General features: G+C 34.8%; 5 protein-coding genes, 1 long non-coding RNA gene and 2 other non-coding genes across 10 annotated transcripts; 5 read left to right on the top strand and 3 right to left on the bottom strand.

Moving 5' to 3' along the window:
- The first annotated feature begins 29,909 nt into the window (after positions 1–29,909).
- On the top strand, positions 29,910–31,482 carry LOC120084531 (zinc finger protein 3-like). Its single transcript, XM_039040321.2, has one exon. The coding sequence runs from the start codon at positions 30,083–30,085 to the stop codon at positions 30,827–30,829; it is 747 nt and encodes a 248-aa protein (XP_038896249.1). The 5' UTR covers positions 29,910–30,082; the 3' UTR covers positions 30,830–31,482.
- An 859-nt stretch (positions 31,483–32,341) lies between these two features.
- Positions 32,342–34,698, bottom strand: LOC120085199 (Mitochondrial glycoprotein family protein). 2 transcript variants are annotated; one of them, XM_039041090.2, is made up of 4 exons: positions 34,282–34,673; positions 33,913–34,080; positions 32,863–33,191; positions 32,342–32,676 (listed from the first exon to the last, which is right to left on the bottom strand). In XM_039041090.2, the coding sequence occupies exons 1-4, from the start codon at positions 34,558–34,560 to the stop codon at positions 32,514–32,516; spliced, it is 939 nt and encodes a 312-aa protein (XP_038897018.1). In that variant the 5' UTR covers positions 34,561–34,673; the 3' UTR covers positions 32,342–32,513. The 2 variants fall into 2 exon arrangements, with proteins under 2 accessions (XP_038897018.1, XP_038897019.1); XM_039041091.2 differs by lacking the exon at positions 33,913–34,080 and having other exon boundaries at positions 34,282–34,698.
- Positions 34,699–40,728: 6,030 nt separating this feature from the next.
- Positions 40,729–42,984, top strand: LOC120086495 (deSI-like protein At4g17486). Its single transcript, XM_039043176.2, has 3 exons — positions 40,729–41,157; positions 41,737–42,024; positions 42,421–42,984. The coding sequence occupies exons 1-3, from the start codon at positions 41,019–41,021 to the stop codon at positions 42,678–42,680; spliced, it is 687 nt and encodes a 228-aa protein (XP_038899104.1). The 5' UTR covers positions 40,729–41,018; the 3' UTR covers positions 42,681–42,984.
- Positions 42,985–59,181: 16,197 nt separating this feature from the next.
- Positions 59,182–59,288, top strand: LOC120087378 (small nucleolar RNA R71). The gene has a single exon (XR_005484515.1). It is a non-coding gene; the product is annotated as a small nucleolar RNA R71 (small nucleolar RNA).
- A 37,449-nt stretch (positions 59,289–96,737) lies between these two features.
- Positions 96,738–96,844, bottom strand: LOC120087387 (small nucleolar RNA R71). Its single transcript, XR_005484523.1, has one exon. It is a non-coding gene; the product is annotated as a small nucleolar RNA R71 (small nucleolar RNA).
- Positions 96,845–107,852: 11,008 nt separating this feature from the next.
- LOC120086527 (uncharacterized) lies at positions 107,853–109,952 on the top strand. The gene is made up of 2 exons (XR_005484238.2): positions 107,853–107,961; positions 109,670–109,952. It is a non-coding gene; the product is annotated as an uncharacterized LOC120086527 (long non-coding RNA).
- Positions 109,953–131,467: 21,515 nt separating this feature from the next.
- LOC120087088 (ethylene-responsive transcription factor ERF003-like) lies at positions 131,468–132,502 on the top strand. Its single transcript, XM_039043962.2, has 2 exons — positions 131,468–131,652; positions 131,787–132,502. Exons 1-2 carry the CDS (start codon positions 131,570–131,572, stop codon positions 132,253–132,255), a joined length of 552 nt encoding a protein of 183 aa, XP_038899890.1. The 5' UTR covers positions 131,468–131,569; the 3' UTR covers positions 132,256–132,502.
- Positions 132,503–140,356: 7,854 nt separating this feature from the next.
- Positions 140,357–143,704, bottom strand: LOC120085274 (putative receptor-like protein kinase At1g80640). 2 transcript variants are annotated; one of them, XR_005483858.2, is made up of 11 exons: positions 143,244–143,704; positions 142,600–142,770; positions 142,243–142,493; positions 142,021–142,153; positions 141,839–141,902; positions 141,651–141,747; positions 141,458–141,557; positions 141,223–141,341; positions 141,044–141,133; positions 140,737–140,964; positions 140,357–140,607 (listed from the first exon to the last, which is right to left on the bottom strand). XR_005483858.2 is itself a non-coding variant. In XM_039041184.2 (10 exons), the coding sequence occupies exons 1-10, from the start codon at positions 143,440–143,442 to the stop codon at positions 140,803–140,805; spliced, it is 1,386 nt and encodes a 461-aa protein (XP_038897112.1). In that variant the 5' UTR covers positions 143,443–143,704; the 3' UTR covers positions 140,556–140,802. The 2 variants fall into 2 exon arrangements, 1 of the variants encoding a protein (XP_038897112.1); XM_039041184.2 differs by having other exon boundaries at positions 140,556–140,964.
- Positions 143,705–144,179: the final 475 nt, after the last annotated feature.

Here is a 144,179-nt window from a genome sequence, read left to right as displayed (position 1 = left end):
TTAAACAAAGGGGCTCATCCTCTCATTGGCCCAAGAGGGACTCAGTTTGATGATCGGATCACAAACCAACTGTTCATTAGAGGATCAGTGGGACTTAAGGAACAAGAGGTAATCTCGGGGGTAAAACAACCATTTGACCCAACCGTTATTACGAACAACCCGTGAAAGGTTAACTTACTAATCATGGTTATATCAAGTGGACATAATATATCTATAGTGAGGGGAATGCAACTCTAGGCTTTAGTGGAGTGGCTCAGTAATTAATGAATAGAGGTTAATTCGGTGTAAAGAGTTTAGCCAATTAAATATCGGACCGTTGGAGTTCATGATCTTTAGGTCCACGAAGTCCCCCTAGTAGCTCATAAATGGATTAGCCTTAGAGTATCGTGATAAGTTAATTTGAAATATTCATATTAAAATTAAGGGAATTAATAATTATATGTGATATAATTACACGTTTAATTTTGGAATTAAACAAATTTGGAGAATCAGTTAATATTTAAATATGATTTAAATATTAAATTCATGAATAAGGATTCATGATGGTGGAATTATTGTTAAATTAATTTAATATTTGATATTGAATTAATTAGAATTAATTAAATTATTTAATTAATTATTTATTATTAATTTTATTAGAAAATTAATTGATGAATTAATTTTGTAAAATTAATAAAGATTTAATTTTTTAAAACAAAAATTGATTTTGGAAATCAATTAGAAAATCAAAATTGAAAGAGATGGAAAATGAAAAATCCCAAAAGTGGGATTTTTTCACTTACAACCAAGTAGCTCACATACATTCCACCATAAACTTGAGTCAATCTTCCAAGCATGAGGTGTAATTCATGCAACAATTTCCTTTGCATGGAAGTCATGCAATAAATAAAAAAAGATTGAAGTGAGAATTGAGAATGCAACTAAAAGGTTTTTGTTGAAAAACTTGAGGTTGAAAAAGGTTTTCAACCATGGTGATGCAGTAACCTCATCTCCAAATTCCTTAATCCAAGTTTATTTTGAGTCTCACAACTCAATCTAAGGCACCAAGAGGATAATAGGGAAGGTCTTGAGGTGGTTCACAAGCTGATTTGGAGAAGATTTGCATTTGGATTCGAGTTTTAAGAGGTTCTTGAAAGGTATGTCATGAAACTCTCTTATTAGTTTATGATCATGCTTAATTTAAAGCCAAAATTAATGAATTAGAATGCTTAATGATCCGTTTTACTTTTGCTACGTGTTTTCTAACTCTAACAGGGGTTACCAACTTAATTATTTTAAGTGATTCTTAGCTAAATAGTCTATCAAGTGGCTGAGACGAACCAAGCCAAAGAGCATAAAATGGTTGTTTATTTGGCAGTGGTCATAAAAGTGTTAAGCTCATTTGAGAAGTTCGAGATAAAACAAATACCACGATCTCAGAATGCCAACAATGACTCTTTAGCTAGGTTGGTGATGGCTTATGATGCTGAGCTTAATAGAATGATACCGATAGAGGTTCTAAAGGCACCCAACATATTGAGAGACGAAGCCATGGAGATAGAGGATCAAATCCAGGTCGAGGATCACAATTGGATAACCTCTTTAGTCAAGTATCTTGAAGAAGAGTTATTGTCAAATGATAATGTTGAGGCTCGACGGCTAAGATGCAAGGTCACCCATTATGTGATAAATAATGGTAAAATTTATTAGAGAGGTTATTCTCTCTCTCTTTTAAGGTGTGTTGATCCAAACGAGAAAAATTATGTGGGAAATTCACGAGGAAGTATGTGGCAATCACTCTGGAGCTCGATCACTGGCGAAGAGAATAATTCAATAGACCCACCATTGCTTAAGAGGTACATAGATTCACCATATCTTGTGATTGATTTCAGAGGTGCGCAATTGTACCTAAGTAGCCTCTTGAGCTTATCACGAACTGATGGAACATAAAGAACGCATGCACAGTGGAAGCAAGAATCGATAACGTTCTAATCGCAATAAATACAAGAATAAACATGCAAAAGGGATAGAAAATACAACATTTGAAAACTCCACCACAAACTTCCTCTCCTGAGCTTGATCGACACCACCAACGAAAAATTCTCGCTATTCTCCGGTTGAAGAACACGGTGGTGGGACCGTTATGTTTGTCAAAATAAGGGAATTTCACTATAGAAAGAAGGAAAGTAAAGGAGAGTTGAGGTGGAAGAGTTTAGGTTAAAAGTTGTGGAAGTATTAGTCTTGCAAATTTAAAAAACAAAGTCATTTATAGAGAAAACACATGCAAAATCCTCTTTTGCATATCTTCCACCTCAAACTCCACTAGCATGTAATCTTTAGGTGTCAAGCTTGGGAAGTGCCACTTCAAAGTCCACTTACTTAGTGGGAAAATCCAACAATTGAATTGTTTCACTAACTAATTTTTTATTAAAAAATGAAATAAAATTTTTCAAATTTAGAACAATTAATAAAATAAACAAATTTAATATCACATATTATGTCTTTGACACCTAGCTTTGATTAATCACATTAATCAAGTTTAAAAAACATTTTCATGCTAATGTTCAAGAATACTCTAAAAAATAATTAATTAATAATTTAATAATTTAATTATAAATTATATCTCATATAAAATACAATTTTCCCTTAAGTTCGAATTTAAACATTTCAAATTCTCACTTCACCTAGTTCTTCAATTTTGTCCGTAGTGAGCTAGCAAGGAGACCCAATGGACCTACAGATCATGGGCTCCAACGATTTGAGACTAACTGGTCAAACTCTTTAACCTAGTTAATCAACATTTGTTAACTAACAGGACTGTCCACTATAGCCTGTAGTTGCACTCCCTTCACTGTAGATATATTATGTGTCCATTTGATATAATCATGATAAGTAAGTCAACCCTTCACATGTTGTTTGTAATAACGCCTGGGTCAAAACCTGTTTTATCCTCGAGATTATATCTTGCTTTTTAAGTCCCACTAATCCTCTAATGAACAATTGATTTGTGATTCAATCACTAAACCGAGTCCCTCTCGGGCCAAATGAGAGGATGAAGCCCCTTATTCAAGACCCAGAGTCAACACTTAAAGGAACAACCTCTCTACTATCCCTAAAAGTGAGTAGGAGTAAATTCTGTCTTGCACCCTATGTCCCCAGCTATTTACCCGATCTTATCCCTAAAATAGGAGGCTTATTAAGCCGGTGCTGTTGAGCCAACCCTCACCCATGAAAATCTAAGGATAATCCCGAAAAAACAAGAGTTAATAGTTAGCTCAAGATTAAGGTCAAGTTACCTAGGTCATTACTTTGAAATAACTAGTCTTAAACAGTAAACAATGTTATAAAGTAAGAGTGACTTAATTTTTTGTATGATCTTATGCAAACTCATTGTATAGGACACCCTCGCTCCTCATGACAATACATGAACGAATCAAGATCACTTCGTTTGTAGCATTTTACAACTCCTTGTAACAACTATAGAGTGGGTCGCATCCGATAGTGTTACCAAAATAAGGTACGCAGCCTTATTCGTATATTATAGACCATTTTAGCTATTTACTAAACTTGATCCATTCTTATGTCTCCACATAAAGTTCATGTATTCATATAATAGCCATGAATCTTTAATTTATTGGATTTAGACTTTACAAGTGCAATTCATATATTCAATAGTTGTTTTATTGAATAAACATCAACATTGATAATAGAATATGTTTAACATTAAAAAAGCAAGTTTTAGGACATACAGTCCAACACAAACATTATGAGCCCTTGGCCATTTGCGCAATGGAAAATTGACTTAATTGGACCACTTTCTCCGGGCAAGGGGTAGACAAAATTCATTGTTGTTGTCGTTGATTATTTCACTAAATGGGTAGAGGTTAAAGATCTAACGACAATTATCTAACAAAAAATAACAAATTATTTTGGAAGAATATCGTATGTTGATTCGGTAGACCACATGTCCTGATTACTGACAATGGTCATCAGTTTGATAATGAAACATTTCATCAATTTTGTGTTGACCTTAGTATCAAACATTACTTTTCATCTTCAACCCATCCATAAGCTAGTGGATAGGTAGCATTGTCAACAAAATCATCAGCAAAATCTCAAAGCTAAGCTGGAAGGATTAAAAGGGTTATGGCTTGAAGAGCTGCCACATGTGTTGTGGGTCTATCGGATAACATCACGGACTTCTATTGGTGAGACTCCTTTTTCCCCTCCGTTCGGGAAGTAAAGATTGGAATTCTATTGTATGACATCACAAATCTATAGTGCCAGTAAAGAAGGAATTCCATCCCCAGAGTCAAACAGTTTGATCTAACTAAAAATGATGAGGCACTCCAGTTAATCTAGATCTTTTAGAAGAACATCGTGAGACTGCACATCTTCGGGTGGCAGAGTATAAAAATCGGGTGGCTCAATATTATAACTCCCTTGTGCGTAAATGAAGCTTTAGAGTAGTATAGTGGTGAGTATTCCCACCTGTCACGTAAACGACCCGGGTTTGATCCCCGACAACGGTGCCAAAAATTTGATGTATTTTTAATTATATGATTGAATAAGTGTTATGTGAAGTCTTGTTAACACATTGTTTTACCTAGTTACACCAAAGTATAAGCCTAGGGATTGCATTCTATATATGCGTTGGCAAATATTGTTTTGATCTTGACGCGAGTTGTTTACTAAATATGCGATGATTTTTTTTTTTTTTTACCTATTCTAGTGCTAAAAGTGATGCGAGTGATGAATGCAATGGAAATCACAACCTTGAGTAAAACCATCTATGCAAGCAGTGTGATATTCGAATGAATAATGGTAGGGTTGAGAAAAATATTCATTAACATTCCTAAGTAAATGCATTAATCATGCGTTTAAGCAAATTACTCAAAAATACAACCTACACTTCTCAATGTATTTAGCCACAATATCCTGTCTCTAAGATGTGTTCGATGAGTGTTTGGTGCAAAAATTGTTTCTTTATTTCTAAAGATTCTCTCTTCTTATTTTATGAGGTCTAAATCTTTAGCATTTTCTAACCTAGATTTAATCTGCTTAGAATAATCTTTCAAATTATTCAAGTAATTCATAAAGCATGCATAAAACAAGTTGAACACATGATTAAACCTTACTTAGTTCATGTTACTTGCAATGCTTCTCAACCCATAAAGAAATTAGTTGCTCGTGATAAAAGTTGAAGAGATGGATAAAGGGTAAACTGAATATGCTTTCATATTGGGAAAAGATGTCTTTTAACGTTTACACAATACAAATACAACCGGGAAAGAAAAGAGATAAAGATAGAGAATCAAGTCAAGGTATATAATTCCTTGCTCCCTTTGGCTCTACAGACGACTAATTTACAACAATTGTGTTGAAGAGTTCCCTCTCTGCTTTCAGAAGGAAATACTAAAATTTCGCTAAAGATTTTACAAGGGCTTAAGGAGGAAGTGCTTTTTGAAGTAAGAATTTAGACAGAGTTTTCTCCAATTTCCTGGCTATCTCTTGCATGGAAGTCTCGTAGGGTATTTATAGGCTTCAAGGAGCAACTTTTCTTCTTTAACTAATGATTATGCTAATAAGGTGCATTAAATTCCATGCCCTGATGCGCCATTTGCTCCGCATCAGAAGTTCATTGGCTCTGCCGTGAAGCTTTCTTGTCAACTACCAACTTGGTCTTCAATTTGACTTCCATCGCCCATACTTTATATCATTCCCCATCGCATGAGGCTACAATTTTTTCAACTATGCAATTCCCATATCAGCGTTGAGAAATCCTTGCAATCACATAAGTAAATTTCCTGCACCCAAAAAGCATGATTTTTATAAATTTTGTAAATAGAGAGGCTTTGTGCGTGTGCGATCGCATGTTATAATTATTTTAATGAATTCCTTATCAAGTTTTCGCATTTTCAAAGCCATTTCCTAATTGATTTAGGAAAAAAAAAAGGTAAAATAACTTGTATTTTTACAAGTCATTAGTGACTTAGTTCTTAGGTGAGTCATGCCTAACACTAAGGATCCTGGCAATGGAACCTTGGGATCAAATTAGGAAGGCCTTTATCAAATGACCAAGGTTATCCGACTTGGAACCTATAGCTTAACTGACCTGAGAGGGAAAAACTTGCCTCACTCGTGGAATGCTGAACATCTGAAATTTTATTTTCAGTAGGCTTCTCTTTATATTTTCATAATGAGTATCTTTGTATTTTTCAGTTTTGCCTCAAGATTGTTTCATAATCTTTTTTAATTCAAACAATAAGAATTGTCTTTTTCAAGTTTACAATGAGCATTTTCAGTCTTCTAATTTACTCAAGTAAGGAGATTCTCTCATGAATAAAATTACTCGTGCATGAGTGGGGGCCAAAAAGTACTAATATTGTCAAAGCAAAGGTTGAAACTACAAGCTTTGATAGGTTGAGCTGCGAGCTCAAGCAGCTCAACCTACAAGCAAAGGCAAAAAGCGAAGGCAAGCTACAAGTTTGAGTAAATAAAAGCTAAAGAGGCAAGTTTCAATAGGTCGAGTTGCAAGCTCGAGCTGTGAGTAAAAGCTAGATACAAAGCTCCATAAACCAATGCTGCAATTGCATGTTTCATTTGACCAAGCTATAAGCTCGAACACTGCAAGCAAGTTTACATGCTCAATTAGTAATGATTTTTTTAAATAATAAGTAAATACACGACGATAACTAACAAAAATTACAAGTTGATGATTTTTTTTTAAAAAAGGATAAAACTATTCATCTATGTTCCTGATGTCGCCTAGTTTTGCTAGGGTCCTTGAGTTAGGAAAATCAGAAACACCTTAGAGGAATGTGTCAGTGAAGTTTAAAACATCATGCTGAGGGGCAATTGGCAAAGGCTGGCTCGTAAAAACACATACACTATCGAGGTTTCCTTTTTCATCGTCTCGCCAAATATTAACTTCAGATTGGACGAAGCTATAGTCGACGTCTGGGTACTTTGCTTTAAAAATACCCACAACCAGCTTGACTCCATATTAAAGGCAATCGTCCTTCATCAGACAGTAGGCTTCTGTTTTTTTTAAGCTTTCAACCAAGTATTTAGCATCTGATAGTTTGGTCCGAGCTTCTTGCAATTCTGTCTCAGCAGTAGATAGTTTTTCCGTCAACTCATGGATCAAAGTGTCATACTTAGATTGAAATGTCACTAAAGATTTATGAGATTTAACAAGTCTGGTGGACACCTCAGCATATAGAGCTAAAACTCGATCCAACTCCCCTCGAGGAATGAAATTTTGTATGAGAAGGTCCATTTCCTCACTCAATTTCACATGACTTTTCTTGTGATATTCCACCTCATCACTCAAATTCCAGCATAACATCTCATAAGATGTCTGAAAATAAGAAACAAGAAAATGAGAATATATACATATCTAGCTGGAAAACGCAAGGACATTTTTTGGTGAAGTCCTTTACCATGCATAGGTTCTGTTGGGCCTATGCGATACCTAATCTTGGGAAGGCACTCTTTCATTCACTCCGACCATTAGGCCATAGCTCGAGTCAAATACGTAGCCTCATCGCAATCTGACTCATATGGACTATTGAAATCGAAAGGATATGAGGATGATGAATTGGACCCTTCAACAGTTTAGGGGTCAAAATTATCACAGTTTAATCAGAAAAGCTGTGATGAGGAGAGGTACAAATACATAGGCGTCGAGAAGGTGGTTCGTCAGATGAACATTGAATGGGGATGGATCTAATTGGTGCACCCATATAAGTTATGGGAATGAAGTTTGTGGAGAAAATTTGTGGAATGGGTGCACTAGTTCTCAATCTAACCTCCATTATAACTTTATGTTATAGCTTCTTTGAAAAAAAACCAGTCAAATCTGATAGGTCTACCTGAGAGGTCGAGATAGAAGGTATCAAGTGATTCTTGTTAAACCAAGCTCGGACTGTAGTGGATCAAATTGTCAATTGATAAAACTATCTCAAAAGGTGGCGGTTGCACTGGTAAAAGTAGGCTTGCGTTCAACTGAACAAAGTAGAGAAAAAATTGTCATAATAAGTTGTAGAAGCTGGTTCTGATAAGATGAATGCATGAGAAATTTACTAAAAGTCCTGAGCTCGACCGAAACCAAGAAAGAGGGACCGCCATGGTCTAATGAAAGCCAATTTCCATTGACAAAAAACCATTGCTTTTCCACCCTTTTGTAGCAGTTGGACATGGAACAATGGAATTACCTTTACAAATACTAATATAATAAGAATTGGATGACGATTTTTTTTTTTAGAATATGGAGGGACATAAATTCCTCCATCATGATGGGATTTGGGTTCTTTAACTAAAGCCAAAGGATATAACAACCTAATAACACATAGTAAGAGTTGTAAAATAGTTGAAAGGGCGCGTTGTAAAATAGTTGAAAGGGCGCTACATTTGCATAAGTTAAAAACTGTTGAATACAGGGATGGAGCAGGAGCCTAACCCTGTAAGTGAACATTGTGGGATGAAAGGCTACTTCACCTAAAGAAGGGTCAGATGGCTCCTCATCTAAAGAAGGGATTCTCATATGCACATAATCAAGAATCCCAAATTTATTCTTAAGAGAACTTAAAATATTCATGGTTAATGGACCCGATGAAGGAGCATGGGGAACCAAATCATTATTTCGGAACCCACACCCCCTCCGAATACAATTTTGAGGCCTTTAGTTGGGAACAAAACCAACATCATTGGAGTCGGTTGACACATCGACCCTAAAATCTAAGGCTTAAATGTTCTTCATTAATAAAGATAAACCAAATAAGAAATTACCTAAAGGAATAATGAAAGAAAGATGAAAAAAAGGTGGAGTGTGGTAAACTTTGATGGCCAAGTGAATCCTTTTTATAAGGAAATTCGGCACGAAAAAATGAAAAATATACTAAGGTCGAGCTTGAAGCAATGGATGCATTAAGAGTTTAAGAAAGAGCTCTTGATCTAGACTCCTTTTAAAGACTATACACAACACAACTCAAGAAAGGAGAACCTACAAATGATGAAATTAAACCTAGTTAATTAAATTAAAGCCAAGATTAAGGCAGAGATAATCGAGCGCTCATATGAGCAATGTATTTCATTTAGGCTCAAGTTAAAGAAAACGACATTAGCTAGCTCGGCTCATCTAAAGCTAAGAGAGGAGGTCGAGCTAAAAGCAGATCGAGTTAAGAGAACAGCTTGAGATAAGAGGTTGAGCCAAGAGACTTTTAGCCATTTAGGATCAATATTATGGTGTATGCCTTTTAGCCACGTAAAATAATATATATATAATAAAAATAAATAAATAAAAGGGAGGGGTCCGCAAATTTTTTACCCTCCCAAAAAGCATATAAAGCGACCTATATGGGTCGACATGGGAGCCCGCAAATGTCGACCTTAATGCATGAAGAGTTTACCTCATATGAGGTCAGCAAGTACTTAGTTAAGAGGGGTCGTGGGGGGGGGGGGGTGCTTAAGCCCAATTAGATTGCAAGTTGCATACATGTGGTTTTGGAGAAGGCTTTATTTATTTATTTTTTATTTTTTAAAGTAATGAGAGGGTTTTTGGTATGGTTAGAGACAGATGAGCCATACTTTTGTATTAGAAAACCCATGTAAGATAATTGATTTGGAGACTAACAAGATATCCATTTTCATTTCATGTAACTAAACTATTAACTAAGCAACTATTGTATTAAAGAAATATAATTATATTTTAGATAGCTGTTAGTTACCCAGACATGGGAGGTTTACCCAAGAGCCGAGCATATTGAAAGTTAAAAAATATAACAGATCTAGCAATGATGGGTTGGACAGGCAAAGATTGAAGTAAAGTCTAGTAGTGGCTTGGAAGTTGAAAGGTTGTGCCAACTTCCGTTACCAAAGGGTCACAACCTATATAATCTTTGAGTTGTGATCAAAGAAAGGTATGCAAAAATGACTTAGACTTATTGTCTACCAATTGAGCCATTTTCAAACATGATTCTAACTTGAGCACGTAGTGGTTTTGGCTCAACACCGCACCAATGTTTAGCTTTGTTCATTTTGCAGGATATTGGGTCACTCTCCCTCAAGAAATACAAATTTACAATTAATGCAGTTTTCAATATCAACATTATAAACCATTTAAGTTATTATTTAAACATGATCCACCTGTATGTCAACCACATACATATTTAAATTATATAAAATAACCTCAAATCTTAGTTTATTGGATTGAGTTAAATGAAATCTAAATATCAAATAAAATAACACCTAATTTTATTAAATAATTCATATACAAACATTATAAACTACAAGAACCACGAGATTTAGAGCACCAACCCCAACATAATCAAACTAATAAAAAAAATTTCCTCATGTGAGCCCAATTAAATAAATTAACAAACTTTTTGCTAACAAGTAATTTAAACAAAAAATTCATGTAAATAAATTCAGTCCAAAATAATCAAGAAATCAATAATACTACGTTAAAGCACCCAATTTGATTCTAACAACAAGATTGATGATGAATGTAGAAATTTAAGAACTACCAATCAAAATAAGTAAATACAAACAATTAATTTCAAGAAAAATTGCAATTAATTTCATGCAATTAAGTATAATAACAAATTAATTAAAAAAATTAAATAGGAGAATGTTGGGTTTAATGTCCTAAAACTCGTGGTTTATAAACAATAAACTTATTCTGATAAATTCAATAAAGTTGTTATTGAAGTTTGATTCAATAAAGTTGTATTGAATATATGAAGTGCTTATTTCGCTTTAGAAATAAATCCAATAAACTAAAAGATCCATGACTATTACATGAGTACTTGAACTTTATGTGGAGACATTAAATTGGATTAGGTTCGAGTAAATAGTCTAAATGATCTATAGTATATGAATAAAGTTAGAAGCCTTATTCTGATAACACTATCGGATACGATCCACTATGTAGTTGTTACAGGAAGTTGTAAAGTGCTATAGACGAAGTGATCCTGATTCGTACATGTAATGACATGAGGAGTGGGACATCCTGTCTAATGAGTTTGCACAAGATCGGACCAAGAAATAAGTCAGTCTTACTTTATAACACCGTTTACTATTTAAGACTGACTATTTCACAACGATGACCTATGTAACTTAGCCTTAATCCTAAGCTAACTATGAACTTCTGTTTATTTGGGATTATCCTTAGATTTGCATAGATGAGGGTTAGTTCAACAGCGTCGGCTCAATAAGCATCCCATTTCAGGGGTAAGACTAGGTAGATAGCTGAGGACATGGGATTCAAGATGGAATTCATTCCTACCCACTTTCAGGGATAGTAGAAAGGTTGTTCTCTTAAGTATTGACTCCAGGTCTTGAAAAAGGGGACCCACCTTCTCATTGGCCCGAGAGGGACTCGGTTTGATGATCGGATCACAAACCAATTGTTCATGACAGGATCAATGGGACTTAAGGAACAAGAGGTAATCTCGGGAGTAAAACAACCATTTGACTCAATCGTTATTAGGAACAACCTGTGAAGAGTTAACTTACTAATTATGGTAATATCGAGTAGACAAAATATATCTATAGTGAGGGGAATGCAACTCTGGGCTTTAGTGGAGTGACACGGTAGTTAACGAATAGGGGTTAATTCGGTGTTAAGAGTTTAACTAGTTAATCTCGGATCGTTTAAGCCTGTGATCTGTAGGTCCATTAGGTCCCCTTACTAGCTCATAAATAGATAAGCTTTAGAATAGCGTGATAAGTTGATTTGAAACGTTCAAATTCGAATTAAGAAAATTAGTAATTATATGTGATATAATTACATGTTTAATTTGGGAATTAAACGAAATTAGAGAATCGATTAATATTTAAATATGATTTAAATATTAATTTTATAGAATTGGTGATAAATTAATTTAATATTTGATACTAAATTAATTAGAATTAATTAAATTAATTAATTTATTATTATTATTAATTTTATTAGAAAAATTAATTATTGATTAGTTTTTGTAAAATTAATAAAATCTCGATTTTAATTAAAGAATTAAAATTGAAAGTAAAAAAATATTTTGAAAATCAAAATCAAAATCAAAAGGAAATTTGAAAAGTGAAAAATCCCAAAAGTGGGATTTTTCCACTTTCAAAAAACTGGTAGCTTATTCACTTTCCACTTGAAATTCTTAATCAAAATCAAAGCTTGAGTTGTAATTCATGCATAGTTCTTGTTTGCATGATAGTCATGCAATATATAGATTAGTTTCCAAATGGAAATGTGCATGCAATTTGACTGAATTTGCTGAGAAATTTTGGAGGTTGAAGAAGGTCTTCAATCTTGGTAAACCAGTGACCTCCTCTCCATTTTCCCTTAATTCAAGCGTGTTTTTGAGTCCCACAACTCAATCTAAGGCTCCAAGAGAATAGTAGGGAAGACCTTGTGGTGGTTCACAACCAAAGGAAAAGGAGATTGCAGCTGAAGATCAAGATTCAAGAGGTTCTTCAAACGTATATGTTGAAACCCTCTTAATACTCCGTGAACATGCTTATTTTGATGTCAAAATTAATGAATTAGAATGCTTAATGATCCTGTTTTCTTCTGTTACATGTTTCTACATTCCAACAATTGGTATCAGAGCATCATTTCAGCATTCAATTCGAGTTAATTTTGGTTTGGTGGGTGTTTTTCATAAGTTGTTAGAAAATGGTGAGCAGATATGGTTTTTCTGAGTTTTGGCATTGAATTCTCTTCAATTATGTCTTAATTCTTGTAATTGGCTCTTGATTGATGGACCTTAATATGTGATTAAATGTGTATAATTCAATTAGAGTCATTAGAGTTGCAATTAGGTTGTATTTGAAGAAAGAAGTGAAGAAGGTCGAGCAGAAAAAACTGGATTTTCAGCCACTGCCCAATAATTGATGCACGATGCCATACTCAATGGTACTCAATGGCATTATTTGATGGTATTTTTGTGTAACTCGATGCACCATGGCATACTCGATGCACGATTCCATACTCGTGGTATTCGATGACATTTACTCGATGATATTTTGGTAAATACTCTATGCACGATACCATACTTGATGACTCGATGTCATACTCGATGACTCAATGGCATTTGCTCGATAGCATACTTGGTGCTTGATGGCATACTCGATGCTCGATGGCATACTCGATGGTTTTTGCCCGATCCAACCATATTTTTAGCATTGGAGGCCCGGTTCGAGAGGTTTGGGTCCAGTTTAGGGCAGTTCGAGCGGTTCAGAAATGTATCGGAGCCAGTTTTGGTTATTATTGTAATAATCTAGGCTTTTGTTTGCATGAGAATGCCAAAACTAAACCATATCAGTTTGTATTTAATTATTTGTGCATGTGATATATGTTATAATTAAATAAATCTTGTTTGTGCATATAGTATGCCATGTAGATTTAAAATCCCACCATAGGAAGCATGTTACATGCATTGAATGTATGTTATAAGGTGGTATAATATATAGTATGCATGTTTAGGGTTTCAGATGTTTTAATATAAGTGTTATATTAAATCATGTGTCTGGTGTATGTTATGGATGTATACCATGTCTAAAGATTTATAAATTGTTATAAAATTGGGTTAGACATTAAAATCCATAACAAAGATAAGATGCATACTTACGTAGGTTAATCACTTGTTTTAATAGTTAAAATAGGTCATTATGTTATAAAACTTAGGTTATAAACTCAACGGGTATATAATCCTTTCTAAGGCTGGAGGTATTTAAGTTGACGGTCGACGGAACACCTCCTACCTGGGGATTATGACCAGATAATTGAGCGTTCTTTCGACACCCTCCAATGCTTCAGGTTTGTTAAATGTGTCCCCAGTTTTATGAGCAATATGTGAGCAGTGTGAGGTTTTAAAATTGGTTTATCACCAAGACATTGTAGGTTAAATCCAAATATAAACGTTATACTTGGATAAACACTTAGACTTAGGTTGTTTAATTAGTGGAACATTCCTAAGTAAAGATATACCCGAACAAATGTTAAGACACTTTAGTGGGAGTTTAGTAGCATATATGATATGTTATTAGAACATTTCAGTGGGAATTTAATAAACGCTTCAATGGGAGATTAATAACATATGTGATATGTTATTTTTAGCTCTCACGTCCCTAAGAGTTCACAATTAAGATTCATGTTTCGCTTCGTGTCATCCTGGGAGTGACCTCCATTCGGAAAGTGTTTACATAAATCGAGATTATGGTGAATAGAGGAAGTTGTTCACAGTAAAATCAAAAGTGATGTTTTGATTTTGATTCTCACGTCTTAAAAGGTTCACACCGTGAGATTCATGCGATATTTTGTGTCACCCTGGGAGTGACCTCCATTCAGAAAGTGCTTGCATGAGTCAATATCAAGGCGAATGAGGGGAAGTTGTTCAATGTAAAATCAAATATATGATATATTGATTTCAACTTTCACGTCCCTAGAAAGTCACACCGTGAGATTCATACGATACTTTGTGTCACCCTGGGAGTGACTTCCATTTGGAAAGTGTTTGTATGGGTCAAGATCAAGGTGAATGGGGGAAGTGGTTTATAGTAAGTGGGTGAAGGATATGTGTCAACACATCCTGCAGTCTCTTCCGTTTATTTGAACCATGAGATTCCTATGTTGCACCTGCTGGTTAGCTTTAGGTAGCCCTTGCCAGTCGTTTAATGACGGTTATCCCCTCGGAGGGTTGTAACATAGGATTCAGAACAACTCAAGCTCCAGAAATGGATAAGATTTCTTAGGGTGTTTTCCAACCTTGACTTTCCAATTCAGTAGCATCGTTGGCACTGGCCTCTGAGGTTTGAAGATGGAGGGTTACACTTTTGAAATTACTAAAGTGTTAGTAAGTCCTGACCTATCGAAATATGAGTTATTCTGGAGATAGTATTTAGTCAAGAATGTCTTGCTTTAGTGAAAAAGTATTTGACTGCCCCTCGATAGCACTTATTCTGACTCACTATAGTATCGTTGCAAAAGTAATGAAATTTGGGTACATTATTACTTTGCTAAAACATGATTGGGTTTAAAAGAAATTCACTAATAAAGAAATTTGTTTATATATTCAGAATGACGAGTTCATTAGTTCAATTGTTGGCTTTTGACAAATTAACCGAGGATAATTATGCTACTTGGAAATCAATCTTGAATACAATACTGGTGATAAACGATTTTAGGTTCGTTTTGACAGAGGAGTTGCTTCCCATCTCAAGCTCAAATGCAAACCGAACTGTTCAGGATGCATACGATAGATGGACAAAGGTAAATGAGAAAGCCCGTGTTTATATTTTTGCCAGCATATTTGATGTCTTAGTGATGACATGTAGAAATGTGTGTCATCCTAGGCCTTTTAGTGATTCAGTTCCTCCGCCCATCCATGGCACCACCGGTAGCCTTGACACACATCCGCTGGGAGCAAATCTTTGCTTCCAACCGGTCATTTCTTTTTTCTTTCTTTCTTATATTGTATTGTATGACATCTTGTGATTAAGGAATTAATACAATTTATTTTCAATGAATTTCTCTGTCTCCTTCAACTCCATCTCCATCTTCTTTACTTAGCATCTTTACTTTCATTGCAACACTTAGTGGGATTGCTTGGGTATCGCATACTTAGTCATGTGGATTAGGGATATGAAGCATGTAGCAACCCACCGAGAGGTGTGCGTTGCGTAAGTGTGTGAGTAATCTTATTTTCTTAGTGTGAAGTTGCTTCAACACCTGTCTATAGGCTAACGCATTGCTTGTCTATGAGTAAAGTCAGCAACAATCAACTGCCCGAGAGGGTAAGGGGTTGGAGGCATTAAGCAAAGTATGCATTGTTCACTAGGGATAGTAACAATCTTAGGCCAGCCAAGTTCATGCGATTGTCTTATATTATGTATGCTTTATTCGTCCATTAGGGATACTCGGGAGGGTAGTCTAAGGATCTTTATCGAGGCTTGGGAAGGTCAGGTCAGAATCTAGGCTCGGAAGAGTCAGATTAGAACACATAATACAAGAGACAGGAATAAACATTGTTTGCTATTAACCCATCGCATGCATCCTAGAGATAGGATACGATTGTATGCAGTCACCGCAGCGTTGTGTGCATTTTGCATCATCGCATAGGAAAAGAGTAGAGACTTAGGAATAAGTTCTATGGAAACTTTTGCATTCAACACATGCGTCTTAGACTTAGGAGCACCGCATTTGCATTGGAAAATGATTTTTCGTGCATGAGTGTAGCATGATCACATTGGCTTGCGTTGACTAAGGTTGCCCTTGCAGTCACTCTTAAGGGTTGCAACGAAATCATCTCCGCATTTTATCTATTTTCCCACACATTTATTTTATGTTAAGGTTTGTCATATCTCTACCTTTCATGCATATTCTCATTGCGTTGTCTGTTAGATAGGAGTATGAGTAGGGTTAACTTAGCAACCTCCTTTCCATTCTTTTATTTAAACCACTGCATGCACATTACTGCATACATATAGCTACAAGTCCCTGTGTTAGACCTCAGATTACCCGAGAAACTTGCGTTCGCATTATACTTGGCGTGAGCCCAAGAAAACATGTGGCAGAACGCATGGTCAGCGCATACATTCATTAACGCATTATCAGTCCAATGCATGACCATCGACGCAAGACTATCAATGTATATCTTAGGAACATGCATCACATACCGCGTCCACGGGATTTTGGTTGTCGAGTAAACTTGATTTCTAAAATTCCCCTCATCACTTGGCTCACTTGGCTAAGAAACATAAAAGCATAAGTACTACCAAGGAGATTATGGAATCTCTGCATGGGATGTTTGGACAACCGTCCTTCTCCCTGAGGCATGATGCTATCAAATACGTTTGCAACTATCGTATGAAAGAAGAGACCTATGTTATAGAACACGTCCTGGACATGATGGTCCATTTCAACGTAGAAGAGGTAAATTGAGCTGTCGTGGATGAGAAGAGCCAAGTCGGTCTTATTCTTAAGTCTCTTCCAAAGAGTTTCTTGCAGTTCTGTACGAACGCATTAATGAACAAGATAAAATATAACTTGACCACACTTCTCAATGAGCTACATGCTTATTAGTCCACAATGAGAGTTAAAGGACTGAAACTAGAGGTAAATCTTACTACTGCTGGGAAAAGAGGATCGCCCTCTAAAAAGTCTGATATTGCTTCTTTTTCAAAGAATAAGAGTATTCCGGTGAAGAAAAACAAGGGGAAAGGGAAAAAGAAACCTACTGGCCGTAAAGGCAAGACAAAAGCTGCAAATAAAGGAAAGTGTTTCCACTGCAGTGAAGAAAGACACTGGAAGAGGAACTGCCCACAATATCTCGTAGAGAAAAAAGCGGAGAAAGCAAAACAAGGAAACTAGTTCCTAAAGGTTGCTTGCAATGAGATAGTACTCCAGATTGTGAATATGGAAAAATATCTCAAAATGACCAGTAGGAGATGTTAGAGTTGCTGACAGAAGATAAACCTTTTACTTTTGTTATTGTAATAAAAGTTGTTTTATCTTTTGTAAAGAACATATAAATATTTTGTTATAAATGAAATGTTCATTAGCAAAAATTGCATTTTATATTTGTTCTACTATAAAGCAACTTCTGTTAAAATCAACCAAAGTTCAAGGCCATTTCAAATATCTAAATATTTAAAACGACTGAAAAATAATAAGGCAAAAGATATATTCTGGTACTTATCTTTGATAATTAAGATTATTGTCACATCATGTCTTAATGAGATTAAGAAGGTTAAAATGGTCATCTAAATGAGTTAGAAGACAAATCTTTGAACTCTATGTGTGTTTTATCTTGAAAACAAGATGATCAAAAGAACCAAAGAACCCTTAAAAGCTTATACATTCAGATCTTTGTAGTCTGACGAATGTTAAAGCATAAGCAAGGGATGAATATTTCAGTAGTTATTCTAAAATACGGTTATATTTACCTAAATTGTAAGTTTAGAACACTTGAAAGGTTCAAGGTGTATAAAACTTGTTAGGTCAAATAAGCAAAACACTTCGATTAGATTGAAGTAAAGAGTACAGAGAAACAAAGATTTCCAGGGCTATTTTGATAGAACATGAAATCTAGTGACAATTCTTTACATCTAGTTGCATTAATTGTTTTGAATGCCATTCCATTTTAAGGTGTTTTGGAAACTCCATATGAAATATGGAGTGCTCATAAAAGCTATTTATGATATGTAAAAGACGTTTACATGGTTCAGAAATCTGAAATAGATCGGCACATGTGTTAGTGTCGAGACCTTAAGTATTGGAATACCTTTCAAATAGCATGCCTATCTGTAGGCAACCCAAAAGTAGTATACTTTTCATGTAAAAGAAAATCAAGTGTTTGTGTTGACAAATGCTAAATTTTTCTAGAAAAGTATACGAGATCACCGTGTATTATTTAGTTTCCATAAAAAACCAAGTGTATATCAATAAAGAGTTATTGATTAAAAGCTGACGTTGTAACAAAAGTTGTTTAGACAGGTCAAATGCATCTTACTCAAAGAGTTCAGATACCTCGATGTAGTGGGAGGAATGTATGACAGCCTAGCCATAGTTTAAGTTTAGTGGAAACTTAAGTCATCAAGTCTTGATGACGACATTGAGAAACAAAGAGTTGTGCTAATAAGATGCATTCCCTATGTTTAGAATAGAAGTCCATTGTGTTCTAATGTGTTTACAGCGATCCATTGGACTAAAGTATTTGGAGACCACCTAGTAAGACTAGGATTACGAGTTGTATAACCTAGGGCAAGTGGGAGACAAAACCCATGGGTATGTGATACCTAAGGATGGCATGTGATACCTAAAGGCAAACCATGGGTATGTGATACCCTAGTTTATTGTATTTCTCTGTAAAACTCAAAAACTCAACATTATATATTCATATGTATGTTACCACTAGAGTTTTAGTCCAAGTAGGAGTTTGTTAGGTTTTATGTCCTAAAACTCGTGGTTTCTAAATAATAAACTTATTATGATAAATTCAATAAAGTTGTTATTGAAGTTTGATTCAATAAAGTTGTATTGAATATATGAATTGCTTATTTCGTTTTAGAAATAAATCCAATAAACTAAAAGATCCATGACTATTACATGAGTACTTGAACTTTATGTATAGACATAAGAGTGGATCAGGTTAGGGTAAATAGACTAAATGATCTATAGTATACGAATAAGGTTGGTACCTTATTCTGGTAACACTATCGGATGCGGTCCATAGTTGTTACAAAGAGTTGTAAAGTGTTATAGACGAAGTGATCCTGATTCGTACATGTAGTGACATGAGGAGTGAGGGCGTCCTATGCAATGAGTTTTCGAAAGATCGGATCAAGAAATAAGTCACTCTAACTTTATAACACTGTTTACTGTTTAAGATTGACTATTTCACAACAATAACCTAGGTAACTTAACCTTAATCCTAAGCTAACTATGAACTCTTGTTTATTTGGGATTATCCTTAGATTGGCATAGGTGAGGGTTAGCTCAACAGCGCCGACTCAATAAACTTCCCATTTCAGGGGTTAGACTAGGTAGATAGCTGGGGACATAGGTTGTGATGATGGGAAATTAGAAGTCAAATTATTCAACAACTAAAATCCCTTTGATGCAATATGTGATGCATGTTCTTAAGGTATGCGTTGATAGTCATGTGTCGACGGTCATGCGTTGGAATGATTATGCGTTAACGAATGTATGCGATGACCATGCATCCTGTCACAAGTTTTTTTGCGTTCATGCCAAGTAAACGCCGCAAATTTCTCGGGTGATCCGAGGTCGAATACGGGGATTTGTAGCAAAATGAATGCGGTAATGTGCATGCGGCGGTTTAAGTAAAAGAATGTTGGAGGGGTTACTAAGTTAATCCTACTCTTACTCCTATCTAACAGATAACGCAATGAGAATATGCATGAGAGGTAAAGACACGACAACTCTTGACATGAAGCAAATGAATGGGGAAAGATAGATAAAATGCGGAGATATTTTCATTGCAACCCTTAAGAGTGACCGAAAGGGTAACCTTAATCAACGTAAGCCATGCGATCATGCTACACACACTAAAATCCTAAATCTAGGACGTATGCGGTGTGCATGCATAAATGTCAAGATGACTGCATACTGGCACCATATCCTACTTCCTGGACGCAGCCATTATCCTCTTCGTAGGGTTCATATACTATGTAATAACAAACAGAGCTTATTCCTAAGTCTCCATTCTTGCTTATGCAAACCTAATCTAGCCTTCATAAGCATCGATTCTAACCTAGCTCTCTCGAGTCTTAGGTTCTTCCTTTAGACTCTCTCTCGAGCAGCTCTAAAGATGTGATGGGCGCATACATAAGACAAGGTAACCGCATGAACTTTGCTGACATAAGATTTTTCCTATCTCTAGTGAACAATGACTTACATTACTTAATGCGACCAACCACTTACCCTCTCGGGCAGTTAGTTGTTGCTGACTTTACTCAAAGACAAGCATTGTGTTAGCTTATAGACAGGCGTTGCCGCAGCTTCACACTAAGAAAATAAGGTTACTCTCACACTCACACAACGCACACCTCTTGGTGGGTTGCTACATGCTTCATATCCTTAATCCACATGACTAAGTATGTGATACCCAAGCAATCTCATTAAGTGTTGCAATGAAAGTAAAGATGCTAAGTAAAGGGAATGGAGATGGAATCGAAGGAAACATAGAAATGTATTGAACACAAAATGTATTAATTCCTTAATAAAAAATGTATACAATACAATATAAGAAAAGAAAGAAAAATGAAATGACCAACTGGAAGCAAAGACTTGCTTCTAGTGGATGTGTGTCAAGGCTGCTGGTGGTGCCATGGATGCATGGTGGAGCTGACTCTCTCAAGATCTAGCTTCAATCGAAGGCTTCGATCTCACTCAGAATGGATGAAGGAGGTGAAGAACTCTCAAGCGTCTTCTCACGCATTTTGTCTGGATCGCAAGGAAAACCCTGGGTTGCAGGGGTAATCCCTGGACGAGTTGGAATTCTGCTCATCGACTTCTATTTATAGAGCTTGGATCAACGACAATATTAATGGACTATTCTTATTGTGTAACCGTAATCATTCGATGTCTGTATTCACTTAATACCGCAACTCTACACGATGACCGCAATCGCTTGATGAGCGCAACTCCCATGCGATGGACGTATACAGCTGATTACCGCAACATCCATGCGTTGATCGACGCGTTCTCCTTTGCGATGGAGAGTTTCTTCGCATGCGATCGTCTATACGGTGTCCGGTTTTCGCGTTATCATCCACTTCCTGTATTAGCTACAAAAATAGAAGAATGCATAATAACGTATAATAACGGGTTAGCCGAGATTCATCATGCTGATCGACGCAAGCTCACTTTCTTGTGAATTCCTGGCATGATTGTCACATATTCTGCTTAACAACCTTCATAATTCTAAGTAAAAGGCCTAAGATGACATGCATTTCTACATGTCATTACACCCCCAAACTTAAAATCATGCTTGTCCTCAAGCATGCGTTATACTCAAGAAATTCTAACTTACCTTTATGCTTTCCTTTGTGATGATCAGCTTCTCAGAATATAATTTACACGCACCTCTGACCATCACTACAATGCTCTCCTCCACTTTGGCTACTTCTTCAAAAGGATCTTTTCTAAGTTTAAATCCGGCAAGTCTTTGCTAAAAAACTTTTTATTCATTCACCGCAACTTTGCGTTTAGCTTTTGAGAATGCGTTCGTTCAAAATACTTCAAAATTTTGCGATGACTTATTCAAATGCGGCGTTGAACCTGGTTATGCCCTTTGTTTTGGCTTACCCTCACGTGTGTCATGCGGGCATCCAACTTCAGTTGCATTCCATATTCAACTCAACTCTTGTCTCATTTGATTTGGCTTGCACCGGATAGAGAAGTTGTGCTGATCCTGGCGACTTGCCTTCGTTTGGTTTGCCCCTACGTGTGTCATGCGAACATCCAACTTCGAGCAAGTGCCTTTCACAACTTAACTCTTATCAACATGGGTTTCCCCATTGCATTAACAGTGGAGTTATTATTCTCAAAAACTTGTTTCATCATTTTTTTTTTCAAATGATCGCAATGCAATGAACGCAATTCTCCGAGACCACTGCCACCCCCAAACTTAGAGTTTGGCAACGTTCTCACCACAAAGTTAAAAAATAAATTACAAGAATATGGTAATAAATGTTTGAAAAAAAGGTTTGCACAAAATAAAACTTAAGACTTTCAAAATTTGAAGAAGCTAATAAAAGTAAAGAACGCCTTGTTGATTAGTTAGAAGATGCGTTGAATTATACGTACCATCATAGAAACATCGCAAAATAATGCAATCGAGAAAGAAAGAATTTCAAAAGGATAAGGCATACAAGATAACAGGAAAAGACCTTAGGCGGAACAATGTATGCGATCGTGCGTTGGAATTTATGCGATTGAAGCCATGCGTTGAAGGATGAAAGGAATTCTTCCATTGTTCTGCGAACTGAGGAGACTTATTGTTGCACCTACACGAGCAAACGTACCACACCCAAGGAAGTAGCCATATATCCAAAATAACAATGAAAATAAAAATAACCTATACTAAGAAAGCAAGGTAAAGATAGAGTAGAAGACGTCCCTGGAAATACAGGAGTGTTGTCACTGCAAGGAGTCTTCCATGTAGAAGATTGCTTTCAACTGCTTGGGTCAAGGATCATGCCCTGACCTTTGGAACTTCCAGCAATTGTTGGGCTCATGTTGGCCATCATGTGCTTAGAATTGTCTTAAGATCTTGCGACCGATTGCCCTTCTATCTTGGGGTCAATACCGGCTTTCAGCACATCGCCTACACTTCAATATTGTTTGCAACCTGGTCACACAAGCTACAATACTCTCAAGATAAAAAGATTGCTTGCAGAGACACAAAACTTAACAAACATTTAGCTGCCAAGTCTCGACAACGGCGCCAAAAACTTGATGACGGAAAATTAGAAGTCAAATTATTCAACAACTAAAATCCTTTGGACACAATATGCGATGCATGTTCTTAATGTATGCGTTGATAACCATGCATCGATGGTCATGTATTGGAATGATTATGCATTAACGAATGTATGCGATGACCATGAGTCTTGTCACAAGTTTTCTTGCATTCACGCCAAGTATAACGCGAACGCAAGTTTCTTGGGTGATCTGAGGTCGAACACGGGGACTTGAAGTAAAATGAATGCGGTAATGTACATGCGGCGGTTTAAATAAAAGAATGTTGGAGGGGTTGCTAAGTTAGTCCCACTCCTACTCTTATCTAATAGACAATGCAATGAGAATATGCATGAGAGGTAGAGATACGAAAACTCTTGACATGAAACAAATGAATGGGGAAAGATAGATAAAATGCGGAGATGTTTTCATTGCAACCCTTAAGAGTGACCGCAAGGGCAACCTTAGTCAACGCAAGCCATGCGATCATGCTACACACACTAAAAGCTTAAATCTAGGACGTATGCGGTGTGTATGCATAAATGTCGAGATGACCGTATACCGCCACCATTTCCTACTTTCTGGACGCAGCCATTGTCCTCTCCGTAGGGTGCATACGCTATGTAATAATAAACAGAGTTTATTCCTAAGTCTCCATTCTTGCTTATGCAAACCTAATCTAGCCCTCTCGAGCATCGATTCTAATCTAACTCTCTCGAGTTTTAGGTTCTTTCTTTAGACTCTCTCTCGAGCAGCTCTAATGATGTGATGGGCGCATACATAAGACAAGGTAACCGCATGAACTTTGCTGACATAAGATTATTCCTATCTTTAGTGAACAATGAATTACATTGCTTAATGCGACCAACCACTTATCCTCTCGGGCAGTTAGTTATTGTTGACTTTACTCATAGACAAGTATTTCGTTAGCCTATAGACAGACGTTGCCGTAGCTTCACACTAAGCAAATAAGGTTACTCTCACACTCACGCAATGCACACCTCTCGGTGGGTTGCTACATGCTTCAGATCCCTAATCCACATGACTAAGTATGCGATACCCAAGAAATCTCACTAAGTGTTGCAATGAAAGTAAAGATGCTAAGTAAAGAGGATGGAGATGGAATCGAAAGAAACATAGAAATGTATTGAACACAAAATGTATTAATTCCTTGAACACAAAATGTATTAATTCCTTAATCACAAAATGTATTAATTCCTTAATCACAAAATGTATGCAATACAATATAAGAAAAGAAAGGAAAATGAAATGACCAGCTAGAAGCAAAGACTTACTTCCAGCGAATGTGCGTCAAGGTTGCCGGTGGTGCCATGGATGGGTGATGAAGCTGACTCTCTCGAGATCTGGCTTCGGTCGAAGGCTTCGATCGTCACTTGGAATGGATGAAGGAGGTAAAGAACTCTCAATCATCTTCTCACGCATTTTGTCATGATCACAAGGAAAACCCTGGGTTGCAGGGGTAATCCCCGGATGAGTTGGAATTTTGCTCATCGACTTCTATTTATAGAGCTTGGATCACCGACAACATTAATAGATTGTTATGATTCTGACATTCGGCGTGTTAGTCCTTTTCTGAACCTCTGCCGCTAACGGCGTGGTAGGTGAAATGTCAACATCAACGTTTGATTTTCTCAAGGTAGATGCGTTGATGCATTCATTCCACCAACCTTGTGTTGATCCCTTTATCATGCATTATCGTGTAGCCGCAATCATTCGGTGTCCACATTCACTTAATACCGCAACTCTACACGATGATCGCAATCGCTTGACGAGCGCAACTCCCATGCGATGGATGCATACGACTGATTACCGCAACATCCATGCATTGATTGGCGCGTTCGCCTTGCGATGGAGAGTTTCTCTACATGCGGTCGTCTATACGGTGGTCCGGTTTCTGCGTTTGTGTCCACTTCCTGTATTAGTTGCAAAAGTAGAACATTGAACGCATAATAATGCATAATAACGGGTTAGCTGAGATTCATCATGCTGATCGACGCAAGCTCACTTTCTCATGAATTCCTGGCATGATTGCCGCATATTCTGCTTAACAACCTTCATAATTCTAAGTAAAAGGCCTAAGATGACATGCATTTCTGCATGTCATCAGGGTGTAAGATGGAATCTGCTTCTACCCGCTTTTAGGGATAGTAGAGAGGTTGTTCCCTTAAGTGCTGAGTCTGGATCTTGAACAAGGAGCCCTACCCTCTCATTGGTCCGAGAATGACTCGGTTTGATGATCAGATCACAAACCAATTATTCATTAGAGATCAATGGTACTTAAGGAACAAGAGGTAATCTTGGGGGTAAAACAACCATTTGACCCAGCCATTATTACGAACAACCTGTAAAGAGTTAACTTACTAATTATGTTTATATCGAATGGACACAATATATCTACAGTGAGGGGTGTGCAACTCTGGGCTTTAGTGGAGTGACCCGATAGTTAACAAATGGGGGTTAATTCGATGTTAAGAGTTTAACCAATTAATCTCGATCGTTGGAGCCCATAATTTGTAGGTCCATTATGTCCCCTTACTAGCTCATAAACGGATGAACTGTAGAATAACATGATAAGTTGATTTGAAACGTTCAAATTTGAATTATATGTGATATAATTACACGTTTAATTTGGGAATTAAACGAAATTGGAGAATCGATTAATATTTGAATATGATTTAAATATTAATTTCATAGAATTGGTGATAAATTAATTTAATATTTTATATTAAATTAATTAGAATTAATTAAATTATTTAATTAATTTATTATTAATTTTATTAGAAAATTTAATTATTGAATTAATTTTTGTAAAATTAATAAAGTCTCAATTTTAATTAAAGAATTAAAAGTAAAAGTAAAATTGATTTTGAAAATCAAAATCAAAATCAAAAGGAAATTTGAAAAGTGAAAAATCTCAAAAGTGGGATTTTTCCACTTTCAAAAAGCTGGTAGCTTATTCACTTTCCACTTGAAATTCTCAATTAAAATCAAAGCTTGAGTTGTAATTCATGCATAGTTCTTATTTGCATGATAGTCATACAATATATAGATCAATTTCCAAGTGGAAATGTGCATGCAATTTGACTGAATTTGCTGAGAAATTCTAAAGGTTGAAGAGGTCTTCAACCTTGGTAAACTAGTGACCTCCTCTCCATTTTTCCCTAATTCAAGCTTGTTTTGAGTCTCACAACTCAATCTAAGGCTCCAAGAGAATAGTAGGAAAGACTCTTGTGGTGGTTCACGAACAAAGAAAAAGGAGATTGCAGCTGAAGATCAAGATTCAAGAGATTCTTCAAGGATATGTGTTGAAAACCTCTTAATTCTCTGTGAACATGTTTATTTTGATGTCAAAATTAATGAATTAGAATTCTTAATGATCTTGTTTTCTCCTGCTGCATGTTTCTATATTCCAACAGAGAGGGATAAAGAAAATGACACCGATAATTTTATAGTCGTTTGGCATAACCTGACCTACATTTAATTTCTAAGCTCCTCTTGGGTACTTCACAAAAACTGAACTCTTTTCACAGCTTAGAGTCGAACCATATAACATTCTTTTTTCTGCCGCAAAAACAAACCTGATCTTTTCCATGGTTAAGGATCAAACCATTACAACGACTCTTTTTCAGGATCGAGAGCAACCCTTACACTGATATGAAAATGAAGAACAAGATGAAAGAACTCTATGAAAGAATAGATGAACAAATCTAAAGTTCAAAGACTTTGTAATTACAATTCTTACAAGTAAAAACCCTCTAATGGCTATGAAAAATACAAAAATTAAAGCTAAAAAATTGCCAAAAATTTGGAATAAGCTCTCAAGAAGTTGTAGAATTTTTAAGAATAATTAATCAATTTGAGATTAAGAGTCGAGCCAAAAAGCGAACATAAGTTTCTTGAATGGAAAATGAGTTTTAGAGAAGGCTATAGTTGAGAATGCAAAAGGTTGGGGTTAGATTACCTGTTGACAAGGCATTTATCTACTATTTCTGATGGATTTTGAGGGGGCCCGAACAACAGAAAGCTTGATTTTGTATTGTGGTCGTCGAAAAAGATGGATTTGTTTCGTCACTTTGATGGTCGGTTGGGTCGATTGATGAAAGAGATGTGGATCGTTGTTTATCTTTTGACTTGTAAAGGATTGAGATTAGATTTTGGGGTTTTGTTTTTATTTTTATTGTTTTAAATGCATCCCTTGTTTAATGTAATAATGATTCATTGTAGGTATAGATTTGATGGTTCATTTGGTTGTAGCCTTGATAGTTCATTTGGCTGGCTTATTAGTCATTCCATTGTAGCTCCGGTTCAAATCTCGTAATTAATTCATTGTAGATGTAGATTTGACATTCATTAGATTCATTTTTAGTGGTAGGTATTTATATACAATGTTTTTGTTATTTTTCTAATGTTTTTTGAAACCTATTTCCTCCAAATTCTATATGTTATGAGTTTGGGTTTAGCTAGGGGCAATTTTGACTATTTTTAATTATTATTTTTTAATATTTAATTTTGTTTTACTATTTTCACAATTTTGAAAACAATTTGCTATTTAAAAAAAAAAAAAAAAAACCTAAGTCCTAAATTATAAATCTTAAAACATTAAAGCTACGTTTACCCTAATGAAAAGGTAATAAATCAATAGTAATATAAAAAGTGGGCTCCATTTAATTATCTTTGGTATTGGTTTACTGGTGTTCTGCATCCGTATTAACACATGAGGCTCACTTCTAATAAGAAAACGTAAACTTGACGAGTGGAGCATGCTCAATCCAATTGTGTATGAAAATTACATCATCTCATTACAGTTACTGTTATAGTTACAGTTATTGTCACTGTTTCAGTGAAGAAATTATTAATTTTTTCACATTTACTGTTACCGATATCGCTTTACCTTTAGAGGTAACGTTAACATTAACAATAATAATAAATGTGAAAAAATTCATAATTCTAAGTAAACATTATCAAAAGCAATCCAATTACATTTGTAATTCAAGCAACCATCACTTCTTCATACCCGGAGTAGTACTTTATAAAGCCGTTGTTGTTGCTTATTGCTTTCTAGTCTACTGCAATCTTTCTTTCTTTATTCACACTCACAAATCTTCTTACGAAAACCTTTTCTCTAAACCCGTTTTCCATAAAACGGGGGTGGAGGTTGCAAGAGGCACTCGGTGTGCCATCGGCAGTCCGTATTCGAGTTGGCTGGCTTGTTCGTGAGCGGGAACAAGTGCCGCACAATCGCTAAGAGAAGCTTCCGAAAGAGCGATTGTGACAGTTGCTCTTACAATTGATCCGTCAATAGTATTCCATTACGATTATACCAATTTCCATTATGATTTGGTAAATATGGTCTAAATTTAATAGAAATAAATAAAATTCTAAACTCGAATATAATACGATTGTAGAAACTTACCTTAAAGGCTCAGAAAGATTGAGAATTGTTAGTGCCATTACAATCCCAAAAAAAAGGAAAAAATTATAAAAATAAATTAAATAAGGGACATTTTTACTGATAGAAAAAATGTCAAACTATTTACAGAAATAGCAAAAAACAATAATAGACGTTGATAGACTTCTATCAACATCTATAGAAATTGATAGAAGTCTATCATTGATAGAGACTGGATAAAAGTCTGTCAGTGTCTATCAGTGATAAAAATTTATAGAATTTTAAAATGATCAAATTTTGTTATTTTGTGTAAATAGTTTCACTTATTTTTCTATTTTTAAAATCATTCGTTGTAATATTATATAATTATAAATATTTTTATTAGCCAAAGTGAGATTTGCTCATCAATAATTGACATGTACTATCTTTTGTGAGGTTGGAGGTTTGATCCCATAGTACAAATTACAATTGCGAGAGTTCAAATTCTAACACTTAAAATTTATGGATATAAATTGATATGAATAGCTTTTTAAATAATTGTTTCCATGGTATATGTTTGTAATCTATATGTTTCTATTTTTCATAGTTACTTATTAGAGGGTACAATATTGGTTACATTATAGGTTTAGCTTCTAAATTTTCATGTGTTTTCTCAAGAATAAATTTATATTACATAATATAATTTTTTTTCATTTAGTCCCTATCCTTTAAGGAATTTCCAATGTATTCTTTTTTTTTTTTTTTCTTTTTTTCTTTCTCCTTCTAAAAGGCACATTCAGCACATATTCTTTAAAAGCATTAATTGAAATATGTGCTACTTAACACCTAAATATACTAAAAATCCTTACGTTAGGTAGTTCCTTAATAAAATATAACAATGTGTGCTAAATTAATAGAGTTAATATCTGGAACCTATCAAACACAAAATTAAAAATTTGTCCACTTATGAATTTTATTCTTTTAAGTATAGGATTTTTGTTTCTGCAATATGTGGGTCGTGCAATAAGAGGATTGACTGTTTAACTTCGAAGTTGATAGTACATGTATTATACCAGTTGAGCTATGCTTATTTTAGCAAGTATAAGAATTTAATAGATACAACTTTATAAGTTTAAAACTTATCAAAAGGCATGCTAACATGCTTCAATATCTTTTTGATATATATACTTAGTATAATAAACGTGGAATGGTATGTAGATTTGAAATTTCGACCTTAATTAAGAGGAATTCATGTCAATTTGAGTTATTCTTATGTTGACATAAAATTTAATTTATTTTAGGTGTTTGTAAGTTTGTAAAATTTGTCAACATAACTCGACGGTTAGTTCAATAGTAATTCCATAAGAAAAAATGTCACATTCGTCAAGATCATCTTTAAGTCATAATAATTAAAGGATCAAAATACATGGACCAAATAAATACCACCGTTCTAAATTTTTTTCATACCATCTCATACATTTTTGTTTCTTGGCGATCCCCACAGCTGCTAAAATTAAAGGAGCAGACACTATAGACTGAGATCTTAAAGGATGCTGTGATCATGAAATATTACTAAAATCCTTTTCAATAAGATTGTAAGTCATATCATGACATTATAATTACTACAGTTCATCACTGTAACTAAGCTCTTTTTCTCTATATATATAGTCAATTGCCAAATATTATCACCTAAGAAAGGTAAATTTACTCACAAAATTCTACAACCCTCCATGAGTCTTCCTGCAAAATCAGAGCTACAAACTACCAGCATCAACTCATTAGTAGATGAACTTCCATGGCTGCAAGATCCAAGTGACTCAAAAGACACAAGCCCTGAACTTGTTTCCCTCGATTTAAAGCTCTCGAATAAGGATTTGGGTGGGAGTTTGATGCCAGAAGAACTGAACCTTGTTGACTCTTTTGATGCTGATAATTTACCAAATGACAGATCTTACCAAGGTGTAGAAGAAGCAGCGGCTAAGCCTCGAGTTTTCTCGTGCAATTATTGCCCGAGGAAGTTCTTTAGTTCCCAGGCACTTGGAGGCCACCAAAATGCTCATAGTCGAGAGAGAAAAATAGCTAAAACAGGCAATAAATTGGTTACCAATTCAACTGGGAGCAAATACTCGAGTGTGCCTTCTCTGCCTCTGCAAGGCTTCAATGGATCAGTTGGAATTCAAGCACGTTCACTGATTCACAAACCTTTTTCACATTCACCTTTTTTTGGTTCCTTGCATCCTTTTCAGCTTGAGGTCTGGAGCAGGCAGTCTCTTTACACCCAAGTGGCAGCTGGCCAATGGCCCTCGCCAGAGAATTATCTGTCGGGGACCTCACCGGTACCGCCATCAAGTAGCGGAGCAGCATGTTGTGATGCTGGTCGGACGCTGTCGTTAAATAGTGACTCATTCTCGGATTCAAACTGTACTCATAATGAACTGCACGAGCTAGACTGTTTAGACTTGTCTTTAAGGCTGTAATTCTATGATGGACCAAAAGTTTTCCTCCCGCGGCTGCTTTCTTCCCCTTTTCTTCATTTTACTTAAATTACCACACATGTAAATTCCTGCTTTCCTCCTTTTAGAAAATAATATGTGGCCTGTAGCGTTCCCTCTTCCCTGTATTATTTGAGAAATCCATTTCAGCTATATAATAAGTATTAGTTAAACGATTATAGTCGAGAGTTGCCAAAAGTCTAAAGTGAACATTATGAATTTTAAGTACCAAACTAAAAGAAACCATGCTATACACATCATTGTCTCTCTACCAACTATTTACATATCGGAGGTTATAATGATGTGGATTAAACTTTATTAATGCTCTTTCGATTACAAAGCATCCAACACATTTCCAAAATTTTCAATGGTTGGATTACATTAGATCAAACCCAAATCAAATGCAATGTAACATATACTAATAAGAGGATACAAACAAAGAACATCTAATTTGATACTAACAATGGTGAAAGAGAGTTTAGCTCAATGATAATTGATATAACCTTTCTTCCTAAATGTTAAAGATTCGATCCCCCAATATCCCAGTAGTTGTACTCAAACACACAAAAAGGGGGAAAAAATTGGGGTCAAAGTCATAAAAGGTCCCCTTGCTTCTTGTCTTTCTTGAGATTTTAGTTTACATCTTTACAAAATGAGATTTAAGGTATATTTGAAAAGATTTTCAATGCGCTTTAAAGGTGATTTTAAGCAATCAGAAGGTCATTTCAAACGAACTCTTAGTATTATTTTTCTAGTGATTCGTAGACATGTAAACCAAGATAATAGGAATGGTCAATCAACTTGACTCTTGTTCCATGTTTGACATAGACAGTTACACACACTTGTGCCCATGAAAGAGACTGTTTAAATGAAAAAGGAAGACCCACCGGCAGGTGAAATAACAGATCATCTCTATTGAAATCAAACAAGTTTATGTGGCACAAGATCCCCAAGTGTCCTACCCACAATAATCAATCATTTTCCATATAAGATTGTTGACAAGTCATTTTCTTGATTTCATACCTTGGATACTTTTCAGTCGATCAATCCACTGGGAAAGTTCAGATCCAGTCGATAATAAAAACTTGGTATTTTATTGGTCAGCAAATACCGTATCTCGGAGAATATAATGGAACATAAACTGGAATCTCGTAGTAAAGCACAATCATTATCATTAAAATCCCATACTGCAAGGACTTCCAAAATAAAGCAGGGAAATGCCACAATGTCTTGAAAATGACTTGGGAAGGCATGGACTTTACCTCATCAGTTGGGTTGTCCATTCATTGAGTATTCATTGCTCTCCTTTTTTTCTAGTAAAACCATCAAATTTATGAGTAGGTGAAAGACTAAAATGGCGGTAGTTTCTGCATGAAGATATGATTTTAATTAGTAAAAGGATTTGAGTGCTTCTCCTAACTGGAGAGAGATGTCACATCATCATTTAAGCGCTATATCCCCAAGCTGCTAAGTTTGAATGACGAGGAAACCAATAAGTGCTAAGCAATTTAAGACACACCAACTTCATTCTCCTTAATTTTGTGTACAATACTACTTCGTATACTGGATAGTTCAATACATGAGGGTCAATTTTACATACTAAAAATAGATATTAATAACCCCAGCAGCAGAACTATTCTCGGTTGAAAATACTGCAGAAACAATTATTTCAATTAGTTTCAATGAATGCTTTTACGGTTTCCATCCATCTAATGAACTCGGTTTTATCCTTGTTCTTCATATATTTGTGCAAGAAAACAGCTAGCTGATCGTCCACCCCCCTAACTTCAAGATATTCGTAGAGTGAGTTTTGCAAGTCATCATCCAATTCCCTGTGTACAAACATAATGGTCTCAGAAAACAGGAAGAAGTTGAGATTTAATAATTGAGGCAAGAAGATAATAGTAAAATAAGAATGATATGTCACCGACATCATATGCAAGTAATTATTTGTTCATACTATTCATCATACTTAGAATCAGAAATATGGATATTATTGAGGGCCTTGGAAATCATACTTGAATTCAGGACCAGCATAGGGCTGAGCTGGCATCATTTCACCTCGACGTAAGAAAAGCCTGTCAATCTCTAGACTATCTGGCCAAGCTGAGCACATAATCTCCAAAACTTCACTGCCACCTCCTTTAGTTATGTTGACAATAGTGGTAATGTGAAGAATCACATCTTCCCCAGAACTATTGCCTCCTGAATTTGGAGCTGGAATAGATCGATCAAACATTGTCACTTCAATTTTTATATTCTCATTCTCCCCATACTCTCTTTCCAATCTGATCCACTGCTCGCCTGGCCTTCCATCAACAGTAAACGCCCCAAATTTTGTAACAGGCTGAAAATAAGAAGAGATCTCAAAATTAAAAGTACAAAACTAGGAGTTCGTATCGAGATATTATTAAATTTAACATAATCCATTAGCTTAAGCTTTTCAATTCGATATAAGTGGTATTACAAACTCCGGTAATGTCATTTATTTCTCCAATTAAAATCAATAAATATTTGTTGGACTGGTGCAATTTTTCAACTCACAATTGAGGAAAAGTGTCAAAGATATATGGGATTACATTGGTCCTAATTTTTCAATTTAAGCTTTTGGGGGTTTGATTGTGTTAAATCAACGAATGACTCAAAAGCTTAAATTGAAAATTTTAATTATATCAACACTCCCCCTCATTTGATTGTGTTAAACCAACAATTGATTCAAAAGCAAATTGAAAATTTTAATTATATCAATACTCCCCTCATTTGTAGGCTTGAACTAAGTAGAAGAGCCAACAAGTGAAATTCAATATTAATTGGGAAAAAAATAACATTATAAGATTTGAAAAAAAGACCTCATGTTAAATCACCGAATGACACAAAAGCTTTGGATGGGTTATGATAAATTTAATTGTGATTTAACCATTTGAAAGAAGCATCGAAATAACGACATTTGAATATTTAATCCCAAATGCCCATTATTCACTTGCACAGTTACTTATGAAAATAAGATTGATCTCACGACCACGAAACCAAATAAAAGTACAAGACCACAAGTTCTGCTCAATAATCACCTCCATTCCCAGAAATGTTAGTAGTTCAAGGCAAGCACGATGGTGCAGATTATTCAATCCAAATTCATCTTCTACAAAATAGCAATTCCCCTCGAACACCCCGGTAGAACAGCCCACTAAAACGCAACGATGCTCGATTTTGTAATCGTTCGTGAAAATTTTCGCATGCTTTAAGACGAAAGACGGAGGGCAGAACCCATCCATACGTGCAATTAGGAATCTCAAGAAACTCTTCCAAGCTAATAACAGGGCTACAATACAAACATTAAAGAACTACGAAAACCCAACAGACACTAGAATGAACTTTTTTTACAGCTTCTTACATTTCATATTTCTTTCCGCGGCAGATAGAAGAACAGAGAAACAAACCTGGTAGGGAGGAGAACGATCAAGTTCATATCGGATTTCGTTACGGAGAAGTCTGAGAATGTTGCCTTCGAAAGCGGATCTGCGCATGTCGGATATGTAAGGGCGGGTCTTGAAGAAAACGTAGGGGTTTTCAGGAGGGAATGTGATGGGATTTTGAAGGTTCGATTGCGAAATTAGTGCTTTGTGAGAATAAGAATAATAATAATAAGAAGAAGAAGAAGAGGAGGAAGAAGAAGAAAACTGAAGGCATTTTCTCCATGGTCGAATCAGTCGTGCCATTTGCTGCGATGAATTTGAATTGGGGAAGACGAAGAAGAAACAGTTTCTCTGGTTTAGGGTTTAAGCACCCGCTCGCGCCTTTTGTGCTTTTTTTTTTTTCCTCGAAACTATCCCAATAACATTGTAATATCTGCCCCACTTTTTTTTTTATTAAAAATATAATAGGAGTGTTCAAAAAATCCGACTCAAATCGTATGATTTAATTTGGGTTTGTGTTCAAATAAATAAAAATTTTGTAGATTGGATTGGTTTATAGGTTTATCTAATATAACTCACACCAATCTAAACTTTAAAATATGTTTTTTTTTTTTAACTTATAACACAATTATTTATATATATTGATTTTAATTTTATTTTTCAATATTTTATTCTTCAATAACTCTTAAAAATACTTTCTTTGAACTTTATAAAGAAAATTTTCCATTATATAAATTGAAACTGAATTATTAATCTTAATTCAATATATAAAAATAATTAAATTAGATTTTTACATATTTACGTTTTGCTTTTTTTAGAACACAATTTTAAATAAATGACCTGACTAGCCCGAACCAACCCAACTCAAATATTTCATGGATGGGTTGGGTTGGGTTCCTTCTTTAATAAGGGTTATTTTGGTTAAAGAAATTTGCAATCCGAACAATTGGGATGGATCTAAAATGTCTTTCAACCCAACCCACAAACATCCCTAAAATATAGTAATGGAGTTTTTTTTTTTTTTTTTTTTCCTTTTTAGTATAATAATAGGGGATTTGAACTATAGACCTTGTGATTCATAACAATTTCATATGTCGAGTTATGTTCACTTCGAATGATAATGGAAAGATCTAACATTCGACCTTAAATAATTAAAGCATGTCAATAATTGTTGGCCATATTTTTTTTAATCTTTTACTCATAAATTTTTTAATATTTAGTTTAATTACAAGTTTTGTCTTTGAATGTTCGATTTGTATCAAATAAGTCTATGAACTTTAAAACTCATGTAATAGATCTCTAAACAATTTTGTATTTAGTAGGTTAAATGTATAATAGATTCATATACTTTCAATTTTGTTTTTAACAATTCCTTAACATGTTTAATTTTTCAACATGTGAATGATTTTGGACCACATGACATAATCGATATAAATAGGAACAGAAGTGATATGACAAAGAAAATAACAAAATTCAGGTTAAAAGTAGCATCGTAGGACCAAAACGAGCTTAAGGGAGAGGGTTGTTTGGGCCTTGGCCCAAGTCAATATGCTTGCCCTCAAGACCGAGGTCAAGCCTAACAAAAATGCCTAAGGGGGATGTGTGATCCAAGGATATTGTGTCCTAGGACCAAAATGGGCCTAAGTGGAGGTGCTCGGCCTTGGCCCAGCCTAGCAGAATGGCTAATGAGGTATGCCTTCGTATGCCTCAACACGAGGAGATAATAGGTTAATGTAGCTCTTCAAACTCTATGGAAGATAACCTAAGTCATATATTCTTATAAATATATAATTATGATTCCAGATAGAGGAAGTCAATTCTCACTCTCAATTTCTAAAACTTCCACACTTTTTCACTCTTTGCCCTCTGGTTTAAGCATCAATATATTTGTGGCAAGCATCCATCAGTGTGTAAGTTTCTTTTATTTTGCATGTCATGTTTTTCTCTCCTCTAAAGAAATTCATCGTTGTTGTTATGTGAAGGTCAAACTCTTTTCCTCATCTATTTGGGCATTAACCGTATCTATTAGACATAAATTTTTAAGTCCCGTTTGGTAACCATTTTGTTTTTTGTTTTTATTTTTTAAAATTAGGCTTATGGATCCTACTTTCACCCCAAATTTCTTTATCTACTTTCCACCAATGGTTTAAAAAACCAAGCTAAATTTTGAGAACTAAAAAAGTTGCTTTTGTTTTTGGAATTTGTCTAAGAATTCAACTATTATACTTAAAATTGATGCAAATCATGATAAGAAATGTAAATTATATAGACTTAATTTAAAAAAAAAAAAAACAAAAAAATAAAATGGTTACTAAACGGGATCTTAGTTTTAGGCATGATTAGCTTGTGAATTTTTTTTTTAACTTATGAAGGACATTATGAATGCAAATTTAACTTTATGATATGCTATATACTTTTTAGAGTATCAAAAACATCAAAATAACATGGGAAAAAACTATATTGAATAGTTAGTTTTGAAACAGTATATATTTTGACGATTTTTTTTTTAAGTACAATAGCTATGAAAACTACCCTGAGAAATAAGTTTAGTCCACACATGATAAACCTTTTCAAGTATGTATCTAGAAAATTCGTAAACTTTAAAGAGTATCTAATAGGTCAATTAACTTTTAATTTTGTATACATGACAAGTTCTCAAGTTTTATAAATATCTAATATGTTCTTAAACTTTTAATTTGTATCTAATAATTTCTTAATGTAATTAAAAAAAGATAAAATAAAATAATATATTATATATAAAATCGAATTTGTGTCCAATAAGACTTTAAACTTATCTTAAACATTTAACCAACTAACTAAATGCAAGCAGTACTTTACAACTATTTCATTAGTAATTTTAATAAATTTTAAAACTTAAAATGTAGAGTTAAACGGTTAGAAATGTCTCAAGACTCATGGTCCATCCACTTGAGAGAATTCATTGTCCCACGTTAGACCAAGGAGTGGGAAGAGAATATAAATATGAGAGCTCTCCAAAGGACTTCTAAAAGTGGTTGGAGTGGTAGTTAAGGCTCTTCTCCCACACATGCTGCTGTCGTCAATTCAGCTGGATGAGCGGGTTCAGATAACGACGCTTGTGCAAAAAAAACGTTTGTTTCTTTTTCTTTTAATTTCTATAACCGTTATGAATTAAATTTAGATATGAAATTTTTTAGATGGTTAATGATTTCAGATTTGGAAATTTAATTCTCTTCCAAGTCTAACCATTTGATCTCATTTCCTTCCTCAAAAACCAAATATGGTTTTGCTTTCTCATCTATTGACGAAAACATATTGCTTCTTTCTCTTGCTCCCTCTTTACTTTTCTGATCATGAGTAAACATTCTCATCGATTTCAACCCTCCCTCCGACGAGTGTACGTCTAAAGGTTAGAGTGTTAATCTTGGGGAGCAACCGACATTAACGTTTTGTACCAAAGTCATGTCAAATTTGCTTTCTAGACAGTAATTACCACGACACAACAATACACTGATCTGTTCGACAATCCATTTCTTAAAAATAACTCATAGTTTTATATAACTTTAAGCTTGGATGTCAATATGAAGTTAGTTGAAATGGTAAGAGCATCATCACTATATTTTACTGGTCAAAAATTCATTTTTTCCCTGCATGTTTTGTAACAATATTAACAAGAAACTAATGTTTCAAGCTATATTTAATTTAGTGGGATAATTATTTATATATATAAAAAATTGTTATCGTCTATAAGTGGATTTATTATGCTAAAATTTATATAATACGAAATTTAAATAAATCGGGAGATTCAGATGAGTTAACCCTACATATAAAACATAAGTTCAATTTTATTGTTACATGTTGTACAAATGTAACTTTCGAGTTAAATAGATTTACGATGGTATAATATACATATCTTATTCTAATTAAAAATGTCTACAAAATCAATACAAATATTAATGTGCGTTGTCAATACTCTAAATAATCTACGCTCTAAATTTGAACTCAAAATAAATATGTATGTGTGTGATTATCAAAAGTATAATTGAAATAGTGTTGGCAAAAATCTCTGCAGGGTCAGATCTCCACGGGTACCCTCCTCAATTTGAGCGGAGAATCCTCGATTTGATGGGGAATGAGGTCAAACTGAGGACCCTAAATGGATCCCCGAATCAGGGATAGGGCGGGGATGGGGAGGGCATTCCCGTCTCGTCCCCGATCCCTATTCCGCCTTAAAGATCTTGCCCCGAATATATATTTTTTTTTAACTTTTAATGCATATATATAAGCAGTAGCTTTACAGGTTTTATTTTGTTTTATTTTATTTTATTTCATAATTTAATTAACTTTAATTTTTGATTAAATTTTAAAATAAAGAAATGTTAAAATACTTTTTTATTATTAATTTAAATAAATAAAACAATAATAATACAACTTGTTACCTAAAAGGTGTACTATTTCAAATAAATACATTTATTGATTTTGAATAAAAATAATTAAAAATAAAAAATAAAAGACAGAAATTTTTTTTCTGCGAAGATCTGATCCCAAACGGGATTTTTCAATTCCGACCTCGACTCCTCAAAATGAAAAATAGGATGGGGATGGAGATTAAAAGTCCTCACCAAAATGGAAATGGCTAGTGTATCACTGATCTTGTCCTACCCCATTGCGAACCTGATTTGAAAAATTAAAGAGTAGGAATGAAATTAAAAAAAAAAAAAAATAGAAAGCGGATATAGTTAGATTATTTATGAAACAAAAGAACATGATGAATAAAATGGAAATAGCATCGAAAGAGGACATGTACAATAAAATATTTTAAGCATCCACCTCAGCGATTACAAAATCCAACCAACTTACTCATATTACAAACTATAGTTCTTATCCCTTTTTTAAAAAATCATATCGAACGGCATAGATATTTATTATTAAAAAAAAGACAATAATGTCACACAATTTTTATTAGTCAATTTTTTCGACGCTATTATTTAAGAATGTGACGATTTAACGAAAGCATAGTTCAAGTGATATATAATACGTGTTAGTGACCAAAAGACACGTGATTTGAATCTTTTAATTTTCTTTGTACTCAAAGAAAATATGATATAATTATACATATAAAAAAATTAAATTAAAAATTTAAAAATACTAGGGACATATTTTTTTAATTAAACAATAAATGGAATAGGACGTATTCAAATATTTGATTTACTGATTAAAGACATATGTGTCTTAATTAATTCTTTTTTCATATAATAATTACAGGGATGGAAGATTGAAACTTTAATTTTAAAGAGGAAGATTATATTTAGGTTGAATTGAGAATTTAGTATATACAATTAAATTTTGTAACGATTTAGTATTTATGATTAAAAATTTCTTTAAAGTTGTAGACCGATAAATAGTGAAAAACTTAAACATATTTTTTAATTTGAGCGATTAAATATTTACATTTCAAAAATGGATATCTTATAGATTTTTTCAAGGATAAATACTAAAATATTACAAATATTATTTTGATAAATTATTACAAATATAAAACTTCAAAACTATGCGAACATACTAAAGTTAATTATTCAACGTTTGATGTATATAAGAGCTACAATATATACTATAACTTAGTCTAATTTAGAGTCTACGGTGCAACCAAAACGTAGTTCAACTAGTATAAAATATATAAAAAATTAGGAGTTAAATTAATTCTTGTTTCAAATAATTACATCAAATAAGTATTCTTTATCTATGTTTAAATCTCTTTTTTTTTCTTAAAAAAATATTTAAGGCCCTACATTTTAAGTTTTATTATCTTTCTTGTATTTTCAACATTTGTCCACTTTAGTCCCTAAAATTTTAGAACATATGTTTCTGATCTCTATACTCTTAAAAAATGTTTGTTGTTGTCCATTGGTTTCTATTTTATATTGTTTTAGTTTTTCCAACGACAAATCGTAACATTGCATATCTAAGCTCTAAATCACCCTTGTACATTAAAAAATACACCACTTTATTATGTACCATTTTGATCTAAATAGTTGTAATGAGACAAAGTACATAACTATCATATAATCATATCTCAATGTTAGATTGTAATTTTCCATATCTATATGGTTTACATTATACCCACACAAAAATTTTACCATTTTGACTCAAATAGTTATAACGGAGCAAATGACGTGATTGTTTGTTTAAACATATTTTCCTCATTAAATATGAAAAAATATATCGCTTCACATGTTACCTTCAATTCGAGTTGTAATGAAGGACAAGACAATAATAATGACAAATTGTAAGGACAAAATGGAGATGTAAATATACTCTTCATAATCGTCTATTTTATATAGATTATGCTGAAAAAATTTCTTTTTTTCCCTTTCTTTCTTTTTGACACATTTATTTTTTCTTTTTGGGATAATTAGAGATATAATTAGAGAAATGAGATTTATGCTAGTGATCAAATTATAGTATATATACTAAGCTAGCACGAGAAAATTAGGAGGGAGACAGCTAAAAAGCTCTCAGTGGCATTGATGTAATTTGAGCCCAAAACCAAGCCTGATGATATTCCCTCACCAAACTAGAATCATCCACGGTCCAGATCATATCTTCGGTGTTTAACAACGAGTCGCCGCCGGTGACGCCCGTTAGAATTGCAAACTAAGAAACAAGAGTTTCAATTCTTCCCCACAGATTTTGAATTTCAAATTTTCCATATCTCCAGGACTTCTCTCTGCATTTTTCGTACTCCATTTTTTGGGAGTTCTTGGCCATGAATTGAGATTGGAATGATGTTTTTGCTTAAGAAACCAATCGGAAAAACCACCAGAGGATCCGTGCCGGTTTACCTGAATGTGTATGATCTAACCGCGATCAATGGATACGCTTACTGGTTTGGCCTCGGCGTTTTCCATTCTGGAGTTCAAGGTCAGTAATGGCAGTAATTGCTTCCGTTTGATCTTCGTTTCCGGAGGCGTTTCGTGAGTTTTTCTGTTTTCTCTTGGCCGAAGCTCTAATGCTGCTTTAGCGTTTTTTTTCCTTCTTCGTGATCTTGCTAATTCGTTGATGCGATGCGATTTGCGACATTCTTTTGCTTGTTTTGATTTGTGTTTGGATAGGAAGAAGGTTTTAGTGACTGTTAATCGTGTGTACTGTGAATCGAGATGCATTCGGCTGTGAGAAAAATTGTTCTGATTAACAAAACGCTTCTTCATGAACTGTCTGCTCATATTACGGCCCGTTTTTGTATCGATTCAGCATCTTTTCTGTTAATTATACTACTGATTAAGCTATCGAACTTCGAGCATTTTCCGGCAGATGAGTAGATTATACATTTCTGATTTCGCCGCTATTTCCAGCTTTTCGTTTGAATGAACCAGCTCGTTTTCTTTTATAGTATGTTGATTTCGCAGTCGGTGCCGGTGGCGTTCTTATGCTCAATAGCAGATCCTTGAGTTGAATTTGCGGAACTCGATTTGACATTTTAGCTGTTGATTTCGATTGTAGTTCATGGTGTGGAATACGCATTCGGAGCTCACGAGTACTCAACAACAGGAATTTTTGAAGGAGTGCCGAAGCAATGCGATGGTTTTAGATTTAGGAAGACAGTTTTGGTAGGGAAAACAGATATGAAACCGACAGAGGTGAGAGCTTTAATGGAGGAACTTGCTCAAATCTACAAGGGAAATGCATACAATTTAATCACCAAAAATTGCAACCATTTTTGCAATGATGCTTGTATTAAGCTCACAGGGAATTCCATACCAAATTGGGTTAATCGCCTTGCTAGAATTGGTATGTAAGAAACTACCTCTTTCTTTTATCCATTTGTGGCTTGTTTAGTATATCAGATTCTTTTTCAGTTTCTGCATTTGTACTGATTTCAAGTTCATAAGAGACTAACATAATTTTCTGATGAATATGAACACAACCCAAATTGAGATTTGGAGTTCATTTTTTTCCTTGCTCGTGATAATATTGAAGTACTTTAGTAGCAAGATCATATTCATCATCAGCTTGCTTTGAAATTATTCGAGACCATCATAATTAGACCGACAGTGCAAAAGTACTCTGAATTTGTATCTAGTGACCATTGGCGTATACAAATTTTCGAATTGAAATTTTCCAGCTTGCTTGGTTTTGTGCCACCCCATTTTGAATCAATGGCTGTTCTCTTCTTTCCTTTTTCAGGCTTTCTTTGTAATTGTGTTCTACCAGTGACCTTAAATTCCACAAGAATCCGGCACCACAACAGAATTGAAGACAAGGTTATAACCATGGAAACGAAGAAGGAATTGACAAGTGAATCAACAAAAACTTCGAGTTCTAATTCCTCTTCATCTGCAACTTCTTCTCCTAGTTTGACGTTTCCCCGAGGAAGAAGTCGGACGAGACGAGCTCCTCCTCCATCTTCTCCATTGTTTTCTCATTCTTCGTCCTCGTCTTCATGAGGGATAGACATGATTGCAACCTCAGCTCGGATTTTTTTCTGTCATTTCCATTGGCATTGTTCAAAGAAGCTGAAAGAGTCACAGTTCTCATCTTGGAAGGTCAAATATTTCCAAGCCATGGATTTGTAAGCTTTCAATTCCCTTCTTTTGCCTCTTAATTGTTTTTTCTGTATTATTTCTACTTCTTTTCTTTTTGCATTCATCACATTTGAATGAATGCTTCCAAGGAACAATTCCAAGTTGTAAAAGTTAATACTATTGTGAAAGTTAAAATCACAATATATTCATATTGTCATAATTTAAATAATGTGTAGATTTTTGTTACTTGAAATTTAAGTAATCACAAATCTTCTTGTCAAAGTGAATGAGAAAATCATGGAGTATACCAACTTAAGATGATTGGACAAGTTACAATCAGCAGGAGACAAGCAACACATGTGAGTGGGAATTGAGTTTTCTTCTCACTTTTATTTATTTAGTTTAGGTCAAATATCAATTTACACCGTTAAACTTTAGTGATGGTATCATTTAAAACCTCACACTAAAAGTCGTTTTAATTTAAACCCTAAACTTTCAATCAATTTAGACATTCGATTAGTGATTTGGGGCTATTTTCACTAGACTCAATCTAAAATCAATTCAAAATTACCTAAATAAAAAAATTATTCTCCTAAAATTCTATCAAATTAGTCGGAAAAATTATCATATAATTTTCTCTAAACAAGTAGAAAAAAAAATAGAGGAAGAGCACTCAAATTTAATGAAAACCCTCCTTTACTAATGGAGTATCTAAATTAATTTATTGATACGAGTATTAATTTGAAATTTTAATTGATACAATGTTCAAAATTTGAGAGTATAAATCGAAATTTGTCATTTATTCTACTAATTTCCTCCTTTAGACCATATTTTTTAAGACATAATAGTAGATATAATATAAATAGTGATAAATTAGCATATAAAAAAAACAATATGTTGCATATATTCTCGGAATTTAAATATCTTGTTTCACATATTATTGGGAAAAAAACAATTAACCACATTTCGTACTTTTTGCTTTTGTGAAAACCCAAATTTAGTTAAGATGTCACTTCCGATAAAATAAATTGAATACCGAAAAAGGCTTGTCCCCGAATATTGTTTAAAGAAATTTTTACGGATAGAAAAATGTTAAATTATTTATAGAAATAATAAAAAAAGAAAAATATTGATAGATTTCTATCGACGTCTATCACATAGTAACAATGATAGACTTTTTTCAATATTTATTATCGAAAAATAAATTTTACTATTTTGTGTAAATAATTTTTCTTATTTTTCTATTTTTAAAAATTTCCTGATATTTAATATTTATAATCAAAATGCGCATAATGTTCCATTGGATTAAAATTTTGGTTTGATCATTAGAACTTTATCTACTTTCTATTAAATATTTAAAATTTGATCCATAAATATTTGAAAGTTTGAATATGGATCTATGAATCTTAAACTTTGATTTGTAATTTTTTTTTCTTTCAACTTTTTTTTTGGGCTAAAGGAACTTTTATCAAAACATTCACAAAAAAAGGCTACATCATATTTCCAATAAATTAGACATAGTATTTTGAAATGTGAATTAAAATATTATTTTGGTCTCATATATTTCAACTCTATTTTATTTTTTTTTCATTCTTTCTTGGCAAAAAAAAAAAAAGGAAAAGATGTTGTACTATAATTTAGAACTTTAGATGTTTAACTTTTTAGTGCCGAATCAAAAGGATGTGGTTGTCCTTGAGATGTTCAATTTGTCGAACGTTTAGTCTTCCATGGATGCTCCTTTTCAATCACTTTAGTCATATTTGAAGTTTTATTTGGAGCTACTCTTTTCAATCACTTTATTCATAATTTGGTAGAAAAGTGTAAGGATGAAACTTGACTAATCCCCAGTGTCTTGTATTCTTTCATGATATTATTTGTTCTAGTCTATGTGATTTTCCTATTCATTGATTTTTTACCATAGTTTGAAATTCTCCAATATCTTTTACCATAAAGAGAGTTTTCCTGGGTTTATCTTTCTTTGGTTTATGATTACGGATGTGATTCTCAATGTCTTTTACTACACGACTTTTTTCTTGGACTAGATTATATTTTCGATCAAATTCAACCTGTAGGTTTTGCTTGTCTAAGTTTTGGACTACAGTGGTAGAGCACTCTCATCCTTAATGACATCGCCAACTCTCATCCTTATACCACAATCCGGATGGGAGAAAACATACTTGACTTTTTAATGATAAATTTGTAATTTGAAAGAGTTATGATGTCAAAGTCAGAGTTCAAAATTTTAAAATGGGGAATAAGTAAGAAGTTTTAGTTTTAGACGAAGACACGTATCTCAAATTAAAATTAAGATCAAGTTCGAGTTTTAGATCCAAGTTATGATAATATATTTATAGAGAGTATGACATAAAGTTTACCGTTACCTCTTAAGATTGGGACGAGATGGATCTTTGCCTATCCTACATAAGTTTAGATTAGGAGGACAAATGATTAGTTGACATCTGGACTTATTTGATCCCAAATCCATTTGATCTTAGATTTATCTTTCTTAACTTTTTCTTGACCTTTGGCCTATTTTATCGGATACAAATTCACCCCATAAACGATATAACTATGTATAACGAATTTAGACATAGTTTAGTGAGTAAGATATGAAGGGATCCAATCCCAATGTGCAACGTAAGCACTTTGTGCCATTGAAATTCGATTTGGAAAAAACAGGAAAAACAGAGAAAAAAGAATAAACATATCAAACATCATGCTTTTTACAAATTTAAGGGGAAAAGTGACTATCTTTGAAGACAACCTCTTCAATCTTTTTCCATGGCAACTTTCTTACTATTCTTCAAGTGCTTGGACACTACCGTCAAATCTTTCTTGCTATCCTCCGACAAAGATTGGGTTTGTGAGAACCAATCTTTTGGAATACAAATGGAAGAAAAAAACTTTTCTAGAGAAACTCTCTTCTCAAATTTGTGTTGAGAGAATTGAGAGAATTCTTGAGATCTTGAGATTGTACTTCAGAGAATGATTTTCCATACTACAAAATAGAATATATTATTCTATTTAATGAAAAAGTGAGGAAAAGTTAATTAACTTCCCTTTAACTCACTTTTAACTCTCCTTAACCATGAGGAGTTAAAATTTAACGAAAGTTAAATTAAATCCTATTTAATTTAATTTAATAAATATTAACTAATCTAATTATTTAATTTTGTGTAAGTAAATATCATATATTTAATTAATATTACATTTGAATCATATCCAAATGTATTTCTCTTTCATAACCTATAGATTAAATATGAATTTCATTCATATTAAATTTTAACCTATAGTTTTAATATGAATCTCATTCATATTATTCAATATTTGAAATTATTCTAATATATTATTCTCTCATATTATATAGTTTAATTTTGAATCTCACTCAAAATTAACTTTATAATATAATGCATTTATATTAATGTATCATATATAATTAAAATTTAATTTCCTCATTATATAAATCTTATTCATATTAATTTAATATTTGAATTTTATTTAAACATTAATACTCTCATAATATATAGTTTAATTTTGAATCTAATTCAAAATAAACTTTATATTATTATGTATCTCCATACATTATATTAATTGTATTTTATACAATTAATACACATTCCTTTATTTAATTTGAACAATTCAATTTTATAGAAAAAAATAATTAATTCTTGTTTTACCCTTAGTGAGCTAGTAGGAGAACTTAATGGACCTATAAATTAGAAGCTCAAATGATTCGAGATTAATTAATTAGACTCTTTAATTAAATTTATCTACATTCATTAACTGTGGGTCACTCCATTAAAGGCCCATACCCGCACTCTTTGCACTATAAATATATTTTTGTGTTTATGGATATAACCAATCAACAACAAGTTAACCATTCACGAAATGTCTGTAATTACAGCTGGGTCAAATTACCACTTTACCCCTATAATGACATCTAACTTTTTAAGTACCATTGATCCCTCTAATGAACAATCAGTTTATAGTCTAACTATAAACTAAATCCCTCACTAGTTAGTGAAAGAGTGAGATATCATTGTTCAAGACCTGGAATCAGCCTTTAAGGGAGCAATTCATCTACTTACCCTAAAGAGGGGAAGAATTGAATTCAATCTTATGTAGCTATGTTCCCAGCTCCCTACTTGGATAAATCCCTAAAATGGTAGACTGATTGAGTCGGCGACTCGAGCCACTCTCACCCATACAAATCAAAAGACTGCCCTCATTGACAAGAGTTCATAATTCACTCAGGATTGTGATAACGAGCAGAAATGTACGTTATTACAGTGTTAAGTTATAAAACAATGTAGGATTGCGTGGATAAAAATATACAATATTGAGTCCAAAAGCATTAAGTTCACAATATGGCGATCGCATGCGTCCATCGCATTAAAACAGTTAACTTATATATTTTTGTGCAGAATATGCGTTGACGCAAGGCGGAAAATGCGATCTAAAGAAATCAACGGTCGAGCACATTAAGAGATTGCGTTAACGCAAGGCTATGCAATCATTTGCACTTGCGATTATCTACTCAAGAAGGTTGCCACATAGAGTCGGCGCATCATGGTGGGCGCATCTGGGTGAAAAGTATAATAAATCACGATGGGACAAAAAGCTGATGACGGTCGATTCTGAATTAAGTTGACAAGCCGTTAACAAACTACAGTAGCAAGTACACTCAACTTTTCGATGACAAATATTCGACGCATCAGACAGAGAATTAATGTCATCCCATCAGTACAATCATAAGAGAGAAGAAGCCTTTCACCCCGAAGCTCTATAAATACCAGAGGCCACTTTTAGTGAAGAAGTTCGCTCAGTTAGAGAATTTTCCTCTTAGATAGAAGTAGCCTTGTTCATACTTTTCTTTTACTTAGAAGGCGGAAGCGAGGGAAGTGAGATTGTACCGAGAGATCGTTCGGTGAACTTGGAAGAGTGCCAGAAGCGTGGAGATCAGAGAGAGGGCCAACTTCTGCAGAAGCAGGAACATTTTTTGAGCAGAATAGAATTAACACTGTAAAAGCCTTGGAAAACAAGGAATTGCTACTAGACTCTCTATCCTTACCTTCCATTGTCATTTTGTACTCTGAACTGATTTATAGAAATGGAATTTACATCTTTGTATCTATTCACTCTCTATACATTACGCATGAGTAGCTAAATCTGTCGAATGGGTTGAGAAGCACTTAGCTAGCATAACTGGGGATCTTTATTCTATGCGATTATCTTGTATTATGTATGCGTCATTCGCCCATTAGAGATACTCGGGAGGGTAGTCTAAGGATAGAATCTAGGCTTGGAAAAGTCAGGTTAGAATCTAGGCTCGGGAGAGTCAGATTAGAAACGCATAATCAAGAGAGAAGAGCTTAGGAATAAGCATTGTTTGCTATTAACGCATCACATGCATCCTAAAGATAGGTCATGATTGTATGTGGTCATCTTGTCCTAGTGTGCATCTTGCATCATCGCATAGGCAAGAAGTAGAGACTTAGGAATAAGCTCTATAGACATTATCGCATTCATCGCATGCATCCTAGAATTAGAAGCTATCGCATTTGCATTGAAAAATGATTTGCTGTCGCATTTGTGTAGCATGATTGCATAGTTTGAATGCATTCTCGGGAAATGCTAGCTAAAGACCATCTCAACCCGTTCCTCCGCATACTCAATGTATCTATCGCATAATCAATCTTTTCTCAAATCCGCCGCATTCTTTTCATACTTCAAACAATAAACCAACCAAACCATTAATTTATTTGTTACTGCAAGATGATCTTAAAAATTACTACCGCATATTGTTTTCCTTAGTCCCTAAGTTCGACCCTGGACTTACCAGGAAACTCAGTAGGATTTATACTTGGGTCTTGCTGAGAAAACTTGTTTGTACAACGCATTTTCCATCACCGTAATTCCTTTCATTGATTCACCGCATAAAATAACGCATCAAATTGAGGCCAAGTTACTATGGTCACTCTATAAAATGTTGATCTCTTTAGTCAATAGTGTTATAAAAAGAGATTAATTATTTCGTGGTCTGGTCTTATATAAACTCTTTGTACAGGATACCTCCACTCGTGATACGTTCATACCGTGCGATGAGATGAATAATGATTATAAGGTTATAATGCTTCATATTGTAGACTTTGAACTTTTCAACGTTAACAATACAACACAAATACACTTTAAGTTAAAGAAGGGATAGAGAATCAAGTCATGGTGCGTAATTTCTTGCTTCCTTCGACTCTAATGATCACTGCTTGACTATAGATATTGAACAATGGAGCTCCTCTTCTTCCACAAGAGACCAAGCTCTGACTAAGGTGTATTTATAGTCGAACGAGAAATATTTTTTTACAGAGTTTTCTTCTAAGAAATTTGGTGTTTCTGGTATATATTCTTGCATGGAGATTGCATGGTATTTATAGGCGTATGAGGATGACTTCTTTTCTCTCATTCATGATTGTGCTGAAAAGGTACATTAAATTTCATACCCTGACGCGTCGCCTGCAAACGCGTTAGAAGTTTATTGAATCTTCAACAAAGTTCTCTTATCAACCACCAACTCAATCTATGATTTGACTTCCACCGCCCATGTCCAATCATGCTTCATCGCCTAAAGTTACCGACTTAACTGGTTATGCGATCATGTGTTTGTCTCTGATAGTTCTTGTTTGACCGCATTAATGGGCGTTTTGCATTAAAATAATGTCATTAGCTCAAAATTTAGATAGATCAAACGTTGAAGATGTATGATCGCATACTTTGATTACTTATATGAATTCTTTAGCAAAAATTTCGTCATTTCAAAGTTTTTATTCTTTTAGATGAGAGAGATAAAAAAAACTTGTATTTCTATAAGTTATCAACTCGCATGTCTCCACATGAACATTTGGATTAATTTGTTTGTAACACTTACAACCCTTGAAGCTTCGCCGGAGAATTTTCAAAATTCAGAGGGTTTAGGGTTTTAGTAAAGCATAAAGAGCTTGGGTTGTTTGAGAAAAAGGGTTTAAATAGGTGAAGTAAGAATGGGAAAGGAAACTATGTGTCTTCTCGTAATTCAAGGTAATCATAACACTTCACGCAATAATAGTGATCTAATGGAATGCCAGGCGGTGCGTCTTTTCATCGACCTATGGTAGGATGACGTATCGTTCCCTCGCCTGCGAAGAGCCTTTTAGGGATGCATTGGGTTACAATTCCCACGTATCACCAAGCTCATTGCATCACTCATCGCCTTAGAAATCCTAATTTTCCTTTCCTAAATTTTGTTCAACTTTGGCTAGCAGTCATTGATCACAAAATAAGAAAGAAAAAAAACATAAACAAAGGAGCAATTAATTAAAAAGAACATGTAACAAAAACATAAAAGGATAAAAAAAAAAAAAAGAGGATATGATGCGCCCCTGAAAAAGATATTGCTTTATGGTGCAAGTGTTGGGGTTGATGCCCTAAATCTCGTAGAGTCCTGTAGTTTGTAAACACTTGTATGAACAAACATTTTAGTGATTAATAATATTTGATATTTTATTCACCCTGTCTATGAAATATATGATATTTTAGTTGCATTGACCACAAACCAATAAACTAACATCCATGGTTATCATTTTAACTTAAACATGTATGTGGAGACATGCAGGTGGATTGTGTTTAAGTGATAATCTAAATGGTTTGTAGTATATGGATAAGGCTGGATACCTTATCCTGGTGACACTATGAATATGGCCCGCTTTGTAGGTGTTACAAATGTTGTAAAGTGCTACAAATGATCTGATCCTGATCATTCATGTATTAGACATATGAGCGGGGATATTCTACACAAAGAAGTTTATATAAGACTAGACCACAAAATGTTTAGTCTCATTATATACGTCGTTCATAATTGAGACTTTCATTTCATTAGGATGACCGTAGGTAATATGACCTTAATCCTGAGTGAGTTGTGAACTCCTGCCTATAAGGGCAGTCTTTTGATTTTCATGGGTGAGAGTGGCCAGATCGCCGACTCAAAAAGCCTACCATTTTGGGGATTCGTCTAATTAGGGAGCTAGGAACTCAACTACACAAGATGGAATTCACTTTTTCCCCGAAGTAGGGATAAGTAGATAAATTGCTCCTTTAAGGATTGATTCTGGGTCTTGAACAATATGACGCCACACCCTCTCTTGGCCCGAGAGGGGTTTAGTTATAGTGGGACTATGATTTATTGTTCATTAGAGGGATCAGTGGTACTTAAGGAGTTAGATGCAACTACAGGGGCAAAATGATAATTTGGCCCAGCTGTACCGATGATGGAAAATTAGATGTCAATTACTCAACAACTAAAATTTCGTGGACGCAATATGTGATGCATGTTTTTAATGTATGCGTTGATTGTCATGCGTTGGAATGACTATGCGTTAACGAATGTATGCGATGACCATGCATTCTGTCACAAGTTTTCTTGCGCTCACGGTAAGTATAATGCGAACGCAAGTTTCTCGGATGATCCGAGGTCGAACTCAGGGACTTGTAGCTGGATGAATGGTAATGTGCATGCGGCGATTGAATAAAAGAATGGATGGGGAGGTTTCTAAGCTAACACTACTCCTACTCCTAGCTAACAGACAACGCAATGAGATTAAGAAAGAGAGGTAGATACACGACAACTCATGACATGAAACAAATGAATGGGAAAATAGATAAAATGTGGAGATGATTTCATTGTAACCCTTAAGAGTGACCGCAAAGGGAACCTTAGTCAACGCAAGCCATACGATCATGCTACACACACTAAAAGCCTAAATCTAGGACGTATGCAGTGGGTATGCATAAGTGTCGAGATGATCGCATACAACCACTATATCCTACTTCTTGGACATATATAATATCCTATCCATAGGGTGCATACGCTGTGTGAAAGTAAATGGAGCTTATCTCTAAGTTCCCCATTCTTGCTTATGCATTCCAATCCACTCTCTCGAGTCTTAGATTTGGGTTTTAGACTACTCTCTCAAGTATGCCTAAACGATGAATGATGCGCTCATAAGACAAGGTAACTACATGAACTTGGCTGACTTAAGATTATTCCTATCTCTAGTGAACAATAGCTTACATTGCTTAATGTGACCAACCACTTACCCTCTCAGGCAGTTAGTTGTTACTGACTTTACTCATAGACAAGTGTTGCGTCTGCCTATAAACAAGCATTGCTACAGCTTCACACTAAGCAAATAAGGTTTTCTCACACACTCACGCAACGCACACCTCTTGGTGGTTTGTTACATATTTCATATCTCTAATCCACATGACTAAGTATGCGATACTCTAGCAATCTCACTAAGTGATGCAATGAAAGTTAAAGATGCTAAGTAAAGAAGATGGAGATGGAGTTGAAGGAAACACAGAAATGCATTGAACACATCATGTATTAATTCCTTAATCACAAAATGTAATACAATACAATATAAGAAAAGAAGAGAAAATGAAATAACCGACTGGAAGCAATGACTTGCTTCCAGCGGATGTGCGTTAAGGCTGCCGATGGTGCCATGGATGGGCGGAGGAGCTGACTCTCTCGAGATCTAGCTCTGGTCGAAGGCTTCGGTCGTCACTCGGAATCGATGTAGGAGGTGAAGAACTCTCAAGCTTCTTCTCACGCATTTGTTTGGATCACAAGGATCCGCCTTAGGTGAACCTCAGGTGAAAACCTTAGATTCAACCTTGGGCGAAAACCCTGGATAAGTTGAAATTCTGCTTATCAACTTGTTTATATAGAGCCTGGATTACCGACAACATTAATGAACTACTCTGATTCTGATATTCGTGGTGTGTTTAGTCCTTTCTGAAGCTCTGCTGCTAATGGCGTGGTAGGTGAGATGTCAACATCATTTTTTTTTTATTTTTCTGAGAAATGCATTGATGCGTTCATTCTACCAACCTTGCGTTGATCCCTTTATCATGCATTATCGTATAGCCACAATCATTCTGTGACCGCATTCGCTTAATACTGCAACTCTACACGATGACCGCAATCGCTTGACGAGTGCAACTCCCATGCGATGGACACATGCGGCTGATTTCCGCAACATCCATACGTTGATTGAACGCATTCGCCTTTGCGATGGATAGTTTCTCCACATGCGGTTGTTTATGCAGTGGTCCGATTTTCGCATTTGCGTCCACTTCCTGCATTAGCTACAAAAATAGAACATTGAACACATAATAACGCATAATATTGGGTTAGCCGAGATTCTTCAGGGTGAACGACGCAAGCTCATTTTCTCATGAATTCCTAACATAATTGCCACATATTCTACTTATTAGCCCTCATAATTCTAAGTAAAAGGCCTAAGATGACATGCATTTCTGCATGTCATCATGTATTTACGAGAAATTTATGAAGGTCATCGTATTGTTGATTGGTTATATCCAATGGACACTGAAATATATCTGTAGTGCGAAGAGTGCAGCTGTCGATCTTTAGTGGAGTGTTTGGCAGTTAACGGATGGTATATAATGTGATTAAAGAGTTTAATCAGTTATTTACGTACCGTTAGAGCTTCAAGCTGCAGGTCCATAAGGTCCCCTTGGTAGCTCAATGGATTTAAGTTGAAAATCAGTTTTTGGGTTAATTTGAAATGTTCAAATTAATAAGAGGGAATTTTATTATATATGATATAATTAAATTAATTCAATTATATATGATATTATTGACATAATATATTTGATACATTATCATTTATTTAGAGGAATAAATATTTGAATGTGATTTAAATATATTTTCTATGAATAAGATTCATAGTTATTATATTTAATATAAATATTATTGATATTAAATGCTATAAAATAGAGAAAAATAACTATGGTTTATATATTGTATATGATGCAATATTAAAACTATAGGTTATAAATATAATATGATAAGTTAGTTATCATATTTATTTATAATTATTAGTTATTTGATAATTAACCTTTTTTCTCTATAACCACCCTTGGGTAGTTATTTAGTTTTGTGGCAAAAATTGGCATAAAATGAAATTTGTTTCATAATTCCAAAGAGAGACACGATATCATGATCGAGTAACTACACAATAGCTTTGAGAGCCTATGCGATAGACTCACTTCTCTAAACGATCAAGTGTTCTTGCTATACGATAGCTTTGTCTTCTACTCGATCGTCTTCCTCCTACAACTCCAAACTTCCCCTCTAACCAAAATTAGCTAGAGCCCACCACTCCTAGATTCTCACACCGAGAATACCAAGGTTACCGAGTGGTAGTGTCCTATTTGGTTCGAGTTTACTCGTTGTTGTTTGCTATTATTCGAGGAGAGTTCGTGACTTGTTCAATGCATTCGTGAACGAGTACGATCAATGGATTAACTTGAAAAACAATTCTTCAAAGGTATAATCTCTAAACTTTGTTTTTATTTCAAAAGCATACTGTAATTTAAGTTTTATGCATAATCTGTTCTTGTATGACTGTAAATGTATGCGTTCAATCATAATGGGATTTGGACGATCCTCTTCCGCTCAAAGGTTCTCTGTAAATAGAGTTCCTTCAGCAGGGACTCCTTATATCACATTACTTGGGTTTTCCCAAGTCCATGGAGGTATTTTCACGATTAAAATCACCTCCATAGTATGCGTTCAATCACAATGGGATTTGGACGATCCTCTTCCGCTCAAAGGTTCTCTGTAAATAGAGTTCCTTCAGCAGGGACTCCTTATATCACATTACTTGGGTTTTCCCAAGTCCATGGAGTTCGCGATTAAAATCACCTCCATAGTAGGGCTCGATCCTTTGTTCGTTCACCTTGAATGCGTTGGTCACATCTTTATTGACTAATTCTACCACTCCATGTGAGTAGACTTCGTTGATAATGAAAGGTTCTGACCAACGCGCTTTCAACTTCCGTGGAAAAAGATGCAGTCGAGAGTTAAAACAATAGTACTTTTTGGCCAATTTCAAAGTCTTTCTTATGAATGCATTGATCATGTCAATGCTTTGTTCATTCCTTGTAGATTTTGACATTCTCGTATGCCTGTGGCCTCCATTCATCTAGCTCCAACAACTGGAGCCTCCTTGTCTCCCATGTAGCTTTCAAGTTAAAATTGAGTTTTTTTGTAGCCCAAAATGCTTTGTGTTCAAGCACCAACGGCAAATGGAAAGTAGACCAGGGCATAGGGGGACATTTCTATAATAGTTTTATATGCAGTGTGATATGCCCATAACGCTTTGTCTAGTCTTTGTGCCCAATCTTTACGCGTCGGATTGAAAACTTTCTCAAGTATTGTCTTAATTTCCCCATTGGATATTTCAGCCTGGCCATTTGTCTGGGGGTGGTAAGCTATGGCTATTTTGTAGTAAACGTTGTATTTGATCAGAAGCTTGCCAATAATGTGATTGATGATGTATGCCTTCATCGCTTATAATAGCACACGAAATGCCAAAGCGAGTAAAGATGTTTCTCTGTAAAAATTTTGAGACAGTGATCGCATTATTTAAAGCACATGAGATTGCCTCTACCCACTTAGATACATAGTCAATAGCTAACAAGATGTAGTTATAGCCATTGGATGGCGAAAATGGACCCATATAATCGATCCCTTAAATATCAAATAATTTCACTTCCAGAATAACATTCATCGACATTTCATGCTTCTCTGAAATGTTCCCGGTGCACTGGCACCTATCACACTTCATGATATATTCGCGTGAATCCTTGAATAAGGTGGGCCAATAATATCCATTTTGTAGCACCCTTGTAGCTATACGTTGACTTCCAAAATGCCCACCGTAGGGCGATTCATGGCATTGATAGAGGATGCGTTGAAATGTTGTTTTGGGAACACATTACCTCAAAATTTGGTCAGGGCCTCTTTTGTAGGTTAGGCTCGTCTCAATAATAGAATTTTCAGTTGTGCATGAGCCTTTTTATTGTGATGTATATTCTTCGGGAAATTGTTTGCAGACTAGAAAATTGATGATGTCTGCATACCAGGGAAAGTACTCGTCGATCTTCAATAGAAATTCATCAGGGAAGGAGGCATTTACAGTAGGTTGAATGTAATCATTTTCATGATTTTCAATTCGCGATAGATGATCTGTGACTTTATTCTCTAGCCTTTTTCCGTCTATTATTTATGTATCAAACTCTTGAAGTAGTAGAACCCATCTGACCAGTCTTGTCTTTATATCTTTCTTTGTCATCAAGTATTTGATAGCTGAATGGTCTGTGTGGATGATGACCCTCGATTCCAACAGACAAGGTTTGAATTTTTCCATGGCAAAGATCACCACCAGCATCTCTTTGTCAGTAGTAGTGTAATTCTCCTGATTGCTATTAAGAGTCTTACTTTCGTATGCAATGGGATGAAGAACCTTTTTTATTCATTGAGCCAAAACTGCACCCATCGCATATCCACTGGTATCACACATTAGCTTAAATAGTTTTGTCCAATTGGGTGTAATCAGATCTGGAGCTGAGACTAGCGCATTCTTTAACTTTTCAAATGCGTTATGGCAACTAGCGTTAAAGTCAAAAGGTCTATCAACTTCAGTAACATGTTCAGTGGTCTGGCAATCTTTGAGAAATCTTTGACAAGTCTTCATATAACCCAACATGTCCTAGGAAAATTCTCAAAGTCTTCACATTTGTAGGTGGTAGTAACTTTTCAATGGCCTCAATTTTTGCTCAATCAACTTCTAGGCCGGATTTGGAAATTTTGTGTCCAAGAATAATTCCCTCAGTTACCATGAAATGACACTTCTCCCAATTCAAAATCAGATTCGTGTCTTCACACTTTGTTAGGATCTTTTCCAGATTTTCTAGACATACTTCGTATGTCCTTCCATAAACTAAAAAATCATCCATGAACATTTCTACAGAGTCCTCAAGGTAAAATGAAAAGATAGCCATTATGCACCTTTGAAAGATACTAAGGGCGTTGCATAGTCTGAAAAACATGCGTCGAAAGGCAAACGTCCCATACAAGCATGTGAAAGGTATTTTTTCTTGATCCTCAGGTGTGATCATTATTTGATTATACCTCGCGTATCCATCCAAAAAGCAAAAGTAGTCACTTCCCGATAACCTGTCTAGCATTTGGTCAATGAAGGGCAAGGGGAAATGATCCTTTTTTTATTGTCGCGTTGAGTTTTCGATGATCCATGCAAATTCTCCAACCGGTGACTGTGTACGTTGGTATTAATTTTTTGTTCTTATTGTGTACAATTGTCATGCCCCCTTTCATTGGAGCACATTGCACTGGGCTAACCCATGTGTTATCTGAAATGGGCAAAATAATTCCTGCATCTAACCATCTAATGATTTCCTTTTTGACTACTTCTTTCATCTTGGGTTCAACCTGCGTTGAGGTTCAACAAAGCCTTTCTATCCTTCTTCAATCATGATTTATGCATGCAGTAGGATGAACTTATACATTTAATGTCAGCAAGAGTCCACCATATTGCCTTAATGTACATCTTCAATACTTTTAGTAGGGTTGCTTCTTTTTCTTTGGAAAGTGTGGCTAATATAATAATTGGTAAGGTCTCATTCTGCCCAAGGAATGTATACTTAAAATGGGCAGGCAACATTTTCAATTCCAAAATTAGAGGTTGTTCAAGTGAGGACTTGTTCGTGCTTTTTCTCTCCTTTATTTTCAATTATTCATATTTTTTTTGGATTTTTGTCATCGCATAACATGATTCAACTGAAGGATGGTTTCTTCCTTCGATCCTATTTCTTCTTCAGTTCTCCAATCAAAGCTGCAGGGCCACTCTTCATCTGTATCACATGAACTTACTTCATCTGGATAGTTCATCACCTTAACGATGTTGAACTTCAGCTTTTGGCCATTGACATGCATTGCAATTTCTCCCTTATTTACACCGATTTGGGCTCTTCCAGTGGAGAGAAATGGTCGTCCCAAGATATGGGGACATCTTTATCTGCCTCATAATCAAGTATAATGAAGTTTGCAGGGAGGATAAATTTATCCAGTTTAACTAATACATCTTCTAGCTTCCCTTCTGGGTGCACGAGGTATCAATCTGCTAACTAAAGGGTAACTGTGGTGGGAGTAAGTTTTCCAATCTCCAATCATTTAAAAATTGACAAGGGCATCATATTTATGCTTGCTCATAGGTTGCATAGAGCATGGCCAATATAAATTTCGCCAATTGAACAAGGTATAGTAAAGCTCCTAGGGTCCCGCATCTTTGGAGGAATTATCGTATTGCAGTCTGGTGTTAGGGCCACCATCTCGTATTTACTTATGTTCCTTTTCTTGGACATGATGTCCTTTAGGAATGTAGCATAGGTAGGCATTTTCCCTATTGCTTCGATGAAAAGGATGTTAATGTGCAGTTGCTTCAGTATTCCAAGGAAACATTGGTATTGACTTTCATCATTTTTCTTCTTTTTCAGTCTTTTTGGAAATGGAGGCACTTGCAATTTCTGTGGTACTGTTGTCGTGGAAGTTGCAGAGGTAACTTCTCCCGATCCTTGTACTTCCTTAGTAACATCTTCATTGGACATACACTCTTTATCTTTTTTAGTTCCAGATTCTTCGTGCGATTTCCTTCTTACTGCATCTGTTGTGATACGTCCACTCCGTAAAGTTACCACCTAGCATTGTTTCTTGCCCTTGTCCCCCCCCTCCTCACCCCCACCCCCCATGTTGCGAGGAATCTCCGTGGTGCTTAGGAGTGTACCTTGTGGCCTATTTTTCAATTTGCTTGTGATTTGTCCCATTTGTACTTCAAGATTACGAATTGATGTTGCTTGGTTTTGGAGAGTTGTTTCATTCTTTTGTATGTATTCCTTCAAAAAGTTTTCTAAGGAAGAGGAGGTTGATGGTTGAGATGAGCTGGCTACTTAATGGTGCCCATTTAGTTTTTGATGAAACCCTGGTGGTCCGTCTCTTTGGGCATTGCGAGAGCGGGCTTGTGTTTGTTGTTTATTACCACCCCAAGAGAAATTGGGATGATTTCTTCAACCAGGATTATAAGTGTTGGAAAAAGGGTTATTTTTTATGAAGTAAACAAATTGTGGATTACGCAGGCATTCCTCAAAGGAATGAGGTTCTTCACAAAGGACACAACTTCCATTATTCATTTGGGCAATCGCGCTTACTTGCCTGCCTCTCATGCTAAACTTGGCCATGGTCATTGCCTGTAGAAAATTAGTCATTGTGCTCACCTATGTTTGTAGTGATGCGATAGCATCATTACTCTGGCTTCTGTTGTTCATTCTTGATCCATATTCATTTTCTTTCCAATCTTCATGGTTCTTTGAGATTTGATCAAGAATGTTTTTAGCTTCAATATATGTTTTGTCCAATAATCCACCTGCCACAACAGTGTTTACTGCAGATTGTGATCCTGAGTTTAGACCATAGTAGAAGATTTTCATCTGGAGACAGTCAAGAAGTCTGTTATGTGGACAATCCCTGACTAATCTCTTGAATCTCCCCCATGCATCATTGAGCGTTTCTTTTTCTTCCTGTTGAAAGTTTGTAATTAGCCTTCTTCTTTTTGCACTTTCCATTGGTGGAAAGTATTTTTTCATGAACTTCTCTACTACTTGTTTCCAAGATATTATTTCAAGTGAGTATGCTCACTTTCTAGCATCATTGCATAGTGAAAATGGGAATAATGTGAGTCATACTTCCTCTGGGGTGATGTTTAGAAATACAAAGGTGTTGCGAATTTCGATAAAAATTCTCACATAGGCATGGGGATCTTCACCATACCTTCCCCCAAATTGACCTATCATCTAAATCATTTGAAGCATTACAAGCTTCATTTCGAATCTTGATGCGTTTAAGGTTGGTTGCATGATTCCCAGTGAGAAATCATACAAGTTGAGTGACACATAGTCCCTAATGGGTTTATTGCCATCATTTGCCAATAGAATGAGGTTGGCAAGTGCTTCATCATCATTATTGTTCATTACTCATGGCACTTTCGGATGATTTTTCTGTTCTGCCATCCTTCAAGCTCTATTCAATTGTCTCCTTCTGTTAGCTCTCTGTCTTCTGCGAAAAGTCCTCTTGATTTTTGGGTCGTATGCAAGCTCAGGCGTAGACTCTTCGCTCATATAATGTTTGTACCTTTCTCGCAGTCAAGGTACAACACTCCAGAAATTCAAGGCCTGTAAAGATCAATAAGAATAGTTTTAGCACACTTTGTTACCGCAATCCCTGACAACGGCGCCAAAAACTTGATACGTTCATACTATGCTATGAGATGAATAATGATTATGAGGTTATAAAGTTTTTTTTTACTTGGTAGAACCCAAGTGCAAGTTCAACCAGGGTCCTGGTAAGTCCACGGTCGAACTTAGAGATTGCTTACAAGTGTACGATGAAACTAATACTCCAATCTTAATGCAAATGAAATGTTCATGCAAACTATATGGTTATAAGTGAAACAATGTGAGGGTGGTTGTTGGATACTGATATGCGATGATAGGGTTGAGGAGAATTTTTACAAACACTTCCAAAGCAACTATATGAATCATGCGTTCAAGCAATGCACTTGATATTCAACCAACACTTCCCAATGTATCTAGCCACACTATCCTATCTCTAGGATACATGTGATGAGTGCAATATGTAAAAGATGTACTTATTTCTAAGGAGCATCTCCTCTTGTTTTATGAGTTCTAAATATGAATTCTTTCAAACCTAGATTCAATTTACTTAGAGTAATCTTTCAATTCATCCAAGTGACGCATGTAGGTATACATAAAACAAGTTGATCGCATAATTCTTTTATTGCTTAGTTCGTGCTGGCTACTTGCTTCTTAACTCATAAAGTAATTTAGCTACTCATGATAATGATGGAGAAAATGAACAAAGGATGGAATAAATATGTATTCATATTGCAGACTTTGAACTTTTTAACATTAACAATACAACACAAATACACTTTAAGATTAAAAAAAAAAAGGGGTAGAGAATCAAGCCGTGGTGCCAATGTCTTGCTTCCTCTGGCTCTAATGATGACTGTTTCACTGCGAATATTGAACAATGGAGCTCCTCTTATTCCAAAAGAGACCCAAGCTCTCAGTAAGGTGTTTTTATGGTTGAACGAGAAGGATTTCTTACACAGTTTTTGATAACGGGCAGAAATGCACGTTATTACAGTGCTAAGTTATAAAACAATGCAGGTTTGCGTTGATAAAAATATACAACATTGCGTCCAAAAGCATTAAGTTCACAATATTACGGTCGCATGCGTCAATCGCATTAAAACAGTTAACTTATGTATTTTTATGCAGAATATATGTTGACGCAAGGCAAAAAATGCGATCTAAAGAAATTAACAGTCGAGCGCATCAAGAGATTTCGATTCCGAATTAAGTTGACAAGCCGTTAACGAACTACTATAGCAAGTACACTCAACTTTTTGGTGACAAATATTCGGCGCATCAGACAGAGAATTAATGTCATCCCATCAGTGCAATCATAAGAGAGAAGAAGCCTTTCACCCCAAAGCTCTATAATACCAGATGCCACCTTCAGTGAAGGAGTTCGACAGTTAGATAATTTTCCCTTAGATAGAAGTAGCCTTGTTCTTAGTTCTCTTTTACTTAGAAGGCGGAAGCGAGGGAAGTGAGATTGTACCGAGAGATCATTCTGGTGAACTTGGAAGAGTGCCGGAAGCGTCGAGATCAAAGAGAGGGCCAACTCCTGTGGAAGTAGGAACATCTTTTGAGCAGAATAGAGTTAACAATGTAAAGGCCTTGGGAAGCAAGGAATTTCTACCAGACTCTCTATCCTTACCTTCCATTGTCATTTTGTACTCTAAACTTATCTATAGAAATGGAATTTACATCTTTATATATGTTCACTCTCTGTACATTACGCATGAGTAGCTAAATCAGTCGAATGGGTTGAGAAACACTTAGCTAGCATAACTGGGGATCTTCATTCTATGCAATTATCTTGTATTATGTTGCGTCATTCGTCCATTAGAGATACTCGGAGGGTAGTCTAAGGATAAAATCTAGGCTTGAAAAAGTCAGGTTGGAATCTAGGCTCGAGAGACAAATTAGAAATGTATAATCAAGAGATAGGAGCTTAGGAATAAGCACTGTTTGCTATTAACACATTGCATGCTTTCTAGAGATAGGTTATGATTGTATGCGATCACCTTGTCCTTGTGTGCATATTGCATCATCGCATAGGCAAGAAGTAGAGACTTAGGAATAAGCTCTATAGACATTATTGCATTCATCGCATGCGTCCTAGAATTAGGAGCTACCGCATTGCATTGGAAAATGATTGTTATTGCATGAGTGTAGCATGATCGCATAGTTTGAACGCATTCTCGGGAAACGCTAGCTAAAGACCTTCTCAACCCGTTCCTCCGCATACTCAGTGTATCTGCCGCATAATCAATCTTTTCTCAAATCCCTTGCATACTTTTAACACTTCAAACAACAAACCAATCAAACCATTAATTCATCTATTACCGCAAAGTGATTTTAAAAATTATTACCGCATATTGTGTTCCTTAGTCCCTGAGTTCAACCCTGGACTTACCAGGAAACTCCGCAGGATTTATACTTGGGTTCTGCTGAGAAAGCTTATTGCACAATGCATTTTCCATCACCGCAACTCCTTTCATTATTTCACCGCATAAAATAACGCATCAGTTTTCTTCTCAGAAATTTGGTGTCTCTAGTATATATTCTTGCATAACGATTGTATGGGTATTTATAGGCATCTAAGGATGACTTCTCTTTTCTCACTCATGATTGTGTTGATAAGGTGCATTAAATTCCATACCCTGACGCATCGCTGCAATGCGTCAGAAGTTCATTGAATCTTCAACGAAGTTCTCTTGTCAGCCACCAACTCAATATGTGATTGGACTTCCATCGCCCATGTCATATCATGCTTCATCGTCTAAAGTTACCGACTTAACTGGTTATGCAATCATGTGTTTGTCTTCGATAGTTATTGTTTGACTGCATCAGTGAGCATTTTGCATTAACACAATGACATTAGCTCAAAATTCAAATAGATTAGGCGTTAAAATGTATAATCGCATACTTTTATTACTGAATTCTTTAGCAAAATTGTCATAATTTTAGAGCTTTTTCTTATTCTTTTAGATGAGAGAGATAAAATAACTTGTATTTCTACAAGTTATCAACTCGCATGTCTCCACATGAACGATTTGGATTAATTTGTTTGTAACACTTACAACTCTTGTAACATTTACAAAGTGGGTCGTATCCGTAGTGTCACCAAGATAAGGCACCCAACTTTATCCATATACTACAGGCTATTTAGGTTATTACTTGAACATGATCCACTTATATATCTACCACATACTGTTCTAGTTACATAAGATAAACTATGTGAAGGGTTTGGAATACCCCGAAGCGGAAGCAATTGAATGCGTGTATCTCTAATTTTGTTTACAAAACATTAAATGTAGAGTGACGGAAACTACGATAAACATAAAATAATTAAGTACTTCTTCTATTGAGAAATTTACAAAGAATAAATGGAAATTCGAAACTTGCCCTTGAAGAACAAACATTTTTCATGTTTCCTCTCCATAGCATAGTATCACGAACCAAACTTCGTCTCCTAAACATGAACATAAATTCATAGCAAGACAGTGATCCAAATACGAACACCACTAATAGTTCTTCCTTATTATTCTCAAGGTGAGAATCACACAAAGGTATGTGGGCTTGCGTTTAATTTTGAAAGGGAAGAAGAGAGCTTTTGCTGAGAGAAATTTTACACACACAAAGAGTGCTTGAATGTTAGAAAGAAGAATAAGATTTAAAAAAAAAAAAAAAACTTAAACTCTTTTTCTAAAATTCAAAAATAAATTTTAATTTAATAAACAAATAAATAAACCTATATATAAGAAACTATATGTTATACCACATATAACATATAACCTATGGTTTATATTATATCATATATCATAGAACTCATAGTTTATTATTCTCTCATGTAATCTATAGTATTAATATGAATCATATATATATTAATTTTAACCTATAACTTTTATTGAATCACATTCATAGAATTAATATTTGAACCATATTCCAATATTTACTTCTCTCACTAAAATATTATATTAAAATTAATTTGATTCTCATTAATCTTTATTGAGCTAAGAAAGGGACCTTATGAACCTATAGATTGAAACTCCAATGATACTTGATTAATTAATTAAACTTTTTAATTAAATGAACAACCTTCATTAACTGTCAATCATTTTACTAAAGACCGACAGTTGCACTCTTCGTACTATAGATATATCTGTGTCCATTGGATATAACCAATCAACAGTGTGTTGGCCATTCACAAATTACTCGTAAATACAACTGGGTCAAAATTACTATTTTACCCCTATAGTTAAATCTAACTCTTTAAATACCACTGATCCCTCTAATGAACAATTAGTTATAGTCCAACTATAATCGAACCCCTCTTGAGTTAGGAGAGGGTGTGTTGCCACATTGTTCAAGATCCATAATCAGCCCTTAAGGGAGCAATTTATTTACTAACCCTAACAATAGGGAATGAGTGAATTCCTTCTTGTGTAGTTGTGTTCCCAACTCTTCAATTAGACAAATCCCAAAAATGGTAGGCATATTGAGTTGGCGAAATGGCCACTCTCACTCATGCAAATCAAAGGACCGCTTTCATAGGCAGGAGTTTACAACTCACTCAGGATTAAGGTGAAGTCACATATGGTCATCCTGATGAAATGTAAGTCTATTTTAGCAACGGTGTTATAAAGTGAGACTATTCATTTCGTGGTTCGATCTTATATAAACTCTTTGTATAGGACCTCCCCGCTCACATGTTTCCACATGAATGATTAGGATCAAATCATTTGTAGCACTTTACAACAATTGTAACAATTACAAAGCAGGTCGTATTCGTAGTGTCACCAAGATAAGGTACTTAACATTATTCATCTATTACAGATCTTTCAGGTTATTACTTAAACATGATCCACCTATATGTCTCCACATACATGTTTAAGTTACATTAAATAACCTTGGAACTTAGTTGATTGGTTTTTAGGTTAATGCAACTAAATGCCAACTAAAATACAACTTATCTTAGTAGATAAATAATAATTTGTATAATTACAATTTACAAACTACAAGACCACGAGATTTAGGCCCTCAACCACAACACTTGGATCTTTCCTTAATGGATAATTGCATATATAAAGTAATCAACGATTATTTTAAATAACATATTAACTACAAGGTTTTATGACATACATCCCAATAAGATAAAGTCAATAGTTTGATTCTTACCCGCAATAATTAAAAAATGGGGAAAAAAGGATAAGAAACCACCTAAAAATTGTATTATTAATATATAAATTTGTTTAGAAATTGAGAATCAAAGATAAACAGAACAAATGTAAACAATATATAATTGAAACAATGATATACATGGTTCATTAACAGTGTATTTGCTATGTTCTGGAACATCCCAAATTTTCTAGTAAGTTTAAATTAGTTATCTCAAATTTTCTAGGCCGTTTGGCTCAGGAAGTTCCTGACAGTTCTGGAAGTTATTCTGTCTAGGCCCATCACCCTCTATTGTGATAATAGTGGTGTTATGGCGAACTCTAGGTAGCCAAGGAGTATAGAGCGCGACAAACATATAGAGCGAAAGTATCATCTCATCCGTGAGATAATGCATCGAGAGGACTTGATATCACGAAGATCACTTTGGAGCACAACGTTGCTGACCTGTTTACGAAGGCTCTCACAGCTACAATTTTTTAGGGTCACCTTCAGAGCATGGGTCCATAGGACTACCCGCGACTGGACTAGGGAAATTGGGAGATTTTTGTACTGGGCCTTAGTGCCCTAGTTTATTATTTGTACTAGTTGTTTGTACACCCCACTCACTTTAGGAAAAGTGGAAGATTGTTGGGGTTGATGCCCTAAACTCTCGTTGGGTTCTGTAAACACAATATTGAACAAACGCTTGTGATGTAATAATATATGATATTTTCTTCACTTTTGTCTATGGAACATCGGTTTTTTTAATTGCTTTACCACAAACCAATAAACTAAGATCCCTGGTTGTCATTGTAACTTAAGCATGTATGTGGAGACATACGGTGGATCAGATCTTAAGTGATAACCAAAATGGTCTGTAGCAAATGGATATAGGAGGGAAACCTTATCTGGGTAACACTACGGATGCAACCCACTTTGTAGAATAGTTACAAGTGTTGTGACTTGCTATAGATGGTCTGATCCTGATCATTCATGTGAAGTCATGCGAGCGGGGGCGTGCTATACAAAGGAGTTTGTATAAGACCGGACCATGAAGTGTTATAGTTGTTGGGATTGGTGTCCTAATTCTCCCAGAGTCTCGTTGTTTATAATATATACACATTGTTATGAATACAATAAGAGTTATTTTATCTAGCTTTACTCCTATCCAAAAAACAAAACTCAATGGTTATTGTATGTAAACTTAAGCATGTATATAAGATATATAAATGGATCATGCCTTAAGTGATAACTTAAATAGGTCTGTAGTATAAGGATTAAGGTGGGAACCTGATCCTGATAACACTACGAAATGGCCGCTTTGTAGAGGTTTGCAAGTGTTGTGAACTACTACAGATGGTAGATCCTGATCATTCATGTAGAGACATGTAAGCGAGGGTATCCTATACAAAGATTTTGTATAAGGCCGGACCACAAGATGATTCGTCTTTGTATATAATGCTGTTGATACTGTAGACTTACATCTCACCTAAACGACCATAGGTGACATGACCTCAATCCTGAGTGTTTTGGGAACTTCTGCCTTTGAGGGCAGTCCTTTGATTAGTATGGGTGAGATTGGCCAGATTTCCAACTCAACATGCCTACCTTTTTAGGGACTTGTTTGATTTGGGAGCTAGGAACTCAGTTACACAAGATAGAATTCACTCCTTCCCCGAAGTAGAGGTAAGTAGATAGATTGCTCCCTTAAGGGCTGATTCTTGGGCTTGAAAGAGAGGACTACAACTTCTCTTTGGAAGAGAGGACTCAATCATAGTAGGACTATGACTTATGTTCATTAGAGGGATCAATGGTTATTATGAGCGAGCTGTGAAGGGTTATCGCACTGTTGATTGGTTGATATGGACACATAATATATTTGTAGTAAGAAGAGTTTAGCTGTCGGTCTTTAATGGAGTGCCTAGTAGTTATCGAATGGTGGATCTCGTGACTAAAGAGTTTAGTCAGTTATTCACGTACCGTTGGAGCTTCGAGCTACAGGTCTATAAGGTCCACTTGGTAGCTCAATGGATTCAAGTTGAGAATCAGTTCTTGGTGTTGATTTGAAATGTTCAAATTAACAAGAGGTAATTCGATTATATATGATATGATCGATGTGGTGTACGAGATACATCAAGTGGAGGATTAATGTAAATGAGATTTACATTAAGTGCCATGAAATAGAAAAAAAGCTATGGTTATATGTTTCATGAGATGAAATATTAAAACTATAGGTTATAAATATAATATGGTAAGTTAGTTATCATATATATTTATAATAATATTAATTATTTGATAATTATCTCTTTTTCTCTAATAACCAATTGAGTGGGAGGGTATTGGTAGTTTCATGGTAACTGATAACTGGTAGAAATACAAGTTATTACATTTCAAATAAGTAAAACAATGAGAGAATGCGATGGTAAAATAAGCAATATCGTGTCCAAAAGCGCTAAACTGAAAGAAATTGTGATCGCAAGTGGCCATCGCATAAAAGTAGTTAATTTACTTCTTTTGCGCAGGAAAAATGCGATGGTGCAAGTGAAATTGCAATCCAAAGGAGCAAGGCATCAACGCGCTTGAAGATTGCATTCGCAAGGCATTAGCGCGCTTGAAGATTGCATTTTCAAGTCATGCGATCGTATGCGATCGTTATAATTTTTTAAAAAGGTGGCCGCATAAAGACTGCGCATCAAGGTGACAACATAATAAATCACGATGGGACGGAAAGCTCATAACGGTTGAATCTGAATTTAGTTGACAAGCCGTTAAAGGCACACTGTAGCAAGTACATTCAACTTTTGGTGACCATTAATCGGCGCATTAGAGCAGGAGAATTAATACCGCCCATCATTGCAATCATTAGAAAGGAAGGCTACTTCACCTTGAGCTCTATAAATATCGAAGCCCACCAGTGTAAAAGGGGGTTAACAAGTTAGAGAAGGAAGCAATTAGTCTGTTCATATACATACTCATACATCTACTTAGAGGACGGAGAAGAGCAAGGAGATGAGGAAGCCAAGAAATCATTCTCGGATAGATTGAGAGACTTCCGGAAAGCGGTACAAAGGAGAGAGGGCCAACACTTGCGAGAGCAAGAATACACATCGAGAACAGAGTTGGAGTGAAAAAGAACAGTGTAAAAGGCCACGGAAAGCAAGACATTTCTTACCGGGCTTCTTATCTCTCAATTCCATTTGTTATTTTGTATTCAGTACTTTATTTATAGAAAATGGAAATCTCATTTCAATCTATGTTCAATCTTTCCATACTTCACATGAGTAGCTAAATTTCTGAATGGGTTGAGAAGTACTTAGCTAGCATGACAGAAGGATCTCATACAGAGAATTCCATGAGCGGGCTTAGATCGCTCCGATTTCACAGTGACCGAAACATAAACGATATACATTCTATACAAACAGTTATGCATATTAAACTCATAATCGGCATGCTCAGAAAACAAACATCAACAAGGAAAAGAGGTTCATACCAAATGAAGACTGTCTTCGTATGTGTGAACCCAAAATAGCAGAAAACTTCCCACTGATCTACCAGCACCCGGCGAGTCTGTCGACTGTAACAGCATGATCCGAACGTACACAAAAAATGCCGTGGGGACGACATCACCACAAGAGAAACCCAGGTATCCTCAGCGTAAAAAACTCAAAGAGTGGGCTCTAGTGAGTTTGGTAGAGGACGGAGGAGTAGACGTCGTGTAGACGATAAACAAGTGGGAGATGAACTCTGCTATCATATAGCAAAATGCTTATCGTATAGTAGAACTACACGATCATTTATGAAAAACTGAACGATCGTTTAGGAAAGATGTATATGATCGTTTAGAGAATGCGTGAGCTAGACGATCGTTTAGACGAACGAGCTTCTATCGTATAGGCTCTCGCGATTGCTCTTTCATAGATTCTTTTTAGGCGCGGGCAATACGAATGCACGACTGAAAAAATTAATCAAATGAAAACGATTTTCATAGCTTTAACCCGTTAGTTACCATAACCTTCGTAGCCCCATCTTTCCACATCCGAACGTGGATTAATCGGTTAATTATAAAATAATTAATCAATTAATTTAATTAATAAATATATCATATTATATTTATATCCTATAGTTTGATATCATATATCTACTATAGTATTTTCTCCTCTACTTGATATAAATCATATTTATATCTAATTTCCTCCAAAATAATGTATCTCATACATTTAGCCAATTATATCATATATACTTAACCAGTTTAATTATATAATTGAACTTCCTCTTGTCAATTTGAACATTTCAAATTAACCCAAACACTGGTTCTCGACTTTATCCAAGCTACCCAAGTGACCTTATGGACCTGTGGCTCGAAGCTTCAACGGTACGTGAATAGCTAACTAAACTCTTTAGCCACGAGATTCACCATCCGTTAACTGTCAGTGATTCCATTAAAAACCAACAGTTGAACTCTTTTTACCATAGATATATTTCTTTGTCCATCGGATATAACCAATCATGAGTACGATGACCCTTCACAGATGCTCGTAAGTACTGTTGGACCAATTTACCGTTTTTTTCCTGTAGTTACATCTCACTTCTTAAGTACCACTGATTCCTCTAATCAACAATACAACATAGTCCAACTATGTGTGAACACCTCTCGAGCCAAGAAAAAGTGTGTGGCACCACATCATTCAAGCCCCGGAATTAGCCCTTAAGGGAGCCATCTATCTACTTACCTCTGCCTCGGGGAAGGAGTGAATTCTATTTTGTGTAGCTGAGTTCCCAGCTTTTAAATTAGACGAATCGCCAAAATGGTAGGTTTGAATCGGCGACTTGGCCACTTTCACCCATACAAATTAAAGGATTGCCCTCAATGGCAGGAGTTCCCAACTCACTCAGGATTGAGGTCATGTTACCTATGGTCATCCTAGTGAAGTGAAGTCTCTGTCATGAACCATATTATATAACGAGACATTAACACTTCGTGGTCAGGTATTATACAAACTCTTTGTATAGGATGCCCCCACTCACATGTCCCCAACACGAAGGATCATGATCAGACCATCTATGGCAAGTCACAACACTTGTGACCATTCCACAAAGCGGGCCGCGTCCGTAGCATTACCAGGATAAGGTTTCCCTTTTATATCCATATACTACAGACCATTTTAGTTATCACTCAAGACATGATCCACTTGTATGTCACCACATACATGCTTGAGTCACATACAGATAACCAGGGATTTTATGTTTATTGGTTTGTGGTAAAGCAAATTTAAAACAAATAATCGAGTAAAACAACAAGATGTGAAGTAAATATCATATATTAACAATCACTGGTGTCCGTATATACTGTTTACAAACTACAGGACACGAAACTTTAGGGCATCAACCCCAATAAGAGATACTTGAGAGAGTAGTCTAAAGATAGAATCTAGACTTGAGAGAGTCAGATTAGAATATAGGCTTGAAAGAATCAGATTAGAATCGCATAAGCAAGAAATAGAAACTTAGACATAAGTTCTATTGCTATTAAAATATCGCATGCACCCTAGAAATAGGAATGATTGTATGCGGTCACCTTGTTTTATGTGTGCATTATTCATCATCGCATAGACAAGAATAGAGACTTAGACATAAGTCCTATTGACTTTTTCATATAGACATCGCATGCGTCCTAGAAATAGGAGTTATGGCATTCTGCATTGAGAGATGACGTGTTGTTATTTTTGTGTAGCATGATCGCATAACTTGTGCATAATCTTAGGAAATGCTAGCTAAACCCCTTCATTACATACTCATTGTAACCCTACACGTTCATCAACTCTGCATTCAAACTTCGTCGCATAGAAAAAAAACCTTAATCAAAGCATCATCCACTTCATTTGTTTTTACTACCGCAAGAGAATCAAAGTGATTGTCGCATATTTACTTAGTAGTCTCTGTGTTCGACCCTGGACTTACCAAGAAGCCTAATAAGGCTTATACTTGGGTCTTGTCAGGAAAACTTGCATGATCACTACATAACACACATCACCGCAAAATCACATCATAATTGCACGCATCAGTAACCGTGAGATAAAAGGAAAAATGTTTTCCTTGTAGGATTGTATCAACAGTAGCGAAAGCACAAGGATCATCTAAGCACTCAAATTCGCTAATTTTGGCAAAATATAAAACATGCTCTTGCAGAAAACAAATGAGTTTCATGACATACCTTTGTAGAACTTCTTCAAAGCTTGTTCTCCAGCTACAATCTTCTCTGAATCTTGTTGCAAACCACCTCAAGATCTTCCCTACTATTCTCTTGGTACTCTAGATTGAGTTGTGAGACTCAAAACAAGCTTGAATCAAGGATAGAAGAAGAAATGCTCACTGCAAAAAATCAGCTGAAGAACTCTTTCTTCAAACCAAAATTTCTCTCAAAATCTCTATAGATTGTATGCCCGATTTTCACTCCAATCTTTTCATTATATTGCAGATCAACACGCAAAGAAAAGAGTTACATGAGTTGCAGCTCATGCTTAGAGAAGACAAGGCCAAGCTAATGGCATTTGAGTGAGCTACTTTGGAGATGGATAATGAAAAATCTTCATTTTCCATTTTAAGTATTTTGTTCTCTTCTCTCTTTTCAATTTTATCTCAAAAATTAAAATTTGATTTTAAAAATGAAAAAAATTTAATTAATTTCATAAATTAATTATTAAATAAAACTTAATTAATTTAATATCAAATATTAAATTAATTTTAACATATATCCATCTTTATATATTTAAATCATATTTAAATATATATAAATTTTCCTATTCCGTCTAATTCTCAAATTAAACATGTAATTATATCTCATATAATTACTAATTCCCTTAATTCTAATTTGAACGTTTCAAATTAACTTATCACGCTATTCTAGAGCTAGTCCGTTACAAGCTAGTAGGGGACCTCGTGGACCTACAGATCATAGGCTCCAACGATCCGAGATTAATTGGCTAAACTCATTAGACCAAATTAATCCTCATTCGTTAAGTAATGTGTCACTCCACTAAAGCCCATAGTTGTACTCCCCTCATTGTAGATATATTATGTCCACATAATTTAACCATAATCAACAAGTCGATCCTCCACAGGTTGTTCGTAATAATGACTGGGTCAAATATCTATTTTACCCCCGAGATTACATCTTATTCCTCAAGTCCCTACTGATCCTCTAATGAACAATTGGTTTGTGATCCAATCACTAAACCAAACTCTCTCAGCCCAGTGAGAGGGTGAGGCCTCTTGTTCAAGACTTGGATTCAGTACTTGAGAGAACAACCTTTCTCCTATCCCTAAATCGGGTAGGCGTGAACTCCGTCTTACACCCTATGTCTCTAGCTATCTATCTAGTCTTACCCCTGAAATATGAGTCTTATTGTGCCGACGTTGTTGAGCCAACTCTCAACTATGCAAATCTAAGGGCAATCCCAGATAAACAGGAGTTCCTAATTAGATTAGGATTAAGATCGAGTTACCTAGGTCATCTAGGTGAAATAGTCAGTCTTAAACAGTTATAAAGTAAGAGTGACTTATTTCTTAGTCCTGATCTTATACAAACTCATTGCATATGACGCCCCCACTCTTCATGTCATAACATGTACGAATTAGGATCACATCGTATGTAGCACTTTACAACTCTTTGTTACAACTACAGAGTAGGCCGCATCCAATGGCGTTACCAGAATAAGGTACCCAACTTCATTCATATACCATAGATCATTTTGACTATTTACTCAAATCTGATCTACTCTTATGTCTCCATATAAAGTTCAAGTACTCATACAATAGTCATGGATTTTAGTTTATTGGATTTTGACTTTCATACAATTTATGGGATCAATAACAAGTATATTAATAATAGAAGATGTTTATAATTTTACAAACTGCGATTTTTTAGGACATAAAACCCAACATTCCTAAATTTAGTAGTTGATGATTGAGAGTTTCTATTCTCGGAAAGTTCTCACAAAGCTGTCGAGTTGCACAGCGAGAGTAAGAGATGCAGTCCGTTGATGAAAGCGAGATTTAAAGGCGAAGAAGAGTTCTTCAACTGGTATGTATCTTGTTCCTTTGTTGTTTAAAGTTCAAAGCATACTGTAATTTGTTGTTAAATGCATAACTCGTATGTTTGATTGTGAATGCAGTATTTCTGTCACAATGAGTTTGGAATGATCTTTCTTCCGCTCAGAGGTACTCTTTAATAAGAGTTCCTTCAATTGGTATCAGAGCCAAGTTCTGATATTCCAAATTTATTGATGCAAAGAATAGCATTTACTTTCTCGATGGGTAAAGCATGTTTGCTCTCTATTTAATTGTTAAATAGTTTGGTGGATATGGATTAATGAAGTTTTCTGGGATGAAGCCTCTGGTTGTTTAAATTCTTTTACATTCAAAGTTAATTGTAAGGGCCCCTGTGTTTTTGGGTGTATTAACTTGCTTTCAAGTCTGTAAATTCAAAGTGTTTTAATCTTTGTGAGTTGTTCGTGATGAGGCTTCAAGGTGAGGAGTTACTGCTCTTCGAGGATGAAGATAACCAAGCATTGGTCGGGTCGTGTAAATGATGGGATAAACGATCATTGAGTATCGGATACTCGGGAGAATATTGACGAGCACGCACTAGACGATCGTGCAGCTCAACAAGCTTCATTGCTTAGTTACTGACTACACGATCACGAAGTACTTTTATTACTTAGCACTTGTTTTGTGATCGTCTAGATGACCGTGCTGTGCTTCGCAGCAACGTCGTCGTCTAAACGATCATTTAGACTTGCGCGTGTAATGTCTTGTGCGTTAAACGATCGATTGCCTCATGCTTCATTGCATTGTAAATGGTACTTGATCGTAGCTAAAAGATCGTGTATACCTGCCACGGTTACTAAACGATTAAGGGAGCTTCGCCCGGGCGGTCCAAGACCCGGTTCACCTATGAAGCGGTTTGCTCGATGGAAAATGTGATAGATAGAATTTTTATTTCCGATTTTGACGCGGTTCATCCCGGTCCATTAATCTTTGTGAATGTACATAGGATAGGATGTATGTTTATTTATATGTTGTATGGTATGCCATATAGTAGATATCTCACCTTAGATTATGCATTGGTCATGCATCATCTCTTTATTGTAATGTTATGATTTAGAGAAGCATGATTTAAATTACATAAGAGCATGCATCATATAATATAAGAGTTATATTTATGCATGCATAAAGCATAGACATGCGTCATCTTTATATTATAAGTGTTATAGTATAAGGGTGTATGGAAGCATGTTTGCTTGGTTCATTACAAGTATATAAAAGTTATATATAGTAATGAATGGACATTGCATGAAGCATGACACATAGGTTAAATTTATAAGTGTTATAAATACCTAGTTGTGTGGAAATGTGTATGGTTTTAGTTGTTTCTTTTACAAGAGTTATAAAAAAATTAGAACTAAAATCTATAAGAAAGACATGCATGCGAACTTAGGCTTGAATCATGGTTTTAAAAGTGTTTTAAAACTTGGTGAAGATAGACCTAAGATCACGGTTCTAATGAGATTAGTAACCTAGGCTTTAATCTTTTAATCAGTTTAATAGGATTAAATTGACTAATAAAAGGTTAAAGTGTAGCAAATCTATCTATGAAAGACCTTTTGTCTAAGGGGGGGTTCTATCTAGACTGAAGTATTTAAGGTGACGAAAATGGAACACCCCTACTTGGGAACCTACCTGAAATGGTGAATTAGATAGATTTGATGCATACAAGCAAATTTGAGGATAGTCCATTAAAGAGTTTAATGTGACTACTTGAACTTGTTTAATTTCAAAGACAAGAGTTGTTTTTGAGTAAATTAAACTGATTTAGATTAAAATCAATAGCCGGATGGTCTAAGTTAATGAACACTTAGGTAGAACATTTAGTGGGAGGTACTTGGGGTATCTGATACTTCATTAAACCTCTTCGCATATCTCCCTTTATCGTCCACACCGTGAGATCTATCATTGGCCTCGTGGCACCCTGGGAGTGTCTCCCTAAAGGATGGAATTTGGGTAGGTCAATATCAAGGTGGATGGAGAGAATGTTCATAGTAAGTGGGAGTGGGACGTGCGACAACATATCCTCATGGTCTCTCTCGTTAGGTTGGATAAGGTTTCTATGCATCGCCTCGAAGCATGCTGGGAGTGTCCCCCCTATAGGATGGCAGTTTTGCTCATTTCTTCATCTAATCTCCTATATAGGATAAGGTCGCTTTAGTCTTTTATTCTAATATGCTTTTTCCCTACGGTGGGTGCATTAGGGCGGGACTCTAAGGCCAAAAACGAGGGGTTACACTTACGCAGAATTGTTAAGGGTTAACAGTTCTAGACCAAATGAATGGTGACTGTTAGGTGCAGTTACAAGAGTTGTTTCTGCCTAATGGTTGAGAGTGTCTCATCCCAATGAATGGGCATCTGATCACCCCACTGGTCACGTTTGTCCTACCTTGATGGGGCATCATTGTGAAATAGAAGTCTTTTTCACTTAAGGTACTTGGAAACTATTTTGCTAAAACTAAAATTGGTGTTAAAATGTGGTATTGCATAGACTTATTAAGTTTGTTCTATTTTCAGCAACGTATTTGCCCACCGCCACTTTAGCTCAACTTAGTGCCGATAAACTAACTAGCGAGAAATACGCTAGTTAGAAACATACGCTCACAACAATATTAATCATCGATGATCTCATGTGCATCTTTACGGAGGAATGTCCTTCTATTCCACCTTATGTCCTTTTATTCCACCTCCTAACGCCACTTGAAATATTTGGGAGGCCTATGAGCGTTGGACACGGGCGAATGAGAAGGCTTGAGTCTATATCCTGGCCAGTCTTAACGACGTTTTGGCTAAGAAGCATGAGCCTATGGTCTCAGCGCGTAAGATCATGAAGTCCCTGCGGGGAATGTTTGGACAACCGTCTGGACAACTGAAGTATGAGGCTCTTAAATGCATCTTCAACTCCAAAATAGAGGATGGCACCTCTGTTCGAGAACTTGTGCTTAACATGGTGGTCTACTTCAATGTGGCAGAGATGAATGGGTCTCGGATTGATGAGGGCAGCTAGGTTAGCATAATCCTACATTCATTGCCGGATAGCTTCCTGCACTTTATCAGTACTGCGATTCTGAACAAAGTGGACTATACCCTTACAACTCTCCTCAACGAGTTGCAAACATTCCAATCCTTACTGAAAAGTAAGGAGAAAAAGGTAGGTGAGGCAAATGTTGCTTTATCTGTTCACTTTCATTTAGTCACCTGGTATCTTGAATGAAACCTTTTTGCTTCATCTTCTAAGAAGTTCTATCGAGGTTCGACCTCAGGAACGAAGTTTGCACCTTCTACTTCTAACACTTCCAAGTGGAAGAAAAAGAAGAGTAGTAAAGGAAAGGGGAAGGCACCTGCTAACCCACAGCTTGTCGCCTAGCGGGGTAGGCGTCCAGTGTCGGTTGACAAAGGAAAGTGTTTCCACTACAACCAGGATAGGCATTAGAAGAGGAATTGTCCTTACTGGTTGAAGGAGAAGAAGGCAGCCAAGGCTAAAGCAAAACAAGGTAAATATGATTTACTAGTTTTGGAAACTTGTTTAGTGGAGAATGATGATTCTGCCTGGATTATTGATTTCAGTGCCACTAATCATGTTTGTTCTTCTTTTCAGGGGATTAGATCCTGCAACAACTGGAGGCTGGTAAGATGACGATGTGAGAAGGCACCAGGTACGTCGTCTCAGCTATGGAAGTGGGAGGAGTCTAGTTATAGAAGAAATTTCTTGTTTTACATGATGTTTATGTAGTTCATAAGTTGAAAAGGAACTCAATTGAATAAAGTGTTTATTCATAAAGATGGAGTTGAGTTCTGTTCAATATATCTGGAAAATAACTTGTATGTCCTAAGGCCGTTAGCAACGAGTTCCCTCCATAAATTAGAGATGTTTAAAATGTCGTAACTCAAAATAAACGTCAACAGGTTTCTCTAAAGTAAAATGCCCAACTTTAGCACCTTTGATTAGGGCACATCAATCTCAATAGGATTGAGAGGTTGGTGAAGAATGGACTTCTAAGTGAGTTAGAAGAAAATTCTTTAATTTACTAAATGTGCGAATGGATCTACACTTTTATGTCCTCTAGAGCTAGTACATTTTGACCTCTATGGTCCAATGAATGTGCGAGCCAGGGGAGGCTATAAGTATTTCATCACCTTTACTGATGATTACTTTAGGTATGGTTATGTTTATTTGATGCAATGAAAGTCTGAATCCTTTGAAAAGTTCAGAGAGTTCAAGGCTGAAGTTGAAAATGCATTGGATAGACGAATTAAGACACTTCGATCGGATCGAAGTGGAGAGTTTATGGATTCGAGGTTCCAGGACCATTTAATAGAACATGGAATCGTTTCCCAACTCTCAATGCCAAGTACACCTCAGCAGAATGGTGTAGCGAAGAGGAAAAACAGAACCTTGTTGGACATGGTTCGGTCGATGATGAGTTACGCTTCCTTACCAGACTCGTTTTGGGGTTTTACCGTGGAGACTGCAGTGTATATACTCAAATGTGTTCCTTCTAAGAGTGTTGCAAGAACATCTCTTAAGTTGTGGAACAGGCGTAAAGCTAGTTTGTGTCGTTTCCGCATATAGGATTGCCCAGTATATGTGCTTGAAGCCAATCCAAAGAAACTGAAACCATGGTCGAGGTTATGCCTCTTTGTAGGCTACCCCAAAGGTACACGAAGGGGTTACTTTTATGATCCTACGGGAAACAAAGTGTTTGTGTCCACGAACACTACCTTCCTGGAGAGGGTTCATATTAGGCAGCACAGTCCACATAGTAAGATCATGTTACGTGAGCTTTCCTATGAAACTACTAAAACTTCAACAAGAGTTGTTGAAGGACCCGCTTCATCAGCAAGAGTTGTTAATGATAGTTCATCTAGTAGGTCAGTTCCACCTCAAGAGTTGAGGGAACCTCAACGCAGTGGGAAGGTTGCGAACCCATCTGTTTGCTATATGGGTTTCACGAAAATCCTAACTATGGTAGCCGATGGAGACGTTGAGGATCCGTTGTCTTATGAGAAGGCAATGGAGAATGTAGACCGGGATGAATGGATCAAAGCCATGGATCTTGTGATGGAGTCGATGTATTTCAACTCAGTGTGGGATCTTGTAGATCAACCTGATGGGGTAAGACCTATAGGTTGCAAATGGATCTACAAGTAGAAACGAGGTGCATATGGGAAGGTGCAAACCTTCAAGGCTTGACTTGTGGCAAAAGGTTATACCTAGGTGGAGGGAGTCGCCTATGAGGAGACTTTCTCGCCTGTTTCCATGTTGAAGTCGACCCAATCCTTCTGTCCATTGCCTCTTATTATGATTATGAGATTCGACAAATGAATCAAGGGGACATGATAGTCACGAAGATCGCTTCTTCCTTATCATCTCATCCACGAGATAGTGCATCGAGGGGACGTGATAGTCACGAAGATCGCTTCGGAGCACAATGGTGCTGACCCGTTTACGAAGGCTCTCATGGCTATAGTTTTTTAGGGTCACCTTCAGAGCATGGGTCTACGGGACCGCCTGTGGCTGGACTAAGGCAACTGGGAGATTTTTGTACTTGGCCTTAGTGCCCTAGTTTATTGTTTCGTACCAGTTGTTTCTACACCCCACTCGCTTTAGGATAAGTCATAGATTGTTGGGGTTGATGCCCTAAACTCTCAATGGGTCCTGTAGTTTATAAACAAAGTATTGAACAAATGTTTGTGATGTAATAATATATGATATTTTCTTCACTTTTGTCTATGGAACATTGGATGTTCTAATTGCTTTACCACAAACCAATAATCCAAGATTCCTGGTTGTCATTGTAACTTAAGCATGTATGTGGAGACACACAGGTGGATCATGTCTTAAATGATACCAAAATGGTTTGTAGTATATGGATATTGGAGGGAAATCTTATCCTGGTAACTCTACAGATGTGGCCTGCTTTGTAGAATAGTTACAAGTGTTGTGACTTGCTACAGATGGTCTAATCCTGATCATTCATGTGAAGACATGCGGCGGGGGTGTCCTATACAAACGAGTTTGTATAAGACCGAACCACGAAGTGTTATAGTCTCGTTATATAACGTTGTTCATGATAGAGACTTCACTTCACTAGGATGACCATAGGTAACATGACCTCAATCCTGAGTGAGTTAGGAACTCCTGCCTTTGAGGGTGGTTCTTTTATTTGCACGAGTGCGAGTGGCCATATCGTCAATTCAAACCTACCACTTTGGGGATTCGTCTGATTTGGGAGTTGGAAACTCAATTACACAAGATAAAATTCACTGCTTCCCCAAAGTAGGGGTAAATAGATAGATTGCTCCCTTAAGGGCTGATTCCGGGGCTTGAACGATGTGGTGCCACATACCTTTTTATGGCCCGAGAGGTGTCCACACATAAGGACTATGTTATATTGTTCATTAGAGGGATCTATGGTACTTAAGAAGTTAGATGTAACTACAGGGGCAAAACGGTAAATTGGCCCAACTGTACTTACGAGCATCTATGAAGGGTTATCGTACTATTGATTGGTTATATCCGATGGACACATAAATATATCTATGATGAGAAGAGTGCAGCTATCGGTCTTTAGTGGAATACCTGGCAGTTAACGGATGGTAGATCTCGTGGCTAAAGAGTTTAGTCAGCTATTCACATACCATTGGAGCTTTGAGCCATAGGTCCATAAGGTCCCCTTGCTAGCTCAATGGATTCAAGTTGAGAATCAGTTTTTGGGTCTATTTGAAGTGTTCAAATTGAAAAGAGAGAGTTCAATTATATATGATATGATTGAACTGGTCAATTATGTATGATATAGTTGACTTAATGTATGAGATACATTAATTGGAGGAAAAGGATATAAATATGATTTATATCTAGTGGAGGAGAAAAGGACTATGGTTCATATGTTGCATATGATGTGATGGTTATAAATATAATATGATGATATTTATTTTTTAATTTAACAATTATGGGATAATTGTGGCGGTTTTTTCTCCGTAACCGAATGAGATAGTGGGAGGTTCCAATCAGTTCTTGTAACTGAAGGATAAAATGAAAATGGTTTTCATTTTGCAAGGTATTCGATATTCGCTCACTGATTAAGTACACTACTTATCGCCTAGCAAACCGAGAGCATTCACGACAGCTCAAAGTTTACTAAACAATCGTGTACACACACACATTTTTTAAATGATCGCATAGAATTATCTAAATGATCGTCTAGCTTTTTCTAAGTAAACATGCGCCCGAGTGTTTTACTAAACAATCGTCTATACGATCAGCCTCAGTTTATTACACGATCGTGTACCTCTATCTAAATGATCAAGCATCTGTCTATACAATAGACTCCTGATATCTCCCACTTGCTTGGTCGTGGTAAACGATCATTCCTTCCTCCTTCCCTCTACCAAATCCAACAGAGCCCACACCTCCTGGATTCTCACTCTGAGAATACCGATGTTTTCAAGTGGTGGTGTCCTCCCTTGTTACCTTGTTCGTGAGAAGTCTGTTCGTGGGTAGACGACAGCGTGATTTGGTGGACGACTAGTTTGGCTTGCACAGCGAGAGCGAGAGGTGAAGTCCCTTGACGAGAGCGAGATGTAAAGGCGAAGAAGAGTTCTTCATCTGGTATGTATCTCGTTTCTTTGTTGTTTAAAGTTAAAAGCATGTGTAATTTGTTGTTAAATGCATAACTCGTATGTTTGATTGTGAATGCGGTATTTCACAATGAGTTTGGAACAATCTTACTTTCGCTCAGAGGTACTCTTTGATATGAGTTCCTTTATGTGGGTGGCATGGATGGACGAGTATGTTTCGAAGGGGTGATCTTTGTGGGCAATTCTGTGTAAGGCTGGGAGATCCTGGTGCTTGAGGGCTATCCTTCGTTGTGGGGATAAATTCAAGCGGTTGGTTTGTTTGAAGGTGGGTGATGAGAGAAGGTTTTATGTGGTGGGATCCGTGGTTGCCTGAGGATGCGATTTTGGAGACGTGTGGTCCTAAGGTGGTGTTTGATGCAGCAAGTAGTAAGGAGGCACGACTATCGGGTTTTCAAGATGGAGAGGGGGGTTGGAGGTGGCCTTTTTTTTTGTGTGAGTTGCATAAGATTTGGTGTTTGATTTAGGCAGGAGGCCTAAGGTGGGTGGTGAGGATACTGGGTGTGGGTGCCGAATGCAAATGATCGGTTTTCTATTGTGAGTACGTGGGATAGCTTGCATCATCATCATCCCAGGGTATCTTGGGCGCGACTTCTGTGGTCTGGAAGTGGTATTCCTCGGCACTCTTTTTGTGCTGGCTGGTTGTGTGGGATAGGTTGGGTACTCGGGATTGGGTAAGGAGGTGGAATGTCTTGTCTGATGGTGTGTGTCTCTTGTGTGTAGGGGGCTGGGAGTCTCAGGATCATTTATTCTTCGAGTGTGGGTTTGGGAAAGAGGTCGAGTGTGTTGTATCTATTGGGGTCGAGTGGGGGCGGGTAAGGGGGTACGAAGTAAGTTATTTCGAGTCTTCTAGTGTGCTTCTATTTATTATATCTGGCAAGAGAGGAATCGTTGGCTGCATGGAGGTTGTCCAAGGATGACATCTGCTTTATTCCATCTTATTATCACTGTGGTTCGTGTTCGTACTGTTTCCTAGTGAGTTGATCTTCTTGGTCTTCTCTAGTTTTTATTAATGTTATTTCTTCCTTATTGTGTTCGGTCTTTTGTTTTCTTTGGGTGTTGCCCACGGTGGGGTTTATTTTGTTTCGTGATTGTTTCTCTGGACAGTTATTCTGTTTTCTTTTGCTATGGCTTTTGATCTCTGGTTCTATTAAGAGCTCAATCTTTGTTGTTGCTTTATTTTTTATGGTGCCTTGATCCCGGGTTGTGGGATTCTTTTGTTATTGTATAATATTATTACCTACTAAAAAAATGGGAATTAAGAAAAAAAAGAAAGAAAAGAAAAACGGAATAGTGATAATAATAAATATTGTTCAATTAGGGTTTTGGCTAGGTATTTGTATATATATAAAGGTTTTAACCACCAAGCCACCTCTATTAGGCCATTCGTTTAAAGTGAGCCACATGCAACCCTAGGAAAGAAAAACCCTTATTCTTCCTCTTTCTTTCCCCCTTTCATGATTTCTTTGGCCAAAGCAACCTCTCCCTCTTTTTGTTTTGCAGACCCACATCTGGACGGCAGCTCACCGCCGTTCAGCACCGACTGATCGTCAATCAACTCCTCCACGTCAAATCCATCATCGGTGATTCTACATAGCAATCGCTCGTAGCCGTTTGCACTGCCTCAAGCCCACACTTAGATCCATCTTACACCAGCCACCATCGCATGACCATCATCGATGTTAGTCGCTGCTAATCTGCCCACGCTATAATCAGTGTGCTCATGTCGTTGTGTCGGATCTCATCAAAGTCTTGGGAATTTTGGTAAATTATGATATTTGGAAGAAATTTTGAGAAAATTATTGAATACCCTTTAACTTCTTACTCCAGTTTAATGAAACCATTGTATTTTGAATGTAGAACGAATATTTGAGTATCAAGAATCATTGTCCAACGGTACAAAAGGTCGATTTTAATGAGTATTGTGGCTTTGGAACCCTTTTTGGATGGTTTTAATGCTAGAAGTTTGATTCTAAATTCTTATTTAGGTTATGTGTAGATTGGGAGCCCCGTGCTAAGTTTGGAAGTGAGTTTGGACTAACAGATTGTGGGTAAAGTTATTTGGAGTTTTAGTGTTGTTAACGGCAAGACCTTTAGACGATGAACAGGACAGTAGCAAACAGTTAGGAAACGGAGGTTGAGCAAAGAACGAAACCTGCAAGTGTGTAAACAAGTCAGGAATATTGCCACGTTGTCCCCAAGATAAAATAGCCCCAAAAGAAAACTCGATAAAAATATACTGTTACCAACCAGAACACACATCCTTCTAACTGAATGCTCAAAAAACGAAAGCCGAAAAATAAAGTAAGCAGAAGAGAGCGATGGAAGGAAGTGTAAGAATTGTTGTGTTCTGGACTGCTGAAGGACACACCTTTTATAGGCCTTCAGAGTTGAATTGCCGCGAGAGAGAAGCGCGGGCAGCGTCTGAACGTGCAAAGGCGGGCCATCAGATGCGGCCGGAAGACGCTCATGCGGAAGACCAAACGGCCAATTGGAACTTTTTTTCCTTTTTTAATTTTATTATTTAAAAAAATAATGAGATAAATAACAATAATAATAATAATATTTTATTAAATAAAAATAATCACACACACACCTCGCCACGCTCGCCTGTTCGACTGGATGGACAGCGGCATGCATGTTGGACGTCCACCAAATCCACATTGGTCTATCTTCTCACTCCTTCCAATACATGGGTACCCCTTGGTGTCCAAACCCATAGCCCAAGGTTAAAGTACAAAAGGGAGACTTCCTTTTCAAAATTCTCCAATGTAGGATTCTCCAACCAATGGTTGGTTCCCTCTTATTTTTGAAAAAGGATAAATTTTTACCCAACAATCCCCCACTTGAAAATTTAAACATAAGAGAAACAAAAAAAATTCATTGAGCAATTTCAGTCTATACAACATTGTGCATAAGCAAAGGTGTCTTATAACTTGAAATTTTATGTGGTGTAGATAATTTAGAATATACTAGAGTAACCCTTGGTTTTGAACTCTATCTCTAACAGCATCTCAGACAGAGTGTCATTAGGATGTGGTTCGAAAGCCTGTGCTTTAAAGCTTAACACGTGTATCCCAGTTTAGTGAATGCTCTAGAGAGTTTTCCTAAAAAAATCCATACACATGGGTGAGTCTATCAAGAGTACTCTTGTAGATAGGTACCCCACTTGTCATCAAATATAGATCTCATTAAGAATTAAGTTCAACCTTTCTTATGTTTTAGGATATCATGCTCAGATTCTAAGTCATAGGAATGGAACTCTGTGTTTGGTTTAGCATGACTCAGTATATATCACTTGTGATCAATTATTACTCATTGATCTGTTTCTTGGGATCTCCAGTCTATAGGTTGGGTTTTCCTCACAATGATTCATCTTTCTATAGGCATAAGTCTCATCCTTTATGAGGTTCTGAAAACCTTCTCTCTGGTCAGTCCTTTCGTCAAAAGATTTGTCAAATTTTGATCAGTTCGTATATGATCCACTCTAACTACACCAGTAGTGAGAAACTCTCTAATGGTAATGTGCTTACGAATATTTGTCATCTCTTACCATTGTAGTAGTGGTTCTAGAATTTTGTAGTTGTTGCAGTACTATCGCAATGGGTCAATATGGCTAATACCACTTTTCCCATAAGGGAATCTCTGATAGCAGACTTCTAAGCCAGCCTGCTTCTTCACTAGCTATCGCTAGTGCTATCAATTCTAACTCCATCGTAGAGTGGCCTAAAATTGTTTGTTTCTTGGACTTCCAAAAGAAAACTCCGCCTACTGTATTAAAGATATAGCCACTTATAACCTTTGAATCATCTGAAAGAGAGTTCCAATCAGCATTGTTGAACCTTTCCAGGGCAGCGGGAAACTTCTGATGATGTAATCCTAGGTTTTGGGTTTTCTTCAAATACCTCATAACCCTTTTTATAGCATTCCAATGCTATTTACTAGGTCTACTTGTAAACCTGCAAAATAATCCTACAGCATAAGCTATGTCAGGCCTCATGCAATTAGCAGCGTATCTAAGACTACCTATGATGCTCGCATACTCAAATTGATTAACATTGTCACTAGTGTTCTTGAACAACTGAACACTAGGGTCATAAGGAGTACAGGCTAGTTTACACTCAAAGTAATTATATTTCTTTAGTGAGATTGATCCAAAGAGATTCCCTTTTCAGGCTTAGTCACTTTTATGCCTAAGATTACACTAGCTTCTCCTAAGTCTTTCATGTCGAAGTTTGCACTCAATATTGATTTCACATCATTTATGACATGCAAGTTCGACCCAAAGGTCAACAAATCATCTACATATAGACACAGGATAGTGCAAAGATTATTTCAAACTTATAGTAGATGCATTTGTCACTTTCATTAATCTTGAAACCTTTAGATAGGATTAGGTCATCAAATTTTTCATGCCATTGCTTAGGAGCTTGTTTCAGTCCATAAAGAGATTTGTCTAATTTACACACCTTATTTTCTTAACCATGGACTACAAAACCCTTAGGTTATTCCATGTAAATCTCTTCTTTAAGTTCACCATTTAGGAAGGCGATCTTTACATCCATCTGATGTACTATAAGGTTATAAAGGGCAGAGAGAAAATAGGACACGAATTGTGGTAATTCTAGTGACAAAGGAGAAGGTATCAAAGAAGTCTACGTTTTCTCTTTGTCTAAAGCCCTTTGCCACTAACCTGGCTTTAAACTTGTCAACAATTCCATCAGGTCTAAGTTTCTTCCTTAAGATTCGTTTGCACCCTATTGCATTGCAACCTAGGGGTAGATCTACTAAATGCCAAGTCCTATTTGACTCAAGTGATTCCATCTCATCATTTATGCCTTCTTGCCATAGGTTGGCATCTACTAAGGACAAGGAAGCTTTTAGATCTTTAGGATCTTCTTCTACATTATAGGTCTGGAATTCATCCCTGAAATCCTTGGAAATTCTAGTTCTTATGCTTCTTCAAGGTTCTGGGTTGGTTTCCTCTATAAAGGTAGGATTTCTAAGTGGGGTTAGACCACTAGATCCCGATCCCCGACTATTCCTTGATTTAAAAGGAAATCTATCCTCAAAGAAGTCTGCATCATTTGACTAAATGATCACTTGGTTTACTAAATCATAGAACCAATAGGCTTTACTATTTAAGGCATAGCCTATAAAGACGCACTCATAAGTTCTACTAGCTAGCTTTCTCCTTTTCGGGTCTGGAATCCTTACAAAGGCTAGACAACCCCATGTTCTAAAATAAGACAAGTTTGGTTTCTTATTCTTGAGAGTTTCATATGGTGAAGTTGTGTTTTTAGACTTAAGGATTCTATTCAGGACATAACATACAGTAAGGAGGATTTCACCTCATCAATAAGACGTGACTCCTGAACTAAGCAAAATAGCAACTACTAGCTTAACTAAAGTTATATTTTTCCTTTTGGCTTTTCCATTCATTTCAGAAGAATAAGGTGCGGTCTTTTCGTGTATTATTTCATGTGAGTTAAAACTGTCCGAGTCGTACTCAATTTCCCTATCATTATGAAGTCTTTTAACCTTTCTATTAAACTGAATCTCTACTTCAGAAACAAATAATTTGAAGGTATCAAAAACAACACTTTTATTTTTCCAGCAAATATACAAAAGTAAAATCAGAGCAGTCATCAATAAAAGTAACGAAATATCTTTTATTGTTCCTAGTCAAGATGCCATCAAATTCACGTAAATTAGAATGAATTAACTCTAGAGGATAAAAAATCCTAAGTACATATTTATGCGGAGTTTTAGTAATTTTAGCCTGACTACAATACTCGCATTTATCAAATTCATTCGTGGATAACTTAGGTATCATTTCCACCCTAATCATGTTACTAACTAGATTCTTATTCACATGACAGAATCTAGCATGCCAAACATTCATAGAACACATACACAAAAGATTTCATTTTATTAAGGTCTAAATTTAATTTCAACATGCCCTCAGTTGCATACACTTTCCCTACGAATACATTATTTTTTGTAAGGGTATATAAGTCTGTCCCTATGGTTTGAGTGAACTCGACTTTGTTGAGGAGATAGCCCAAGACCAAATTCTTATCTCCGGAGTGTGCAGGACGTTCTTCAACATAAGGGTCTTATCGGATGTAAACTTCAATTCCATCTTGCCGGTTCCAACAACAGAATATTCTTATCCTTAATTTCAGTGTAAGTTTTAAAAGGACTAAGATCGTGATAGACATGGTGCGTAGCACCAGTGTCTATCCACCACCCTTCACAACCACCGATCAGATTTACTTATGTCATTATGGCAACTAACAGTTCTTCTGTCAGGTTTATCTGTTCAACAGAACGATGCCTATTCCTATAGTTCCTAGCCATATATCCAGGTTTATTACAATTAAAGTAATGAAACCGTACCATTTCTCCTAAAGAGGGGTTTACGTTTTTTCTGTTGGTTCTGGTTGCTGGAGCCACAGTTCTAACCTTTCCTCTTTGTCCCTTTTGATTTTTGGTCAAGTTTTACCGCAGCCGAGGTGGGTCTCCTAGGTACGATGTTCACCTCTTCCCTCTGGTCCTGCTTCCAGGCTTCCTCCTCAATCCTTAGTTGGGTGATGAGACTCTCCAAGGAAAACTCCTTGGTCATATGCCACAAAGTGTTCTTAAAATCCTTCAACAAGGGGAGACAGTTTATCAATAATAACAACAACTTGAATTGTTCATCTAGAGGCATACCTTCAGTAATTATCTCATGGGCTATCCTCTACAGTTCATGGGACTGAACCTCCACAAATTTGTCATCAATCATTTGGAACTTGAGATAATGGTTGACAGTGTATTTCTTTGACCCGGCTTCCTTGGTGTCGTACTTCTTTTGCAAGGCGTCCCAGACCTCATTCATTGTCTTCATTGTGCTATAGTAGTCATACAGATCATCAATCAAACCATTTAATATAAAGTTCTTATATAGAAAATCTATAGTAGTCATACAGATCATCAGTCAAACTATTTAATATAAAGTTCTTATATAGAAAATCATTCTCCTCCCAGTCTACAGTTTCTTTTATCTGTTGTTCAGTTGGTTCTTCTAAAGGGATGATCGGCTTATCTTTGGTACATGTGTCGACAACTTTCTTGACGGTAAGAAAGAAGAACATCTTTTGCCTCCACCGTTTGAAGTTCGCTCCTTCGAACCGGAATGGATGGTTGAGGTCGGATGTCATAATGCCGTTGTTGTTAGTAAGGACCATTAGTGATATGGCAGAGATCGTCTTAAAAATTGTTGTTAATGGCAAGACCCTCAGACGATGAACAAGACAACAACAAACGGTCAGGAAATGACGGTCAAGTAAAGAAAAGAACTATGCAAAACAAAAGCTTGTTATAGACTAAGTCGTGAAGCTCGCTCTTTTTATGATGTTTCGCGGCTCTGCCCAAGTGTGCAAGCTGATCAGGAATACTGCCACATCATCCTTAAGATAAAACAACCCAAAAAGAAAATCCAACCAGAAATGCATCGTTACTGACTAGAACACACACCTTTCTAACTGAATGCTCGAAAAATGAAAGACGGAAAGGAAAGTAAATAGAAAAGAGTTGCAAAGGACACACACCCTTGTGTTCTGAACTGCTGAAGGACATGCCTTTTAAGACACAGCCTGGGAAATTTTTTTTCTTTTTTATTTTTTAAAAATAATGAGATAAATAAAAAAATATAATAATAATAATATTTTTATTAAATAAAAATAATCACACACACGCGCCTCACCACGCCCATCCGACCGGACGGATGGCGATGCACGTGTGGGACAACCACTGAACCCACATTGGTCTATCTCCTCGTTCCCTTCAAAACATGGGTACCCCTTGAGGCCCAAATGTTAGGGTTTATGCCCTAAATCTCGTTGGGTCCAATAGTTTGTAAACATGTATATAAACAAACATGATGTGATGTAATAATATGAGATATTTTCTTCACTACAGTCTTTGATATATGAGATATTTTGTTGCATTAACCACAAACTAATAAACTAAGATCTTTGGTTATCGTTGTAACTTAAACATGTATGTGATGGCATACAAGTAGAAAGGTGAATTAGACAAATTTATTGCATGCATGCAAATTCGATGATAGTCTGTTAAAGTGTTGAATGGGATTTGATTTGAACTTATTCAGTTATCAAAACCAAGAGTTGTTTTTCAGCAAATTAAACTTACACTTAGATAAAAACCAATAGTCGGATTGTCTAAGTTAATGAATCCCTAGGTAGAACATTTAGTGGGAGGTACTTGGGGTATATGATACTTCACTTAAACCTCTTCACATTTCTCCCTAAATTCACACCGTGAGATCTATCCTCGACCTCGTGGCACCTTAGAAGTGTCCCCCTAAAGGATGGTGTTTGGGTAGGTCAATACCAAGGTGAACGGAGAGAATGTTCATAGTAAGTGGGAGCGGGACATGTGACAACATATCCCACAGTCTCTCTCATTAGGTTGGATAACGTTTTGTACATCGCCTCGAGGTACCCTGGGAGTGCCCCCCCTAAAGGATGGTAGTTTTGCACAACTCTTTATTTGATCCCCTGAAAAGGATAAGGTCGCTTTAGTCTCTTGTCCTAATCTACTTTTTCTCTAAGGTGGGCACATTAGGGCAGGAGTCTAGGGCCTAAAATGAGGGATTACACTTACCAGAATTGTTAAAGGTTAACATATTCTGGACCGAAAAATGGTGACTGTTAGATTTAGTTACAAGAGTTGTTGCTATCTAATGGTTGAGAATGTCTCATCTCAGTGAAGGGGCACTTGATCACCCCACCGATGACTTTTGTTCTGCCTTGCTGGGGCATCATTGCAAAATAGACGTCTTTCACTTAGGATACAATAAACTATTTTGCTAAAACCTAAAATTGGTGTTAAAAGTGGTAATGCATAGACTTATTAAGTTTGTTTGTTTCAGAAACTTTTAATTATGGCAACCACGATATTAGCATTATTAGCCACCGATAAATTAACTTGCTACAATTATGCTAGTTGGAAAAACTCAATACTTACAATTTTAATCATCGATGATCTTCGGTTCATCCTTACGAAGGAGTGTCCTCCTATTTCAGCTCCTACTACTGCTCGAAACGTTCGAGATGTGTATGAGCGACGGACACGGATGAACGAGAAGTCCTGAGCTTACATCTTATCCAGCATAAGCGATGTCTTGGCCAAGAAGCAAGAGTCCATGGTCACCACACGTGAGATCATGGATCCCTGAAAGGAATGTTCGGACAACCGTACGGACAGCTCAAGCATGAAGCTTTCAAAAGCATCTTCAACTCCAAAATGAGGAAGGGTACATCTGTTCGAGAACATGTTCTGAACATGATGGTCCACTTTAACATGGCGGAGCAAGAGTTGGGCTGGCATTGATGAAGGCATCCAAGTTAGCATTATTCTACAAACGTTGCCAGAAAGCTTCCTACATTTCGTAAGCAACACTATTCTGAAAAATTTTTATTACACCCTTACAACTCTCCTCAATGAGTTACAGACATTCCAATCCTTGCTAAAAAGCAAGGAGAAGACAGTTGGTGAAGCAAATGTTGCTTCATCATCTAAAAAGTTCCACAAAGTTTCAACCTCTATAACTAAGTCTACACCTTCTTCTTCCTACACTAACAAATGGAAGAAGAAGAAGGGTAGTAAGGGGAAGGGGAAGGCACCAGCTAACCCTCAACTTGCCATACAATGGGATAGGAAACTAGCGCCGGTTGAAAAAGAAAATGTTTCTATTGCAACCAGAACGGGCACTAGAAGTGGAACTGCCCACGTTGGCTCAAGAAGAGGAAGAAGGCTAGGGCCAAGGGCAGACAAGGTAAATATGAGTTACTAGTTCTGGAAACTTGTTTAGTGGAGAATGATGATTCTGCTTAGATTATAGACTCTGGGAACACTAATCATGCTTATTCTTCTTTTCAGGGGAGTAGATCCTGGCGATAGCTTAAGGCTGGAGAGATAACGATGCGAGTAGGCACCGGACACGTCGTCTCAGCTGTGTTAGTGGGAGGCCTCCAGTTAACTTTACAAAATAGGTTTCTCATTTTACATTTTCAAATTACACCCTCAACTTTTCTATGAATAAAGTGTTTATTCTTAAAGATGGTGTTAAGATATGTTCAGCTTTATTGGAAAATAATTTGTATGTGCTAAGACCGTTAGCAACAAATTTCGTCCATAACATAGACATGTTTAAATCTGTCGTAACTCAAAATAAATGACTTAAACTTCCTCCTAAAGAAAATGCCCAACTTTGGTACCTTCGATTAGGGCACATTAATCTCAATATGATTGAGAGATTGGTGAAGAATGTACTTCTAAACGAGTTAGAGAAAAATTCTTTACCTATGTGCCAGTCATGCCTTGAAGGCAAGATGACTAAAAGACCTTTTACTGGAAAAGGTTATCGAGCCAAAGTGCCTCTATAGTTAGTACATTCAGACATATTTGGTTCGATGAATGTGCGAGCCAGGGAAGGTTACGAGTATTTCATCACTTTTACTGATGATTACTCGAGGTATGGGTATGTTTATTTGATGCAGCATAAATCAGAATCCTTTGAAAATTTCAAAGAGTTCAAGGTTAAGGTTGAAAACGCATTAGATAAACGGATTAAGACACTTTGATCAGATTGGGGTGAAGAGTTTTTGGATTCTGAGTTCCAGAACTATGTGATAGAACATGGAATTGTTTCCCAACTCTCAGCACCTGGTACACCTCAGCAGAATGGTGTATCGGAGAGAAGAAACAGAACCCTGTTGAACATGGTTCGGTCGATAATGAGTTACGCTTCCTTACCGGACTCATTTTGGGGTTTTGTAGTAGTACAGCCTATATCTTCAACTGTGTTCCTTCTAAGAGTGTTTCTAGAACACCTTTGGAGTTATGGAATGGTCGTAAAGCTAGTTTGTATCACTTCCGCATTTGGGGTTGCCTAACACATGTGAAATTGGAACCATGTTCGAGGCTATTCCTATTTGTAGGCTACCCAACAAAGACATGAAGGGGTTACTTTTATGATCCTAAGGAAAACAGGGTGTTTGTGTCGACAAACGTTACCTTCCTTAAGGAGGATCATATAAGGGAGAACAATCCAAGAAGTAAAATAGTATTTAGAGAACTTTCCAAAGACACTATTGAAACTTCAACAAGAGTTGTTGAAGAGTTTGCTACATTAACAAGAGTTGTTGATGGAAGTTCATCTAGTAGGTCAAATCCACCTCAAGAGTTTAAGAAACCTCGACGTAGTGGGAGGGTTGCGAACCCACTTGTTCGCTATATGGGTTTAACTGAAATCCTGGCTATGGTAGCCGATGGCGAAGTTGAGGATTCGTTGTCTTATAAAAAGGCAATGAAGGATGTTGAAGGAGATGAATGGGTCAAAGTCATGGATCTTGAGATGGAGTCTTTGTACCTCAACTCAGTAGAAGATCTTGTAGATCAACCTGATGAGGTTATACCTATCAGCTGCAAATAGATCTACAAGAGGAAATGGGGTGTTGATGGGAAGGTGCAAACCTTCAAGGCTTGACTTGTGGTAAAGGGTTATTGATGTTTGGTTAATGCGATGAAATAATGGTGTAGAATGCGATGGTGGAATGTGTGTTGTGCATGCAAGTTTTCTTAGCAAGATCCAAGTATAAACTCTACTAAGTTGCCTGGTAAGCCCAGGGTCGAACACAGGGACTAAGGAAACAGTATCGATGGTAATTTTCAATTACTTTGCGATAACAAATATATTAATGCGTTGGTTGGTGTGTTGTTTAAAGTATACAGTTTATGCAGCAGAATTGAGAAAAGAGCTAATAATGCGAAAGATACAATGAGTATGCAGAGGAACGAGTTGAGAAGGTCTTTAGCTAGCGTTTCCTGAGATTATGTTCAAACTACGCGATCATGCTACACACATGCAATAGCAATTCATTTTCCAATGCAAATGCGATAGCTCCTAGTTTTAGGATGCATGCGATGTATGCGATGATGTCTATAGGGATTATTCCTAAGTCTCTACTTCTTGCCTATGCAATAATGAATGATGCACACAGGTACAAGGTGACTGCATACAATCATATCCTATCTCTAGGGTGCATGTGATGCATTAATAGCAAACAGAACTCATTCCTAAGCTTTTCTCTCTTGATTATGTGGTTCTAATCTGACTCTCCCGAGCCTATATTCTAATATGACTTTTCCAAGCAAGATTCTATCCTTAGACTACCATCCCAAGTATCTCTAGAGGACGAATGATGCATACATAATACAAGATGATCGCATAAAGTGAAGATCCCAGGTTATGCTAGCTAAGTGCTTCTCAACCCATTCGACAGTTTTAGCTACTCATGCGTATAGTAAAGAGAGTGGACAGATATAAAGATGCAATTTCCATTTTATAAATAAGTTCATAATACAAAATGATAATGGAAAAATAAGGGTAGAGAGCCTGGTAGCAATATCTTACTTCTTAAGGCTTTTACACTGAGTTATATCAATTCTACCCAAAAGATGTTCTTTCTTCCGTAAGAGTTGAACCTCTCTCTGTTTTCGACACTTCTCGGCACTCTTCTGAGTTAACCAAGACGATCTCTCGGCGTATTCTCCCTTCACTCGCTTCCGCCTTCTAAGTATAGAAAATTATAGACTACAACTATCTATGGTGAAGAAGAACTATATATTATGAGTCGTGGAACCGAACTCTCTGAACTCCTTTAACGAAGGTGGCCTTCGGTATTTATAGAGCTTCAGGGTGAAGAGCTTTTTCTCTCAAATGATTGCACTGATGGGATGTCATTAATTCTCTGTCTGATGCGCCGAATAATTGTCACCGAAAACCTGAGTGTACTTGCTATAATGTCGTTAACGGCTTGTCAACTTAATTCGGAATCGACTGTCATCAGCTTTCTGTTCCATCGTGATTTATTAAGCTTCCACCTTGATGTACCGGCTCTATGCGGCCACCTTCTTGAGCAGATTATCACGAACGCAAACAACCGCATAGCCTTGCGATCGCAATCTCTTAATGCGATCGGATGCTAATTTCCCTGGATCGCAATTCCGCCTTGCGCCAACGCATTTTCTGCACAAAATACACAAGTTAAGCTGCTTTCATGCGATGGACGCATACAATCGCAATATTCTAAACTTAATGCTTTTGGACGCAATTTTATATATTTTTACCATCGCAATCCTTCATTTTTTTATATCTTTGTCGTTGTAATAACGTGCATTTCTGCCCGTTATCAGTTACACCCAAGTGGAGGGAGTTGACTATGAGGAAACTTTCTCACCTGTTGCCATGCTTAAGTTTATCTGCATCCTCCTGTCCATTGTCTCATATGACTATGAGATATGACAAATGGATGTCAAGACTGCCTTTCTGAATGGTAATCTTGACGAGACCATTTATATGGTGCAACACGAGGGATTCATAGCCCAAGGTCAGGAGCAAAAGATTTTCAAACTGAATCGGTCCATTTATGGACTAAAACAGACGTCTCGATCTTGGAACATAAGGTTTGATACTGTAAGCAAATATTATGGTTTCGACCAAAACATTGATAAGTCTTGTGTCTACAAGAAAATCATCAACAGTTCAGTAGTATTCCTAGTGTTATATGTAGATGATATCTGATAACGGGCAGAAATGTATGTTATTACAGTGCTAAATTATAAAACAATGCAGGATTGCATTGATAAAAATATACAATATTGCGTCCAAAAACATTAAGTTCACAATAAGGCGATCGCATGCATTCATCGCATTAAAACAGTAAACTTATGTATTTTTGTGTAGAATATGTGTTGACGCAAGGCGAAAAATGCGATCCAAAGAAATCAACGGCCGAGCGCATTAAGAGGTTGTGTTAACACAAGGCTATGCGATCATTTGTGCTTGCGATTATCTGCTCAAGAAGGTTGCCGCATAGAGCCGGCGCATCTGGGTGAAAAACGTAATAAATCACGGTGGGACAAAAAGCTGATGACGGTCGATTCCAAATTAAGTTGACAAGCTGCTAACGAACTACTATAGCAAGTACACTCAACTTTTTGGTGACAAATATTCGGTGCATCAGATAGAGAATTAATGTCATCCCATCAGGGCAATCATAAGAGAGAAGAGGCCTTTCACCCCAAAGCTCTATAAATACCAGAGGTCGCCTTCAATAGAGTGGTCCGCTCAATTAGAGAATTTATCCCTTAGATAGAAGTAGCCTTTTTCTTAGTTTTCTTTTACTTAGAAGGCAGAAGCGAGGGAAGTGAGATTGTACCGAGAGATCGTTCCGGTTAACTTGGAAGAGTTCCGGAAGCATGGAGATTAGATAGAGGGCCAACTTCTACAGAAACAGGAACATCTTTTGAGTAGAATAGAGTTAACAGTGTAAAAGCTTTGGGAAGCAAGGAATTGCTACTAGGCTCTCTATCCTTATCTTCCATTGTCATTTTGTACTCTAAACTGATTTATAGAAATGGAATTTACATCTTTATATCTGTTCACTCTCTGTATATTCGCATGAGTAGCTAAACCTGACGAATGGGTTGAGAAGCACTTAGCTAGCATAACTGGGGATCTTCATTCTATGCGATTATCTTGTATTATATATACGTCATTCGTCAATTAGAGATACTTGGGAGGGTATTCTAAGGATAGAATCTAGGCTTGAAAAAGTCAGATTAGAATCTAGGCTCAGGAGAGTCAGATTAGAAATGCATAATCAAGAGATAGGAGCTTAGGAATAAGCGTTGTTTGCTATTAACGCATCGCATGCATCCTAGAGATAGGCTATGATTGTATGCAGTCACCTTGTCCTTGTGTGCATCTTGCATCATCGCATAGGCAAGAAGTAGAGACTTAGGAATAAGCTTTATAGATATTATTGCATTCATTGCATGCGTCCTAAAATTAGGAGCTACCGCGTTTGCATTGGAAAATGATCTGTTGTCGCATGAATGTAGCATGATCGCATAGTTTGAACGCATTCTCGGGAAATGCTAGGTAAAGACCTTCTCAACCCATTCCTCCGCATACTCAGTGTATCTGTCGCATAATTAATCTTTTCTCAAATCCACTGCATACTTTTCATACTTCAATTAACAAACCAACCAAACCATTAATTTATTTGTTACCACAAAGTGATCTTAAAAATTACTACCGCATATTATTTTCCTTAGTCCCTAAGTTTGACCCTGGACTTACCAGGAAACTCAGTAGGATTTATACTTGGGTTCTGCTAAGAAAACTTGTTGCACAACGCATTTTCCATCACCGCAATTCCTTTCATTATTTCATCGCATGAAATAACGCATCAAGTTTTTGGCGCCGTTGCCGGGGACATCGACAATTAAGTGTGCTAACGGTAATTTTTCTGATTTCTTTACAACTTTCTAACTCTGGCGAATTACGACCCAGAGATTAAAAGGACGTTCCGATGAAGATTGAGAGATAGCCGCCAACAACAACAACTAGAGAAAGATAACATGGCGGAACAACCTGGAAATGGAGCATCAAATGAAAACAATGTCATGGCAAATCCCATCCTATTGGCGAACGACTGCAATAGGCCCATTCAGGACTATGCGTCGCCCAACTTCTATGATTTCTCCCCAGGAATCATGAGGCCCACACTTGATGGATCGAGATTCGAAATGAAACCAGTGATGTTGCAGATGATCCAGACTACTGGACAGTTTGGAGGAAGGCGTGGCGAGGACCTGCACACCCACCTCCAGAGCTTCATAGAGACCTGCAATACTTTTGTGTTCCCTAATATCTCCACCAAAGAAGTTCGACTAACTTTGTTTCCATTTTCGTTGTGTGACCAGGCACGAAAATGGGCATACTCTCTCGAACCGGGGGAGATTACTTCATGGGAGCAAGTAGTAGAGAAGTTTATGAAGAAATATTTCCCACCAACAGAGAATGCCAAAAGAAGAAAGTTAATAACCAATTTTGAACAGGACATTGACGAATCACTCAACGATGCTTGGGCGAGGTTTAAGAGGCTGGTAAGAGACTGTCCACATAATGGTTTACCAAACTGCTTACAGATGGAGATTTTTTACCAAGGATTAGCCCCTGCATCGCAGACCGCTGCCAATGTGGCAGCAGCTGGAGGTCTGCTGGATAAAACATATGACGAGGCCAAGAATATCCTTGATCGCATTTCAAAAAATCACGAGGACTGAAAAGAAAGCGATCAAAGATTAAGAATTAGAGACAATGACGCGAACAACGGGGCCATCGCATCCCTTCAGAACCAAATGACTGCGATGATGATTTTGATACAAGGTATCGCAATTAATAGCATGGGAGCAAAAAAAGGGCATGTCAACGCAATTGCTCAAACGACCGCAAGTTGTGTCATCTGTAGAGACGCACATCCGAAGGAAGAATGCCCATGAAATCCACAGTTAGTATGCTTCATAAAGAATAATCCTTATTCTGACACGTACAACCCTGGGTGGAGAAATCACCCCAATTTCGCATGGAAAAATCAACAACAAAGCTTTCAACCAGTGGCGCAAAAAGAAGGGCCACCTGGATTTTTCCCACGAACCAACAGTCCAACGCATAACCAAGCCTGCAGTTCACAAGCACCCAATCTTCATCCTTAAAGAGCTTGTTGAAGCAGTACACTGAGAAGAACGAATCAGTTCTTCAAAATCAAGCAACATCCATCTGAAATCTCGAAATTCAGCTAGGACAGATTGCGGGCGAACTCAAAAACAGACCGCAAAAAGCGTTGCCGAGCTCAACTGAGCTCCCTCGCAACATTAGGGGTACAGGAAAGGAACAATGCTTAGCAGTCTCCTTGCTAAGGGAAAAATGATAGTGGAAGTAGGGGAGGAACCCATCACGACCAACTTGAATGCGAAAACAACAGAGGACTCGTTGACATATGATTCAGAAGAGCCCGAGAAGATGAACCCAGAAGTTGCGTCCACCGTTAAGCCTCTAGAACATGAGATAGAAGAAGTCCAGCTACCATCATTCCCACAAAGATTGAAAAAGAAACAAAGTGATGAAGATAAGATTGCCATGGAGGCAGTAACGCAAAATACTATGATCCCACCAAAAATGTGAGACCCAGGAATCTTCATGATACCATGTTCAATTGGAGGGGTCTACACTGGTCAAGCACTATGCGATCTTAGGGCGAGTATAAACGTAATGTCGCTATCAATCTTCAAACGATTGAATATAGGCAAACTTATGCCCACAACGGAGACTCTCCTGCTTGCAGACAGATCCCGAATATATCTTGAGGGAGAGTTGAAAGATGCCGCAATCTCAATTGACAAATTCATTTTGTCAGCAAACTTCATCATTTTGGATTATAAAGTGGACGAAGATGCGTCAATCATATTGGGACGACCATTCCTCTCGACCGGTCACGCTCAAATTGATGTACACAAGGGGAAATTGTAATGAATGTCAATAAGGAAAAGCTCCGGATTAAGGCAGTCAAAATCCCAGAGGACCGAGAACAGAAGAAAAATTCGCTATGGACGTAAAAAGTTCAGCCTGAAATAAGTAGTCCCTGTGTTACTATGCAACTCAAACTCATCAGGGACGCATTCCTTTTGAAATATCCTTTTTATACCAATGCTTCATGAACTTTTATCACCTGTATTTTAATTGTTATCGTATCTTTGTCTTTACATCTTTAAAAAAATTAAAATAATAATAATAATAATAATGCGATCATGTTGAACGATCATGATAAACGATTTTGTTAACTTTATTTTTGTATTTAACCCTCTCAATGTTTTTCTTGCAACGATCGAGGTGAACGATTGCGGAGGCACTACACGAAGACGAAACTACTTTATTTCATCACCACAATCCAAAGAAAATAGATCGCCACAAGGCAAGATGCGTCAACAAATAATGTGGACGACAGCGCAAATTTGGGGTTGTATCTTTCCTTGACTTTATTCCAAATTTTGCACTATCGCATCGCATTTTAATTTTGAAAATTTTATCATCGCATCCTCTTTAGTTGCCACAATCATTTAACATTGATCAATTTAGTAAGTCACCACATGATTTCTCTTTGCAATTATGATTTCAATGAAGAAACGCATGCTTCTATCTTTTCGTACACACTAGAGTCAACTTAATTTTAGGACAGTCACCTCATGAAATACTAGAAGTTAGTGCCTGCTAGTTTTCTTTCAAACTGACCCTTTACGAAACTTCCTAAGAACATCGCATGACTTCTTTCAATCTTTTAAGCAATGAGGACATTGCTGCATTTTAAATTTGGGGGTGCAGTATTCATTTTTCGACCTTGCTATTTTTAGCCTTACGAAAAAAAATTGCATAAAGTTGCGATCGGATCCTACTCATAGTTGGATGTCCGCATGACACCCGTGGGGGCAAGCCAAAACAAAGGTAGGAATCGTGATCAATGTATAAATAAATTATCGCAACTCCGCTGCCAAATAGGCATGAGTTTAGTCTGAGAAAGAGCGTCTTGCTCATAGTTGGATGTCCGCATGACACACGTGGGGGCAAGCCAAAACGAAGGCGAGGCACTTGGATCAGCGCAAGGTCAGAGAAAAAATAATGTCTAAAATACGTAAGGATAAAAAAAATCATTTAACACCCTATTGAAAAAGTTTTTGAAATAAATCATGCGATGTCCTGGAATCTAGTAAAGTCTTTTTGAAGGTTAAACTTGCAGTCCCTAAATTTTAGAAATATTTTAAGAAGAGGCCTGGATAAGAATTAAGGAAATTTTGGTGTATAGAATTTGAATAAGGCATCCTTGAGAAATCTAGGAAAGAGAAGGCGGTACTTTCTAAAGAAAATCTTTAGCTTATGCTTGAGGACAAACATTGTTTAAATTTGGGGGTGAATGCATGTTATTACAATGCTAAGTTATAAAACAATGCAGGATTGCATTGATAAAAATATACAATATTGCATCCAAAAGCATTCCTTTTCAAATCATCAACAGTTCAGTAGTATTCCTAGTGTTATATGTAGATGATATCTTATTCATTGGGAATGATGTAGGTTTACTGATTTTAGTTAAAAACTGCTACCAACCCAATTCCAAATGAAAGACTTAGGAGAGGCTCAGATTTTTCTTGGCATTCAGATCTTTCGAGATCGAAAGAACAAAGTGCTAGCACTGTCTCACGCATCGTACATTGACAAGATATTGATCAAGTACTCGATGCAGAACTCTAAGAGGGGCTTTTTGCCTTTTTTTCATGGAGTTACATTGTCTCAAAAGCAACATCCTAAGACACCTCAAGAGGTTGAGAAAATGAGATGGGTCCTCTATGCATCTGTCGTTGATAGTCTGATGTATGTGATGTTATGTACTGAACTTGACAATTGCTACGCTGTGGGGATAGTCCGTAGATATCAATCTAATGCAGGACAGGGTCACTAGACTGCCGTCAAGAACATCCTCAAGTACCTTCGAAGAACGAGGGACTACATGTTTGTGTATGGATCTAAGGATTTGATTCTTACTGGATACACAAACTCTGATTTCCAAATTGATAAGGATTCTTGGAAATCTACTTCAGGATCAGTGTCACTCTTAATGAAGGAGCTGTAGTGTGGCAAAGCACTAAGCAGGGGTGCATTGCTGACTCCACTATGGAGACTAAGTATGTAGTGGCTTGTGAAGCTGCTAAGGAGGCCGTTTGGCTCAGAAAATTCCTGACTAATTTGAAAGTTGTTCCAGACATGTCTAGGCCCATCACCTTTTACTGTGATAATAGTGGTGTTGTGGTGAATTCCAAAGAGCCTCGGAGTCACAAGCGTGACAAACATATCAAGTGAAAATACCATCTTATCAGAGAGATTGTGCATCGAGGAGACGTGATTGTCACAAAGATAGCTTCGAAGCACAATGTTGCTGACCCATTTACGAAGGCTCTCATGGCTATAATGTTTGAGGGTCACCTTCAGAGCATGGGTCTACAAAACCATCTACGACTGGACTAGGGCAAGTGGGAGTATTGTTGTCCTAAGCCTTTATGCCCTAGTTTATTGATTTGTATTTGTATTTTTCTTGTATACCCCACTAGCTTTAGAACAAGTGGAAAATTATTGGGGTTGATGCCCTAAATCTCGTTGGGTCAAGTAGTTTGTAAACATGTATATGAACAAACATTATGTGATGTAATAATATAAAATATGTTCTTCACTATAGTCTTTGATATATGAGATATTTTGTTGCATTAACCACAAACCAATAAACTAAGATCCGTGGTTATCGTTGTAACTTAAGCATGTATGTGATGACATACAAGTGGATCGTGTTTTAAGTGATAACCTAAATGGTCTGTAGTAGATGGATGAAGGAGGGAAACCTTATCCTATTGACATTGTGAGTGTGGCTTGCTTTGTAGATGTTACAAGTGTTGTAATGTACTACAGATGGTCTGACCCTGACCATTCATGTATTAGACATGCGAGCGGGGATGCTCTATACAAAAAAGTTTGTATAAGATCGGACCAGTCTCATTATATAATGTCGTTCATGACATAGACTTTCATTTCACTAGGATGATCATAGGTAACATGACCTTAATCCTGAGTGAGTTGGGAACTCCTGCCTATAAGGGCAGTCCTTTGATTTGTATGGATGCGAGTGGCCAGATCGCAGACTCAAACCTACCACTTTGGGAATTTGTCTGATTAGGGAGCTAGGAACTCGGCTACACAAGACGGAATTGACTTCTTCCCCGATTTAGGGGTAAGTAGATAAATTGCTCCCTTAAGGGCTGATTCCGAGAATTGAACAATGTGACGCCACACCTTCTCTAGGCCCGAAAAAGATTGGGCAAAACAGTAAATTGGCGCAGTTGTACTTACGAGCAATTTATGAAGAGAGAAAGCCCATAGCCCAATGTTGGAGTATAAAAGGGAGACTTCCTTTTCAAAATTCTCCAATGTGGGATTCTCCAACTAATGGTTGGTTCCTTCTTATTTTTGAAAAATGATAAATTTTCATTAAATAATTAGGAATTATTTGGATAATTTAGTGGTTGGTTTAGTCTTTTGTTAACTTCAAATTTGATTCATGTTTTAGGATTGATTTTGGATTCAAGGACTTTTATATGGTTAAACTGTTGTTTATTTGAGCTTGTGAGGTAAGTAATCTAATTTAGATAGTATGATCATATTTGTTTTGACTGGGTAATTACTGAGAAGTATGACATGAATAGAACTGTTTTATGAGCATGACAATATTAGCATGCGACTGATATGAATATGTGTGGAACTGTAGGCATGTACTATGACTTATGTTGTAAAATTTACTGAAAGCATGTTTTATCTTTAGATGAGAAGTGTCAATTAACTCTCCTAACACTACTATATTATCGGAAGTCGACGATTTCCTACTATGTTACTGGAAGCCGACGAATTTCCTACTATGTTACCGGAAGTCGATGGGTTTCCTACTATGTTACGGAAAACGGATGGATTTCCTACTATGTTAAAGGATGCCGATGGGTCCCCTACTATGTTTTAGAGCCTTCATGCCACTCGAAGCTAATAGTGTTGATATTCAATATGTGGAAGTAATCAGGATCTTAAGCACTCTGATTCCATCAATTTTAGCAAAGAAACATGCAAGATAAAAAAATAAAAATAAGTAGGATTTATGAGATTCATACCTTTGTTGAACTCTTCAATCCTTGAATTCTAGCTCGAATTTCTACACCAACAAGTTGTAGACCACCACTTGATCTTCTTTACTATCATCTAGGATCTTAGATTGGATTGTGGGATCCAAAATAAGCTATAATTTAAGGGAATTTTGGGAAGAATTTTGTGTTTTGGGTGCTAAACTCAAGAAAACTCCTTTCTCTTTTCAAGTTTTCAATTGATCAAACTGAATTCTCAGCCAAATCCACCTTTTGATCAGCATCTACATGAAATCAAAACACTCTCGGAGATGGCACCAAAACAAATGCAATTAATGGAACTTGAGGGTAACATAAAGTGGGAGAATTAGGATTTTTCCACTATAATCATTTTCTATCTTTTAATGAATTTCACAGATCCATGATAAAATATATTCTAATTTTAAATAAATTTAATTTAAACAACTAATTTTATGTAAAATTTCTTTAAAAGCAATTTTAAAGAAATTTAATTCAAATAATTAATATGGAATAAATTAATTAAACAATTAAATTAATTTAATATCAAATATTAAATTAATAATACATCAATTCCAAAACATGAATCGATATTCATGTATAATATTTAAATCAAATTTAAATATATTCCAATACTCCGATTTCGTTTAATTTGATAATTAAACGTATAATTATTTTGTATATAATTACTGGTTCCCTTAATTTGAATTTGAACGTTTCAAATTCTCTCATCACGCTATTCTAAGATTTAATCCATTTATGAGCTAGTAGGGGAACCTAATAGACCTACAAATCATGAACTCTAACGATCCGAGATTAACCGGCTAAACTCTTAAACCTAATTAACCAACATTTGTTAACTACTGAGTCACTCCACTAAAGCTCAGTAGTTACACTCCCCTGACTGTAGATATATTTCTGTCCACTTGATATAACCATCATCAGTAAGTCGACCCTTCACAGGTTGTTCATAATAACGGTTAAGTCAAAAGCTATTTTACCTCTGAGATTACATCTTGCTCCTTAAGTCCCATTGATTCTCTAATGAACAATTAGTTTGTGATCCAATCACCAAACCGAGTCCTTCTTAGGCTAACGAGAGGGTGGGACCCCTTGTTCAAGACCCAAAGTCAGTAGTTAAGGGAATAACCTCTCTACTATCCCTAAGAACATGTAGGAGTGAATTTCATCTTGTACCTTAAGTCCCCAACTATCTACCCAATCTTACCCCTGAAATAGGAGACTATTAAGCCGGCGCTGTTAAGCCAACCTTCACCAATGCAAATCTAAGGATAATCTCAAATAAACAAAAGTTCATAGTTAGCTGAAGATTAAGGTCAAGTTACTTAGGTCATCACTTTGAAATAGTCAGTCTTAAACAGTAAACAGTGTTATAAAGTAAGAGTGACTTATTTCTCGGTCCGGTCTTATACAATCTCTTTGCATAGGACGCCTCCACTCGTATGTCTCCACATGAACGATTCACGATCACATCGTTTGTACTAAATATGAAGTGGACCGCATCCGATAGTGTTTCCAGAAAGGTACGCAGCCTTATCCGTATACTATAGACCGTTTTGGCTATCTACTCGAACTTGATCCACTCTTATGTCTCCACATAAAATCCAAGTATTCATGTAATAGCCATGGATCTTAGTTTGTTGGACTTAGTTTTTTATAAATGCAATTTACATATTCAATAACAGTTTTATTGAATAAACCTCAAGAACTTCTTTATTGAAAATAGAATATGTTTAATTTTACAAACTGCAAGTTTTAGGACATACCCAGTAACAAAAGCATGTTAGGCTTGGTTATTCCCTAAAGCCTCGTTTGTTTCACGGGGTTTTCATTAAGATTTCAGACAAACATTTAACATCCATGGAACTTTAAAAACCATCTGACATGGGTTTTTTAATACCCAGCAAAAGTGTGAGATTTTTATGTCTAAGAGATGAACAGTAAAAATATAGCTTAATTAACTAATAAATTAATATCAAGCATTCATTACTATTAATTTTAATTAATTATTAAATATAAAAATATTATTTAACTTAATAAATTTCAATTAATATCTTTATCATTAATATTTTATGCTACCTTAACTATTAAATATAAATTATTATTGTCAATTATCAATATTCTAATTTATTTATTTATTTATTTTTATAAATTATTTACTTATGTTTAATTAAAAAGTATTTATTTACTTTTTATTTTATTGATTAAATAATTAATTAACATAATAATAAATTAAATTAATGTTAAATTTAATTGAATAAATTAGTTAATAATAAATTAATGTCAAGCATTCATTACTATTAATTTTAATTACTTTAATTTTAAATTATTCTTAATAAATTTTAATTAATATCTTTATCATTAATATTTTATGCTACCTTAACTATTTAATATAAATTATTATTGTCAACCATCAACATTCTAATTTATTTATTTTTATTAATTAATCTATTTATGTTTTATTAAAAAAGTATTTATTTATTTATTATTTTATTAATTAAATAATTAATTAACATAATAATAAATTAATTAATGCTAAATTTAACTGAATAAATTAGTTAATGTTAAATCTAATTGAGTAAATTAACTAATGTTAAATTTAATTGATGTTATACATTTAATTAAGTCATTATTTACTTTTAGTTTCTATATACAAATTATTGAATTGAACACAAATATTTAACCTCCAAACATTAATTATTTGCACATCTAAATACAGATATTAATTATCCCAAACATTTAAATCTAATATATTTAATATCTATACTCATGAAACAATATATGTGATTCAAACGACCCTTAAATGGTCATCCAGGATTAGTTGATTGTATGTATGTCCCACTAGTATGTTGCATTTATTGGGCATAGATGCATAGTCTGACCCTGGTAATGAGGTTATTTACTGAGTATTTTATACTCACCATTTCCTTTCATATGTTTTTCAAGTAAAGAAAGGACAGATCGGTGAATGACAAGAAGAATTTGTGACCATGCCTAAGGAACCCGACTAACGCTTCTGCATATGTTTTTTTCCATGTCTTTCATTTTTAGATTTAACAGTCAAATGCTTGAATTCTTTGATTACTTTATTTATTTATTATTTCTTTATTTTAATTCAAAATTGTGTTAAGGGTAACTCGAGCAAAGGTTTTGAGGTTTTTTAACAATTATTTTGTTGAAATTCTTTATTTTATAAAAAGGAAGTTTGATTCTAATGCTTAAGTCGCAAAGGTTTGCTTTTGAGTTTATGCATGCATAAGCAGTGACCCTTTAGTAAAAGTTAGAAAGGTTGGGTCGTTACACATCCACGGATAAAGGTTGAGAGTGCTTTATTATTAAAGAGAAAAATATTCAATTACATATTTAGAGGCCCCGAAATTAGAGAGTTTACATAACACACTAACCACTATGGAAAAATTGAAAATAACATAAATACAAATACAATTCGATCATTCACAATGCCAATTAACGGATTTAAGGCATTCCAAAAAATATACAAAATAATAAATATTAAACAATGACAATAATCTAATTAAACCACATTTTCATTCAATGTTTTAAAAAAAGTAGTAAATTTGGTTTTTTGGTTTTTGACAATAATGCTTGTTTTTCACAAAATCTAATGATTGCTTCTAAAAAAAAATCTTACCGGTGGTTTTCATATTTCATATACAAGCATTTGAATTCCTAGTCAATCTCTAAAAACAAAAACAAGTTTTTAAAAACTATTTTTTTAGTTTTCAAAATTTGACTTTAATTTTGAAAACACTCATAAAATGTAGACAACAAAACATATAAACCAATAAACAAAAGTGGTGTTTGTATACTTCATTTTAAAAAACCAAAGACTAAAATTATTATCAAATAGAGCCTTAATATTTGTAATTTTAATAATTTCTAAAATTAGTTCACACTATTAGTATATTGTTGATTTCTACGCAAAAAGAAGAAGAATGTTTTAGGTAGATTTAGCTTGCTTACTAGGACCCATTAAGAGAGAGCTCAAAAGCGTAAAATGAGATTAGAGAGGCCCAAGGGGAGCCTGAGAGAGCTTAAAGATGAGTCAAAGAGAGAGTTCAGAGGAGCTTAAGGTGAGCTTAAGAGAGTTTAAATGAGCTTAAAAAGCTAAGCGAAGCCCATGAAGAGCCTGAGAGAGCTCAAGAGTGAGCTTAGAGGAGCCTAGAGTGAGTGTATGAGAGCTCGAGGGTGAACCTGAGAGAGCTCAAAGGTGGGACTAAGAGAAAGCTCAAGGGAGCCTAAAGATGGCTCAGAGTGAGCCTGAGAGAGCTCCAAGGTGAACCTAAGAGAGAGTTTAGGGGAGCCTAGAGTGAACTTGAGAGAGCTCAAAGGTGAGCTTCAGAGAGAGAGTTCTGAAGAGCTTGGGAGGGCCTGAGCCTAAAGAAGCTTAACCATAAGGAGCCTATGAGGGTCTAAGCATAGAGAGCTTAAGAATGAGGAGCCAAGGACGCCTTGAGTCTAGACAAGTTTAGAAGGACCTGAGCTTGGAGAAGTCTAAGCATGAGGAGCCTGTAAGGGCATGAACATAGGAAGCTTAGCCATGTGGAGCTTAAAGAAGCCTAGGCATGAAGGACCCATGAAGAGAGTCTAAGAGAGCTCAGCGGATCCATGGGAGAGCTTAAATGACCTTATATTCTCATGGGAGACCTCAAAGGGATTGAGGTTGAAGTCGTCCAAATTCATAATAGACAAGCTATAACAGAGACGTTGAGAATTTGGATAGACGATGCACTTCAACATCTGTTGTAGTAATAATGACGTAACCGCTGATCAAATTATCTCAGTGATTCCAGAAAATTATGAGAGGCAATTATGAGCCCAAGTGACTGTTACACTTTACTATTTTATATAAGTGGCCAAAGCCATTAGTCAAAGGTATGCCTAAAATACCCTACTATTTTATACAATCAAATTACTCACAAACCCAATACTGACTCGAGTGTCGAAATGTGTGTGGCTAGACACCACACTGATGCTTAATCCAATTTTTTTTTTTGCAGGCACTTGGACTATTTTTTTCCCATAGTACAAATTTATGGTTGATCCTTTTTTTTTTTTTTTTTTTTTTTTTTTTTGCATCAACAAAGAAGAAAAAGTTTCTATGAATTCCTGTAAAAATTTTATAAACATATTCACATGATATATTTAATTGCATAAAAATTATTTTATTATTATGATTATCTAATTATTTTGAAGATGAGTATTTATCCAATTCTAAAGTTTTTTTCTTTACCATTTTTCCAAAAAAGTTTAGAAAGATAATTGGCTTGGATCCAAAATTGGACCCATGGGTTCTATGTGGGCCTCACCAAAGCCCACGATCCGATGGCCCGGTTTGGCCTACAACCGTTCATTCGGATGGGGAAGAAAACAGTAGCGGCCAAGTTTTTTGCTTCGTTCTCCTTGGAATTCTGCTGTTGCTTTCACTCCATAGCCACATTGTTCATCGATCCCTTTCGCCACTGTACTGGTACCTTCTCTCCCTTTCTTCTTTACTCTTTCTCTCTGTGTTCTTCTTTAATCGATGGGTTGCGAAGGTAGATTCATGTGTATGAATCTTGTATTTTCGTGTTTAATTATATGTTTTTTTTTTTTTTTGTCAATGTTTTGGTTGAGACGTTATCGATGCAATGCATTGCTTTCCTATCAATTGGAAGATTTTTTGTCCTAATTTTCGCTTATTATTGTTCTGCATCGAGTTTTGTTGTTGGGAAGAAATTTTTGAAAAGCTTTAATTGAATTGGAATGGGCCGTACCTTCTGGCTTGTTTGGCAGAGATGATGATCATTAGCTTCATGACTCTTTATCCGTTAATTTAGACCGTGACTTCTTTCTTGATCATATCTTGTGGCTGTTTAAAAAGCGAAAGTAACGTGAATATATAAGCAAGAACATTTTGATTGATACAGTTTTTTCCCCAGTAGAAATCAAAATTAAACTATGCTAGCTTAAGTTCGAAATTTTGAAGTATTGACATAAGTAAATGCAACGGAACTCATCCGCTTAAGCTTTTTGATTGATGGGTGACATGATATTATAGGAGGAGCTCTTGTGTTTGAAATCAGAAGTGTAATTTTCTCTCCAATTTATATTGACTTTTACCTATTGGGTCTATTTCAATTTTTTAATCTCATAAGTGAGTGAGAAGTGTTGAAGTATTGATAGAATTAAAATGGTCATATCTCATCTGCTTAAGCTTTTAGATGGATGGATGATTTATTTAACACAAAGTAGACTGTATTATAAGCTATACACACTCTCTGACTTCTTTGGATATGGAGTGCAGAGTCTCTCTTCTCTGTTTTCAACAAGCACTGAAACCTTTTCCTCATATCCAATATGTGGCCCAACCTCGTAGCCACTATACTGTTCCATTTATTTCCCTGATGTCCCCATTGGGGAGGAAGAGATCTTATATTAGTGATTTGCTATAAATTATAAGTTACATTTGTGATAATATGAATTATTTAAGCCATATGTGGATGGATCCTCCATCTTTATCAACTTCCCCGCACTATCCCCCACATCCACCCACGCCTATTGATCTAATTATTATTCTTATCAATTGCAATAAGATAAGAGCTTCCTTTTGAGTATCAGACTATGTGTGGCTGCCTTTCCAGCTCATTGAGTTTTGTTGTTATTGATGCATTATTATTGTGCCTAACCTTGACATGGTTTCCTGTATTTCTATTCTTTATTTGCTTTAAATCATTCTTCTTTTTTTATTGTTCCAATTTGATCAGTCTATTTGCTTCAAGTAATTGGACGGAAGAACTAATAACTATGCCACGGTGTCGATAAATAGCTCTACTAACCAGGATTTCTAGACTTCGTTGCATCCGACCTTTGAATGATTATAAATGAAGTAAAATTACTCATAAATGTGACAATGAGGACCCAAGAATAGATTATCCTTTATACTTTCGCCAATCAAGATAAAGGGCGGTGGGGTTATGTTTGGATTTTGCTGAATAATTTATTTCAAATTGACCAGGACCTCAGAAATCTTTGATTTGATATTGTTAACAAGCACATGACTTTCCTTTTATTGTCCTTTCTTTGATGGATCTCACCACTTGGAACTGCTTGATCTGATGGTGCTTATACTTTATAGGACAAAGACTACAAACATTGCTTTCAAATCTGAACACTAATTTTTCCTGGGCATTCTGCAGATTTGATGTTTTTCTTTGTTCATCATTGAAGGGTCCAGTGTCGGAATCTGCTGTGTGGCGCATACACACTAATGGTCAAGCATTGAATCACCAATACCAATTGCCAAGTAGGAAGAAAAATCAAGTTGTTTTCTTGCTTTTAAGTCTTATATGTTCCTTTTGGTTTTGGAACTATGCATATTAGGCATGTATAAAGGGAGAGCTTTTACCTCGTGGGTCGTGAAAGTTTATCCTTTTGCTTAAAATTTCCAAATCATTGAGCAATCTTGACTTCTTTTCATTATCTATTTTGTTGCTCTATATTTCTGCCCTTTTGCATGTGAATCAGCCTGTTTGTACTTCCTTTCTAAGTTCCTTATTGAACTTTCCCAAAATTTTGTTCCTTCTTTAATCTGTTCTTAACAATATTGATTCAAGAATCGGGTGGATTGTTTTCCTCTCAAATTGATCAATCTACCCCAGATGTGCAACTTGATCTATCTGCCTCTGTGGAATCAATCAGCATTTTGAGAGAAATTGATTTCTGTATTTCTGGATTTTTATGCATTGTAGCTCTTCTTTCTTTAAAGAGAGAGAATAAAGAATAATGCAGTTCAGAAGGAGAGACGTGGCACTCTCTCATTAGGTATGAAAATATTTCAAATGATTAAATAATATTTTGGTCATTGTATCTTGGATTTGTTCATTTTGGTCCAACAATGTTTACTAACTTTATAAATTAGAACTATTATTTGATCATGATTATAAATTTGGGGAAAAACTAACATTTTGGTCCTAAGTTTAGGATAAGTATTTATTTAGTTCTTATATTTAAAAATGTTATACTTTACCTTTAAGTTTTTAGTTTAATTTTTATTTGATTTCGGTTTCAAAATATTAGGGTGTGTTTGAGGCGAAGATTATCTTAAGATTATAATAACTACCTCTCGTTACCATAATTACTATTTGCTACAGTTTTTACTATTTTATATTCATAATTTTTATTTATTTATTGCTATAGTGTTTACTATTTCCTTCTCAAACAAAAATAGTTTACACCTCAAATACAAACTATTATAACCTAAACTAAAATAATCTATACTCCAAACACAAACTATTATAACCCAATTATAATAACCTAGGACTATAATAACCAATTATTTGCCTCAAATGCCCCTTTACATTTCAACTTTGAGTTTTTTTAGTTTTGTTTCAATTTGGTTTTTAGGGTTTCAAGATTTGTACTTTTTAAACTTGATTTATTTTCATTAAATACTTAATTTAAGTACTTGGTGACAATGTCTATTAATTAATTATAAATAATTATAGATAATTATAATTAATGAGTTTTCACTATTTTTTTATCACTATTAAAATCAATAAAATAAAGGGTAATTGTATTAAATGGAAAACCGTTGAATTTTTTTCAAGTATAACAAAATGTCACTGCGATAGACCATTATAGATTTCTATTACTAAGCGATGGAGTTCTATCGCTCAATGATAAAAGTTTATCGCTTGGACTCCTTAATGAATATAATTAGAAATGCATGTGTTAAGCGTTTGAATAGCGATCTATCACTTATAGATAGCGATATTTTGCTATATTTGTAAATAAGTTGACTCATTTTTCCTTATTTGTTTCAATTATTTGAAAATAATCCTAAAAAAATTCACATATCTTAAGTTAGTTAACTTAAAGTTAACATTAAATACTAAAATGTAAAATATTGAAACCTATGAACCAAATGATAATTAAACTTGAAATTTAAGATGTAACATTTTAAAACTTATGAACCAAACGAAAATTAAACTCAAAACTCAATGGAAATGCAAATTTTAATCTAAATACCAAATAAAATAAGACTTAAAAAGCGACCAAGAGGGTAGGGTATATTTCCCTCTTTTTTTTTTTTTTTAGTACCCCTAAATATAAATATTTAGAAAAAAGAGAGACGAAATAATTATAGATGAGGAATCTGTGTCTGTTTCCCACTCTTTATTGTTTTTAATCGCAAGTAGTATTCAGTCAAATTTGTTATTTTCGTCCGTAAGGTCAAATCTTGATTATAATGAATAATTAAAAGGTATCCCCTCTGATCCATGGGTCCATTAATTGGGGAAGAATTTCTTCTACATCACCTTTTTCAATTTATATTATTACCAAATCATTTATTTCTTTAAAAAAAATAAATTATAATTAACAAATTTTACACATACCCATAATTTTATAGGGAAGTACAAAATCAAATTCTAATAAACCTCTAATTTGCTATCAACATTATCAAAAGTGACTATCACTTTTGTTTTCCAATTATTGATTTTCCTATTTATGTAAAATTTTGAAATCAAAAGTAGCCCTCTTTTTTTTTTAAAAAAAAAATATTATCCATAGCATAGGTAGCAGCTGTTGTAGACTTGTAGTATATGTAATTGATTAGAAATTAAAAAAAAAAAAAAACAATCATCAAATAAGACCCACTTTTTTAGCTTTTAAAATTTGTCTAAAGTTTAATTTTATTTAAAAAGAAAAAAAGAATTGCAAAACCTGGACAAGTCTACTAATCAACAAGATTTTCCTTAAAATAAATAAATAAATAAAGGTTAATAAAAGTTAAATTGAACCATTGAATTATTAACAATAATTTTTTTTTCTCTCTTCTTGAAAAGGGAAAGAAGAAATTCCAAAAAAAAAAAAAAAAAAAAAAAAAAAAAAAAACCCACCTAAGCCCAATAAGGACACAGGCTTGGGCCCAAGTTGCTAATAGAAATAGGTACAAAAAAAGAAATGGTCAAGGTTATTGAGTTTTGAAAGAAAAAAAGTGAAAGGATTTGGAAGTCAAAAAATCATTAAGATCTATAAAGGGCCCCACAGAATCTACCATTGTCATTCAGAATTGCATGCAAAAACAATAATTTAACAATTAAATTTATTTAACTAAATCCCTATTTTTCTTAAATAATAATTGGAAACCATGTTTTTTCTTCTTGTTTGAGTATATGTAAAGAAAAGAAGTTTAGAATTTTGCAATTTATTTACATTTTAAAAACATAAAAAAGGTGATTGCTTTCTTTGAACTTTTGAAAATTTAAATGCATGCCATTTATTTTTAAATTGTCAATCAAATCATTCTAATTTTTCTTCCCCCTTCTTTTGCAATATGCTTCTTAAAATTACTAATCTTATCCTATGAAAACTTTTAAGTCTTTTTAGGCATTATTTCCTAATTTCTAAATTCATATGGTTTTAACAAAATGTTAAGTGGGATCACTTCTTTTAGCATTAGTAGTGGTTGATCCAAGAAACCAATCTTACTTTTACAATTTTAATAACCTTTTTCTAATTAGAAACTAATATAGTTTAATTGAGATAACTTATATTATCAACTTCTAGATCTGTTATTTGATCTTTTCACCTCATAGTAATAAAAAAATTCGTCAATAAAATCTAAAGTAACTTGAAAAGTTTTCTAGTAAATTATTAAATCACCAATTGACCAAAAAAACATGAGAGTAAAGATAAATTTAATATTATATAGAAGTATCAATTTTTTTTAACATGGTACATGAATAACATCTAACAAACAGTCTCGAGTTCAAATTCTTCAACCGTTATTTTCTAGCTTATTTAAATTTGTAAGAGTGTGAAGAATGTAGTAAAAAAAGTTAAATTTATGTTAAGTTATAAGTTTAGTCATTGGACTCTCAAATTTATGTTTCATAAGTTTCTAACTTGTTAATTACATAATAGACCTTTATATTTTTTATGTATTCATTTTGAAAACTAGCTAATTTGATAGATATAAAATTAAACTTTTGATTGTGTATCTAATCAATTCATTATTTTTTTTTAAAGTACCAAATAGGCCGATAAACAATTAAATGTGGAATTGAAAAGTTATGTATTTCTTAAGGGAAATCATAATTGAAAGTTTAAGAATTATTATTAGAGATTTTTTTACAATTTAACAAGTTCTTAGACACAATATTGAAAGTATAGACATATATATTAGATAAATACATATCATAATCTCTATTAATTTGAACTTTTGAGTCTATGGATACTTTAATGAAATGGAAATATTTTCATATTATCACCACTCATATCTAAGTCAAATTAGATCACAATCAAAAACAATAATTTATAAAAATAAGTTATAAGCCAATGACAAATATATAATGGAACTAGTAATTAAGTATATGATATTGAGAATTCTCCCAATTGAGTGTGAACTAAATCTAAAAAGTTAGAATAATGTGTCAATTTAAGATCATATTATATAAAATAAAAGATATATAGGATGATGTTGATTGGTACTATAATTAATTCTTAAAATTACAAGCATGCAAAGAGTATACCAAACCCTTCAACTTTTTTTTTTTATTATTTTTTAAATAAGTACACTTTACTGTCCTTTCAAGAGCTTGGAATGTTATGAAAAAAAATATATGTTTATTTAATTAATTATTTTTAATTCACTCCCTTCTTTTTTGGATAAGTCAAATTCAAACCTAGCTCATTGTAATTAATAAAAAGAAAACAGTGATTAAATATGAATGTTTATGTATAAAACAAAAATTAGACCATCATGGAAATTGACCTATTAATTTGCACTTCTTTTTCCCATGTGAGATAAAAATTAAAAAAAAAATTGTGAAGTTAGTGTATCTTTTTTTTTTTTTTTTTCGTTTTTAAAGAATAATTAATTTGGTTTGTTAATGGCTTTTTAAAAAGTTTTTTTTCCCGTATGGAAATTATAATTAGATTGTAAAAATAATGAAGTGTGATTTTTAAAAGTTTATTTTGTTGATGAGATCAAAGTGTTTTTCTAAAAGTTAAAAGTAAAACAATGTTTCCTTAAATTTCCAAATATCAATGTGTCCTTATTTATATAACTAGAATTGTTAGAATTTAAATTTTTAGGGTAGAATTTGAATATTGAATAAATATATATCATTTAACTTGAGTTATAAATACTTGAAATAAATTTAATAATGAAAAAAATTAGTACTGAAACTATTTCTTTTTTGTTTTAGATTAATTTACCATGAAATAAGAAAAATTGGACATGGTTGAAAATCTTTGGAATGTAAATTTTTAAGGTGAAATGTAAATGATTTTCTAAAAAAACGGTGAACTATAAATGGTGAATGAATATATTTTTCATTAAGTGAACATATAAATATACTTGACCTTAAATTTTAAAATAATGAAAGAAATAGAAAAATTATAAAGGGGCAGCATAATAAAGTATGTATTATATAATACTTAAAATTAAAAGAATATAATAAAAGGAAATGGTTTAGATACAAAATCTTGTTTCTTCTTAAGATGAAAATATATATATATATATAAACTTAGGAGGATACACTCCAAATATTAATCGAGCTATATTTTACGTGCATTTTCAAATAGGTTATTGATAAATTAGTATATCTTCTTAACATGATAAATAGAATTGTTTAGATACATAAATTTGTTTTCAAGGATTTCAACATTCATAAAGTATAAAGGTATAAACATATTGAAGTAAAAAAAAAAAAAAAAAAATCTTACTTGGAATTCAGTCGATTAGGCAAAAAATTAAAGAAAATAAAAAAGAATACAATAACAATTTTTTTAAAAAAAAAAAATCTAGAGAAAGCATTTACAAAAAGTAATAAACATAATCATTAAAAATAAATAAATAAATAACTATATATATATATGGATTAAATAGTTTTTTTTATAAAAAAGAAAAAAAAAAAGACAAAATAGAGAAAAAAAATAGATCAAATTATTATAAATATGATAATTTTATAAATGTCCATGCATAACCTAATCTCTCCAATTAATCCCCATAATTATCTTGTCACCTCTTTATGTTTCATTCTTGTAACCACCATTCTCACAATCCTATAAATAGAGGTTGTAGAGATCATTTGAATTTATACCGCTATAGACATAATACATATGTTCTCTCTTTCTTTCTTCCTCCATTATCATTCTCTTGCACTCTTATGTTCGTTCTTCTTTTCTCTCTATTTTATAACACAAATATCTTATTTGATGATACCTTTGGCCACTCTCAAATCTCCTGAAAAGAACACTAATAATTAAATAGAGATGCACAAAATAATTTTTTTAAAAAGAAAAAAAATAAATATCTTATTTGATTATATGTTTTGTCACTGTCAAATCTTATGAAAAAATCCTAGTGATTAAAGAAGGACACAGAAAAAATCTAAAAAAGAGAAAGATAGCACACTTTCTTTGATGATACATTTTTCAATGTGTCCTACGATAGACTTCCATTCGAAGAATTATTCATTTGCTTTTGTTAAGAGGAAGTACTTTTTCCAACATAGAGAAGAGAATTATTCATTTGCCTTTGTAGAAAAGAAAGATATTTTTCCCAGATAAAGGAGGATTATTTTTTTTTTTTCAAATATAGGTGGTGGTAATGTTGTTTTCCAGAAGAGATATACTTGAAAAGTTGTGTTTGTTGGAGGAAAAGATACATACGTGATCCTTAAACAAGAGTTGAGGGTAAAATGAGGGACAAAATGGGAAGAAAAGATTCTCTCGTTGTCCATTTTAATATAGTAATAGATATTGTTCATAACTTGCATTTTGGTGGAAGTTTTATTTTTCCTCTCTCTCTCAATAAATATTTTAATAATAGAGGTTTTGAAACTTGTTAAAAAAAACTTAGTTTCATGGAAGAGAGAACCTTCTTCAAAATTAAACTTTATAGGCAAAGTGGTTTCTTGGAGAAATAATATCGATTAAAAGAGACAAGGTCATCTCTTTCAGAAATGATATATTCAAAATTTTACCATATTTGATACCTGGGTGCAGTGGCAACATGATTAAACTATCAAGTTTGAGTGAGGTTGTGTTTGATTCCGAATCAATGCAAAATTGCTTTTTGTTCAAAATAAAATATAAGTTAGAAATGAAAGGTTGTATCTTGTGGAAAAAATTGAAAGAGATGTATGATCATAAAAAACAGTTATTCTTTCTAAAGCTCGTTATGAGTAGATGCATTTGAAGTTACAAGATTTCAAATAAGTAAGTGATTATAATTCTGCATTATTTAAAATCAGTTCGAAATTGTTGTTGTTGGAGAGAAAGATGCTGATGTTGATATGTTAGATAAGACGTTTTCTACTTTTCATATCTCGAATAGCTCATGCAGCAGCAATATCGAGAGAACAATTTTAAACAATATTATGAACTAATTTCATGTCTTCTCGTGGTCGAACATAATAACGAGTTATTAATAAAAAATCATGAATCTTGACCAATCAGCATCACACTATTCCTTGAAGTGATTGTTGTCAATTTTAATAATAATTGTGGTTGTGGTCAAGGTCATGATCGTGGCAGAAGAAGAAATAATTATTATTTTCATGGTGGTCGTTCTAATCATTCAAATGTCAAAAGAACCACACGAAATGACGATCACAAAGGAAAAGCTCCACAAGATAAGAGTTCAAAAAGTGTTGAAAATAAATGCTTCTGATGCGGAATGACTGAGCATTGGTCATGTACCTGTCGTACATCAAAACACTTAGTTGATCTCTATCAAGTGTTCTTGAAGGAAAAAAAGAAAAATGTGGAAGTAAATTTTACATACCAGAATAATGACATATTTGACTCATCCCATATGACAAATTTGGATATGACGGATTTTTTTGAATCTCATGAAGAGAAAATCGGCAGAATTGATGGAACTTCAAGTGTTTCCTTTGACTTTGAAAATATCTAGACTTAATGTTGTTTTTTATTCATCTCCATGTATTTTTTTCCTCTTAGTAGATGTTAACCTTTATATTCCAAATGTTGTTTTTCTTATTGTAATTATTTTCTTTTAATGAAGAAACATGGATCATTTTCATAAGTTGGGTGACTAAAAAATGAGTAAAGAAGATCTATATCTCGCATATAGTATAGTGCAACTACACATACAATACTTACAAGTAGAAAATAGTTTTCCAAACTGGCAATGTTGGAAGCAAAAGTCCATAATATCAGGTTCTACAAACCTAATTGAAAGGTTTGGAAAAATAAATATTATTTTACCTAGAGGAACAAAATTTACAATTGACAATACAATATTCTCTAGTCAATCAAAGAGAAATCTAGTTAGTTTTAAATATATACATTGCAATGATTATCATCTTGAGACTAACAGAAAGAATAATATGGAGAATCTTTATATCATATCTATTGTCTGATATGAAAAACGCATACTGAAAGAGTTGTCTACTTTATCTTCTAGATTATCTAGATTATGTTATACTCATATATAAGTAATTGAAACATATGCAAAAATGAACTTGAAGTTCATGAATCTAGACATATTTATAATTTGGCATGATAGATTAGGTCATCAAGAGTCTATAATGATGAAAATAATTATTGAGAATTCAAATGAACATCCTTTGAAGAGCCATAAGATTCTTTAATCTAATGAATTATCATGTGATGCTTGCTCTCAAGGCAAATTAATCATTAGACCATCACCAGTCAAAGTGAAGACTGAATCACTTGCATTTTTAGAATGAATTCATGGTGATATAAGTGGACCTATTAACCCACCAAGTGGATCATTTAGATATTTTATGGTATTAATAGACGCATCCAGTAGATAGTCATACATGTGCTTATTATCAAGTCGAAATCTTGCATTTTCAAGATTACTTGCTTAAATAATTAAGTTAAGAGCACAATTTCCTAATTATATAATTAAGAGCATTCATCTTGACAATGTTGGTAAATTTACATCTCAAGTTTTTTATAATTATTGTATATCAATTCGGATAAGTGTTGAACATTCTATAACTTATATTCATACACAAAATGGTTTAGCAGAATCATTCATAAAACATCTGTAGTTAATTGTAGTTAATTGATATTCCAACACAACAAGTTATCACTAATGAGTCTGGAACATGCCAGAAGCGTGATAGACCAGTGGGTTCCAAAGATAAAAATCCTTAAAAAAGAAAAATAAATAATAGTCAAGAAGACTTGGTTGAGGTTGTAAATACCCATCAAGAAATTCATGACATGATTAATGAGGAAGGTGAAATACATAAAGATAATAATGAGATTTCAATAAACTTTTTCATGATGGGAAAAAGATGGATGTTGGGATCGATGTCCTAATTCTCCCGGAGTCTCGTTGTTTCGTAAAGATACACATTGTTTAATGAATAGAATAAGTGTTATTTAATTCTGGCATTTACTCATATCCAATAAACAAAGCTCCTTGGTTATCTTATGTGAATTTAAGCATGTATATGTGATATACAAGTGGATCCCATGACTAAAGAGTTTAGTCAGTTATTCACGTACCATTGGAGCTTCGAGCTACAGGTCCATAAGGTCCCCTTAGTAGCTCAATGGATTCAGTTGAGGATCAGTTCTTGGTGTTGATTTGAAATGTTCAAATTGACAAAAGGTATTTTGATTATATATGATATAATCAGTTTGATGTATGAGATACATCTAGTGGAGGATTGATGTAAATGAGATTTACATTAAGTACCATGGAATAGAAAATAAAAACTATGGTTTATATGTTTCATGAGATGAAATATTAAAACTATAGGCTATAAATATAGTATGATGAGTTGGTTATCATTTATGTTTATAATAATATTAATTATTGGATAATTAATTCCTTTTCTTTTAAATAACCAAAGTAGTGGGTGGTTATTGAATCATGGTAACCATGAGTTTAAAAGGAAAATGGTTTTCCTATTTTGAAAAAGAAGTTTTTACAAAAGATTGAAAAGGTTTTGAGTTTTCTCTCTCGGGCAAAAGAAACTCACGGGGTCGTCGAGTAAATACAGATTTACTAAACGACGGCTGAACGAGCTAAACGATCGTGCATTGACGAGCTAAATAATCGTGCAATATTTACTAAACGATCACATAGTTTTGCTAGACGATCACTGGCCCAAGATAAACGATCATGTAGAGTCTGTAGGCGACAGACCAAGCTGAACGATGAGCTAAACGATCGCATAACTTTTGCTAGACGATTGCATAACTTTATCTAAACGATTGGGCATCGACCTTTACGATAGGTCTCCGCCATCTCCCACTTGCCCAGTCGTATACTCGATCGGTGTTTCCTCCATTCGTCTACCTCATACCAAGTCTGAACAGAGCCCACCCTCTAGATTCTCACACCGAGAATACTAAGGTAGCCTTGTTGGTGGTGTCAGACTCAACTCGACACTATCAAAGTTTTCTAGAGGCCGTTCGTGGTGCTGTGGAGGCCGTTCGTGTTGCGGAGGAGTTCGTAACCGAGGAGATCGTTGAGGACGAGCACAAAGTGTTCGTGTTGTGTTCATTGCTGTGTTGCGGTCGTGTAGATCGAGCGTTCGAGGTTGCTAATTGTTCGAATGGTCGCGCAACAGAGCGTGGAGACGCATCTTTATATGTGCATACAATTTACCCATGCATTTGAATTGTTCATGCTGTAATTTCTGCGTTTGAATTGTATAACCGCTTGTTTGAAGTCGACTATAAATGTTATGTTCATTCATGATTGTGATTTGGAATAATCTTGTTCCGCTGCTTATGGAAATCTCAGTTCCGATTTTCTTCAATTGGTATCAGAGCCAGGTTCTCTGATATTCCAAATTACATATCTCAATTGAATGCATTTTTCAGTCGCGGTGGGTTTCTGCATTTGTGGTTAACCGTTTTCTACATTTGTGGACGAATTTGATGAACATTTCGGGTTTAAATTGCCTTTTTGGTTAAAGCTTTTGGTATTACAAAGTGTAAATTGTAAGGGCCCCTGTGTTTATGGGTGAAATTAACTTTGCAATCGAGTCTGTAATTCGAAAAGGTCGAGTTTGTCGAGTCGTGATGAAGCTTCGCATATGACGATGCAGTTCTCAATGAAGAAGAAGATCAAGCATTGGTCAGATCGTGTAGCCTCAAGTAAACGATCATTGGGATTTAACTAAACGATCGTTTAGATATTTTTTTCTAGACGATTGTGTAGTATTTTTTAATCGATCGTTTAGCTAATGCTAAGCGATGGGGTAAATCATTTACCATATCGCGTAGCATTGGTTGTGCGATCGTGTAGGCGCTGGAGGTAACGATCGTAGTGAGAGCATGTGATGCTCGTCATTTAGTAGAAGGTGCGCGCTAGACGATCACATAGTTAGCAAGCTTCATCATTAGTTACTACCTATCTGATCGCGCGTATGCAATACAGAGATGCTAACTAAACGATCGCTTAGGCGATGATGCTTCACGGTATTGTAGTCGCTTAGACGATCGCGGAAGGCGGGCGTTGTACGGAGCGCGCTCGTGTACTTCAGGCTTCATCGCTTAGTAAAGGTACACGATCGTGTAGTAATAACTAAACGATCGTTTGGATTTTTCTAGACGATCGTATAGTAAATGCTAAACGATCATTTAACTCTAGAGCGCTGGTAAGCGATAGAACGAAGTGTTTGTTTTATCGTGTAGACGATCGCGGGGTACTTAGTACACGATGATAGGAGAAGCGATGCTTTGCCCGAGCGGTTCAAGACTCGGTTCGCCTGTTTGAACCGAAGACACATTGTCCATGTAATAGTTAGCTTTCCTTTTTGTGTTTTAAGGCAATTTTACCTGGTTCATCAACTTTGATTGCTTATACATGTGATGTATGGTACTTATATGTCAAAGTGTTTGTCATATAGTTAAAAACTTATCTTAGGTTGTGCAATTATTCATGCATCATGTATTATAAATGTTATAATATTGCATGAAGAAATTACTTGAAAGCATATGCATGCATCATGAAATATAAAAGTTATATTTTGCATGCAGTGGGCATTATCATGCATCATCCTTTTATTATAAATGTTATAGTCTAAGGGTGAATGGAAGCATGTTTTGCTTGTTTCATTGTCATTTTGTATAAGTGTTATATAAAAAAAGTAGCAATGAATAGACAATACATTGAGCATGACACTTAGGTCGTTTATAAGCGTTACGAATGCCTTGCATGTGTTAGCTTAGCATTGTGGTTGTTTCCGTTTATAAGTGTCATAAAGGAAATTAAACCAAAAATCAATAATTCAGAGTTGCATGCAGACTTATGGTGTACTCAAGTTTTTAAAAGGATTTTAAAATTGGATTGAGATAGACCTAAGTTCAAATGGTTCTAAAGAGTTTAGTAACCTAGATTAATCTTTTAAAATCGATTTAATAGGATTAAATTAGTTGAATAAAAGATTAAATTTGTTGTAAACCTATCTATAAGGGACCTTTTGTCTAAGGCGGGTTCTGGCTAAGCTGGGGTTCTTAAGTTGACGGAAACGTAACACCCTTACTTGGGAACCTACCTGAAAAGGTGACGTAAATAGATTTTCAAAAAGTATGCGACGTTTTGGTCAAAGACTCTGTTAAAACGTTTAATGGATGATGATCAAAAGTTGTTCAACTATCCAAGGTAAATGTTACTCTTGGGAAAACCTAAAAGTCACTTAGTTAAAATCCTTAGCCGTGTTTCTTTTCTAAGTAAGCTAAACCCTAGGTTATAAAATATTCAATGAGAGGAAGAGGCGTATCAGATATGTCTATGATTCCATTCACGTTTCTCCCTATATGTTCACACCGTGAGATTCATGCTTGGCTTCAAGATGCCCAGGATGCATCCCCCTTTGGATGGTGTTTACATGAGTCAATATCGAGGTGGACGGAGAGAGTATTTAGAGTATGTGAGTAAAGGTTGTGTGTCAACTCGTCCTATGGTCTTTGTCATTGGTTCACACTGTGAGATCATTCTTTACGCCCTTGTGTCGCCTTCGAAGCGTCCCCCTTCAGATGGGTTTTTTGTAGTTGATCAATATCAAGGTGAACTCCAGAAATGGATAGGGTCGCTTTAGGTTTTGCCCCAATCGGATTTTTTCCCTTCAGATTGGCCTTTTGGGATGGACCTCTAGGGCTTAAAATGGCGGGTCACACTTACAGAAGATTGTTAAGTAAGTTAATGATCTCTTGGCAAAATCAATGATGGCTTGTCATTAGAGGAACAAGAGTTGTTCTGGTATTAATGACTGGTTGAGAACTTCTCAATTCAGAGGAGGGATAACTGACCTCCCTTCGGCGGCTTTTGTCCTAAACCTTTGAAGCATCATTGCGAAACTAGATGTCACACAGGGTTCATGTTAGTTTTGCTAAAACCTTATTGGATGTTATTTTGTTTTACAACGGATATTTGCTTAAAACCTAACGTAGGTCAATATGTTTTTATTTTTAGCAACTCGTTAATATTTCCGTTTAAAGCTTTTAAAAATGACCGATTACTTACAGTGGAAAGAATCGTGTGAAACGAATTTCGTGGCAAACGGCCTCCATCTCACTACTCTCCAAAAGAGGAGACAGGACAGTAAATATGATTTATTTGTCTTGGAGACATGTTTGGTAGAGAATAATGATTCTGCCTAGATCCTCGATTCAGGTGCTACCAATCATGTCAGTTCCTCTTACCAAGGATTCAGTTCTTGGCAAATGTTGTCACAGGGAGAGATGACTCTTTGAGTCGGTACTAGTGAGGTTGTTTCAGCTGTTACTGTAAGCAGACTGAAGTTATTTGTTGAAAAAAAACGTTATCTGTTATTGGATAATGTTTTTGTATTTTCTCACATTAAGAGGAGCTTAATCTCAGTTTCTTGTATCATTGAACAAGGCTACACTATCTTCTTTTCTGATAATAAAGTGTTTATTTTCAAGAATGGAATGGAGATTGGTTATGGTTCAATGGAAAATAACTTATATGTACTAAGGTCGTTAGTCATAAAAACCTTGTTTAACACTGAAATGTTCAATACGACAACAACATCTAAAAGATCAAAGGTTTCTCCAAAAGAAAAACATCCATCTTTGGCATCTTAGGTTAGGTCACATTAACCTCAATAGGATTGAGAAGTTGGTGAAAAGTGGACTTCTAAAGAGTTTAGAAGAAAACTCATTGTCAGTATGTGAATCATGCCTCGAAGCCAAGATGACCAAATGACCTTTTACTGAAAAGGTTACAGAGCCAAGGAAGCCTTGGAGCTTGTACATTCAAACCTCTATGGTCCAATGAATGTTAGAGCTCGATGTGGGTGAATATTTCATCTCTTTCATAGATGATTATTCAAGGTTTGGGTATCTTTTCCTAATGCAATGTAAGTCTGAAGCCCTTGACAAATTTAAGAAATATAAGGCCGAAATTGAAAACTTGTTAGGTAAGAAGATAAAAACACTACGATCTTATCGTGGTGGAGAGTATATGGACCTCCAATTCCAGAACTATATGATAGAACATGGGATTGCGTTCCAACTCTCGGCCCCTGGTACACCTCAGCAAAATGGTGTATCAGAAAGGAGAAGCAGAACCTTGTTGGACATGGTTTGGTCTATGATTAGTTATGCTCATCTTCCAGACTCGTTTTGGGGTTATGCAGTGCAGACTGCATGTTATATCCTGAACAACGTTCCTTCAAAAAGTGTTTCTGAAACACCTTTCGAGATATGGAAAGACCGTAAAGGTAGTTTACGCCACTCCAGGATTTGAGGCTGTCCGGCACATGTGCTAGCGACTAACCCAAAGAAGTTAGAACTGCGTTAGAAGGTTTGCCTCTTTGTAGGCTATCCCAAGAAAATGAGAGAAGGATACTTCTACGATCCGAGTGAGAACAAATTGTTTGTTTCCAATAATGCTATCTTTTTGGAAGAAGATCACATGAGGGATTATAAGCCATGAAGTAAGCTCATTTTACGTGAGATCTTAAGTGAGACTGAGACTGCTAAGGGTTGAACAAGAGTTGTTGAACAGGCCGACAGATCAACAAAAGTTGTTGAGGTCGGAACGTCTAGTCAACCAGCTCAAGAGTTGAGACTGTCTCGACATAGTGGGAGGGTCATGAACCCACCGGATCACTACATGGGTTTGACTGAAGCCCAAAACATCATTACGAATGATGGGATCGAGGATCCGTTGTCTTTTAAAAAGCAATGGATGATGCTGGCAAAGATGAATGGGTTAAGGCCATGAACCAGAAAATGGAGTCTATGTACTTCAATAACGTCTGAGAGCATGTTGATCCATCTGATGGGGTAAGACCTATTGGTTGTAAGTGGGTCTATAAGCAAAAGAGAGGTGTAGATGGAAAGGTACAAACCTTTAAGGCTAGACTCGTGGCAAAAGGTTATACCCAGGTTGAGGGTGTTAATTATGAGAAAACTTTCTCACCTGTTGTCATGCTGAAATCTATCAGGATTCTCCTGACCAAAGCCACATTTTATGATTATGAAATATGGAAAATGGACGTCAAGACTACCTTTCTTAATGGTAATCTTGAGAAGACCATCTATATGACTCAACCAAAGGGGTTCTAGTCAGAACAAGAGCAAAGAGTTTGCAAGCTTAATAGGTCCATTTATGGGCTGAAACAAGCATATAGATCTTGGAACATCAGATTTGACACTGCTGTCAATTCGTTTGGCTTTGACCAGAACGTTGATGAGCCTTGTGTTTACCAGAAGATCATCAACAGCTCAGTAGCTTTCCTGGTACTGTATGTAGATGATATTCTACTCATTGGGAATGATGTAGGGTATCTGATTGGCATTAAGGAGTGGCTAGCTGCCCAATTCCAAATGAAAGATTTGGGTGAGGCACAGTATGTTCTCGGGATCCAGATTATTTGAGATCGCAATAACAAATAGTTAGCCTTGTCTCAGGCATCGTACATTGATCAAATATTGATCGGGTACAGGATGCTAGATTCCAAGAGGGGTTCGTTACCCTTCCAGCATGGAATCGTTCTATCTAAGGATCAATGTCCTAAGATACCTCAAGAAGTTGAGAAGATGAGATGGATTCCTTATGCTTTTGTTGTAGGAAGTTTGATGTATGCAATGTTGTATACTAGACCCGACATTTGCTATGCAGTAGGGATTGTCAATCAGTATCAGTCCAATCTAGGATTTGATCACTGGATGGCAGTCAAGACGATCCTCAAGTATCTTCAGAGAACGATGGGCTACATGCTTGTATATGGAGATAAGGATCTGATCTTTACAGAATACAACGTTGTTGATCCCTTTACAAAGGCCCTCATGACTAAAGTGTTCGAGGGTCACTTGGAAAGTTTGGGTCTGTGGGACATGCGACATCTTGTCTAGAGCAAGTGGGAGATGATACTGGGTATGCCCTAGTTTATTGTACATCTTACATTTTTATATTGTATTGTACATTAGTCTCCGGAGTCATTAGGACAAGTGGGAGATTGTTGAGATTGGTGTTCTAATTCTCTCGAAGTCTCGTTGTTTTGTAAAGATACACATTGTTCAATGAATAAAATAAGAGTTATTTAATTCTGGCATTTACTCATATCCAATAAACAAAGCTCATGCCTTAAGTGATATTTCATTTTCAGTAAATTTATTAGCAAGATATAGTTCTTCTCCAACAAAAAGACATTGGAACGGAATTAAGCATATACTCCATTATCTCCGAGGAATGATCTACATGGGTTTGTTTTATTTAAATAAATCAAATTTTGATCTAGTTAGTTATGTAGATTCTGGATATTTATCTAATTCACACAAAGCTAAATCTTAAACGGATTATCTATTCACATGTGGAGAAATTGTTATATCATGGCGATTGGTGAAACTAACCATAACAACTGCTTCCTCAAATCATGTTGAAATTCTTGCAATTCACAATGCTAGTTGAGAATGTGTATGACTCAGATCAATTACTCACCACATTCGTGGAACATGTGGTTTGTCTTCTAGTAAAAATCTTATAACAATATTATACGAAAACAACACAACACTATATTAAAGAAAATAGAACAAAACATATTTCATCGAAGCTTTTCTACACTCGTGATCTTGATGAAAATGTCGACATCACTGTACAATAAATTTGTTTGAAAGATAATCTAACAGACTTATTTACAAAGACGTTACCTACCGCTGCCTTTGAAAAACTGGTACTCAACATTAGAATGCGGCGACTTAGAGATCTCATGTGATGTTTCCATGATGGGGAGTAAATATACTTTTTAAGAGTATCAAATTATATGAAATATATACTTTTTTCCCTTCACTATGACTTTTTTCCCAGTGGATTTTTTCTTAGTAAGGTTTAATGAGGCATATTTCATATATAATGAGAATCTAAGGGGAAGTATTATAAATATGTTGAATTTGGTGTAAAGTAGATGTCCATTATTAGTGTCTATTGGCCATGTGTCATCATTTATCCATGATCACATGTGTTGTCTATGTGTCTCAAGATTACACACTATTAGTGTCATTATAATCCACCTTCTACTTATCAATCCAAAAAGATTGGAATAAGTAGAGAAATCTATTATTTATCATTTTATTTACTTATTTATTTATTTATATATTATATATTGTTATTATATTATATTTTTTCTGTATACTCTTCTCGTTGTGCGCCGTTAAGCTCTTCAAATTCACAACAAGATAAGTGTTATAATATTTATTATAAATTTAAATAAATGTTGATTTTTATTGGATTAATAACCTTCTGGAGATTATTTATAATTATTAATCTGTTGATATTAGTGGGTGAATTTATAGCAAAAGTAGAACGACAATCGGTAAAAGTTAAATTCAAAGGTAGAAATTGATTTTTTTTTCACTCTATTTTGCTATCTCTTTCTTTCGTTGTCCACTTTTTTCTTTCCTAAATACAATAAATGTCCATTATTTTAGATCATGCATGACTTGAATCTAAATAAATTTATTTCGATTTTTAATAAAAAAAAAATCAAAATTTATATTGATTTCATCAACAATAAAACAATGTTTTTATTTTTACACACGCTCACACACACATATAAACAATTTTTTATTGAATAGCTATTTAGATTAATGGAGGAATCCAAAGATTAAAAAAAAAAAAAACTTAAGAAAAGATGAAAAAAAAAGTGTTTTAAGTGAATTACAATCCATTAGGATCTTCAAAAAAAATTTATAGTAACACAGCAGTATGAAAAAAAAATTATTATCATTATATTTATCATAAAAGAATATTTAAAATAACATTGTTTAATAATGTCTCAAATTGAAAGAGATTAGATATCTACTATATCGTAGTACTAAAAATTTTTCTTACTAGAGTTAGATACATTGTGATTCGACGGGGTCTTGTGTGGATAAATTTGATTGTTCTGCTACATTAAATGCTTGACATTGAGACGCATGTGCTTTTGTCCAAAAAAAAAAAAAAAAACCTTCCCTAGTGAAAAAAAAAATATATATATATATATATATATATATTCCTCTTGCATTTTCTTTTTTGGTCTATCATATGCTCCAACAACACGGTTTCTACTAATATTTCAATACGTTAATTTACAAATTTGGTCCTACCAATTTTAACATTTTCTATTTAGTCCATTTTATCTCTTTTTTAAAAAAATTATTATTATTATTTATTCTACTAATCACATTAACAACAACAACCATCCTCACTAACATTGTAAGATAATCAATCCTCTTCTTCCTCTAAAATGGAAAGAGAAGACATACCAAATTTTTTTAATGTCGTAGTTTGGCAAGAGAGTAGAGCGACCACATTAACGATCTTACTCCACTAATATTTTTTTATTCTTAAAGTTTGAGTTTAGTTTTAATTGATTCCGTAATAATAATTTATTTAAGAGTTTCAAAGTGGTCCTTATATATATTTTAGTTAAACCTCACCAATTATTTTGAAATTAGGTTTTAATCACTCGAAGAATGTGTTTGGAATATATATTTTTGTGTTTAATTTAAAAAATAAGTCATTTTAGAAGAAATTGAAGTATTTAGCAACTACTCAAAATAGTCTTTCAAGTGTATTTTAATCTGTTTTTCTCAAACATGTTTACATAAAAATGAGTTTTATTTTAAGAAAAACATTTTTTCTCAAATCAATTCAAACGAGCCCGAAGAATCCACCACCTAATTTCTAATTTCTTTATTTTGTATTTAGTTGTAAATCTTCAATAACTAACACAATTATTCCGGGAAAAAAAATTGTCAAACGAATTATTATTATTAACACAATTTGTGTGAACTAAATTGAAATTTTTAAAAAATCAAATTTAATCAAGACGTGATTAAATGCAAACTTTCAATCCTATGAGGATCAAATAAAAATGGTTTAAATCATATGAATCAAATTTATATTCAAGATAAATTAATAGTTCCTTCATGAAAGTAAGATTTGTTGAATAAGTGAATAAAAGAATAGGTCCTTCCTGAAGATTAAATTTGAAAATGACCCAGGGACTAACTAATAAATAATACAAAATTGGAGCCATAAAACATGCCAAATTATCAAGTTACAAAATTGATAAAATCTAATCATGAAAATGGCTTCACCAATAACACCTGGCCACAAAGAAACAAGGTAAATAGGCCCTATTCTAATTTGGCCAAAAGCATAGAGAAACCTCATCTTTCTCTTTTTTGTTTTGTCTCTCTCACCATAAAAATAGAAAAAAAGAGGCAAAAGGGAGTGGATGAGAAAGAATGAAAATTTATAAGTGCTTAATATTATTGGAATTCGTCATCTCAAAACAATAAAAAAAGCTATACTATATCAAATAAACTTTCGAAAAAGTTAAAAGTGATGTCAACTTGAACATAACTCAATTGATTAAAATATATACAATGTTTGACAAAAATATCATATATTCGAATCTTTCTATCTCATATATGTTGATAGTGAACTATAACAAAAAAGAAAAAAGGTTTAACTATTAAAAAAAAAGGTGTGTTTTGAAGGGGGGGTAGGTTAAAATGTTGAGAGAGACATAAAGTAAAGAAAAAGGACATATTTTGGTTATTTTGAAGAACACAAAACATATATAGAATAGTTCATAAATGAGTCAAAAATTGCAGCTAAGTCTAAGAAAGAGAGAGAGAGAGATGGGAAATGAAAGTAATGTATGAAAGAGGGGATGTGGGTTGACATAGTGAAATGTCATATGGAGAGGTTTCTATGTTAAGAATAAGAGATGATGTGAGCCATGTACCAATGTCCTCTAATTCCCTTCTTCATTTCCCATTTAACATCATATCTCTCTCTCTCTCAACAAATCATTTTTTTTTTTTCTAAATTTGTGTTGAAAAGCTATGTTATTTGTTTTGTTCTCCAATGATTTAATTTTTCGGATATAATAGATTATTGCGTAGATTTACTTGGTTCATCGACCCTATATTCAAGATCTGGCGATGCTATCTTACTTATCTTGCATTGTTTCTTAAAGTGGAGACTATATATCTCTTTTACAGATCAACACGAGTCCTTGCGACATGTTTTGACCTCACTCACATACTTCCTAGAAAACTTTGTAGGGAAGGTTACCCAACAATAGGTTTGCCCTAAGTCCAAGTACAGTTAACCTTAGTTTGGAGTTAGTTTCTATGATCAAGTCATTAAAAAGAAGATACATAGACATAAGAAAGACTTTCTTATGCTCTTTTTTTTTTCCTTTGAGTTCAGCAAAGGCGAAAATGCAAATTGAATCATTGAATACCTTTCAAATGATTATTGGAATTACATCCATTGTGTTATATTTGGATTGGTCTACTGACACATAAACCAGTGACAAAATAAACGTTAGAACATGACATGTTTACTATTAGTGCGGGGGACCACCACATGCATTTATAGTTAATAGACACATTGTGGAAAAGTTTATGTCATATTTAATGTCATTAGGGTGTATAATAAGATTTATTAATGGCATAGATATATGTTCAACCAATTAATTGGGGGCCCAGAGATCGTTGTTAGAGAAAATGATGTTTCCTTTTGTTGGTTTTTGGATATCAAACATCTTGCATGGTCGAGTTCTTTGGCCATACTCCTTGCACAAAACATAAGGTTTTCTAGTTTTAAGTGACAAACAAAGATATATACAACCTTAATTTGATAGATTCATCATGTTTTAATTGATTCTCAAAATTTAAACTCTTTATCATATGATAACTACGATCTTTGATGAATCAATCCTGTTTGATATATTTCAAAATACATATATTTATAATGAATCTAACTATGATACATTTAAGTTAAATTATAAGGTTGATCTTTGAACTTTTATGCAATAAAAGTGTCCAATAAAATTTTAAACTTTCAATTTTTATATATTCAATTCCTGCATATTTAAAATTTTGAAAAAAAAATTATTTATTTATTATGAAATTGAGTTTTAATTTTGTATAAGGAAACGATTGTTAGCCTTAAAAAAAAAAACACAAATTTTGTGAGTTCTTAGATGCAGCCTAATCTCATGTTTTCTATTTCTTTACATAAAAAATATATATATTATTAGATAACTGTCTGAACTGCACAAAGATAGGTGCAACCTAGATAACACTTTATTTTTCTTCATAAAATTGCGAAGATAGGTATCATGGATTTATTAGACGTAAAATTGAAAGATTTATTAAATACAAAATTGAAAGAGTTTTCGGGACTAAATTTATGATTTTAACTAAAATTTTAAGTGAGACCATAGTTTTAAGTAAAATTTAAGGCTCTTCATGTGTGTGTATATATTCTCCTATTCAAATAAATGACTTGCATATGAAAAGGTTAAAAGGATGGGAAAAAAAAAAGAACAAAGGAAAGAAGCAAGAGGCAAAATATGAGGGACCCATATATAATAAAATTGAGAGACAAAAGGTTCCAAATAGAAAAAAGAGAAAGAGAGAGGGAGAGAAAAGAAAAAAAGAAAAGTTCTCTCTATATATATACTTCTCCTCTCCCTCCTTTCATCCTATCACTCACTTTCTCCATTTTCCCACTCTTTATCACACACCAACCAAATTTTTGAACTCTATCACTTCTCTTCTTCTTCTTCTCCGACGACAACCGATCCATGGCCCGACCTCAACAACGCTATCGTGGCGTTCGCCAACGACATTGGGGCTCTTGGGTCTCCGAAATTCGCCACCCTCTATTGTAATTCTTCTTCCTTCCTTCATTTCGAATAGAGCTACAAATTTTCACAGAGAAAGTATCGTATAATTTATACGTTAAAAATATGAACTCTTTTCCTTGTTTGCTGTTGCTTAAAAGCTTTTTTATTGTTTCAGGAAGACGAGAATATGGTTGGGGACGTTCGAGACGGCGGAGGATGCAGCCCGAGCTTACGACGAGGCAGCACGGTTGATGTGCGGTCCAAATGCCCGAACCAACTTCCAATACAATCCAAACGATCAACATTCCTCATCCTCCTCTTCTAACCTTCTCTCCGCCGCGCTTATAGCCAAATTACATAAATGCCATTTAGCCTCACTCCAAATCGCCAAAAAACACATCCACAAACAGCACCCCGCCGGATTCCAGCCCCCTCCACCGAGCATTGCCGGACCCACCACCGGTCGTCGGTGGACACCCGAAGAAACGTGGGTCTACTCCGACGAAGGTCAGATGGAGATGAATGACAATAATAATAATAACAACATTCATCATCAACAATGCCTTCAACCTCTTGAAGATGATCATATTGAACAAATGATACAAGAACTGCTACACCTCGGATCATTCGAAATTATTACATAATTTTTTTTTTTCTTTTTAATGTTGGGTAGCTCCAAATTTCCTCTAGATTTTAGTAATATATATATATACATATATATGATGATGATGATTAGAAATCTTATGGAAATTAAGTGAATTTAAAAACGACCCATTATTCTCAAAATATAATATGCATATTTTGTCACGTTATATATAACTTTTTGTAGATATATATGAATATGGGATCATATGAAATGTAATTTTAATGATGTCACCTTCAAATGGGTTATTCTAAAGTTTGTTGGTAATTTATAAGTGAAAAGACAAGGAAAAAATTAGGGGAAACATATTGATTGAGTTAGTGGCTGCATTGGATCATGAGAAAGGGAAAAGAAAAAGTGTAAAATGAGGATATTAAAAATTATATAAAAATAAAACATAAAAAAATTATAAAATTCATTAAAAAAAAAAAAAAAAAAAAAAAGATAAAGAGACAAAAAAAAAAATGAGAGAGAAAGAAAAAACAAAAAGAGATAGAGATAATTAAATAAAAGAAGCATGATGAAAAGAAAACTTGGTTCTACTGTCTGTTTTTTTAATGGCAATCCAAGTTGAGAGAGATCTTCTCACCAAATCTAAATCTCTTCATAACATATTGATCCAAGGTTTTTAATGTTTTTAATGTCGGATGATATAACATTAAATTTATGTTCCTTTATCTGTTTTAAATTTTTAGGTCGGTAGTTTAGGAAGTTGTGGGTAGAAAATCGCATAAAATAAAGTTGAGTGTGTTTGTAGATGTGCCTCTCCTTTTATTGCTTTTGAAAGAAGTGATTGAGATTAATGGAGGAATCCAAGAAATGGGAAATGGAGTGAAGCCAAATATGAACACATGGGGATTTGTAAACAGAGAAACATGAAGTCTTTCTTTTTAATGTCCATTACCTCTCTCTTCAAGACATTCTCTCATATAAATATATATTCATATGTTTTGGTCTATTTCTTTTTTCTCTCTCTCCTCTTGCTTTCCACTTCTTATAATCAACTTTACAGCTTTGCTTGTTCTTTGAGCAGCTTAATTCCCACCTTTTTGACTCTCTCCCCCACCATGCCTATCCTTCTCCTTCAAACTAACAGCCAAAAAGACCCAAAAAAGAAAAAAGAATAACCAACATTATGACCTAAAAATCACCAAAACAATGTCATTCCTTCCCTATTTGTTTGAAAACCAAGCCTTACAATGTTAGAGATGTGAAAATGGTCAGAAATAAAAAGTCGTGAATGAGATCTATCGGATGAAATCTAAAGAAAGATCACGATGATCACAATCGTTGAAGAAGATTATGTAATGATCGATGAAAGGGAAAGTGAATCATGAAAAACGAGATTGATTGATTGGAGAAGCAAAGTATATAACAAAATAAAGTTTCTTAAATTATAAATTTAGTTCCTATAATTTGAGAAAGTTAAGATCTTTTTTAAACGAAACTAACTCATAAATAGTCTACGTAGTACTAGATATCAATAATGGATTGGATATGCATCAATTTTCCTATATGTATGTGTCAGTGAGAAGTTGTGATCTACTATGCTTTTAGCTAATTGTGTAGGTTAAACATATAGCTGACTAGATAAATAACGTGTTGGATATAAAATAGATTCGGATGGGTTTAGATAGTAATTCTTTGAGTGGGTTTTGAACGTTTTGACTTTTCTTCGTCTTTATTTTCATTGTACGTAATCTCATTTTTTTTATCATGTGATGATTTGATTTCAAATCCTAGATTCTAGTTGCTATCTAAATCTATTGACCGAAGAGATCCTCCCAAATTTATTTATTATGGGTGCGATTGGACTAAACATCTTTAAATGTTTATATTTATGAGATTTTATCAAATTAGATAAAACAGAAAGTTCGTGGGAGTTAATAAGAGAATAAATATTATTGTTGGAAGAGCATAAGAGAAAATATTGAATGAAAATGCACTTTGTCGACTACTTTTGGAAGGACGTGAATATAAGAATTAAGTGAGAAATAATGATGCTTTTTTGGGGAGTGCACAAATATAGGGTAATGTCACTCACGCTTGAGAAACAAGTTCCAACAACTTAGGACCCACATGTTTTTTTCCTTTTTTTTTTTTTTTTTTTTTTCTCTTTAACCTTTTGGAAAAACAAACAAACAAAAAACACATGTGATTTTTGTCTTCAATTTATATTTGCCTTCATGAATATGTTTAGATTATGTTATGTCATTTCCTTTTAATTAACTAATTAATTAATATTACAATTTCATGATTTGTTTCCCTCCTAACATAATCATTACTCTCTAGCTTAAGCTAAGATTCAATTCATTCCCCAATTTAATTCAATTATTTTTCAATTTGTATATTGGGATTTGCATGCATGCCCATGTTACTTAATATGCTCATCAATCATGGAGCTTTAGAGAGAGAGATGTCTCATTAGTTGGAGTAATGATGATTTACAATCATAGTGTAATTTTTGTGAGCTTATAATAGATGGGAATTTTTCTTTTAATATATAGTTTTATTCTCCATCAAATAATTAGCTTAATTTGGGGCTATTTTGTTGGGGCTTCAATGTGTTTAATTTGGATAATCCTTTTTTTAAAAAATTGCATATAGATGGGCAGTTATATTAATTTATCTTTTTAGTCTTTTGGGGTTTGTTTAATGAAGATTTTTCATTATTTTTATCTATTTATTCATAGTTTTTTTTTTCTCACTATTTTCAAATATAAGAAAACGAACCAACTTATTTATAAATATAGTAAAATATCATTGTCTACAGTGATAGATAATGATAGACATCTATCAGTATTTATCACTAATATTGATAGATGTCTATTAATATCTATCACTATCTACTACTAATAAAAAGTGACATTTTGCTATATTTAAAAATATTTACAATAGTTTTGTCATTTAAAATAATTGTCAATTTTCCTTTAAAATTTACTTTTATTTTAAAGAATACTAACCTACTCTTCTTTTTGTTTTTTTTTTTGGTATTTAGCTAAGTTTTTTTTTTTAATAAAAGGACAAAAAAAATTAAAATGATCCATTGTTATCCAATAGGGTCCAAATGTTCTTCAAATATTCATGAATCTAAAAGCAAGTGGCTTTTTCATACTGTTTGGAGAAAGGAGTCATTTGAAAATATTTTGTCTTATCTACTTCTGTGCTTTATAAGTATGTATAAAAAATAATATATATATATATATATATAATGAAAAATGAGAATAAAAATGTGATGTAGAAAGAAAGAAGTGTTTTTAAGGAGTTAGTTCCTTCTCCCTTAGCCATACCTTCACATGGGCTCCCATGTTATCCAAATATACATAGCCACCACAAGCACATGGCTTTTACCCTTCTTCCCCTTTGGGATCCACATGTTCTCCATAGACACAATCCAAATCTTTCTCTCTTAAAAAATATCTATAAATTAAATGTAGGTTCTTTAAATACCTACTTTCATTTGGGTATTTTCAATGTTTATTACCCTTTTTTTTGTCTTTTTATATGGGTGTTGAAGATTGTCTCATACAAGATCTAAAAATCATGAACGAGTCCAAGTCCAAAGAAATTGAGAGATGACATATGGAAACACGGATCGTAAGAAGAAAAGTTAGAACTTCAAGTTTCAAGATTACCAAACCGAATCGAAGGAAATAACCTAGTTGTGCTCGGCCTAGCACTCTACAACCTTTAAGATAGTAATAGTAATCTTCTTTACATTGTCAGCATTACACAACCCACAAACAAGTGTCAGAAGAAGTGCATTATTAATAGTTACATTCGACAACCCCCAAGGAGAAGAAGTAAACTCCTCCAACTTTATTGATCTCTATGTTTAGTAGAGTTATGTACTCCTTGTAGTAATTTAAGCATCAGAGTCGTCAGGTCAACACTATACTAGTGCACTCTCATGTAGGTCGATTAAGAGAAAGAGATCAAATTAGAGAAGTGGGCCGATAGACAAGCCATGAAGGGCCACAATGATGACAAACACATGTGAGTTTCCTGCTCCAATAATATCTTTAAATATAGATTTTCGTTCTTCATTTTTTTATCACAATCTCTACACAATGCTCGACTCCAATCATTTTCTTGACATAACAAATTTGTTGTTTATAGAATGTTGTTTCAATTTTGCAAATAAAGATCAAAATAGTCATTTTTTAAGAGTATATGAATTAGTCAAAACATATACCTTAGAAACAAATTGAAATGAACTAAAGTTAAAAATAAAAGATTAATTATACATTTTGAAAGTATAAAGATAAAAATGAAATAAAACCCTAAAAATATATATAGAAAATACCAAAATTTATCAAGAATAATGTACAAGTCAAGGTAAGAGAATTGTAGCTTAAGAATTATAGGGTTCAATGATGAATGCAATATTTATTAAAGATGGAGAAATGGAAGCATATATTTAGCCAAATTAGTATAACCCCTAAACTTGCCCCTACCTTATCCTACCCTATAATTTAATATTCCTAGGAATTGGTCTATATATTGCTTTTGTTTGTGAAAAGAATAGAAAACTATTGTGAAGTGAAGCTTTTGGTATATTGTGCTTGAGAAGTTTATACCTTTCTTAATATGTATATAAAAAGTTTGAGCCTAATTGTGTGCAACTTGAGAATAAATATAAATCCAACAACTGCCATAAATAACACAAATGAATGTTCTTAGGACAAATATAATATAGTTTGTGGAGTAGAAGTTAGTTGATTTGTATTACCTATGTGAGTATGGTTCAATCATTAAAATTTGAAATTGTAATTCTTCTCTTGAATATACACAATCCACACATGTTTAAAAAGTTTTCATAGGGATGACTTTGAACCTATAATTTCTTACTATATACTTCCATTTTTTGGTTGCTTACCTGTGCATTTTTAAATTATAAAGGACGTTTGGGATAAGGAGTGGTTATTGTAGTTCTAGATTACTATAGTTGGGTTATAATAGTTTGTATTTGAAAGATAGATTATTTTAGATTCGGTTATAATAGTATGTGTTAAAGAACGTCTTGAAATTCAGGCGCAAATGATATAACTAGCGAATACGTTTCTCCTCATGTCTACATATTTTATTGTCTAAGAGGAATTACGCTTACTTATTTTTTAGTAGAGATGTCTTCCTACAGGGACAAAGATTCTCCGATTAGGCAGGGAGTGGAGGAAAAAATTCCCCATGAGCTAAAGGAGGATGAGGGCGGGGAATATCTGCCCCCGCCCTATCCCCTATCACCGCCTCGATTAGCTTCTATATGTTTATTTAGTATAGTTATCTAATGTTATATTATTATTATTATTATTATTATTATTATTATTATTATTATTATTATATAAATATTACATTTAAATTTCAAATTTGATTATTTATTAGAAAGGAAATAAATATGTTTAAATTGAATATTTAAATTTAGATTATATATTTGAATAATTTGATTTATATTTATTTCTTTCTACTAAAAAAGTTAATTAGTTTTTTTAGGGCAAACTTTGAGTAATTTATCTTTAAATTCAAAATGTCATATAAAACTAACCATAATAAACAATTTAGTAATAAAGTTAATTATTTAATTAAATTTTACTCACATTAGTGATTTAAATTAATTGGATTTTTAAAAAAAAAAATAAGGGAAAAAATTCCGCGGGGAACCCGATCCCCATGGAAAATTTCACGGGATAGGGAATGAAATAGGGAGCGGAGATGAGGATGGGGAATGGCATCCCGGCTCCGCCCCGTCCCATGGACATCTCTATTTTTTAATACATATTTGAGATGTAAACTATTTTAGTCTGAGAAAAAAATAGTAAACACTGTAGCCAAGAATAAAAAAAAATGATGAATGTACAATAGTAAAAAGTGTAGCAAATATTAACTACCGTAGCAAATATAAGTTTTGAAATAATAATGATTGTAGCTAATTAGAAACTACAAAATAATATTTATTATAGTAAGGGGTGGTTATTGTAGTCTTAGGATAGTTTGTGTCCAAATGCCTCTAATAAGAAATTCAAAATAATCTTTGTTTTATTTGTTTTCCTTATAAAAGGTACCAAACAAGGTGTAAAGAGATTTCAATTAATTGATGGTATTGTTTGGATTAATTAGAGAAAAAAATGTTTTTCTAAAAAGTCATTTTTATTTAATCTTTTTTTATTAAAATAAATTTTGCAAGTGTTTCAAAAGTTCAAACACTTCAATTTTTTATAAAGTTGTTAATTTTCAAAATTAAATACTCGAAAAAGTTAAAAATACACCTTGAAATTTATAAGTTAATTTTTTCTTTTTTAAGATTAAATTTTCACGTATCAAGAAAATGAAGATTTGAATTTGAATTTTATATATTCTAATATAATTTGTTGTACCTGATATGAATATAATTTTAATCTAATAATCAAACTTTTAAAATTTTAATTTTTCAATATAAAGTTATAGTTATGAAAGTGGGATGACAACTATCAACTACTGGAAAATGTTTCTAATACCTTCATTGAACGTTGTAATTTTTATTCATATAAATTAATCAATTGTTTTTTTTAGTACAAAATAAGGAGAGGAGATTTGAACCACATATCTCGTGGTCACTGATACGTTCATATGTCAATATAGTTATACTCATTTTAACTTAATTAGATTCATATATTAACCTAATATTCATGTTAATTATTGTACATATGCAATATTTTAGAGTAAAATTTTACAACTTATATAGATACACATATATACATACATAAATAAATAGTTTTAATTTGTTAGGTTAAATTACAAGTTTAGTCCATGTATCTAATATATCTCTAAATTTCATTTTTTTTTTCGTAATAGATCTTTGAAATATCACAAATTTTCGAATTTAATTGATCTATTAGATGAGAATTTAAATTTTATATCTAATAAAACTTTACGTTTTTAATTTTGGGTTTAATAGAACCATAATTTTTATGAAATTTGAAAACTCATAGACTAAATTTAAATTTTGACCTATTGTGGGTTCTTTTTCTTTTGACAAAGAGTACGTATGTTATTAATAACTAGGTGGTTCTAATGGTTTGATTTTAGGGATAGTAATTAAGTGTATAGTAACATTTAAAAAAAAAAAAACTATTATAATAAAGTCTATTAGTGATAGACTATGCAATAAACTCTTATTAGTGATACAAATATGATCTATCACAGATAGCCTCTGAAAATTAGATTTAAATTTTAAAATATTTATAATTTTTTTTGTGTTGTGCTATATTTAGCAATACTTTAGTGTGTGCTATATTTGCAATGCCCTCGTAACTCATTTGTGTTTTGAATTTGGGTCTAGCCAACTAGTAAAAGGCCCATTAACTTCAGCCTAAGACAGAGTTCGCTTTGCGATCATTGCGAAATTACTATAAAGTACCATTTGAAAAGATGACACTGTAAAAGGAAAAGACGACACAGTAAAAATGAAAGAATACTAAGACACCAAAACATTTTTAGTGCCGATCATTTTTCCCCTTTTTCCCTTTCATAAAAGTACATACTTTCAATTTCTCAAAAAAATAAAAATAAATAGATACCTTTAGACTTGGTCATATTCCGTTAATTTTCATTTAAACTTTCAATTTAATCAAATTTATTCTATGGTTTAGTATTTAGCACTCTAGACTTTGAATGCAGTGACATAGGTTCATCGCTTGATAGGACCTTCTTTTCTAATTTTTAATTTTTTTAAAAGGTGTTTTAATTGAATGTATTAATTTATATCTTCCATTTAATTTATCCTGTTCACTCATTAAATTCAACCTAATTTCAACAATATTAAGTTTTACACAAATTAACACTCGAAGAACTTTGTCAAGTTTGAGAGAATTTAACAAAAGTTTATCAATTTTATAAACTATGTATGTTTTATATGCTTGAATAAACTCTTAACCAGCTTCAAATGAAAGCTCATTAGAGAATAAAAATGGTAACACTTTCAAATTGGAGGTTAAGATTGTAATTACTTTTCTAAGTTACAATTGGATAAAATTGAAAATTCAAAGTAAACATTGAAACAATTTGACAAATTTAGAAGACATGTTGATTTAAAATTTGTCACATAAATTCATTGAGTCTATAGATCATGAAATTGAAATTGAAATTTCATTATTATTTTGTTTCTTTTCTACTTGGCAATGGTGAACAATAATAACTTCATATCATATGAAGTAGTGAAATATAGGCTTGTCTATCAAGTTTGAGGAGTTGAAGTTGAAGCTCATAAACAAAATCTTTTTTTTTCCCCTTTTTTTTCTTACAGCTGCTAAAGATTGCAAGAGTAGCTGCCGCCTCCCAAGAACATATTTTTCATTTGTAAATCTTCAAAAGACAGCATCTGATCAAGATAAAACAGAGTTACATAAATGGCAATAAAGGGGGGGGGGGGAAGAAGGGAAAAAAAAAAAAAAAAAAGTAAACTGTCTTGTAACACCAAAATCTGCATCTCGATGACACGAAATGGAACCTTTTTTCTTTCGACCCGTGTATTATGTGACTGAACTAAGCAATGAATTCAGTTTACTCCGATCATTCAGCGGGTTGATGAAGGCACTTTTGGATGCAGAGGTTCTGTAATTCTTAGAGATCCTCCAAGCTCTACAGGTACAAGAGGGATGAGAGAATGCAAAACATCGGTAACTAATGGTCGATAACTCGGTTCTGATTGTACACATAAAACAGCTACAGCAGCAACCTGTTTGAATTTAGTAGCGGCTAAGCATGGCTTGAAAAAAGCATCAACAGATTGAACAAGAATAAAGAAATGAACAAACTTGGTATAAGTGCTTCAAATCCATCGTGTCCCTTATAACAGGATCGACAATTTTTGGTAGCTTTGATCTGTCACTGAGCTGTGGGATTGCCTACATTTGGTTGGATGAGATTCATCAAGAAGCTGATTACAATTGATATACGAGAAAAAAACTGGTTGGGAAAGAAAAATATAACATACCCATGAAACTAGAGATTGGGATTGAGTAGGTCCCATCTTCTCGACGGGCTTTTTCCCGGTCAGAAGCTCTAAAAGAACGACTCCAAACGCATAGACGTCGCTTTTATCTGTTAGTTTACCTGGAAAATAGTGGCCATGGACATGGTTTTCATGTCAGAAAATTGATACTCAAAACGAATAACAAACTTTCAAGTTCTTATGGTGGCAACATCAAAATTTCAGAGGATTTGCATACCGTCTAAAAGGTATTCTGGGGCGACATAACCTAAAGTTCCCGAGAGCTTTATGTTTTTATTTTGAGATCCCAAGTTTACAGTAAGGCCAAAGTCAGAGAGCTGAAGCAAGGAAACTGATTGAGTGAGAAACCTTCTCAAAGTTTTAGCTACGAACTAAATTGGGAAATTCAACTGGTTGTGTGAAGATCATACCTTGGCATTAAAGTCTGAATCTAGAAGGATATTCGACGATTTCAGATCCCGATGAACAACAGGAGGATTTCGATGCTCATGAAGATATTCCAAACCTCTGATAATGTAAGCAGTGGTGATTCTTCTACATTGAATGTTGATACAGAAAAAGAAGAGCAAGAGCAATCTAAAGTGAATGATGGATTTACCTTGCAACATCAACAGCAATCTTCATCCGGATATGCCAAGTTAAAGCCGATCCATGAGATGGTCCTAAGAGATGAAACAATAAGTGTGGAATGATAAGTCGATTGTGTTCAAAATTCTCGGCCCTTGACACGTCATATTTTCATTCACACCAGAAAAGGAATGAAAGAAAAGAGAATCATACCGTGCAATTGAGACTCCAAAGATCCATTTTGCATCATCTCATAAACGAGGAACCGTGTCTCGCCATGAATGCAGTGCCCCAAGAGTTTGATTACATTTTGATGTCGTATTTTACACAACCAGTTCACCTCATTCTGCCAAATTATAAATAAAGCACTTCAAGAAGAAATTCACAAACATGAACACAAAAAGCAAGGAAGTAATAGACATTTGATCGATTAACCTCGAATTCTCTTTCAGCGTCCGGTCCTCCATTTTCTATTCTCTTCACAGCTGCCAGCAATTTATCATTGAAGCAAGCTTTGTAAACATGTCCCGTACCGCCTTCACCCAAAATATTGCTTTTGCTAAAGTTATCAGTTGCTGCTTCCAACAGTTTATAATCGATGGTGGAAACCGAACCTTTAAAGTTAGCCAACCTCAAAGAGTTAAATCTCGATATGATGGGATTTAGCGCCGTCCCTTTCGAAGCCTCTTTGAATCATCGACAAAGAGAAAACAAGATTATAAGTTGGTGTACATTCATACTGATTAGAAAGCAACAAAAGAGTTCAATCAAACTAATAGGAAAGGAAAGTACCCAAATTCTTTTGACATTTTCCATCATCAATGTTCGACGTTTTTCGACGATATATCCAAAAACACAAAAGGAACAGCAGTATAACTCCAAGAAGAGTGGAAGAAATAATCAATGCTATAAGAATTCTCTTGTTCAAATCTTGGTGGTGAACTACTTTAACCTCTGCAACTCCTGTATGTTAACAAAATGAGCTTGAACAACACAAATATAAAGCTACAATGAACACAACACACCAAAACGGGGCAAACAATTGGACATTAAAATGCAGTATTTTAAAGACATTAGGGACCAGCAATAAACAAAAAGTGTTAAAAATCTCTTCACTATATTGTCCATATACATAAACTGTCCTATAATTTTTTGACCTTTTCTTCTTGTTCCCATTTTGAAATTGAAAACTCATAGACCTTTCACCTTATGCCCCATGAATAACACAAGTAATTTTCACCCCCCACCCCCACCCCCTTCCCCACATAAAGAGAGAAACATTCTAGTTAGTAGCATTTCAAATTTCAAATTTCAAACAGAACACAAAGCAAAACTCAAATCCCTTCAAAACACAGCTGAGGAAATTGATGAAATCAAAGAAACATGCAGCACAGAAACAAAGGGAAGAACAGAAGAGAAGAGGAGAGGAGAAAAACCTGGGGATTGAGCTTCCATTTTGGCAACAATGAGAGAGATGGGTTGTGTGTGAGAAGCAAAAACAGTGGTAGAACTAGAAATTGAAAACCCAGCAAGGAGTGGTCTGGCATCAATTATTGGGAAGAAGGGATAGAAAACCCACATGGGAAGTAAAATACCAAGAAGATTCATAGCAAAACCTCCTAATCTCTCTCCCATTTGAACACTCTCTTCCCTTCTTCACTCTGTCCACACAACAGACAAAGAACTGCTTCAGCCAAACCAAGAAAGCACTTTTTTTTCTTTATATTTTTAGGTTTCAAAACTTTCAAGCAGTTGTGGAAAAAGGGTAAAAATTTTGAAATGGACATGGAGGAAGGGACCTTGCTAAATATGTGGGGTTGTGGAGAGTGGACAAAACTTGACAGGGCTAAGTTTTTTTTTTTTCCCCTTTTTTCCAGCAAAATTGAAAAATAAAAACACATACTTTATCCACATTTCAAAATATTAATCAGATTTTTAGGTGAAAATTGTAATTTGGAACCGATGTGACAGTGTTCAAATCTTAATTTTTGTTTTGGGTCATCATAATACTATTTCAAGTTTTAACCTTTCTTCAATTTTCGAATATATTTTTTACTTTAATGATAATTTTGATACGTTTGTGATAAAATTGCTAACTTTCGAAGAAAAAAAAATGTAGCAGGGGTATTTTTGTAATTTAACATTAAAAAATATTAGATTTGATTGGTTAATTTGCTTTTACTGCTCATTGGGCCACCCCATGATTTTGAAAATTTCAATAAAATGGTTTAAATTGCTTTGTTCTTTCTTTCTTTCTTTCTTTTTATACCTTATGGAAAGTTCGAATTCGTTATTAATCAAATTTAGTATTCCTATTTGCCCTTTTAATTTTGCCTTGAAAATGGATAAAGTTAACACCTTTATTTTTAAAT

Source organism: Benincasa hispida, chromosome 9 (genome assembly GCF_027475165.1).
Source record: "Benincasa hispida cultivar pf3 chromosome 9, pf3_genome.v1.1, whole genome shotgun sequence".
In the NCBI taxonomy this organism is placed as follows: Eukaryota; Viridiplantae; Streptophyta; class Magnoliopsida; order Cucurbitales; family Cucurbitaceae; genus Benincasa; species Benincasa hispida.
The sequence above is the reverse complement of the archived record's forward strand: the minus strand, read 5'-3'. Positions and strand labels throughout refer to the sequence as shown.

Bases quoted from the DNA above. Each gene is read 5' to 3' on its own strand.
- LOC120084531 (XM_039040321.2), top strand. From the start codon at position 30,083: ATGAGTCTTCCTGCAAAATCAGAGCTACAAACTACCAGCATCAACTCA.
- LOC120085199 (XM_039041090.2), bottom strand. From the start codon at position 34,560: ATGGCACGACTGATTCGACCATGGAGAAAATGCCTTCAGTTTTCTTCT. The intron at 34,081-34,281 runs GTTTGTTTCTCT...TTCGTCTTAAAG, and splicing joins ATCGTTCTCCTCCCTACCAG to CATGCGAAAATTTTCACGAA. The intron at 32,677-32,862 runs GTATGATTTCCA...GTTTGTACACAG, and splicing joins TATGCTGGTCCTGAATTCAA to GGAATTGGATGATGACTTGC.
- LOC120086495 (XM_039043176.2), top strand. From the start codon at position 41,019: ATGATGTTTTTGCTTAAGAAACCAATCGGAAAAACCACCAGAGGATCC. The intron at 41,158-41,736 runs GTCAGTAATGGC...TTTCGATTGTAG, and splicing joins TTTCCATTCTGGAGTTCAAG to TTCATGGTGTGGAATACGCA. The intron at 42,025-42,420 runs GTATGTAAGAAA...TTCCTTTTTCAG, and splicing joins TAATCGCCTTGCTAGAATTG to GCTTTCTTTGTAATTGTGTT.
- LOC120087088 (XM_039043962.2), top strand. From the start codon at position 131,570: ATGGCCCGACCTCAACAACGCTATCGTGGCGTTCGCCAACGACATTGG. The intron at 131,653-131,786 runs GTAATTCTTCTT...TTATTGTTTCAG, and splicing joins GAAATTCGCCACCCTCTATT to GAAGACGAGAATATGGTTGG.
- LOC120085274 (XM_039041184.2), bottom strand. From the start codon at position 143,442: ATGGGAGAGAGATTAGGAGGTTTTGCTATGAATCTTCTTGGTATTTTA. The intron at 142,494-142,599 runs GTACTTTCCTTT...GATGATTCAAAG, and splicing joins AAAATGTCAAAAGAATTTGG to AGGCTTCGAAAGGGACGGCG. The intron at 141,748-141,838 runs GTAAATCCATCA...TTACATTATCAG, and splicing joins ATTGCTGTTGATGTTGCAAG to AGGTTTGGAATATCTTCATG.